This window comes from Populus trichocarpa, chromosome 6 (assembly GCF_000002775.5).
Source record: "Populus trichocarpa isolate Nisqually-1 chromosome 6, P.trichocarpa_v4.1, whole genome shotgun sequence".
In the NCBI taxonomy this organism is placed as follows: domain Eukaryota; kingdom Viridiplantae; phylum Streptophyta; class Magnoliopsida; order Malpighiales; family Salicaceae; genus Populus; species Populus trichocarpa.
The window spans coordinates 22,435,942-22,576,961 of record NC_037290.2 but is presented as its reverse complement, the minus strand read 5'-3'; the positions used below and the strand labels follow the sequence as shown (position 1 = coordinate 22,576,961).

General features: G+C 33.1%; 12 protein-coding genes and 1 long non-coding RNA gene across 23 annotated transcripts; 6 read left to right on the top strand and 7 right to left on the bottom strand.

The window, feature by feature from the left end:
- The first annotated feature begins 2,149 nt into the window (after positions 1-2,149).
- LOC127905452 (copper-transporting ATPase PAA2, chloroplastic-like) lies at positions 2,150-3,875 on the top strand. Its single transcript, XM_052453761.1, has 4 exons — positions 2,150-2,389; positions 2,617-2,680; positions 3,634-3,728; positions 3,825-3,875. The coding sequence occupies exons 1-4, from the start codon at positions 2,150-2,152 to the stop codon at positions 3,873-3,875; spliced, it is 450 nt and encodes a 149-aa protein (XP_052309721.1).
- On the top strand, positions 3,638-12,821 carry LOC7492290 (copper-transporting ATPase PAA2, chloroplastic). The gene is given in 17 exon segments (XM_052454059.1): positions 3,638-3,728; positions 3,825-3,878; positions 4,171-4,264; positions 6,216-6,415; positions 7,022-7,088; positions 7,091-7,125; positions 7,434-7,502; positions 8,310-8,419; positions 8,908-9,013; positions 9,145-9,211; positions 9,413-9,492; positions 9,668-10,122; positions 10,739-10,814; positions 10,816-10,914; positions 11,329-11,460; positions 11,919-12,069; positions 12,249-12,821. Coding segments are annotated over 14 exon segments (1,542 nt in total). The 5' UTR covers positions 3,638-3,728; positions 3,825-3,878; positions 4,171-4,264; positions 6,216-6,391; the 3' UTR covers positions 12,320-12,821.
- A 12,015-nt stretch (positions 12,822-24,836) lies between these two features.
- LOC18100640 (LRR receptor-like serine/threonine-protein kinase ERECTA) lies at positions 24,837-34,659 on the top strand. The gene is made up of 27 exons (XM_024602808.2): positions 24,837-25,557; positions 26,023-26,161; positions 26,262-26,333; positions 26,590-26,661; positions 26,758-26,829; positions 26,912-26,983; positions 27,068-27,139; positions 27,259-27,330; positions 27,429-27,500; positions 27,592-27,660; positions 27,758-27,829; positions 27,981-28,052; positions 28,305-28,376; positions 30,326-30,397; positions 30,475-30,546; positions 30,629-30,700; positions 30,852-30,923; positions 31,019-31,090; positions 31,186-31,257; positions 31,345-31,416; positions 31,572-31,640; positions 31,759-31,830; positions 32,021-32,094; positions 32,494-32,622; positions 32,945-33,292; positions 33,389-33,759; positions 34,066-34,659. Exons 1-27 carry the CDS (start codon positions 25,482-25,484, stop codon positions 34,435-34,437), a joined length of 2,943 nt encoding a protein of 980 aa, XP_024458576.1. The 5' UTR covers positions 24,837-25,481; the 3' UTR covers positions 34,438-34,659.
- A 5,014-nt stretch (positions 34,660-39,673) lies between these two features.
- LOC7492286 (myosin-15) lies at positions 39,674-58,839 on the top strand. 3 transcript variants are annotated; one of them, XM_024603638.2, is made up of 39 exons: positions 39,675-39,814; positions 39,914-40,042; positions 40,120-40,269; positions 40,939-41,084; positions 41,190-41,346; positions 41,657-41,715; positions 42,262-42,418; positions 42,579-42,728; positions 42,840-42,976; positions 43,435-43,581; positions 43,675-43,776; positions 44,255-44,312; positions 44,392-44,493; positions 45,164-45,201; positions 45,284-45,410; positions 45,492-45,665; positions 46,285-46,416; positions 48,832-48,938; positions 49,298-49,358; positions 49,467-49,644; positions 50,176-50,381; positions 50,917-51,036; positions 51,121-51,219; positions 51,605-51,826; positions 52,623-52,762; positions 53,207-53,318; positions 53,585-53,635; positions 53,719-53,808; positions 53,931-54,101; positions 54,602-54,751; positions 55,321-55,497; positions 56,124-56,258; positions 56,771-56,841; positions 56,927-57,026; positions 57,110-57,166; positions 57,247-57,303; positions 57,397-57,477; positions 57,567-57,649; positions 58,304-58,839. In XM_024603638.2, the coding sequence occupies exons 1-39, from the start codon at positions 39,809-39,811 to the stop codon at positions 58,425-58,427; spliced, it is 4,563 nt and encodes a 1,520-aa protein (XP_024459406.1). In that variant the 5' UTR covers positions 39,675-39,808; the 3' UTR covers positions 58,428-58,839. The 3 variants fall into 3 exon arrangements, with proteins under 3 accessions (XP_024459407.1, XP_024459406.1, XP_002309460.2); XM_002309424.4 differs by having other exon boundaries at positions 49,292-49,358; XM_024603639.2 differs by lacking the exons at positions 55,321-55,497; positions 56,124-56,258; positions 56,771-56,841; ... (4 more) ...; positions 57,567-57,649; positions 58,304-58,839 and adding an exon at positions 54,846-55,314 and having other exon boundaries at positions 39,674-39,814; positions 49,292-49,358.
- Positions 58,840-61,166: 2,327 nt separating this feature from the next.
- On the bottom strand, positions 61,167-64,684 carry LOC7491987 (methylthioribose-1-phosphate isomerase). 3 transcript variants are annotated; one of them, XM_024602595.2, is made up of 11 exons: positions 64,531-64,684; positions 64,349-64,442; positions 64,181-64,236; positions 63,776-63,934; positions 63,459-63,558; positions 63,082-63,224; positions 62,826-62,931; positions 62,019-62,157; positions 61,662-61,930; positions 61,524-61,580; positions 61,167-61,486 (listed from the first exon to the last, which is right to left on the bottom strand). In XM_024602595.2, exons 2-11 carry the CDS (start codon positions 64,436-64,438, stop codon positions 61,463-61,465), a joined length of 1,143 nt encoding a protein of 380 aa, XP_024458363.1. In that variant the 5' UTR covers positions 64,439-64,442; positions 64,531-64,684; the 3' UTR covers positions 61,167-61,462. The 3 variants fall into 3 exon arrangements, with proteins under 3 accessions (XP_024458363.1, XP_052310018.1, XP_052310017.1); XM_052454058.1 differs by having other exon boundaries at positions 61,167-61,580; XM_052454057.1 differs by lacking the exon at positions 64,531-64,684 and having other exon boundaries at positions 64,349-64,523.
- Positions 64,685-68,895: 4,211 nt separating this feature from the next.
- LOC7491986 (protein OXIDATIVE STRESS 3 LIKE 1) lies at positions 68,896-71,045 on the bottom strand. Of its 2 annotated transcripts, XM_024604202.2 has the most exons (3): positions 70,647-71,045; positions 69,525-69,954; positions 68,896-69,427 (listed from the first exon to the last, which is right to left on the bottom strand). In XM_024604202.2, the coding sequence occupies exons 1-3, from the start codon at positions 70,901-70,903 to the stop codon at positions 69,281-69,283; spliced, it is 834 nt and encodes a 277-aa protein (XP_024459970.1). In that variant the 5' UTR covers positions 70,904-71,045; the 3' UTR covers positions 68,896-69,280. The 2 variants fall into 2 exon arrangements, with proteins under 2 accessions (XP_024459970.1, XP_002308520.1); XM_002308484.4 differs by having other exon boundaries at positions 69,331-69,954; positions 70,647-71,043.
- A 3,360-nt stretch (positions 71,046-74,405) lies between these two features.
- LOC112327940 (uncharacterized) lies at positions 74,406-77,638 on the top strand. Of its 2 annotated transcripts, none has more exons than XR_002982465.2 (3): positions 74,406-75,072; positions 75,385-75,723; positions 77,252-77,638. It is a non-coding gene; the product is annotated as an uncharacterized LOC112327940 (long non-coding RNA). The 2 variants fall into 2 exon arrangements; XR_002982466.2 differs by having other exon boundaries at positions 76,588-77,638.
- A 1,830-nt stretch (positions 77,639-79,468) lies between these two features.
- On the bottom strand, positions 79,469-82,517 carry LOC7491985 (endoglucanase 16). The gene is made up of 6 exons (XM_024602477.2): positions 82,074-82,517; positions 81,750-81,962; positions 81,449-81,649; positions 81,213-81,290; positions 80,601-80,750; positions 79,469-80,461 (listed from the first exon to the last, which is right to left on the bottom strand). The coding sequence occupies exons 1-6, from the start codon at positions 82,290-82,292 to the stop codon at positions 79,859-79,861; spliced, it is 1,464 nt and encodes a 487-aa protein (XP_024458245.1). The 5' UTR covers positions 82,293-82,517; the 3' UTR covers positions 79,469-79,858.
- Positions 82,518-87,124: 4,607 nt separating this feature from the next.
- Positions 87,125-92,443, bottom strand: LOC7491984 (fatty-acid-binding protein 2). Of its 3 annotated transcripts, none has more exons than XM_024602446.2 (11): positions 92,171-92,439; positions 90,920-91,507; positions 90,593-90,812; positions 90,174-90,249; positions 89,974-90,076; positions 89,361-89,429; positions 88,719-88,755; positions 88,534-88,608; positions 88,396-88,447; positions 87,925-87,969; positions 87,125-87,844 (listed from the first exon to the last, which is right to left on the bottom strand). In XM_024602446.2, exons 2-11 carry the CDS (start codon positions 91,435-91,437, stop codon positions 87,747-87,749), a joined length of 1,293 nt encoding a protein of 430 aa, XP_024458214.2. In that variant the 5' UTR covers positions 91,438-91,507; positions 92,171-92,439; the 3' UTR covers positions 87,125-87,746. The 3 variants fall into 3 exon arrangements, with proteins under 3 accessions (XP_024458214.2, XP_024458213.1, XP_052310016.1); XM_024602445.2 differs by lacking the exon at positions 92,171-92,439 and adding an exon at positions 91,933-92,121; XM_052454056.1 differs by lacking the exons at positions 87,125-87,844; positions 87,925-87,969; positions 88,534-88,608 and having other exon boundaries at positions 88,396-88,478; positions 92,171-92,443.
- Positions 92,444-96,872: 4,429 nt separating this feature from the next.
- On the bottom strand, positions 96,873-103,219 carry LOC7491983 (guanine nucleotide-binding protein alpha-1 subunit). 3 transcript variants are annotated; one of them, XM_002308481.4, is made up of 14 exons: positions 102,651-103,211; positions 101,620-101,813; positions 101,405-101,477; positions 100,600-100,637; positions 100,417-100,506; positions 100,194-100,271; positions 99,884-99,991; positions 99,622-99,723; positions 99,018-99,073; positions 98,660-98,794; positions 98,034-98,127; positions 97,868-97,927; positions 97,705-97,784; positions 96,873-97,386 (listed from the first exon to the last, which is right to left on the bottom strand). In XM_002308481.4, exons 2-14 carry the CDS (start codon positions 101,704-101,706, stop codon positions 97,209-97,211), a joined length of 1,179 nt encoding a protein of 392 aa, XP_002308517.2. In that variant the 5' UTR covers positions 101,707-101,813; positions 102,651-103,211; the 3' UTR covers positions 96,873-97,208. The 3 variants fall into 3 exon arrangements, with proteins under 3 accessions (XP_002308517.2, XP_024459836.1, XP_052310015.1); XM_024604068.2 differs by lacking the exon at positions 102,651-103,211 and adding an exon at positions 102,259-102,628; XM_052454055.1 differs by lacking the exon at positions 99,622-99,723 and having other exon boundaries at positions 102,651-103,219.
- Positions 103,220-110,640: 7,421 nt separating this feature from the next.
- On the bottom strand, positions 110,641-114,580 carry LOC7492285 (uncharacterized). The gene is made up of 5 exons (XM_024602979.2): positions 114,124-114,580; positions 113,318-113,734; positions 111,281-111,376; positions 111,102-111,169; positions 110,641-110,895 (listed from the first exon to the last, which is right to left on the bottom strand). Exons 1-5 carry the CDS (start codon positions 114,331-114,333, stop codon positions 110,778-110,780), a joined length of 909 nt encoding a protein of 302 aa, XP_024458747.1. The 5' UTR covers positions 114,334-114,580; the 3' UTR covers positions 110,641-110,777.
- A 15,374-nt stretch (positions 114,581-129,954) lies between these two features.
- On the top strand, positions 129,955-133,253 carry LOC7491982 (probable serine/threonine-protein kinase PBL12). Its single transcript, XM_002309421.4, has 5 exons — positions 129,955-131,246; positions 131,399-131,534; positions 131,774-131,910; positions 132,024-132,147; positions 132,385-133,253. Exons 1-5 carry the CDS (start codon positions 130,872-130,874, stop codon positions 132,951-132,953), a joined length of 1,341 nt encoding a protein of 446 aa, XP_002309457.3. The 5' UTR covers positions 129,955-130,871; the 3' UTR covers positions 132,954-133,253.
- A 1,839-nt stretch (positions 133,254-135,092) lies between these two features.
- On the bottom strand, positions 135,093-135,939 carry LOC7491981 (copper transporter 5.1). The gene has a single exon (XM_002308479.3). It carries the CDS (start codon positions 135,805-135,807, stop codon positions 135,358-135,360), a length of 450 nt encoding a protein of 149 aa, XP_002308515.3. The 5' UTR covers positions 135,808-135,939; the 3' UTR covers positions 135,093-135,357.
- Between the last annotated feature and the right edge of the window lie 5,081 nt (positions 135,940-141,020).

Here is a 141,020-nt window from a genome sequence, read left to right as displayed (position 1 = left end):
ATCTAAAATAAAATTTTTTATAAATATTAAGACAAAAATATATTGAATTTATCCAAGTTAACCCGGGTCAACCTGTCAATCTGCATATCGAGTCATGAGACCATAATAACTTTCTATAAAATAAATCAAAACAAATTATGAAACATAATTTCTAATAAACTCAATGTTGAAGGATGAAATTGAAAAAAATACAATTAAAAAAGGGACCTAGAAACAATAACTCGGGTCAACCCAAGTTAACGTATTAAACTCGCAACTTAGGTCATGAAATCGGAAAAACCCAATAGAAATTTTTTTAAAATAAATTATAAAACTCAATTCTCAATCAACCCAATATTAAAAGATGAAATTGAAAAAAAATCAATTAAGAAAATGACATAAAAAACAACAAATAGTCAATCCGGGTTAACCCATTAAACCTATGACCCAAGTCAAAAGACGGGGATAACCTCATAGAAAGCCAACTGAAACAAATCACAAAACTTAATTCTTAATAAACTCAATGCTTGAAAGATGAGATTGAGTGAAAAAAATCAATTAGAAAAGGAGAAAAAAAACTCGAATTAACTTTTCAAACCTCCAATCAAAGTTATGAGACCAAGATAGCTATATAAAAAGTAAATTGAAAAAAATTATGAAACTCAATCCTTGATAAACCCATTGTTGAATGATAGAATTGAAATTCAAAAACCAATTAAAAAACAACTGGAATCAGCCCGAGTTAACCTGTTAAACCTGTGACTCAAGTCATGAGACTAGGATAACCTCATGAAAAACAAACCAAAACAGATCATGAAGTCTAATTCACAATTAACCAAGTGTTAAATGATGAAATTTTAAAAATAAGTCAACCAGGAAAAGGGATAAACGACAGTTGGATCACGAGACTATAATAACCTTATAAAAAAAATAATTAAAAAAGATTATGAAACTCAATCCCTAATCAACTTAATGTTAAAAGATGTATTTCAAATTGAAAAAAAAAAGATTGGAAAGGGAAAAAAAACAAAAAGAGAGAGAGAAAAAAACATTATTTCAGTTAATAGTATTATACGAGGAGGGGTATAGTAAAATCCCTTTCTTTTTTAGTTTTTTATTAACCTGCCAAATTCATGATTTGAGACATAAAACGTGGATAACCTCGCAGAAAGCAAACCGAAATAAATCATGAAGTTTAATTTTTGATCCACTAAATATTGAAGAATGAAATTGAAAAAACAAGTCAATTAGGATGAAAAAAAATTCTCGAGTTAACAGAGTTAACTTGTCAAACTTGCGGTTCGGGTCATGAGACTGAGATAACCTTATAAAAAGTAAATTGAAAAAAAAAGAAGTTTAATCCCTAATAAAATTAATAAATCTAATGTTGAATGATGAAATTAAAAAAAAAATAGACTAAAAAATAAAATTAAAAAAAATATTATAATAAATAATGTTTACGAGGAGAGATATAATAAAATTACCCTTATTTTTAGTTTTTTATTAATTTTTATAAAATTAATTGGCCGGGTATTGATAGATATTAGCTAGGTGAAAAAAGTTTTTCACACTTTCGATCTAATTAAAAGTGAAGACTAGTGATGAATTTGTTTTTAAAAAAAACATTCTAGATCAAACACGGGTGAGGAAAATCCAGCATGGACCAACTTAAATCCTGGCGCTCGCGCTAAAGGCCAAATTGATAACAATCATCGCACGTGGCAAGACACTATTCGCCCACGATTACCTAGTCAATGGTCTCCTCTTCTTGACCACCTCCGTTAACCACCATCAATGCAATCTCTCTCTGTGTTGTCTCCTCCACAGTTTCTCTCTCTAAAACTTTAATTTATATCTCAAAATGGTTAACAATTTGCTTCTCGTCGTCTCTCCGAACCCGAAGCGCTGCTTCGGTTTTGACCACATTGATTTCAGTGCTGGCAACTCTAAACGGCCGCGTGGCTCTCCGGCCACGTGCGATCCCTAACTTCACCCTCTCAAGCTCTCTCCAAACCGAAACTAACCTTCAAAACGCTGCGTTTCAAGCTCCGAACAAGAAAAACAATTCGGCGATTCTCCTTGATGTAACCGGAATAATGTGCGGCGCGTGTGTTTCGCGCGTCAAATCGTACTCTCCGCAGACGAGAGAGTTGAATCCGCCGTGGTCAACATGTTGACCGAGACAGCGGCGGTGAAGTTGAAACCGGAGGCGTTGTTGGAGGGAGAAATGTCGGGGAGTGTTGCAGAGAGTTTGGCGAAGAGATTGAGTGAGTGCGGATTTGAAGCGAAGAAGAGGGTATCGGGTAGTGGAGTAGCAGAAAACGTAAAAATGTGGAAAGATATGATTAAAAAGAAGGAGTTGATCGTTAAGAGTAGGAATAGTGTGCTTTTTGCGTGGACTTTGGTTGCTGTGTGTTGCGGATCTCATGCTTCTCATATTTTGCACTCTCTCGGGATTCACGCTGGTCATGGTAATCATACGAACACTCTAACATGCATGCAATGTAATGCATTCATTTCAATCATAATCCCTGACTCGTGCTACTTTCAAGATGTCAAGTGAAGATGATGTAAGTTGAAAATTGAATTTTTTGTGACCTGCTTATATGTGGTTTTTGGTGTAGGTTCGTTTCGCAGGTGCTGCATAGTTCGTATGTGAAGGGAGGCTTAGCTCTGGGAGCTCTTCTGGGACCAGGAAGAGGTACTTAGTTGCCTTGGCAGTATCACTTTTCTCAAGCTTGTTATACTTATATATCACCTGCATAGGAATGAGCCAGAATTCACTTGATCATGCATACTCTGTTATTTTTTATTTGGTACCAATCGTGCAATCTGGTAAAGTTTTGTTGTTTATTAAATTTGGGTCACTGCTTAACATTCTTATTATAAAATATAGCTTGAATATTATTAGTTAAAGAGAAATTTATTTCACATTAAAAAGATAAAGAGGTTTTGTTGTAATTTATAATGCAAGGACACTAAATCAATAGATTTGGATGTTGAAGGGAAGATTTGGAGGGAAAAGTAAAATTGATATATATATATATATATATATATATATATATATATATATATATATATATAATGGCACTTGGTACTTTAATTTAAGTTAATTAATTAATTTTCAGAATTAATTAATTATGCATGACATCTCTTGCCAAGTTGTTAAATTAATTTGAAGGTAGAGGTGTGTCTTTAAACTCTACAGATATATTGGTTTAAAAGAGTGTTATTTTCTTTATAAATACTAGTTTGATATTGACAAAAATTTATTAGAAAACAATCTTCTTCTCTCCCTAATTTTTCTCTACAAACTCTATGTTTATGTTTATACCATAAACAAAATAAAGAAGTTGTTGTTTATAAGTTTAAGATTTTGCTATATCCTGAAGATATATTGCTTTAACCATGCAACAAATACAGTGGAGGCAATTAATATTTTAAAAATAATGATCTTTACGCCTCAAAACCTGTTTACTATACTCACTGACATTACAATTCTTGCTAACTGACTATCGTATTTCTTCTTTCAAATTAGAATGTGTTGATATTTTACTGGTATGTTACAACTGACAAAGTGTAATTGACTCCCTAATGTTGAGACTAGCAATCACAATTCTGATAAAATCTTTTTTACTTCGAAATCTTTTGCAGACTTGCTTGTTGATGGTTTAAGGGCGTTCAAGAAGGGATCACCAAATATGAATTCTCTTGTGGGATTCGGATCTGTTGCATTTATCATCAGCGTGGTGAGACCCTAGTCAGTGCAAAGATTTTCATTTTGCTCACATTGCAAAAGAGTTCATTTTGCTAAGTTTTTTGTGCTGAATTCTTCTCTTGTGTAGATCTCACTTCTCAGCCCTGAGCTCGAATGGGATGCATCTTTCTTTGAGTAACCGGTGACTTGCTTACTTTCAGCATTTGCATTTTCTTCTCAAAGTTTTTGTTTTATGTTTTTTAATTGTATGAGAAAGGTACTTAATCTTCCAAACTGAGTCTGACATAATGCTTAACTCAGCTAAAGTTTACTCCTTGATCTTGTTGAGACGTCTCAAATGCTGTCACTCATCTTATTATATAAGAACCTTTTTACATGTATCAGCCACTAGTTTTCTGTGTATTAAAGCCAGAAGTTAGCTTTTACTTTATGTCTCACTAACAAGTTTCTCATGGGTGGCTATTGCTTTTTAGCGTGCAGGTCATGCTTCTTGGTTTTGTGCTTCTAGGACGTTCTCTTGAAGAAAAGGCAAGGATCAGGGCATCTAGTGATATGAATGAACTTCTTGTAAGTAGTAATGACTTTTATATCTATTAGTGAAAGAAGTAAATGGGATGCTTAGTTGATTCCCATGTGAAACCCAACTCTTTTTATTCCCGGTAAATTGTTTATCTGTTTGGTGTTTGTTGTACTCATAAACACTGTCATTTCTTCAAGCTGAGACAATCTTGGTCCTTTTTCCTCCTGTACTTTCCGTGTCCTTTGACCTTGGTTGCTTTGGGTTCATTTACATTCGTAGTTGAATAACACTGGTAGTGGCCATTTAATGGAAATTTGATTTAACCCTGAACAGTAGAAAGCTTCATTAGTTTCTGAAACATTGTGATGCGATATGCTTCATAGATTTCCATTCAATGCATTGTTCCAATATCACATTTTAGACTGATTACTATTGCCAATGTGAAGACAACAAAGGCAATATTCATTTTTCAACATACAAGAGAACATTGCTTGTTGTGAGGAGCATGCATGACTAAGCATTGATGGCTGATGTTTTTTCAAACTTGGTTAAGTTTCATTATGTTGGGCTCAATTCATGGTTAGCTGCTCTAGATTGGTTCTTTTGTTCTCTTGTTTGTTAGAAAAAAATTAGGGGAGAAAGGTCGAAGGGAAGCATGGTGGAAGACAATTCTCTTTTGTATCATATCACTCCCATAACTGAGGAATTGGGCATAACCGTGGAATTCCCAAAGGACTTGGACTTTGAATACAACTCTTTCAATACTTTATTTATAGTAGTCTATAGATAATTCTAGATATTTAGATAGTCACATCTCCTACATACATGTGCCTAGGATAACTAAAAGGACACTTTGAATGCATAATTCAAAATCAATTCTAACACCTTGTTATTTTTTAAAATCTCATAACTCTTGAAATTTGGATTGTGCTGGAGGATCAACTCGTCATGATTACTACACCTTTCTCATCTTTTGTTGATGACAAACAATTCAATATCTTCTTCTATTTTTTTTTTGAATAGCCACATTTTTGCCACTATATTTTGAATCTTCCTTCTTCATATTAAGGTCTTTCTTGCATCTTTGTTTTAGTCACTCTTTTTATCATGGCTAGCTAATGGCATCTCATTGTCATCTGCTTGTCTTCAATAATTGTATTTGTTTGAACATGGCTACCCATAACCATTTTTCTTTTCTTGTGACCTGCTGTCACATTTCTCTAACCAAACATTTTTTTTCAGGATTTGACTTTTCAAAAGTGGCTTTTGAAAGATTTGACTTTTCAAGTGGCTTTTGTTTTGGCTCACCCTTCATCATGCTGCTGTCTTTTTTTATAACATGGCTCCCTGACCATTTTCTATCTTTTTCTTTAGAAAGAGATTTCTTAATGTCATTTGTACTACACTTTCTCTTGTGTTGAGAATTGTCAACTTGCACTAAGCCTCTCTCTTAGGCATCTTTTATTTCTTTTCATGCAAGATTCCAATTCTCTTGTTGGGCTCTGATATCACTTTGTTACCAAGGAAAGGATCTTTTGTTAGAGAAAGAGGAAGTGTTTGTAGGAAGATATTTATTTTCTCACTCACACATGCTCTAATCCCTCTAAACACACACCAAACCGAACTATCTCCGAGGCCACTTTGTTGGAAATAATTGAAGAAACATATCTCATTCATATCATAGGAAGTCCCGTGAACTTGGACTGATATTATTGAGATTACAATACTTTCATGACACATCCTTATAATAGTCTATAGAGAATTTTAGATATTGGATAATCAAATCATTAATACTTATACATGCATCTAGAAGAACTAAAAAGACATTGAATTTACCCTTCAAAATTAATTCCAACATTGTTGAGCGATCAAAACAAGTCATTGATAGACTTTATTGTTAACTGCAAGTTGGATGAATTTTATTGTTAAACTATACCAAGTAAGCTTTAATAATATAGTGTTTATGTAATAACCTGTGTGATTTCATTGATCTTGTAGTCACTCATGTCCACTCAGTCACGACTTGTAATTTCTTCATCAGATAGCAATTCCCCTACGGATACTGTTCTTCGCTCTGCTGCTATTTACACTGAAGTCCCCACTGATGATGTTCGAGTTGGAGTCACTGTTAGTTCTACCTGGAGAAACTATTCCTGTAGATGTAAAAGCATCACATGATCTCTATCAAATTTCTCATGGTATTAAAATTATATTTTGATTTTCTTTTCTCATATTTCAGTGCTTAATTTATATACGGTAACTCTTTTTTTCATTGATCCAAGTCTCTGGATGTGTATGCAGTTTGTGAATGCGCTCCTTGTTTACAACACTCTTAAGACTTGACATAAATTTGCAGTAGATTTTGATATTTGTCACAAGCAGGAATCTTTAGAGGTAGTGAAAGAAGTGATCCTAAATTATGCTTCAATGATATAATGCATATGGTATATCTGTAATTGCTACTTTCTATATCTATATTCATGAAATGTTACAAACAATGTAAAAAACATTTCTTTCACATTTTCAATCGTTGAAATGCTTGTGTATTCAGATATTCAACTAGCTTGCTCCATCTACTTACCAATGACTTTTTAATGGATTCATACAAAAGTCCATAGACCTATTTTTTATATAGAGTTGCATAGTTTCTTTTCAAACCGAAAGGTTGCATAGTTTCTTTTCAAACCAAAAGGAACTTGCTGATTATTTGACAAATAAGTGGCCAGCATTTCAATTTGCAATGTCATTTGAATCCCAGTAGCATTCATGTTTGATTCTGTTGACATTAAATATTCCTGTCATAGGGAAGTGTTCTTGCAGGAAGAAGTATTGTTGATGAATCCATGCTTACTGGGGAATCACTGCCTGTATTCAAGGGCTCAAAGTCTCAGCTGGAACAATAAACTGGGTATGATTATATTTTTAAATTGCAATGTATCCCATCACTGCTTATATTTGCGATCTGGGTGGCACTTTTTGTATTGATGCATTTATTACCTTCAGATGATTGGGATTAACCTTGTGGGTTATCACAGTAAAAATACCGTGGAACTCCAAAGTTGTCTTGTAAAATTGTGTTGCTAATTTATGTCAATATCTCAGGCTAAAGTAACTCTTTTGAACATGGAATATAAAATCCTGTTCTTTTGTAGCCCTTTCCTTTTATGTTTTGTTATTGCATTGCTGACAATCAGCATTTCTTAAAATATGTTTCAGGATGGTCCTTTAAGGATAGAGGCATTGTCTGTTGGCTCCAACTCAACAATATCTAGTATCATTTGTATGGTATGTTCACTGTTTCTTTTTTTTTTCATTTGTCTCCCTCTTGTTAAAAGAGTAAAAAGCAAATAATACAGATGGATAAACGGATTTGCTTTTATTTTTTTTATTACTTCATAGTAACTCAATGTGTGACCCTAAACAAGATTCCCATGACATTTTTTGGAATGGTTCATTTACATTTTGAAAATGAGCTCTGCTTATTATACCAACTGAGTGCAGATGCAAGTATTGGTGATATAGATAAAAAGGGAAAGAATTAAACATTTGTAAGTGTAGAAAAATGTGTAGCCTGTCTATGGTACCCATCACCAATTGTTTTTTGCATAATTGTGCTTTGAGTATGCAACAAAGTAAATTCAATTAATAATGGAGTTCAGTATGCATGTGTTTTAGCCCGAAAAAATAAATAAATAAATAAATAAAAGGATGCAGATCCATGAAGCTGATCTCAACTAGTTTGGTATTGAGGCTTGACCTGAATTGAGTTGATTACTAGACAATAATGCAAAGCAGAGCGAGAAAGTAGTTCTATTTTTTAGTCTTGATCAGTCTTCTTAAACATAAAACCATGGATTCAGACTTCATGATAATGGCATGCATGAAATGTTAAAATGATTCTTTCGAGTCTTGTGGCATCAACTTGTTACATTTGCGTGAGCAGCTCCAAGGTCTGCCTTCAGCTTTATTGGCTGTATGAAAGTTCACCTCTAGATGAATGCTGCTCACTGTTTTATTGTATTTGGGAATTATAACCTGACAGTAGCTTCAAACTTTTTTTACTATTGTTAAAGCTATATGGTGTAATTTCAGGTTGAGGATGCTCAAGGCAATGAGGCGCCTATACAAAGGCTTGCAGATTCAATAGCTGGACCTTTTGTTTATAGTGTAATGACTATATCTGCAGTAACTTTTTCATTTTGGTAGGGTTTGTTTCCCACCTTTTATAGCACCTGTTATTATCAGCTTGTTGGAATCTAGGATGCAACATGGTTGGTGATAGCGATGTTATTGATTTATCAAACTCAACAATGGCATAACAGAGCACATTCTTTGTTGGGTATCGTGTTTACCTAGCTAAGAGACCTTGTTCCCTTTATTTATACCACACAAATCCATATTTTAATTTTCCTCATTTGCTAGATCACTAAATTTAGATTGCTTGCGATATTGATTTCCATTTATCAGTGCTAGCCTTGAACTTGATGCAGATAACTCATGTTTCGGTCTGACAGGAGTGGGGAGTGATTTTAATCAGTCATGAACTTATGTCTTAATTTGAATTTTTCTTTGCTTCTTGTTTGAATAATATCGTTTAGTTCTCGCTAAAGCATTGGGTTTAAGTTGTTGTAATTATAAATTCATAGATTTATCCTTCTTGATTCTCACACTTTGTTGCATGCACATTCAGGTATTACACCGGTTCACATTTTTTTCCTGATGTTTTGCTCAATGATATTGCTGGACCGGATGGAGATCCTTTGCTGTTGAGCTTGAAACTTTCCGTGGATGTCTTGGTGAGTGGACTTCCTCCTAGTGAATATGAATTTATTCCCCAACCTAACCATGATGAACTATTTAACTGAGTTTGAAGCTGTATATACAATTTCTTTATATTTCTTGACTGTAACATTCATTTTCATTCCAGATAGTTTCCTGCCCATGTGCACTGGGACTTGCCACACCCACTGCAATCCTAGTTGGAACATTGCTTCGTATGTTGTCTAACTTGTCAGTTGTTTCTTTCAAGTTTAATAAGCTGTATACAAAGTCACTTCTAATGTAGTGGTAACTTGCCATTATGAGATTGTAGTTTCTCCATTTTAATGATAACAGAAGCAAAGTCTCATATCTTCCTTTTAATGGTCACTGTTCTTTTTAGAAACGCAAAGTCCCTTTTCTTTTGAAAACATTAGGAGCAAAGCAGGGACTTCTAATAAGAGGAGGGGATGTATTGGAACGCTTAGCAAGCATTAATTATGTTGCTCTAGATAAGGTTATTTCTACATTTAATAGAACTATGCTCTCTTTCTCTGTCAACAGACACACAATACACACTGCACACATGTGAATTGAGATTGACATAGGAAATAAATCATGAGGTTGTTGCATTTGACTCTTGATCATCGAGAACCTTCACACTCCATCCTTGCCCATTTTCCAATTTTCAGACAGGAACCCTTACTGAAGGAAAACCAGCCGTTTCTGCTGTGTCCTCCATCTCTTACAAAGACTCAGAAATTCTTCAAATGGCAGCTGCGGTAGAGAAAACAGCATTGCATCCAATTGCAAGGGCTATTGTAAATAAAGCAGAATCATTGAAATTGACTATCCCGGTAACAAGAGGGCAATTGACAGAACCAGGTTTTGGAACCTTGGCTGAGGTAGATGGAAGTTTGGTTGCAGTAGGTTCTTTGGATTGGGTTCAGGAACGATTCCAGAGAAGGACAAGCATGTCTGATCTAAAGGATCTGGAAACTGAAGTGATGTATCAGTCATCAGAAGGGATGTCATCATCAAGCTATTCAAAAACAGTTGTCTATGTTGGACGTGAAGGGGAAGGCATTATTGGTGCTATTGCAATATCTGACGGTTTGTGCCATGATGCTGAATCTACTGTAATTAAGTAAATTTCTTTCTCAAATGACAATTCTGAGTGAATTTTGTTGCAAGTTGCTATGACAGCTTTCCTTTTTTCTTAACATGTGTACCAGGATTCGGGTTTCGTAAATATAAGTTCCAATTTGATTTCTCTTTTCCATGACTAGCAGACTTGTCCTCAGTATCTCCAACTAGAATTAGTGAAATGGTTGTTGTTATTTCCTGATCGTTGTTTGGTAAATACTTTGTTTTCTAAAATCCAAACAGAAGCATTGCTTTGAACTCTTCAAGACAATCTTAGTGATGCACAATGCACCTGATGTTTTTCTTTTGCCTTTGTCAATGGTCAGTCAGTGACAATATTGGCCAACCACTAAAGAAATTCTAGAGTATTCCCTGGATCTTGAATCATGATAGGAGCTTCGATACAAGCTGAGCAGGGGATTTTTACTTCAGTACTTCATCCTAATTATTAGGTGCTTTTTGCAGAACTTGGATGATAACTAACAAGCTGTGTGGATACTGAAAACAAATCAATTTACTATCCTTGCATCATGCATATCGACTTAAAATCTTCTACTTGCCATCCAAGCACATGGTTTGCTGCTTTATTCTCTTCTTTGTTTTGCTCTGATAGGTAGGCTCCAGCAGAACGGTATCAACATGGTCCTCTTATCAGGAGACAGAGAAGAAGCAGTTGCAACCATAGCAAAAAGGAGTTGGGATAGGTAGTGAATTTATCAATGCATCCTTGAATCCGAGGCAAAAATATAAAGCTATAACAAGTCTTCAAGCAGCAGGGCATCGGGTTGCAATGGTAGCCTCTCTCTCTCTCTAGTGCTTCCAGAATTTTATTTTGACCTTGACAAAACAATATCACAACAATCATCTCATCTGGTTAAGAAATCCGGTCATTCTTTTCAGTGAAATATTGCGTGCAGCCGAAGTTAATTGGAGGAGAACTTGAGTTCTTGAAATATTTTCACTGAAGAAATGCTGTTGCAACTCATTGTTCTATATGGGAATTAGTGTGAATTCTCCATGCATTTAAATCTAACTGCTATGGATGCTACAAATATAGTTCTGCAGTGTTTTTTTTATTTTCGCAGTCAAACCATACTGTAAACATGAGATTAGAAAGTGTAAAATATGATGCCTATTCTGTCAACACATTGAAGTTAAAATTATTACTGGTGGAAACCATACGCAGCTGACTGTTAGGTTTTTGAAGGTAGGTGATGGGATAAATGATGCACCTTCTTTGGCTCTTGCCGATGTTGGGATTGCCATCCAGAATGAAGCTCAAGAAAATGCTGCATCTGATGTTGCATCCATTGTACTTCTTGGCAACAGGCTTTCACAGGTAAGATTTGCTTTTCTGATAAAATTTCTTAAACTAATCTCTTTTTGTTGATGAATGATGAATCCTGAAATTTCATTTCCCTGTATTATGATTCATATTACTCATAGGCATTATTTGTCGCTAAGAGTATCAAGGCGATACCAACTTCATCATCCGATTTTTTTTTTCAGTTACAAGAGGGGGAATGGGTGTTGTTGAGCCACGAAGCTTCTTGGCACTTCATCATTTAATCCATTATCAATGGCATTGAATTTTGATAATGTTGTAGTCCTTGTCCAACAATTAAAAATGAGATTTGTCTTTCTGGAAATTGAAAAAAGAAGAAGAAATGAGATTGTATTTTTCAGGCATGAAATTTCTACCCATTGATGATACTACTGGGATTTTCAATTAATAACTAATAGTGAGTAGAACCAAGATAAAAACCTCGTGGATGGTTCTGATATATGTCATGACAGGTCGTAGATGCCCTGGATCTTTCACGAGCAACAATGGCCAAGGTGTACCAAAATTTATCATGGGCAATTGCGTATAACGTTGTCGCCATTCCTATTGCAGCCGGAGTACTGCTTCCCCAATACGATTTTGCCATGGCTCCTTCACTTTCAGGTGAGTAAAGTTACATTGCTCATTCCATAACTGAGAAAAATCCTTAAACTGAATGAAAACAAAGGCCATGGATCGTAATTTGAGCAAGCAAGTCTTTGACTCATCATTACTCATGGATCCTATCTCAGAAAATTTCCTTTCCGTGTTCACGGAGCAACTATTGATGTTTGGTTTGACAGGTGGACTGATGGCTTTGAGCTCGGTATTTGTTGTAACCAACTCATTGCCTCTACAGCTCCATAAGTCGTAAACTGGGAGGAACAGATAGAGAGCTAATATGCCTACGTTTCAACTTGCTTACGAGATGGCCTGTATAAATAATAGCGAGGTAATCCAAACACCCAGGTAGTGGAATAAAAATGAGAAATGCCTCTCTGTGCTCGTGTTAATTCCACAGTGCAACCATGGGATGCTTTTCCAGTACTGGGCGAGCAGACATTTTCAACTCTATCTCCCACCCTGGACTCCCCGTCTGTTTGTCTTTTATTTCTTTCACGTCACGCAAGTAAAACTAGATGTTCCGTGCTTCACATAGTTGATAACTTGAAATTTATGAGATCAAACACTTGACCATAAATTTGCATGACAAAAAAATAAGCTAAACCCATTATCCACTTCCAGTTTTTTTCCCGGATTAGTTAAAATAGCATCTCTATTATCAATTCAATCATGTATTTTCAAATTCAACCAATCAAGTATAATCTCTTAAAAATGAAAATTTATCTCAACGTACTGAGTAATTTTCTTTGCCACTGGAGTGATTATCATTATTTGTTCTTTTATTTTTGTTTATGTCATTTCTCACTCCCACCATCCACACCCTTCTCATTGAGTAACCTCTCCGGTTTGGCAAGATAGAGCCAGTCAGCTAAAAAAAAGAAAAATACAAGAACTCGATTGAATGATAACAGTGGAGGTTTTTCCAAAAAAAACCATGTAAAGCATAATTTCCCGTTTGCATACATGTTCGGTTCGTATGACATGTTTTTTATGAAAATTTAAATATTTTTTTATTTTAGATTTTTTTTTAATGTTTTTAAGTTTTTTTTTTTTTTGGTATGTCTTAAATAATTCCTCCGATACGTGCGACTCCATTACATTGAGTTTTTCTCCTTCTTTACGAGAAGTAGATTGATCAATTACCTAAAGCAGGCAGGATACCCTCATCAGCATACGCTGTGATATATAGCAAGTACAACAGTGACATCACATTAGAAAATTCACTGTCCTCTACTGGATATTATTATATAATATATTACTTTAGTTAATCTTAACGGATGGGATATTCTCTTGTTGCCTTTTTTGTAAATTATGGGCTTATGATGTTTGGCTACCAATGGAGAAGAGTAGTAGACTCTGAGGCCATGAATCCATTAAATATATGCATTAAATGGGCACGTGACTCTGCTCAAAAACGCTTTACATGCGATAACTTGGCGCAGATTACTACCAGTACAATAGCAGAAGTTTTTGCCATCTTGTCACCCAAAAAAATAATTCTTTTAAGGAAAATTAGTATCCACTTTGGCACTGCATGGGCCATGCACCACGTTACAGTGCTCCCAATTGATTACACGTGGTGGACCTCCTCCCTCCCCTACTACCTACTGGTACTAGAGCCTATTGTCTAGCAATTATGAACATTTAACAATCTAGCAGGAAAACAGGCAAATTATGAACAATTTTTCTACAAAAACTACACCGATGAAACAGTCCATCAGTTAGGAAAGGATTGTACATACAGGCTACCGAGATATAAAACAAATTGGGGAAGATGTGTTTGACGTATGAACATAATTGGCAGGGCTCACCATCCTCAATAAATTACTGTGCTACTACCACATGCCTTCTGGCATGCTTACCCTCCTTAGCTAAGATTCCCATGCCCAAAAGGGACCGGGGATGAAATTTCAATGGAAATTAACCTTTTGTCTAGATCAATGCAGTTGATGCATAGTGAGTTGGATAAGAAGGTGACTCGTGGTGTCTCTTTGCTATAATTACAATAATACTGGTTTTATCTTGCTTATGTGCAAGAAGACGATTCTAGCTAAGAGTGGGGTAAGCCTTATTTATTATATTATTACTGTATTCTGATTCCTAGCCAGTATCTTTGGCTCTATGGTTTCTGCAAGATGATCACTGCATAGCCAAACGGGACTTTGAGTAACAATATGGATTAGTCTCCCGTTCCTACATATAACCAATTTTAACTTCAATCTAATCTTGATGAAAAAGCCAGAAAAAAACTTAAAATTAAAAGTTAAGGTGTATTGTTTTTATAGTATTTGTAGTTTTTGTTCTTAAAATCAAGATCAACGAAAAAAACTTGTTTGCTTTGATTTTTCTTTTTTATATAGAAAATAATACAAACCATGACTCTTGGTCTAATAACATTTGAAGGTGTGTTGAAGAGTAGAGTAAATACCGATGAAAGTTTGTTGGGGAGTTAGGCATCTAAGGTAAGTATGACGTTGTAAGCCAGACTCGTGTCATTGATCATAAAGGTCTGTTGAAGAGTTAGATATTTAGAGTAAGTACCGATGATGACAATGATATCCAAGGCGCCATTCACTTGCATGCTTGTACCCACAATCCTAATGAGGGGAGTCTTTACGAGAATTAATCTTGAGGGATCTATTCTCGTTTGTGTCATTACGTCGTTAGAAAGAATATTGATCACACCACAATCATCTACTAATATCATATAGACACGGTGATTAGTCAATCTCGATACTATCGAGATGACTGGAGAATTTTCATGTGGAAAAGTTACCCCCTCCCCATCTTCTAGGGTAAATAGGATTGGTTCATGCCATGCATTTAGAAGGTGGGTAGTAGGTAAGGACTTGCTTCATATATTTTTTTCCCATTTCCACCATTATCTCTTGTCGAGGTTCCACCTAAAATCATATTGATCTCTGGCAATACTTGGTTGGATTCTTCTCTACCTAGTTCAATGTGGGTATCCCTCTTCACAAGTTGTTAGATATAGCCCTTTAGTTATCAATCATTTAATCTTTTTCTTCGAGGCATAACATTATTTGGTATCATGTTCTTTGTCCTGGTGGAACATGCAATACTTATAAGAGGTGCGTGTATAGGGAATGACTTTCATTGACGGAGGATATTAGACAAATTCCTTACCCTTGATGGCAGTATAAACTGCAATGATACTAATGTTCAAAGGAGTGGAAAATCTTTCAGGACATAACAACCGGTTGCGAGATGGCCCCTTTCTTATTGTTCAAAGGAGTGGAAATCTTTCTTTAAACCTAAAAATTTCATTTTATGATATTGATAAATCTTAAAAGATAGAGTCGAACTTAGCTCTCCCTTTTCAATCCTAAGATTTCCTTCTTCGTCTCAATAAACCCAAAAAATACAAGTCTTGCTTAAAATAAGTCTAAAATAAAACCAAATAATTTGATGGTAAATAGTTTGCATTTGGGTCATGATTCTATCACCTTTTTCTTTAAAGTTAACCTTGTGATTAATAATTATATTTGAATAAGCCTAGGATTTATCAGCATTAATATACTTGGATTTGAGATGAAAAAGGATCATCTTTGATATATTATTCAGAAGTGAAAATTTATCTCTTGTCGTCCCCTCTGAGCCTTAAATATTTATTAGGTAATAACTCAAACTATGATCACCCCTCATATCAGGAGCATAATTTAAAAATCTTTCTCAAAATAGAAAAAAATATGAAAAGGATAAAAATGTTACAAAACAAAAGGAAAAAAAAAGCTTTCCAAAAATGTTTCTAATAATTGTGCAAAGTCTAGAATTTTAGATAAAATGTCATAGATAAAGAATGAGATAAAATTTAGAGAATTGAAGTTGTAATGTTATAAATCATTAAAATTTTAAAATCAAGGCTAAAGAGTAAAGATCTTAATATATAAACAAGTTACCTTAAGTCTTTACACTCTTAAACACTATTTAAACCTTATATGTGTACGTATCCTCTTTTTTTTATAAATGTGAGCCCTAGCTTACATTATATGTTTAAAATGCCCTTTCTTATATAAAAAAAAAATAGTTTGTTTATGTTGACAAGTGTTAACCTTTGAAGAGAGAAGAAAAATATTTGCTAAGGAAAAAATATGACTTGTTTGTGTACTTCATATCATTCTATATGACATCGGATCATGTATGAGCTCAATAATTAAGATTTACGGTCTAGTCCCACAATAAATAAATAAAAATAATAATGTTTTACAACAAAATTCTAAATGACTAGATTTGTAGAGTTCTTAGCAAAAATGATGACAGTGATTCATGCGTGTTTAATGATGATTACCAGAAGAATGAATGTAATTAGAGCGGGTATTTTAATTTGAAAAAAACCATAGCAATTGTTAGATGATTTGAAGAACTTCATCACAAATTGTGAATAGTAAAGGTAACAACTTCTTAATAGTGATACTAGAAAATAAATAGTAATGGGTAGATAGTCCTAGACTATACTTTACTTGGGGCAATGATGAAAACAAATTATATGGCTAAGCTAAAATGATTAACGGACCGTACTTAATCATTGAATAAAAGACAAATTCATAGCAAGCATAGAGGGCATTGATGTCGCTTTAACAATTCAAGCAAACCAACCCCCCCCCCCCCCCCCCCCGGCTCTAGGAAGAATCATCTAGATATAAAATCTTTAAACACCTAGCAATTCTTGTGTTTCTCCTCGCAATCCACTAGTAATTTGTTTTTTAAAAAATAAAAATATATTATTTTAATATATTTTTAAATAAAAAATATTTTAAAAAATAACAATCATCAAAATCTGAAACACCACTTAAAAAAAAGATAAAGAAGCTGAGAGTTTAACTTGATTTAAAATTGCTATTGTCTGGTGAATTAGCAATAAGATTTGTCAGTACGTACCACACTAATCAATTAAATTATTATTCTGCAGAATTATTTTTTTCTGGTCTTTAATTTCTTTCACCCTGAATGAAAACGTAATGGCGTGTCAAACAATAAATTTTTTATTTTTTTAATTACATTAACTTGTAGTTATTGCTAAATATCGAAGTCAACTTAATTCTGTAAATTCCATTTTATTTAATACTTAAAATCCTTATTAGAAGCATTAATTTCAAACTGCTTATAAGTTATACTAACTTACTAGATAGTTGGCTTATCCTGTATTACGCGCTATAGGTTGTATTAAATTTTTCTTAACATGAAAAAATATTTAAGTGATGCCAGTATTTTTAAATAAGTAAAGGAAAATAATAAAATTATGTTCATTGACTTCACTGAGGTTAATTTAATAATATTTTACAATAAATAAAACAGAATTTTTTGCTTTAAACTACCCCCGGATATATTATTATGTTTGGAGTTGGACCTCTTACTCCCTCTTGAATGATTAAAAAAATATATAAAAATAATAATATTATTATTTTTTTAATCAGCCAAGAGGGAGTAAGAGTTCAAACTCCAAACATAAAATTCTATTTATACCAGCAAAACAATAAATTTTGCTTTAAACAAACACAACTACTATACTATATATTTTCAAGATATATATATGAAAGAACACTTGATATTTTTTTTAACTCGACCAGGAAAAGATTTACTTTAAAAAAAAAAGGGGGGGGGGTCCCATGCTATCCTGTGCTTACGCAATCACTTACCAGCATAATATAACCTTTTAGCGACCACGTGGTACCGGTTTATGGGGGGCCGACGATAGAGATATGTTGCTGTAAGAGGAACAAACCCTAATCCAGGAAACATTACTCCGGTTAGAAATAAAGGATTCAAGTTAGTTACTCTCAAAATCCCAAATTCCCCCTCCATAAAAATAAATATTTATAAAACCAAAACATGTCTTCTACATACGTTTTTTTTTTAAAAATTTAAATAACTCTAAAGAAAACTTCTAGAAACCCACTCCCACTCTCCCACCTGTGATGGAAATTTCAAGTCAGTCCTTTTTTTTTTCAATTCTATACCTAATTTAATTATTATTATTATTATTATCATCAATCCTAATAAGTATCTTGCCCATTATTACATGATGTCAAGGAAAGCTAGCAACACATCATGCTAAGGAAGCTAATACGAGAATTGTTTGGAGTATTGAAAATTGTTATGATAAGTATTTGATAATTAATTATTGTGTTTTCTTTTAAAAATTAGATTTTTATTTTGAAAAGGAAATGGTATTTGATTTAATGATTTCCTAGCAAAAAAAGAAAAGACATGTGATATTGATTTAAGAATGTAAAAAAAAATTATAAACAATTCCATGCTTTATTTTAAAAACAAAAAATAACGCCACTCCAACTACAGCATAAGATATTCTATTCTATTGTTCTGTTTAAAATAATTATGATGCTGTCTTTAATCGACCATCTCCGCCGTACATTGAGTCCCGAAGCTAGATTGTTAATGATAGGTAGATGGTATGATCCGATAAATAGATAGTTTGGGGACTGATTTATATTTTAAATAACAAGTAAGGACCGGTTTGAATTAGTTTTCACTCTAGCCGGTAAAGATAAGGAAAACAGGCACGAGATGACTTTAGACAGGGACGTTAACGACGTTAGGGAGCCGTCAAGAAGGGACCCACATGATAATCAAGTGGGGGGTGTCAGAAGGTCTGAGAATGGACGGGACAATTGACCTTCCCGAGGTGAAAAAGGGAGGAGAGAAATTGGAGGGTAAAACTTTCCTTTGCTTTCTCTCTGGTTGGCGGAGGTTAAAGCAGAAGTACTGCGACAATACGTGTTGGGGTCCCCACTGAGTTGCAGTTTTTGCAGATTATCCTTTGGCGGTCGCTTTCCATCTCATTTACCGATGCTTCCTTTTCTTACCATGGTCAAAATTACTTTCCTAATAATTACTGGCATCGCCGAGTTACTATTTCCTCGCCGAATTCCTAATGTACATATACAAGACAGGGTCTCCGTTATGCTTTGATTGCTAGTAAATGGCACGACGTATTATTGTATGGTTTTTTGTCTACTCCCCTTGATAAAGGGACACGTGCTGTCCAATTTTGTTTCTCAATTTTTTCCCAAAAAAAATTTAATTAAAAAAAAAAAGAGAGAATGAGAAGTGATAGGATCACAACACATATTTGTTTCACTATTCATCCAAAATAATGAGATGATAAAATTGTCTTTAAATAAAAAAAAAATTTAGACTAGGCCTAAAGGTAAGGTGGTTTTTTTACCTTTATATAATTATTTTTTATAAATTCTATGAATTAGATTGATCATTTTATTTTTTATTGTGCAATAAAACTACTAGTTTAACCCTAGAATATAAAAATATAATACCTATTACTAAGGGTTGTTTTGGTCTTTTAAGTTTTTTCAAAATAGTATAACTGTTTTGATGTTCTTGAAGAAAAAATCAAAATAACTTCCCTATAGCGATTTTTTTATCATTTTATATTGGTTTTATTATAAATTTAAAGGTTAGACAATGATATTTTTATAATTGAAATATATTGAATATTATTAAAAAAAACTTCTAGAATGTATGGACGACCCTTATGTTGTTTTAACGGCGTGTAGGGGGTTGTCTGGACACTAAACACCACATTTTGAGACGACATTTGAAATAAATCAACGCCTCCAATGTCATGGGGTGGCGCGTGATCCAAGATTCTCAGCGGTTTGGTGCCGGTTATTATTTCTTTTTCTCCCTTCTTCTCTTTCTTCATATCTAGATTTCGCATTAGCCACTTACAAATTTATAAAAACACTTATAATGTATGGACGACCCTCATGTTGTTTTAGCGGCGTGTAGGGGACTGTTTGGACACTGGACACCATATTTTGAGACGACATTTGAAAGGAATCAACGCCTCCAATGTCATGGGGTGGCGCGTGATCCAAGATTCTCAGCGGTTTGGTGCCGGTTATTATTTCTTTTTCTCCCTTCTTCTCTTTCTTCATATCTAGATTTTCGCATTAGCCACTTACAAATTTATAAAAACACTTATAATGTATGGACGACCCTCATGTTGTTTTAGCGGCGTGTAGGGGACTGTTTGGACACTGGACACCATATTTTGAGACGACATTTGAAAGGAATCAACGCCTCCAATGTCATGGGGTGGCGCGTGATCCAAGATTCTCAGCGGTTTGGTGCCGGTTATTATTTCTTTTTCTCCCTTCTTCTCTTTCTTCATATCTAGATTTTCGCATTAGCCACTTACAAATTTATAAAAACCCTTTAATTTGTTGATTCTTTAATTCCATTGTTGATTCTTCAATTTCACCCCCCTTCAATTTTTCATCTTTCAAATTTGATCCCCGTTCATTTTATTTATATTTGCTTTGTTTGAATTTTTTTTTAAAATTAACTTTTTTTTACGATTTCACTCTTTTTTGGTTTTTTTCCCCTAACAAATTTCATCTTCATTCTTATAGTTATCACTTTTTTTTTTACTTTGATAATTTTTTAAAATTGGTTCATAATAAGCTTCTTGATTGGATCCGGATCTAGGGTTTCACAGGTTGCGAGTTTTAAAGATCTGACCAAGTTTAAGAAGCTTGTTCGGGCTTGCATGTTTTTTAATTTTCCTTTGCCTAAGCTATTTTTTTTCACGTTATATCCTTTAGTATCTATTTAATTAAAGACTGAGTTTCTTTCTTTTTAGATTGCTTTTAGTGAAATTTTTTATTGGTCTTGAAAATAACCAGATTATTTTGAGTCTTTTTGTTTACCGTTCTTTCTTGGGTTTTTTATTTTGCTAATTCTTAAAATAAATATTTTTTATATTTATTTCATCTTTTAACATTTAAAATGATTTTTTAAAACAGTTTATAAGGTTAAAAAAAATTATATTTCAACCCTTTTATTTTTTTTCTTTCGAATTTAGTTCTTATTTTTTTTATTGCTATTTGTTTTATTTGAGAAAAAAATTTTGAAATTATTTTTATTTTTTAACTTTCTTTGGAATTCTTCACTGATTTTGAAAATGACCTGGGTTTTATCAAGTCTTTTTTTAATTGTTTGTTTGTTGGATTTACTTTGGCTTATCAATATTAAATTGATTGAGAATTGAACTTCTTGATTCAGCCTGAGTCTATGATTTAATGGGTTGTGAGTTTGAGATCTTTTTCCAGGTTTAAAAGGTTCGCCCTAGTTTACTTGTTTTTTTTTTCTTTTTAAATCTAATATTTTTAAAGTGTTATCACTCAATATTTATATTATTAGTGGTTAGAATTTTTTTACTTTGCTTGGCTTCTATATAAATTTTTTTAATCATTCTTTTTGGGTGGTTTCTCTTTTTTTTTTGGTTTATCCATACACCAACCTTTTTTTCTTGGTTGAGTCTATGTCCCGAGCCATATTTTTTTAAAATAAAAATTAAACACACTTGTGTCATAAAGTTACATGTGTTTTTTTAATTTCACCTCCTTTTATTTCTTAATTTTTTTAAATTTTGTCTCAATTCTTTTTATTGTTATCTAGTTTTTTTTAGATCGTTTTTACATTGTTTACAATTTCATCCTCGGTGGGTTCTTTTTTATCAAATTTGATCTCCGTTGTTTTTATTGCTAGCTTTTTTTTTCTTTTGCAAATTTTTATATTTGATACTTTTTCACTGTTTCATCATTCAAAATTAATTTGGTTGGTGATTCGGCTTCTTGAGTCAACCTAGGTTTATGATTTCATGAGTTGCAAATTTTAGAGATTAAACCAAATTTAGGAGGTTTGCTCGGGTTTGCTTATTGTTGTTTTTTACCCTTCTTTTAAGCTAATGTTCTTTTATTTCTTACCCTATATTATAAGTTTTGCTTTGTTATTTTTTTGAATTTGTCTTCTATGGGGTTAGACTCGGGTTCATGACCAGAGTCATTGGTTTTAAAGTTTAACACGATTTGATTTTTGTTAGTCATGGGTTCATGGCTAGAGTCACTGATTTTAAAGACTAACGCAAGTTGACATTTTGTTTTTTTTTATCATTACTTAAATTTTATTTATTTTAATTTTATCATTTTTTTACATTTGATGTATTGAAAACTGGTTTTCGTGCTTTTTACCCTTTCCTTTCAAGTGGTTATTTTTTTCATATTTCTCTTTTTATGAGGTTATCCAAATTTTATGTCCATGATCATAGAGTTTGTGAGTTAACCTGGTTTCACTAGTGTTGTTTTCTCTTTTTTTTTGCATTTATGCTCTTCACATATTGGGCTTTTTGATACTTCAGATGGGCTCATGCTAGGTTCTTTTTAACTTTTTTTTGTTGTCATTTTTTGTCATTTATTTATTATTGCTGCATTCTTTATTCATATTATTTAAATTACCAATTGGTTTGATGACTCGGGTCTCAAATTTCTTTCCCTTAGCATTTTTTTACATTAAAAGAAAAATTGACCGGCTTGCGCTTCGTATATTAAGAATACCAAAGTATATTAAAATGCACATAAGCACATGGTTAATACATATAGAGAAAATAGGCAGCAACAAAAGATCTTATACACCATGATAAAAACCAAGAAATGCAAAGTAAAAAAATGAACAAACTTGCGGCCTTCTAAAAATACAAACTAATCCACCAGAAGTCAGTCCTCTTACATTAAAAGGAAATTGTAAATGTTGAATGTGAATGAAATGGTGGTTGACATTATTTAATTGGGAAAAAAAAATGTTAACGACCATAAAAAAACAAAGGAGTTATTAAATTTTTAAAAAAACAACTAAGTCAAGTATATGCAAGTTTAATTGAACGAAAGGGGTTTTATGGGTAAAGGTCAATAATAATTCAAAAAAAAGTCAACAAGCTCTACATGAAGCATTTCAACTATTAGCTTAACATTGCGGCAATTTTAGGAAAAGTAGGGTGAAAAAATAAACGAGACACCAAAATAATAGCGACAAATGCACATAAATAAGTTAAAAGTAGTGCAAGAGGAGTTAGGCAGTCAACGGAAAGAAATTGCGAATCCAATCATATGCGAGTATAAGTAAGAGAAGCAAAGATGTTGGTATAATATAAAATAAATCATACACCTGCCCAATCCAATGTTGTTGGAAAAAAAAAAAGAGGTAATAATATTAAGTAAGTGTAGTGGGGGTGTGACTTTCTTGAGAAAAACAACCAAAATGGAAATAATAAAGACTAATTTGTTAGGTAAGTTAATGGGTTAGATTCAATGTGTTATTCCATGATTAAGACAATACAAACACCTAAAACACCTAAAAGGAGGAGTGAATGGGGGTATGTAAGGCAAAACTATAAATTAAAAATCTTTTTACCTAATAACATGCAATTCTAAACACTCAGCCAAATACAAAAGAAATAAATAATATAAATGCGATAATTAAAGAGTGAGAGTTTAGAGAGATTGAGGTTGATGAATTTTATCTACAAGTTGCAACATATTATGTGCTTATTTCTCTTTGTGTGGTTGAGTGACTCTCATATTAATTTCTCGATTGAAATTGCAAACTCTTAGAAGGATTGATCAACTTTGCTTTGATTTATACTTCTAGTTCGCGTCTCATTACAAGCGTGGGGTGAAGATGATCAATTACATGTAACTTTGGTTCTTGAGAGCAAGATTCTTGCTGGATCAAGTTGTAAACTTTTCTTCAAACTTCAAATTAGTAATCTAAGAGACAATTCCACATCAAATAGTAATTAACAGGACATGGATCAAATGTTAAGGAAAAAATAATTAAAAGGGTTATCCTAAACTTTTAAAGGGGTTGATGCAAATTTTAAAGGAAAAAAATGGTCGTTGGTGCCAAACTAGAGGTGCATTTAGTGCACCCTTCGCGGGGGGCTCCAAAATCTTTCAAACACTATCATAGAAGGCGATGTTTGGTGATTAAATGTCCCCACACTTGTCGTCCACTTGTTAGGGCATGCAAAAAAATTTTAAAATTATTTTTTAAAATACAAAAATACCCCTGAGTTATCTTGATATTAAAAAACTATGATGAAAAGACAAAAAAAAAACTTGAAAAATAGTTTTGTTAATTTCAAACCCAAGTATAATTAAGTAATTTAACTTCAATAGAAAATTAAAAAAGACATAAAATCCTCTGGGTTTAAGCCCTTTTTTTTTTGTTCCGGGATATTTAAATAACTTAACTGTTTTTTTTTTTTAAAAGACTAATCTACCATAAAATAATTTGAAAATGACGTTGAAGAGGATATGTATTTTTTTGTTTCGACAGTAAGAATATTATACCGAGCTAGCTTGTGCGTCAACAGAAATTCAAATTTTTTTAGAATGATTTTAAAAATATATTCTTCACATTGACATGATAAATTAAAAATAATAATAATTACTAATACTAAGATTTAGATTTAAAAAAAATAAAAGAACTTTCTTAATTACCGAACAATTTCATAGGAGGTAATGGTTTACAGTTTACAATACGGCGATGATTTGGTTTCAAGGACAGTCAAAATCGGAAATTGCCCCCTGACGACCCCAGGGGAAGAAAACAATAATTACATGAAAAGATGAGTGGTCACCACCACTACCACCACCTTGTAAAAATGTATGACGACCCAAAACAAAAACGCCAACTACACCATTAACACCACAAAACCCATTTTAGGCAACTAATCCTTGCACCAGGAAGAGGGAGATGTATTTTCATGCCTCTTCTAAATACAATCATGGTAATTACATTACATTACCTTACCCATCCCCCTCTCTCTGTGCATTACCGTAAGGTTATAAAGACAGCTCAATGCAAAAACAAAGAGAGAGAGGGGGAGAAAACGACTTGTTATTATTCACTAGAATGGCATTGGTTACAATCAGAAAATCATACACCACACCCAATAACCCAATTGAGTTATAGAAGAGAGAGAGAAAGGGACTCTGAGAGAGTTGCAGGTTTTATAGCAGAGGTCTCTGACAGTAAGAGAGTATATATTTTAACTTTATCTATCAAATAATTCTCTCTTACTCTCTCTCTCTATATAGGAGCTAGCTGCTTGTTCTCTTTATGTTTCTCTCTTTCACACTTGTATCTTTTTGGTACTGATGAATACTCAATGAGTCTACTGTTTTTCTTAGAGAGATAGAGAGACTTGTGTGTTGCCAGAACGATGTGATGGAACGATATAAAGCCAAGCCAAGCCAGACTGAGAGCTAGTCATGTTATAACTACATTACATAAGCCCCAAAAGCAAAAACTTATTCAAAAAGAAAATCATAACCCCATTTGCATAAACCCTTCTCTTTCTCTGAAAACCTTGTATTTTCATTTCATTGTCGGCGACTTCTTCTCAATGAGAGCTTAAAAGGGTTTCTTCTTTCTCCAAGTTTTAAGTGACGGGAATGGTTATTTTGGCTGCCTAGAGTGGTTAAGTTTGGAGGAGGGGGGTTTTTGAACGATGGTTGTTCTCAAGTGAGCAAATTTTGGATTCTCTTTTTTGGAAGAGCAGTGAAGTGATGGCATTTCGTTTGGAACTTGTCCTTTTTGCTCTTCTTCTCTCTTTGGTTGTTGATTCTGTGCATTCTGATGATGGTGAGCCTTGTTCTTGTTGGTTATTGGGGATATATAGAAAGCAGCGTAGAAAGTAGTTGAATCTGCATTGCTATTTCAATTGTTTTTTGAAACTAAAGTACACAGCTTTGTTATTATTTTAAGCTTTTACTCTATTTGTGTAATTGTTTATACCAGCCAGAGAGCCTTTTTTTAATGATACAGATGGTCTTGTGGACAATATGCCACTTCTTTTTTATATCTTGTCCTTTTAAAAATTCATTCAGTTCGTGGCATTTTCCCCCCCAAAATCAAGACTTTGATAGTGAGTTTGTTTAGGTTTTATTGTCGAAGGTTGAGTTTTTAATGTTAAAGTGTGGTTCCTTTTCTTCCAAAAAACCAGGGTTTAGCATTTTCAGGGCTCAATCGTTTTTGTAGTATGTGATGTATATTTCTTGCTCTTCAGTGAGATTGACACTTTTGATTCTATTTGTTGAATTATTGAAGGAGCTACGTTATTGGAGATAAAGAAATCATTCAGGGATGTGGATAATGTTCTGTATGACTGGACAGACTCCCCATCTTCTGATTATTGTGTTTGGAGAGGGGTCATCTGCGATAATGTCACCTACAATGTCATTGCACTGTGAGTTTGTTTTCCTGTTCCTATGAAAGCTATTGCCATTCTTAGTAGTAATTAGTTACATTGCGTTTTTATTCATGTTTGGCCTTTTCTGTTGTTATAGTAATCTATCAGGTTTGAATCTTGAAGGGGAGATATCACCTGCAATTGGAAATCTCAAAGACCTGACCTCCATGTACTGTTCCTCATTACCGTTTTTCTATTTTGTAGTTATTTTGTTGTGCTTTTATGCTAAGCCTCCATTTGTTCCCCTCAAAATCCTCGGATGGAAAATCTTCCAAGGAAGTGATTTGGTAAATTGGAAGAAACATGTTTCAAAACCTTTTTTTATTCTCCCCACTCTCCCATTCAAAGAAATGGAGTACGCATATTTGTTTCTTATGAGTGCGAGCTAGGGTCAACATTGATTTTATAGTGTCTACTTTGATCAGTGATCTCAAAGGAAATCGTCTCTCTGGCCAGATACCTGATGAGATGGGTGACTGCTCTTCTTTACAAGACTTGTAAGTTTTGTATCTGAAAGACAAAACCACAATATCACTTCAGATATGCTTGTCGTTTGTTATCTCAGTTTAATATTGATTGCATGGTGTCACCAGGGACCTCTCGTTTAATGAGATAAATGGAGATATACCATTTTCAATTTCCAAGTTGAAGCAACTTGAATTACTGTAAGTAGCTTTTCAAGCTTGCGTGTTCTTCTGAATCTCTCTATTGTTGGAATCTGAATTTTGCAACTCCATGGATTTTCAGAGTCTTGAAAAATAATCAATTGATCGGACCAATTCCATTGACTCTGTCACAGATTCCAAACTTAAAAGTTTTGTAAGATTATCCTCCCTATATTTTGTTTTCCTATTTTAATGATCAACGAGCTAAAATCGATACATCCCAAATTACCGGTTTCAGAGACCTGGCGCAGAACAGACTCAGTGGGGAAATACCAAGACTTCTTTACTGGAACGAAGTTTTGCAGTATCTGTGAGTGAAACATTTGATGTTGTTTGAAATTTCCTTTCTCGTCTGTTGAAATATTTTCAGAACATATTAATTGATCTTATGATATTTTCTCATAAATCTTGATGCTCCACATTTTTTAGTGGCTTGCGAGGAAATAATTTGGTGGGTGCTCTCTCTCCTGATATGTGCCAGTTAACGGGGCTGTGGTTCTTGTAAGTTTTCTTAGTATATATTGCTCTAACATTAATATGACAAAAACTCTTTGCAGCTTTCAGTGTGTTGCCTAACTAGGTTCCTCCTTTTATTGTAGTGATGTAAAAAACAACAGTTTGACCGGCAAAATTCCTGAGAATATAGGCAACTGTACTTCCTTTCAGGTCTTGTAAGTGCTTTATCCAACTCTATGAACTCATATTCTTCTCGCACTTTCTGTGGTTATTTGAGAGTTATAAGCCTTTCCTTTTATTTGGCAGGGACTTGTCCTTCAACCAGCTAACAGGAGAGATTCCATTCAACATTGGATTTTTGCAGATAGCTACATTGTATGTGCTTGCAATGTTTGTATTTGGTTTACAGATTGAGTTTTAATGGGATGATTTCCAGTTTATTAACTATTCTAACAACTGATTTTGATGCTAGATCATTGCAAGGAAATCAACTGACGGGGAAGATTCCACCAGTGATTGGTCTGATGCAGGCACTTGCTGTATTGTAAGTGCTATTTATTGACTTTTTTTTTGACACCGAAGGATTCTGAGTTTTGTTCTGTTATCATTTATTTTTCCTTCTTCCAGTTATCTCTCTCAATTTTTTTCTGAATGATTTGTTCATTGTATGTTGTTTTCTTGTCTTGAAAAACCAGAGATTTAAGCTGCAACATGCTAAGTGGACCAATTCCTCCTATATTGGGAAATTTAACGTACACAGAGAAATTGTAAGTACGTGCTTGCCATTCTTAGAGTTTATGATTTATAGGTGCAACTTGAACAGAAAGATGAAATATGGTGGAAACAGTTGCTAGTATGTTGCACGTGTCTATGATGTTAAGTTGCAAAGCTTGAAATTATTGTGATACAGAACTGTCGTCAACTTTTCATGAACGATTATTTTTCATGTCTTCCGTGATGCTTATTCCCTCACTCCTTGTTGAATGCTATGTATTAATTGGAATGGCCAAATTTTATAGGTATTTGCATGGTAACCAGCTGACTGGATCCATCCCCCCTGAGCTTGGGAATATGACAAAGCTTCATTACCTGTACGTACTCTTAGATGCTACTTTCTTTGGTCTACTTCGTTGCTACAGTATAAATGATATTCTTCTAGAGTTGTACTAGTCCCATTGTCTTGCGGGCTGGTCGAATTTTTTTAAAACATAAAAAGAACACGAAGAGTGATTTTTGGCAATGCTATTAAACCTGAGCAAGAAGGTAAATCTTGAAATCATTTGACCTAGTTCCTTGCCTAACTCGGGTTTTTAATTAAACTATATAGTAAATCGATTCATTTTATGGGTTCAAACCCAACTTAGATAGACGACAAAAGCATGGATCAACATAAAAAGAAAACCAAGAGTTTTTTATTTAGGTATTGAGAGATGATATATTGGATGATCCGGACCACATGCGACAAATTAGATGCTTGCAATTTTGAGCATTGATCTTAAAATATATGTTTGTTTGAGATAATTTTAAAGAAAGCAAAATAAAACCATTCATAAAGTCTATATCCCAACCAATCCAACATGAAATGATGAAATTAAAAAAAAATGATAAATAGTTTTTTTAATTATTATCAACATTAAATAAAAGATCAAATTGCTCCTATGATAATGATTAACCTTTCGAAGTCAAGTTTTAAACGCTAAATGTTTTTAAAAAACCTTAGACCCAAGTTAAATGTTTTGCATTTATAGGCATCCTAGTAAACTTTACTAAAAAGAATAAAACAAACAATATTAATTTTGATCAATTAAAAAATAGTTAATTCATAATAATTTAACGAGGGTGAGTTTTCCGGTAAATTTTATTTTTCAACCTATGGTAATTAATCCTGCGATCTTTCGAAGTCTCAACTTGAGATATTGACAACTTCGGTTCAATTAAGAATTCAATCAATTTAATGTTAAATTATAAAATTAAAAACTAAAAAAAGAAAAAGCTAAAGGAAGGAATGAGCTTCCAATATAAAAATGGTGAAATTGAAAAAGAAAAGAAAGAACGAATATTAAATCTAATAGACTAAAAAATTGAAGGTGAATGTAATTGAAAACAAAACAAAATTTGATAAATAATAGAAATAAAAAAATGAGGGACAAAATTAAAAGAAAATAACTCGAAGGACTGATATGAAAATGTGGAGAGCCAAGCACATATTTCTACTAGGAAAGAAAGAAGATAAAGAAAAGGATGAATCTAATGACATTTTTTATCATTCAAGTTAATCCAAGTTAGCCACATGTGCTGCCTGTAGGTAGCAGCTTTGTTCGTATATTTTTTAACTTTTTAAAATACTATGTTGCCCCCAAGACCCAAACATTATTGCAAAAAGCCATTTTGAAATGATGAATTGGCTCGAGTAAAGCTTTTGAAAAATTAAATCCAAGGGTAAAAGTCATTTACCATTGCAAAAATATGAAATATCTTAAAAGACTCTATTAAATGATTATTAGCTTTTAAGGACAACAAAGTCATTTTACTGTATAAAGAATGGTGAAAATTCTAAAATGTCCCTCGAAAATTCTAAAATGTGAAATGAACCAAATGAAAAGATCATATTACTTCTAAAAAAACAGTTTATTGTTATTTTTTTCGAGGATAAAACCGTTAATTTGCTATTAGAATCCCCAATAAACAAAGGTATTTGTACAATTTCCCTAGTAAACAAAGGTATATGCACAATGTTTTTCCAACGTGTTTTAGCTCTCTTTAATATAATGCTCGTTGTAGAGTGCCACCAGCATATTGTTAGTGTAACTTATTACAAGCATGGTCCTGAAGCTTCTTAGTTCTCATAATACTATATTGTATTTGCTTGCCCATATCAATGAAGGCAAGTATTCTTGAGATAGCAAGTGTAAAATCCTAGTGAATGATGTGAAAATTCTCCTTTCCTTCCCAACGTACTGAGCTGTTCATCACAGTACCTTCTGCTCATGATGAATGTAGAAATATATTGCTCTCTTAAGTGCTTTTTTGTGTTTACCAGGGAATTGAATGATAATCAACTCATAGGGAACATCCCACCAGAGCTTGGAAAGCTCACTGATTTATATGATCTGTATGTTCTGATATCCTTGAGTGTCTTTTCTTTATTTCTTTTTTTATATTATATTAACTAGTGTGATGTTCTGGCAGAAATGTCGCCAACAACCACCTTGAAGGGCCTATTCCTGATAATCTTAGCTCATGCACAAATCTCAATAGCCTGTAAGCAATTTGTATTATTTCTGACTCCTAATAGTTTTAGCCATTTTAAGAAATGACTCTTGACCATTTCATTTGATGTCAGCAATGTGCATGGAAACAATTTGAATGGAACCATTCCACGTGCTCTGCGAAGGCTCGAGAGTATGACAAACCTGTGAGTGGGCTCTCTAATCGTCCAACTTTGTGATGAATATTTGATCAAGCTGGGTTCTTTTAGAAATATTGATTTAATATCACTCATCAATATTTTCTCAAGTGAATTCATTTCCTAATTTTACATTATTTTGTTTCCTGGCCTTCCTCAGAAATCTCTCTAGCAACAATATTCAAGGTCCTATTCCTATTGAATTATCTCGAATTAGTAATCTGGATACTTTGTAAGTATTGATTGTTCCTATATTAAAATTTCCTCTTCGTGTATTCTACTTCTATAACTGAGTACTTCTTCCCTAACCTGATCAATCTTGCACAGGGACATTTCCAATAACAAAATTAGTGGATCCATTCCTTCTTCCCTTGGTTACTTGGAGCATCTTCTGAAGCTGTGAGTTTTCTTTCTAATCTTAAACCTTTCGAGTTCAATGCTAAATAATTTCACCATCTTAAAATTCTCTTCGCTGATACATGTTGGTTGTGCAGTAATCTTAGTAGAAATCAACTAACAGGTTTTATTCCAGCTGAGTTCGGAAACCTGAGAAGTGTCATGGAGATGTAAGGAATGATTATATGTTGTTGTTGTAAATGTACTCGAATTAAGATTAGCCCATTCTAATTGTGTTTCATAATTTCTCCTTGTAGAGACCTTTCAGATAATCATCTCTCAGGATTGATTCCACAGGAATTAAGTCAAATTCAAAACATGTTTTTATTGTAAGTTTTGCTGATGTCATTGTCATTTGTTGTCTTCACAAATTTTTAAGAAGACGACGCCCTATCTTGAATGCACCTTTAAGCTTTGGGTTATATGATGGTTTGATATCAATATTGTCAATGATTTCAGTTAAAATTTCTGTCATAAAATGCAGGAGGCTGGAAAACAATAATCTCTCCGGCGATGTAATATCTCTAATCAACTGCCTCAGTTTAAGTGTCTTGTAAGTTTACCATAAAAAGTTTTACTTTCTTCTGAATGATGCTTGGCTTTTACTGTGCTTTAAGATGGTATGATTCAAATATTAACTTATTTAAACCTGTCTTGCTGAACCCGTGCAGAAATGTATCCTATAACAACCTAGCTGGTGTTATTCCTACAAGCAACAACTTTTCAAGGTTTTCACCTGACAGGTTAGAATATCTGACTGTAAACTTTTCAAAATTCTAACTGCAATTTTCTAGTTTGCATTGTAATTATTTTCAGAAATCGATTGACATTGTTTCAATTCAAAGCTTGAATTTATTCTGTTTTACCGTTAACATGTCTCTTCTAATTAACATTTCAAGACTTGCATCTAACTGATGTATCCTTCTGTGGCAGTTTCATTGGAAACCCGGGTCTTTGTGGCTATTGGCTCAACTCTCCATGCCATGATTCCCATCCAGCAGAGCGAGGTATTCAGATGTACAGTTTATCACAGCACCATGGAAATATCCTATGAGTTAGACTAGTCTCTTTAATTTCATGTATTAGAAGTAACCATCCAATATTCACCAAAACAATGCTCCTAGGTAAAGTCCTGGAATTTGATTGAGACTTGATGGGAGTCCAATACCAGCAATAGCAGTAACCTTGTACCAATGTTTTACCATGTTGGGAATAACACTTGGTACCCAAGTACTGAGTGTAAGATATAACTTGTGACGGTAATACCTGTTCTGCTGTTTTCATCCTGACAACTGATCAGTTTATATGAGATAGGAATTTGAATGTATTTGTGCCTTTCAAAGGCAAATATTTCCTTCTAAACATGAAATCATCTTCAGATAGTACCATTTTTTTGTTTGATGCAGCCACAATTTCTAAAGCAGCAATACTGGGGATTGCTTTGGGTGCCCTTGTAATTCTTCTCATGATCTTAGTAGCAGCATGTCGGCCACATAATCCAGCACCTTTCCCAGATGGATCACTTGACAAACCAGGCATTTTCTTTCTCCTTTTATCATAGTATGCTAACCATGTTTGATGATTTTTTACTATGGCGGAGTTTTGTTAGTCTGAAATTTCCCATTGAAGGAAAATGAATGTTCCTCGACTTAAACTGAAAGATCTGAAACAGCTTAATAATTCCTTCTTCGGGAGATAATTTTGACGGGTGAAGAAAATTGCAAATAAAATCAACCACATGGAATCTGCATATTGTTTAATTTGGTTTTTGCACAATCTACTTGTGATTTAAGAGTATGATAGTCTTGCAGTTGAAAATTATGCCTGGCTGCTAACTCGTGTTTGTTTAACAAGCAGTTAGTTATTCAACACCAAAGTTGGTGATCCTTCACATGAATATGGCACTCCATGTGTACGAGGATATTATGAGGATGACTGAGAATTTGAGTGAGAAGTACATAATTGGTCATGGTGCATCAAGCACTGTTTACAAATGCGTCCTGAAAAATTGCAGGCCAGTGGCTATTAAGAGGCTCTATTCACATTATCCCCAATGCTTGAAGGAATTTGAGACAGAATTGGAGACAGTAGGGAGCATCAAGCATCGGAATCTGGTCAGCCTTCAAGGATATTCCCTGTCACCTTCCGGGAACCTTCTTTTCTATGATTATATGGAAAATGGCAGTCTATGGGATCATTTTCATGGTGAGTTTAAGTTCATTCACAACTGAGTTCTCTCCTTGCATGCACCTACGAATTTTCTTCTAGATTCTGATATTTGTAAGTACTGTTTGTTTTCAGGCCCCATGAAGAAGAAAAAGCTTGACTGGGATACTCGCCTCCGGATAGCACTTGGAGCAGCTCAAGGGCTAGCATATCTACACCATGATTGTAGTCCTCGCATCATTCACAGGGATGTGAAGTCATCAAACATTCTACTGGACAAAGATTTCGAGCCCCATCTCACTGATTTTGGGATTGCTAAGCGCTTATGCGTGTCAAAATCCCATACTTCTACCTACATAATGGGAACGATTGGCTATATAGACCCTGAGTATGCCCGCACTTCACGTCTCACTGAAAAGTCTGATGTGTACAGTTATGGGATTGTTCTACTTGAGTTGCTAACTGGAAGGAAAGCAGTTGACAATGAATGCAATCTTCATCATCTGGTTTGTCTTCTATCCATCTCTGGTATTCCCTTGTTTGACATCTTTTGTCTTACAATGGAGGTTTTGCATCGAGCAAAAGCTTGTCACAGAAAGAAATGGCACTACAAAAATATTTATCAGTCCTTCGGAGTTGAGAGACATACATGTTCGAACATGCGTCATTCCGCCTTTTAATTCATTCTTAATTTGATGTACTGTTCATTCATCTTGTTAAAAGTATAAATCTAGCTTATTGCATTACTACTTTGTTTTGAAAATAAATATTTTGGTAATTTCTCTGACATTTTGGTTTCTTATCCGTGTCAGATTCTGTCCAAGACAGCTAACAATGAGGTCATGGAAACTGTTGATCCTGAGATCACTGCCACATGTAAAGATCTTGGAGCAGTAAAGAAGGTTTTTCAACTTGCCCTCCTATGCACCAAGAGACAGCCAACAGATCGGCCGACTATGCACGAAGTGACACGCGTCCTGGGGAGCCTTGTGCCACTCATCACACCACCCAAACAATGCACCCAAGCTCCACCTGCCCCACTCCCATCTGCGAAAGTCCCATGCTATATCGATGAGTATGCGAATATCAAGTCTCCACACATTTTGAATTGTCCCTCCATGAGCACTTCAGATGCCCAACTCTTCCTAAAGTTTGGTGAGGTAATATCCCAGAACAGTCAATGAAAAGAGGGTGTTAAATTGTGAGAGTATGGTATAAACATCCCAAAGCAGAGCAGTATCGAGCAAGTGTTTCAATGCTTTTTCTTATTTTTGTTGGGGTTTTAGTGGATGACCAGTTAGTGGAAATTGTGTACAAAGATTTGGATTCCAATTATTGTAGCTAAGAAAAAGAAAAGACAGTACTTCTTCACTAGGAAATTAAAAAATGTTGCAATTACAAGTTCATGTGGTTGTGTGTGTGATGTACTTTTATTAATCATGTGAATAGTTCTGTCAGTCTCAGCTGTAGGACCACGAGAAGCTTGGTGGGGTTACAGCCTCAGGCTCTGGCATCTGAGAAGTGGATGCAGCAGTGCATTATTTGCGTAATCAGTAATAATTCACTGGGGAGCCTTAACTGTGCTGTTTCGTACACCTTTTTAGATGTTGATGTTTCGCAGTAATAGATGCTAGCTAGCCCACTGAATCAATGGGGTGGCAATAATTTTTGCAGGGAGAAAGGCCTTTTAGGAGGCCTTTTATGTTTCCTTGCATAAACTTCGGCCGGCCGGCTGACCGACCTGAGACCTGGACTGATTCGGATTTGTTAAAAAACCGGCTGATGTAACAACCCGGCAAAACCTAGTTGATCTCGGCGGGTTGATCCATGACCCGGGCAAACTCGGACAAGACCTGGTTTTTTTCTTTTCAAATGTGGTTTTTGTCCTTCGGCCTCCCATCTTATTTCATCATCTTCTCTACAATGAGTTATTGTTAGCAGCAGCAGAGAGGAAAGGAGAGTGAGGGACGTTGCCATTGGAGGCTGGTCCCCTTTGTTAGTGGGTGGCGGTTCTGGTTTGGCCAAGAGATGGAGGCGACTGGGAAAGAAGAAGGAAGGGGCTCTCTAGTTTTGGCCAAAAAACCAGGGGGCTGAGAGAAGGATGAGGAAAGTTGTGGTCGGGCTTTTCATCCCATGCTGCTTGACGGAATGCCTTTTAGAACAAGGGTAAAGAAAGAAGGGAAGAGAATGTATTTTATCTTCCAATTTTTTATAGTCAGTCACTCATGACAGCTGTTTTGGCCAAGCAAAAAGGGAAGTTGTGGCTGGTTTTGGGAGAGAAAATCTAAAAGCAAGGGGAGCGGCGGAAAGGGAAGCTGTGGCTGGTTTTGGGATAGAAAATCTAAAAGCAGGGGGAGCGGCGGCTTGTTGTTTTATTTGGTAGAGACAGGGAAAAGTTTAAGTTTTGTGTGTCTTTCCTTTAAAATTTTTAGTTGACCAGAAAATATATTAAATTGCAACGTGGGGCATTCCTCATAGCTTTTGGAGCCATTTGGCTGGGAAAGGTAAATTACAAAGTTGTTGTGAGAATATTAATTTTCTTAGGTGTTGTCAACAACTCTCAAAAGAAAAAAAAAATGAGTGAATTTCCAGGTTAATTCATAAAACCCGAGACTCGGCCTCTTGACCGGGTTTAATAATTATGATTCTGGGATCAAGAAAAGAACAACTTATTGCTCCCTGCGCCGTGTGGCTTCAACTGTCACCGAAGATTTACTTGCATGCAGTTTATGCTAAATAATACTATCAACACACTAGGCCAACGCTGAATTAGGATAAAAAAATTCATCAAGGATTCAACTCGTCAACAACAAGTTTTTTTCTGTTGTACACTGCTTCCTTCAACCAGTTTAATGTTGGACTGATAGATTATTTCCAACAGTATTCCAAGAGAATTTATGATTAGTTGAAAAATAAAATCACAGTTAAGACAAACTTGATAGGCTTTGCAAATTAGTTTCCTTTTTTAAGATGTCTACCGTCGATAGCGATTGTTTTTAAAATATTTTTTATTTAAAAATTATTAAAATAATATTAATTTTATTTTTATTAAATTATTTTTTATATGAGCACACGAAAATGATTAAGAAATATTAAAAAAGAAAATTTAAGCAAAAAACAATTTTAATTTTTTAGAAACACCGCGTGGAACGCAATTCCAAACAGCACTTCATCAACTCAATTCTACACATCATGTTCATGTGAAATTAACTTTGTTGTTTTAGTTGAAGATGTGAATTAGACCGGAAAATAACAAGGACTGGAATGAGCTTGAATATGAAGAATTTTGATTTTAAAGCACAAGGAGTTTGAAGAAATGGAGAAAGTTGGAGGATGGAAGAATTTCTTGAAGATGGAATGGCTGTGCTTGTATATATTGAAAAGTATTGTGCCAAGTTTGCAAAAAACAAATACAGATTAATACAATTATTGAGAAGGTGCAGAGTAATTTCATCATTCCCATCCCTTCACTTCTATGCTTTCCTTTTATTATGAGAATATTCAAGCCAGATGAATAGTGTTCTGATATCTGAAACTTAAACTGGAAAGAGAGTTGCTCCATCACTAGATTAAATAAATATTTGTGGATTTAAGTTTTCGAGAAAGAAAACTCTGGGTGTGAAGGCACACCAAAGAGGATAGAAACACTATAAATCGATTTGTCTTCCTTCTTCTATAGTCTTTTTTATTTTATACTCTATTTAAATCTTATTTTCCTTGTTTAATTAAGACTAGTTAGGTGGCTCGCGCTCCGCCGCGGACCTGCTTTTTATTTTCATAAAAAATATCAAAAAAATCTAAGATTCAAGAACGTTGAGTCTGGCTGCAACGCTAGACTTAACAATAATATAAATAATAATATTTCACTTGTTTGCCTAAATTCTTATATTTTTTAATATTTTTTAAAAAATTATGGTTTTTCTTCAATAGTAATAATAGTATTTTTTAATATTGATAATAATTTTTTAACACTATAAATCAAATCTATGGTTGTTTTTCAATATTAATAATAATTTTTTTCAAATTTATTAATTATTTTATTAATAATATTAATTATAATAAAATTATAATATTTGTAAGAAAAATAATAATATTTTTAACATTAATTATAATAAAAATAATAACATTTTTTATATTAATACTTTTAATTATAATAAAAATAACAGTATTTATAATACAAATAATAATATTTAGAAACCTAAAACCCTAAAACCTTGAGTCCTGACGCAGGACCCATTAGCCTTGGGTCCTGACGTCGGACTCAAGAGAATTGGTTTCTGACGCAAGACCCATTATCCTTGGGTCCTGATGCAGGACTCATTATCCCTGGTTCTGACGTCGGGTCTAAGAGAATTGAGTTATGACGGAGGACCCGAGAGAATTGGGTTTTGACGGCGGACCTAAAAGAATTGAGTCTATACGCTGGACCCAAGAGAATTGGGTCCTGACGCGGGATCCATTAGCCTTGGGTCCGGACGCGGATACCTTAACAATGAGTCCGAACCCAGGCGTGCTGGTCTGCACCCAGCGCGCTGGTTTGCTAACCTGTTTGCCTGGGTCTGCCCCTAGCACCCATGACTTGGCAGTCCCATTATAGGTGTTTACAGCCTGGGGCATAACCCCACCCCTTGTAACCTTTGGAACTCTTTGTGGCAGGACATGATAGCCCGATCACCATGTGCCTGCGGCCTCGCCAATGAAAAGTTGCATAGCCATTGGAGATCATTTTCCTATCCAATGAAAGAACAGTAGACTAGGTGATTTGTACAAGAGATACCGTATGAAAATTGATAGGCTCTGATTTATATCCAACGTCTCTTCATTATTGAGTTTTGATTAATTGGGTCCCTCTGTTACTAATGTGAAATCCCTTTGCCGTGTATTCTGCACCATTTGAGTTCCCTGCCCTGAAAGATCGGTAAAACTGATGACTTGTAATGGTGAAAGCGCGACCAATAACAATTTAGTACATTAAAATTATTTTTTATTAACTTCTAAATTTTTATTAAAAAAACAAAATAATAAAATATTTATTATTGATTTAGGATGGGCCTGTCATTTTTCATTATTTTTATTTTGTTAGCTAACTGTTTATTTTTTTTAACTTTACCATAACAAGTGCTTTAATTTTTTACTTTATTTTGAAAAAATCTTTATTTTCTTACATCATCCATTTAATTTGTGTATTTTTTATAGCTGCGATTCTCTAATTTATTTTTTCATCGCAATTTTGATTTTACTTATTCAAGATTTTATAATTTTTCATAAATCTTATATTAATTTTTTTGTTTGGATTTTGAAAATAAAATAAAAACTTACAAAGAAAAATAAAAAAATAAGCATAGATTAATATTTTATATTTTATATTCTATTCTTAAAAAAAATTAAAAAAACCAAAGTAAATAGAAAATCTTGAAAATAATTTATAGCGATAAATAAATAAATAATTTGCAAAAAAATTATTTTTTCAGATTTTTTAATATATATTTTAATTTTTTTCCATCAATATTTTTTGAATTTTTCAAAAAAAACATCACACTTCTTATGCGACATGTTGTCGACTTAATCGATATTTCATGTTAAAATATTTAAAATATTAATATAATAGATAGCAGAGAGAAAACTTAAGATCCATTTGTTTTTGTATTTTAAAAGTATTTTTGAAAATAAAAAAAATTTCTCTTTCTTTTAAAGTAATGTTTTTAGTATTTTCAAATCGTTTGAAAGTACTGATGTAAAAAATAATTTTTTTAAAATAAAAAATATTATCTTAATATATTTTCAAGTAAAAAACACTTCAATAAGCAACATTACCATACTTCTAAATACCCTATCATATTAGTAATAATAAAGGGATCCAACTGATCAATATTACCTATCTTTTTATTTTTTAAAAAACTCCAAGACTTTTAACTCATGCATCTTATGCACTTTAACACAGAACTTGAAATGTTAAAAATACAGCACACTTCAATCCCTAGTTAATTTATAGTAGTAGAAGCAGACTTTAATTCCTACAAGCTGTTTGTTTTTGTAATTAAAAAAAATATATTTTTTTAAAATATATTTTTTAATATTTTTAAATTTTTTTGATGTGCTAATATTAAATATATTTTTTAAAATTATTTTAATATATTTTTAAATACAAATACTTTAAAAAATAACCCTTAGTATTCTATAATAGCTCTGAAAATCACTAAAAATTGGTCTGTAATTTTCTGCACGACAAATACGACAACATTTCGCACCCCCACGGATTTTCATTTCACCCGTCCAAGAAAGCAAAACCTCACTCACACTCCAAGGCCCAACCCAAGGCCAGAACATATCGCAGCAGCCAGTCAAATGGCTTTCTTTTCTCCGCTACGAGCGTTAACATCAGGGCAGGAAGCAAGATACCCACATGTCCAAAACAGCAGTGTTTGACGTGTCATCTCAAAATACTCTTTTAAATAAATATTTAATAAGAAATTTCCTCTCCTCCTTTTATTTATTTTTGGACTTTAACTGTAGAGCACCTGTTAGGGCGGGAACCCAAAACTTCACCCAAAAGAAATGCCAGTAAGTCTTCTCTCTCTTCTTCTAGGGTTTCTCTTTCAAAATATAATTTCAAAATTTTCACCTAGGCTTTTTGAATTTCACTGATTGGTGATCTCACAGGAGCCCAAGATGAATCTGCGGAAAGGCTCAAAAGTATGGGCCGAAGACAAGAATTTGGCATGGGTTGCTGCTGAAGTAACGGATTTCTTGGCCAAAAAAGTGCAAATCCTTACTGTTACTGGAAAACAGGTGAAATCTTGGTGTTTTTGGTGGTTTATTGAGTGGATTTTGTCTTGTTTTTCAAGTTTTTGTTTTTGGTGGTGTAGGTTTTGACTGTGCCTGAGAAATTGTGTCCGAGAGATGCAGATGAAGAGGAGGAGCATGGAGGTGTTGATGATATGACTAAATTGACTTACTTGAATGAGCCTGGAGTGCTTTATAATCTTCAAAGAAGATATGCTCTTAATGATATTTATGTATGGACTTCACAATCCGTGCCTTTTTTTTTTTGTTTTTTCTTAACAAGTGTCTTTTTTTGCGTGTTTAATGAATGTCTTTCGTCAAATATGGTAAATTGTAAGATTAATCATGGTGTTTTTTTGAGTAAGCTTTGTTGTTAGTTGTGGTTTTTGTGATTGTTTGAATTTTAGGTATTTTAAGTTAATGTGGTATAGAGGGTACTTTTTTTGTCAAGTGTATTTAAAATTTGTTAAATTAGGTGTCTGAATTATGAGCTGGCACTTGACATGTCGGGTCAAGCGTTTTTGGTGTGAGCAGCTCTTTGTTAAGGTGCTGCTGACTAATGATCAATTTGAGTGCTTTGTGTTTTTTGGTTAATCAAATCAACAAAATAAATTTGTTCAATTCTTGAATTAATTTCTCATTAGGCATGCCGCGCTGTCCTTTTGGTATTGAGATCATGGTATGTAAATGGATAACGTGATGCTCAACATGCATTTAAGTGATTTTTTTTTGGCCCATTTAACTATGCTTTTATGTTGTGGACCGTATTGATGAATAACGTCTTTTCTTAGTTGGGCGTCATTTAATCAGTCTATGATTTAATACCGAAACACTGTAATCTAAGTTATCATTTGTTTTGTGATGATATTTATGTGACATATTCTGCATTTTGTCTTTGATAGACGTACACGGGAAGCATTTTAATAGCGGTTAATCCATTCACCAAGCTTCCTCATCTGTACAACGTGCATATGATGGAGCAATATAAGGGAGCTCCATTTGGTGAGCTAAGTCCCCATGTTTTTGCTGTGGCAGATGCATCATACAGGTATGTTGTATTTAGGATGTTTTCTTGAAAATTGAGAGCTGATTTGAGATATAAATCACTATCATATAAAGGTATTTAGTGGCTTCTTTTGGGTTTAAACTCCAGAGCTATGATGAGTGAAGGTCGAAGCCAATCTATACTGGTTAGTGGAGAAAGTGGGGCTGGGAAAACTGAGACAACAAAATTGATTATGCAATATCTCACTTTTGTTGGTGGCCGAGCTGCTGGTGACGACAGAACAGTTGAGCAGCAAGTCCTTGAAGTAAGACTTACACATCCTTTCCTCTATTCTTTGTCCCATTTGCCGCTAGCCCCTATCTTTAAAGAAGAGAGTGCATATACTCACTGTAAAATTATAAATTTACTTTTCGGTTATGTTTCTCAGTCTATATATGTATGTTCCCCATATTCATCTATCCTCTGTTAATTTTTTCCCCTTTTGCTGGAGAAACATTAACCGGTCGTTGACTTGTCTTTAACTTGCTATAAGGTGATTGGTGAAATCTGTCTTGGCAATTTTTTTTCATCTCTGTGTCTTTTGTCGAGGCTGATTCATCCTTTTCATAATTTAGTCAAATCCACTCTTGGAGGCATTTGGTAATGCAAGGACTGTTAGAAATGACAACTCAAGGTGAGATGGAGTTTATTTTCCAAATATACTCTTGCTTTTACCAATCTGTAGCTCTAATTGCTAACCTGTATCTGCTGCCAGCTGTTCCTTTTCTTCCATACTCAAATAAATAAATGTTCTGTACATGATACTTCAACTGAAGAACATCAACTTGGCAGAACATGGTGATGTATTGTATTTTTTCTCATCACCCGTGGTACCATTTTTAATGAATGAGCTTGTAAACAAAATTTTGAAAAAAGAAAAGAAAACACGGCATGTGAAATGCAGACATGGGGAGAAAGCTTTAGGATAATGAAAATATCTGAATCTTAGCTGAATACAACCATGAAGGGAAAAAAATATTGAAGGATTGGAGATAGTGTGCATCAAATAAAGTCTTATTCAGGAAGAAATTTGATTAATTTCCACTATTGGTTTTATATGATTGGATTTTTGATTACCATATCTTATATCTATTCTTATACAACTTGTTAACCTGGCAATCCCAATTGTCCATTGAATATATTTCAAGCTTTCTTAAAATCTCATTCTTTGTCTCGACAGTCGCTTTGGCAAGTTCGTCGAGATCCAGTTTGATGCAACTGGCAGGATATCCGGTGCTGCGATTAGAACTTACCTTCTGGAACGATCTCGTGTAGTTCAAATAACAGATCCCGAAAGGAATTATCACTGTTTTTATCAATTGTGTGCATCTGAGAGGGTACGCTCTCTTCCTTTCCTATCCTGTATTTTCTGTTTAGTGTTGTGTGGTGATGTTCTTACTGGCTGAGTCTTTGTGAGTTGTGTTTGCAATATGGTGTTTTGTCTGTGATGGTGTTTTTATTTTCTAATAGAATTTTAAAGCTTACTGATATGTCTAGGATGCAGAGAAGTACAAACTGGATAACCCGCATCACTTCCATTACTTAAATCAAAGTAAGACATATGAATTAGATGGGGTGAGCAACGCAGAAGAATACATAAAGACAAGGAGGGCAATGGATATTGTTGGTATAAGCAATGAAGATCAGGTTTAAGCACCATAGAATGACTTAGTTCTTGATGTGTGTTTCTTGCTTTTTCTTGGATTATCTTGTTGGGATGCTATCATACTCATTTTGCGTTTGCCATGTTATTATTAGGAAGCTATATTTCGCATCTTGGCTGCAATTTTGCATCTTGGGAATATTGAATTTTCTCCTGGCAAGGAACATGATTCTTCCACTGTAAAGGATGAAAAATCTAGCTTTCACATGCAAATGGCGGCTGATCTTTTTATGTAGGTGATTGCATTAATTGCTTGGGATTTTTTTTTGTTTGAACAATCTTTGACATTCCATCAGCATGGAATCAGTTCTCTTATTTTTTTTGAAGTTTGGAAGTGAGCAAGCTAAATTTCTCATATTGTGTTTTTGTGTATTTGGACGTGAAAGTGCTAGATAAAATTGTTTTTCACTATAGCGATAGAGAGGAAAAAACTGAACTTTTAAAAATGGAACATAGTCAGAAAATATTGGAACTATTCCTCTTATGAATTTTGTTTCATTAATCTATAACACATTTATTCTGTGGAGCTTTGCTTTCAAATATTGAAAAAACTATCAACTTTAGAATAATCAAGGGGGGATGAATACAAGTTGTCTGTACGGAGTTTGGCAGTGGACATTCCTGCCTGTAATGATTTTTAATTGCTCATTGGCTTTTAATTTAAGCTACTAAATTACTTTTTATAATCAGGTGTGATGCAAACCTCTTGTTTGCAACATTGTGTACTCGTACAATTCAAACCCGTGAAGGAAATATTATAAAAGCTCTTGACTGTAATGCTGCTGTTGCTAGTCGAGATGCCCTGGCAAAGACTGTTTATGCTAGGCTGTTTGATTGGTATGCCTATTGTCACTGTGCAGAGAATAATTTCTTTATATTTTTTCCATAGTTGTCATAATTTAAACTTGTTTGGTTTTGATGTTTCTTTAGGCTTGTTGAGAAGATTAATAGGTCTGTCGGGCAGGATCCAACTTCCCTGATACAAGTTGGAGTATTGGACATTTATGGCTTTGAATGCTTCAAATATAATAGGTAATATCTCATAAATGCATTATCCTGTTTCAATTGTGTCTTTCAGACCATTGCTATATCTTAAGGTGTAATCTTATAGGAAAATTATTTATTGAGCTTCTCATGTTGCCTTGAACTTGTTTGGTGTTTGGAAGTTATTTATGTTCATGATTTTCACACGCAGTCAACTGTTCTAAAGAATGTGTTGTGGAATGCTGTGTGTCTCGATTGTAAGTGATTAACTTTGTATTGTGTGTCACCTTTACTGGCAGTTACCCTATCAGATTGTCACTTCAAAAGATTTTTCTAATGTTGTTTTAACATTCTTTCTAATGCCTTTTTGCATTTTGCATCTCCATTGCAATATTATTGGCCTTGAGTCATGTCATTTTTTCCTCTGCACTAATTTGACTTTACTATTGTCATATATTGTTTTCAGCAGCAATGCTTTTGTTTTTAACTTATGTCTACTGAGTGATTAATGTTTTCTGTTCTGCAGTTTTGAGCAGTTTTGCATTAACTTTGCAAATGAAAAACTTCAGCAACATTTCAATGAGGTGTGCAATGTTGTCTTTTGTGATGTGATGGCATTCACTAAATTTATGCTGTCTCATTTCCTTCTTCCCTCTGTTTCAGCATGTGTTCAAGATGGAGCAGGAGGAATATAGAAAAGAAGAAATTAATTGGAGCTACATTGAATTTATTGACAATCAGGATGTTCTGGATTTAATTGAAAAGGTTTTTCATCTGTTTCCCCTCTGAAAATATTGTTTTAGTTAGGCTAATCTGTTATTTCCCGAATTTGTATGCAGTTTTCTGCTGATTTCTCATTCTCCTTCTTACTGATAATAATACTTTGGATCGACTAACAAATTTAGTCCATGTTTCTCTTTTATATGATGCATTTAATGATACATGATGCAATGCTTGCGATTGAAGATGCTACAAAGACAAAGAATGACTTAGTAGTGAGTGTTTGATGTTCTACCATTTTTGTGATTTAGCTAGATAATCACTATAGCATCTCCCAGAGATATTAGGATTGTGGGAAAGGACTTCTTTCAGGAACAGATATTATGTACTGCAATAAATTTTAGCATGTAATTATGTTTTTTGATGAATTTAGATTAGCTTATATGTACACAAAAGGGACAATATTGGCATTTAAATTTATATTGTTTGACTTGTAATATCCGAGCATATCCTTGTAGGGATCTACCCCCTCTATTTCTCTATCTCTCTCTTTCTTGTGCTGAAAAAATTAAAGGAAATTGAATGTTTGCTGGGGAATATGTTTCATGTCTGTAGTTCAAGTTTTCTTTTCTTTTCTTTTCTTTTCTGTTTCTAGATATGCCACCTATTGATTTCTGTTAGTCTTAGACTTATGTTATCGTGTACTTGTTTGCAGAAACCTATTGGAATAATTGCTCTTTTGGATGAAGCTTGGTACTGTTTGAGTTCTTCCCTATAAATTGGTGCGTTTTCTATATGAAATTGCTTAAGTGTAGTTGATTTCATTTTTTTGCAGCATGTTCCCAAAATCAACACATGAAACTTTTTCAACCAAGCTATTTCAGAATTTCCGGGCCCACCCAAGGCTGGAAAAGGCAAAATTTTCAGAAACGGATTTTACCGTTTCACATTATGCTGGCAAGGCATGTTATTCGTGACTATATTACTTTAAATAGAACTTGCAAAGTGAAAACTTTTACAAAGAACTGTTTATTTTTCTGCAGGTTACTTATCAAACAGACACCTTTTTAGATAAAAATCGTGATTATGTTGTTGTAGAACATTGCAATCTCATGTTGTCTTCGAAATGTCACTTTGTTGCTGGTCTTTTCCCTTTGCCTCCTGAGGAATCTTCAAGATCTTCTTACAAGTTTTCATCTGTGGCCTCAAGATTTAAGGTAGAAAACTTTTACCTTTCTTCCATTATCATTGTAGTATTATGCAGTTTGGTTAGTTGTTTGCAGAATAGACAATAACAAGGAGCAGTGAAAGAAGAAACAACTCTCATACCGCTTCGACTGTTGACTTTATATTAAGATGCTTTAAGCAAATTAATGATAATAGCCATGATGATATTTTTATGGATATAACCCTTGGGTTGAGTGAACCATAAGGCTTCATGTATGGTTTTATAGAACAAGGCATTGTCCCTTTCTATGGTGAATTTTTTTTCCAGATTATGCTATAGTATCAACATTTTTTGTTGATATGGATTCGTTATGCATGCTAAGCAGTTAAAATTGTGTTGAGTGGATGGCTAAACCACCAAAAGGAGAGAGGGAGAGAGAGCAATGTAATCTGAGGAAGAAGCTTATCACTTCCCCTTTTTTGTTCTTTGATTGTTTTGGATTCATTCCTCTGTTTCTCTTCTTAATAGTTTTGGAGTGGGAATTTTTTTTTTCACTGATGTTTTTCTTGTTTTTTCCATTAGGTTTCAGTTTGCACATTAATGCTTGATTTGCTGTTTATAACTTGTTAATGTTGATGCTGTAAATAATTTTATTTTTTGGTTTGCAGCAACAACTTCAGGCTCTTATGGAGACCCTTAATTCAACAGAGCCTCATTATATACGTTGTGTGAAGCCGAACTCTATGAACCGACCTCAGAAATTTGAGAATTTGAGCATCCTACATCAACTTCGCTGTGGGGTTAGTAGATCGTAATTGTGTCTATGTTGCTTGTTTAACATCATTTCTTATGCTCACTTGAGTTTCTGCAATTGTATATGATCATTATCCATGATTCTTATGAGATAAGAGTCTTATTTTTTTTATTTGTTCTTTGTTTAAATGGATGGCTTGTGTTCCTTAGATTTTAACTGCACTCATTGTTAGAATTTTCTAGTTTGTTCTTTTTTCCCTTCATTTGTGGCTGATAAAGTGACTGCTCGCAAGTGTACCTGCTAAATATTGTCGAGTTGTCATGATCTTGGAATTTTCAGCAAACATGTTCATTTTTTCTTGTTGAATTCTCGTGAGAGCAATGAAGGAATTAAACTTGAATATTTTCTACAAAAATACTGGAATATTTATTAGCATTGGTTGGTGATAGAATGAAGGTAAAATGAAGACCCACCAACTATGAAATGCTTGTAACTGTTGTAAGAGATCCTTCCATGTATTAAAAGTTTGATTTACACCCCTCCATCGCAGAAGCTGATTGTATTTTAGATCCTTCTGTCAAAATTAACCTATTTTCATCCAATAACAAATGATAACATGTCAAAAAGAATATTGTACTCTCTTTTTCTAGACAAACACACACTCATGAACAACAATACCAGATTTTACACTTTCTCAATATTTTTTTTTATAAAAAGAAAATTATATTGGTAATGGAAAGGTACACTTTTTTTGTGCCAACAATAACATAAAACATAATGGAGGTTGTGATAGTAAAAGACCATTGTATTCTTTTTTTCCTAACAATATGAATCCTAATGATAATACAACATAATTTAGAAAAAGATTCTTATTGTTGATCCCAACCAGTATGAGACAAAAACTTGCTCAAAATCACTTCCTAGGATTATAACTGTAAAATTAGAAATCCAGATGGAAGGTTCAAATACTAATTGTCTGGTGGAGAGTATAAATCAAAATTTTAAAATTTATGGAAGTTTATCTGCAAAAACCTCACTCACAAAGATGTGCAGATGCTTTTACCTACAAAAGAATTACATGTTCAGTTGCCCAAAAGTTGACTTATATACAATGTGCACCTTGTACTCACAAAGTGGTACTGTGAGCGTAAGGCGTGAGATCCAGTTTACAAGGAATGGCTCTGGGAGTATAAGAAGTCTAATTCAACTCATGCAAGTCTGGACATATGAGTGTTAGATCTATAACTTAGTCCACACAAGAAAAGCTATGGGGAAGATGATGAGTATAATTTGGTCCAAATGACACTTGTTAAAGGACTTTAGGATGTATGGTTAAATCCAGTGAAGAATGGCCCTGAGTGAGACAATGATGGCCGGGGTTGTAAGATGCGTGTTCTAGATTACATGAGAGTGGCCAATGTATAACCTAATTCAAGCAACAATGACCATGTGATTGTAGATGTAATGACTAGTTCAAGCAATTTGATAAAATAGTTTACCAGCTAGTTGGATATGGGAGTTTATGGTTTTTGATCCAGGCTTTAGAAAATAATTCGTGAAGTGTAAGAAACTATGATGTATGGAGTAATCATTGATGAGCGGTGATAATCCATGTTACAATGCTTGTTGAAGTATAAGATACTAGTAAACATAAGAGAGGCCATGAGAGTGTAAAATGTCCTTGCCTAGAGGCCCTAGCCTGCACAAAATTGTCCATAGGAGTGATGTTTATGACATGGTACTTATGAGGATGTATAATGAATATGTCCAAGTCAACTCAAGTGTGGTCCTAGGGCATAAGATGTATGTATGGCCAATCTATGTAGGAATATTCTGGTAGAGTGGGTTATGTGGCCAAGCTCAAAGAAGAGTGGTCATATTTCTTAGTTTAAATGTAATGCAGTCTATATCACTCAAAAGTGTCCATGATAGTTTATTTTGTCTATGATTTATCATTTGTTTCTCATAGAGTGATCAAATTGTCTCTAATGCAACATGTCAAAAACATTGTATAGCCATAAAAACCTGACCGTCTTACTGAAGTAACTGCCATCGGGTTTAGACCGCTGTTTGTGTGGTGACTTGCATCACATGAATAGTAAACAGTGAATATTGTAAAAAAAATGCTTCACCAGCATACAGTGTTATAGGATACCAGAATGCTATGAGCACATGATGCTACTATGACCTGGTCTTGTCTTGAATTGATGGTGATGACAAAATTCATGTCATGGTTGCTTATTGTTCATGTAGAAAAGCAGATGTTTCTTTAATTTTCTTTCATTTACTGTGTGCAATTCATTGTTAGACTGGCTTGAGCTATGCATTTTGTTCTTGCACATATCCATTTATTCTAGATTTTTATCCCACACTGCATGCTGAAAGAGGTGTACTGCTTCTTTTAAATATAAATGTTAGCAAATTAGGTTGATATAATTATTATTATTAAAATTTGGGACAGGGTGTGCTGGAAGCTGTTCGGATAAGTCTCGCAGGTTATCCCACTCGAAGAAGCTACACAGAGTTTGTGGATCGGTTTGGACTATTAGCTCCTGAATTTGATGGAAGGTGTTGTTCTTAATACCACTGCTTTTTCTTGGAAAATCTTTACCAATGATTCTGAAGGATGTAGTTTTTTTGTTACTATGAATGAGTGGTGTAGTTATTTGTTATTATGTTTTGATTTTTTCATGTTTCCTTCACAAAAAGGGCAATAGATAATGGTTAGAGACATAAATTTTTAGGATGATCAGTTGTGTGCGTGCATGCATGAATGCTTGTTTGTGTCTCACAAGTGATCTTGAGAAAATGTGATTTGTTTTTGCACTGTTTTCTCTACCATCTTTTTTTAACAGTTTGTTTGCTGAGAAATTTTTTCCTTTTGCATTTATATTGTACCAAGAAGTTCTACTTTTACTCAGTTGCAGTTATGATGAAAAAACTTGGACAAAGAAAATTCTGCACAAGTTAAAGCTCGACAATTTTCAGGTACTGCTGTTTAAGGATTGGGTATCAAGCTCTGTAATATCATTAACGTTTTGCTTATTTTTGTTATTGTTTCAAGTTCTCTGTTTTTAAATTTATTTTTGTTTGCAGCTAGGTAGGACCAAAGTGTTTCTCAGGGCTGGTCAGATTGGCATTTTAGACCTGCGGCGGGCTGAGGTTCTGGATGGTGCTGCAAAGCGTATTCAGCGTCAATTGCACACATTTATTGCACGCCGAGATTTTTTCTCAACACGTGCTGCTGCGTTTGCAATTCAATCATATTGCAGAGGTTTGCTTTTACTTGCTGCATTTGACCTAGTCTTATTTGTAATGTGATTCGCTCTTACAAAATAGCATTCCCTTCTTCACTCTTCCCAACATAGCTCTTCATTATTTGTGTGACTTTGAAAATGTTATGTTTTATCAATTAGTGTAGCCTTAAAAGGCTGGTTTCAGTTTCATAAATGTTTACAGGGTCTTATCTGTTTGATTTTATATGAGGGTTGTGTCTAGGATAAAGCCCATAGTTACAACTAGTGCCACTACCATGCTTTGTCTTGTCATTCCAGCAGCCTTGCTATTTCTATCAACTAATTTTCTATACCAATTGCCTACTGCATCTATATATATCTAGCTCCAAAACTTTTTTTTGCAGCTCTACTAACTTTCCAATCACTGGCGTTGCCCTTACCTTTATGTGTTTGTTAATGGTTTATCTTTAATTAAACCACATTTTATCAGATGGACATTTCCCTGCATCTTTATTTCTATTTTATTTTGGTTTAGCTCTCTGGGGTTGCTATATAAGATGTATTTGTAGGATGCCTTGCTCGAAAAATGTTTGCTGCAAAACGAGAGAGAGCAGCTGCCATTTCCATACAGAAGTATGTCCGCAAGTGGCTATTAAGGCGTGCTTATTTGAAACTGCTCTCAGCTGCTATTTTCATGCAGTCAAACATACACGGTTTCCTGACTCGCAAAAGATTTCTGCAAGAAAAGAAGCAGAGAGCTGCCACCCTAATTCAGGTAAATTAGCCAAGTGTAGAATTGTGTTTGCCTTTTTCTAATATTTTGATGGTGATGTTTTGCATATTTGTGTACTAAATAATAAGGCCAGATCATTAGTCATATCAGTGGGAATTAAAGCGAATTTATTTTAGTTACAAAACTTTGCAAGGATGTTTGTGTAATGCATAAAATGCCTAAATTCACCTCACCACTTGTTTTGAGTGATGGATATATCAGATGTCCCTATGCTCAGTTTTGTTGCAAATATTGTATTTCATTTGCCAGTTAAGTGTTAAATTAGTTTCTGATTGCTACTTGAATTTTTGTTTTTTTAATGTGTGATTGCTATCTATGGCTATAGCTAAAATGTTATGGAAAAGTTGGGGTATTGTCTCCTGAGAGTGTTACAGGGCTTTGTGTGATTTTTCTTGGGACCTTGAATTAGTTATCCGAAGTCATTTTCACTGTCATGGCCAATGCCTTTGGGGGTTGTTTTCCACATGGCTACACTCATTTGATTTCCTGTTTTTATTTTATAATATAAATTGCTTAGGCTCGTTGGAAGATTTACAAGTTCCGCTCAGCTTTGCGACATCGCCAGGCTTCTATCATAGCAATACAGTGTCGTTGGAGGCAAAAGCTGGCAAAAAGAGAGCTCCGAAGGCTTAGACAAGTGAGAAATCAATATTATTTGCATTTCTATTTGAGTTTAGCTTTTCCTCATTTATTTACTGTCTCTTTGTTTATTACCATGCAGGAGGCTAATGAAGCGGGTGCGTTGCGTTTAGCTAAGACTAAACTTGAGAAGCAGTTAGAAGATCTCACATGGCGATTGCATCTAGAAAAAAGATTGCGGGTATTGCTTTTTCTTGTGATGTTCTTTTGGTGCTCTTTTGAATGCATTTGAATAGTTATGCATCGTTAAACTTATATGTAGACATAAGTTTTATGTCCTTTTCATTCTTCAAAAGAAAAAAAAATACAGTTTATTCCTTATTTCCCTGTCTCCTGTCTTTGTATCTTGACTCCAAATTAACGAATATGAAAGTTTTCTATAAAGAAAAGGGCTGAGTTAATTACTGATTCAAGCTTTCACTTGTTTCTAAATAAGGCACCATTTATTTTTCAGCAGATTTGATTGGCTAGTTACTATGATTGTTTCAACTAAATCTTGCAATGCTCATTTACTGAACTTCTTATAACTTTGTGTTTGTGTTGAATATCCTGTATCTGGAACACAGGTATCAAATGACGAGGCTAAATCAGTTGAAATTTCCAAGCTTCGAAATACTGTGTCATCTATGAGCCTTGAGTTAGATGCAGCTAAGTTTGCTACTATCAATGAATGCAACAAAAATGCAGTATTGCTAAAACAATTAGAATTGACAGTGAATGAAAAATCAGCTTTGGAAAGAGAACTCGTAGTGATGGCTGAACTGAGAAAAGAAAATGCTTTACTAAAGGTGATTGGCAAGGTTTTGCATATATGCAAATTTATTTGTTTATTAATTGTGGCTTTGATTGGCCATGCTTGTTGGGTTCCCATTGCTCTTTTATTTTGGTTCCACACATTATAAGAATAAACTTTTATTATAAAACATTCAGTTGTCTTAAAATTAGGTATCCTCTTTTTCTTAGAAATGTTTAGAAAGCTTTTCTGGGACTAATTGGTAGTCTACACATGTTTTCAACATCATGGGTTATAAATTTTGGATGAAAATACCATCAAAATATCTTGTGTAAATGAGTTACAATAGCTAATTTTTGTCAAAGAAGCAACTTGCTTGGCAGAAGTATAAATCGGTATTGGTGATATTTACATCATAGTAGTGTCCACTAGTAAATAACCAAGCTCATTTTTATTAACAAGATTTTGATCAAGGTGTAATCTGTTTGAATATATTTTACATTTTCTTTGCTTGCATAACCTAAATTGAATGCATGTGGGTAAAGCTTAATGGCTAATATGATTTTAGGATTCATGAAGGAAACTTCATGCATATTGAGTTCAATTCTAATGGCTATGATTATAATGTTTTTAGGATTCATGATGGAAACTTTATGCGTATTAATACAATTTTAATGGCTATGATATTCTTAGGAGTGTTTGATATGATGAATTGTTTGCTTGTTTCACTTTGAATAAATTTTGATAGGGGAGCACCATCTCCTTCTCATTTTTTCACCTTTTGGTTTCCCATGGTCCCATCTGCTTTACTGTGGAATGCTTTCTAATGAAAACATTTGTTGCATTTACAGAGTTCTTTGGATGCCTTGGAAAAGAAAAACTCTGCTATTGAGCTTGAGCTTATTGAAGCTCAAACGAATGGTAACGATACCACTGTGAAGTTGCAGGAAATTGAAGAGAAATGTTCTCAGTTTCAACAAACTGTTCGAAGGTATTCATCAGTTAAAAATAACAATACCAGCCACCCTTTAATTTTGTAAACAGCAACATCAACTTGATCAATCTTCTCATGCATTGCTTATTCTTCTGAATTTATTGGAGTTTGTTTCTGGTGTCAAAGGCGCAAATTTGAGAATGTTGATTGGTATTTGCATCAAAGACTTGATTTTCAGAACAGTTTGAATTGAGAGTGTCTATAATTTTTTGCATATTTATGCTTTGAGGAAACAGATGGTTGTTTCATAAATTGGTTATCTTGCCTCTTTAAGGTTTCCACCTGCATAAATGTAATCCATCTGAACCTTACTGTGGATTATTGTTGCAGTGGTTTTTCACTTTTTTCAGGGTTGGGGGGGGGGGGGGGGTTTATAAAGCTGTTCTTGTAATGAACTCTTATATCCTGGTATCTTTGTGCATGATGTTTGCCATATTACAGTCTTGAGGAGAAGCTTTCTCATTTGGAAGATGAGAATCATGTCCTTCGACAAAAAGCTTTGACCCCATCCTCGAAGAGCAATCGCCCTGGTTTTGTGAGGGCATTTTCTGAAGTAAGTTATTGCAAACACAATTCCATCCTTATCTCCTGTAAAAAAAAATTCATTCTCCCATATATACCTGAACATTGGATGCATGCTTGTGTTGCGTGGTTTCTTATTAAAGACTTTAGTTTTAGGTCGTGGTACTAGATATGTATTCTCCTTTTCCATAGATATAGGGAGAATTTTCTGCTGTAATGCTATTTGTTTGTTGACAAAACAAAAATTTCATGGATAACAAAGTGTTCACTGATTCTGTTGTTTTGTTAACGAAACAGAAATACTCTAGTGCGCTAGCTCTTGCCCACTCTGAGCGGAAGTCTGCATTTGTAAGATATTTTTTTTAAAATATTTAGAGTTAATGTAGTTGTGAACCATAGTATGTTTTTCAAGGACATTGTTTTCTCTCCAGGAATCTCCTACACCATCAAAACTTATTGTGCCTTCCATGCATGGTTTGTCAGAATCACGTCGATCGAAGTTTACAGCTGAACGTCACCAGGTTTCTTTCCTTGTTTGTGAAGCCTTCAGTTCTAAGAAGTGAATTTTCATTGACATACAGGAGAACTATGAATTCCTCTCGAAATGATATCACCTAAGAAGTGAATTTTCTTTGACATACAGGAGAACTATGAATTCCTCTCAAAATGCATCAAAGAAGATTTGGGTTTTATTGATGGCAAACCACTAGCAGCTTGTATCATATACAGATGTCTTCTTCACTGGCATGCCTTTGAATCTGAGCGCACAGCCATTTTTGACTACATTATTGAAGGAATAAATGAAGTTCTGAAGGTTAGTTACATGCTTCAGTCTTCAAACAACTGTCCTGAAAACTTTTTTTTTTTGTAAAAGAAATTGTTCTTTTTGCATCAAGTGATGTTACTCAACCTGATAATGCGTCTGGGTAATGAGCCTTGGTTCTTCTTCTTTTCCCTCCATTTTACTTTACTCTCTCTTCTCTGTAATTATTTTGTTACTCTCTGATATCTCAACATTGTAAGGAAATATTCAGAACTTTCTAGTTACTCATTTGTAAAAACATGTAAATTTCAGTTTCCAAACCCAGCTTTCTTTTCCTTTTTTAACCACCCACTCTAAAAAACATCTCTGTACACTTTTTATTAATGTTTTAACTTGAACACTTTGTTTTGGACAAAACGCTCTGGGGCACTCCAAAATCAAACTTTTAGTGTATCATACATATTTTTCTTCCCCGAGAGTCTGGCCGTGAATTGTTTTTTCTAGGATAAAATATATACATCTATTAAGTTATCCTGTCACAATTTTTTCAGGTTGGGGATGAGAACATTACGTTACCATATTGGCTGTCAAATGCCTCAGCACTACTTTGCCTTCTCCAGAGGAACTTAAGGTCAAATGGCTTTTTGACTGCAGCTGTTCCATCTTCTACATCTTCTGGATTATCAGGGAGGGTCATTCATGTGAGTTTGTGTAAAATTGAATTTTTTTTGTTGTTTGCAGAATGCATACATGTAATACATTCTTTCAAGGCTTTTTTATGGTACTCTTGTGCAGATTAAAGGAGAATGTATGAAAGGCATTCTAATCCTGCTGAATATCATCAAGGGAAATGCCCTGAAACCTCGAAATCAGTACACCACAAGAACACAACAAACACTATACACATGTCCAACACAACTGGACACCATAGAAACAGATGGCTGGTTTTGTGCCACTCAAAAATCTTAAACTTCAATTACAGGAGAGGGATTTTCCCAATTTAGTTTCTTCTCTGCCTTACAAAAAAAAAAAAAAAGTTTATTGGCTGGATATGCAAGATTTAGAGATTTCCATAAAAATTAGTATTTTTTGTTATTGTAGAAATGCAGCATTCTAGCATTTCCCACGACACAAATCATCATCAATTTTCTGAATTTACTAGCTGTGACATTTTATTCTTTGTTTGACTTTGGTCATTTTGTTTATTTTAAATTTATTTTTGATGAATTTGACTTGAGTCCAGCTGATTTGAGTTTGCTATACTTCCCAGGGTCTTAAATCTCCTTTCAAAATCATGGGATATGAGGATGGTCTGTCACATGTGGAAGCAAGATATCCAGCAATACTATTTAAACAACAACTAACTGCATGTGTGGAGAAGATTTTTGGCTTGATTAGAGACAACTTGAAGAAAGAATTATCACCACTGCTGGGTTTATGTATTCAGGCGAGTTTTAGCAAATCCAGCATGGGCTCACTATGATCAGTTTTATAGTTATCTTTCCCTGTCTTGAGTGCCTAATTGTAATTTTGGATGTAGATCTCATTGCATATACAAAAAATCCATATTCTAGGTTGCATTCCTATCACACTGGTTATTTGTATAATCACTTATTCTTGGTTCCAACAAAGTGCTCTGAATGTTAGTTCTGAATGATGGGTTTTTCAGATGGAGTTTTGACCATGATAATTGGGAGCATTAACTATTCTAGTGTGGAGTTATCACCCAAAATAATTCATAGTTCATGCTTTTTGGATAATCTTTTTCCCTTTTCAAATTGTTTCCATTAAACAATATTCTTCCCTTCTCTATGGATGGGTGTTCTCAACTGTATATAGGTTTTATGCATATTTTCCAGCTGTACTTTTCATAATGTTGACATAAATGTTTTCATCTTTTGAGCTATTCTGCTCACCTTTTTCTTTAAGCAAAAAATTATAGTAACATCTATCATTTTACATGCTTGGAAATGTTGTTTCTGTTCTGCCTGCTTTTTTTTTTTTTTTGCTGTTTCTTGAATCTATTTTCGATGTAATTGATCAGAAATTTATGTTTTGATGACTACTTGTCAGGCACCCAAATCTGCACGGCATGCTGGGAAATCATCAAGATCACCCGGTGGCATTCCTCAGCAAGCAGCTAGTAGCCAATGGGAGAGCATTATTAAATTTTTGGATTCTCTCATGGACTGTTTACGTGAGAATCATGTATGTTCATTCTTCCCTGTTAATTGATTTTCAAATAGGAGGCCCTTGTGCTTGTAATATTCACTCATCATGGAGTCCTTCAGAATTCAGAATGCATTTGTCCATGCCAATTGCAATGTTTTCCCACAGCGTGCATAATTTATCATTTGTATTGTACATGCATCTGCTGCAAATTTCTTTGGATAGATTGACATTCACATGCATCCTTCAACTTTCAGAAATTCTGCTGTCTGATGTTCATTATCCAGGTGCTGAATCTGTTTGAGTTCTTCCCTTTTTTGTTTCTGCTACCGTTTTTCGGTCTACTTTGTTTATTTTGAGTGCCTTGAACACCTCCAACAAACATCAGAGAGGATTGGTCTCACCTAATAAGCTTCAATTTGGCTTTGTTCCTTATCTTTGTGCTCTAAATTCCCTATCTCTTGATGCTTGCTGGTAAACAAGCAGGCTGTAACTGTGAATTTTAGTTACTTAACAGATATTCTTTGACTGACTCAAAACCATCCATTTAGGTACCATCTTTCTTCATCCGTAAGCTCATCACCCAGGTTTTCTCTTTTGTCAATATATCCCTTTTTAACAGGTGAGTGATCATGATTTGAAAAATTCTTCTGTGCTTCATATGACTAGTTTTTGCCTATGTTGCTTAATACAAATTTCTTTCTTAGCCTTCTACTACGACGTGAATGTTGCTCGTTTTCAAATGGGGAGTATGTGAAATCTGGTCTAGCAGAACTGGAGAAATGGATAGTGGTTGCAACGGAGGAGGTAAAAATGTCCTTTACCTGCCAAGTAGTTGCCACAGAGGTTAAAATCAACAGTTTGTGTGTCTGAATCTGTACAAAATGCAGTATGCAGGAACATCTTGGCATGAGCTAAATTATATTAGACAAGCTGTTGGGTTTCTGGTAATTTTTCTACCCTTTTCTCGCTTGACTTGTGGACTGTCAATTGTTTCTTTTTCTCATGGATAGTGCAATTCTTTTAGGTAATTCATCAGAAGAGAAAAAAGTCTCTTCAAGAAATCATGCAAGATCTGTGTCCAGTATGATCTCACTCACTGCTCTTTTCAATTTTCTTTGTCCATTCATTGATATGAAGTTATTTTAAGGCTTAGCGTGTCATGACACTTGGACAGGCATTGACCGTTCGCCAAATCTATCGTATAAGTACCATGTACTGGGATGATAAATATGGCACTCAGAGTGTGTCAAATGAGGCAAGTTTCTGTTTTGGTACCTTTTGTTGTTTGGCTAAATTTGTCAAAAATAATGGTCTCGTGGTTTTTAAACTTCAATTCATTTGCAGGTGGTTGCCCAAATGAGAGAGATGTTGAACAAGGACAATCAGAATATGACCTCAAACTCTTTCTTGTTGGATGATGACCTCAGGTATGCTGCATTGTCTCTCAACTTGCTTGGTAACAAAAATGGCTGACTGGACTGAATGAAGGTACTAGACGGTCTGGTTGTAAAATCTCTAGGACTTGTGCTAGAGACTTGGGATCAAATCCGGCCTTTACATATTAAGAGGGGGGTTAGTGGATTGGGGGTATGTGTTGGTGTACCTTCTGAATTTTTGTCTTTGGATTTGCGGGAATGTGTTTTGGTTGCTCAATTATTGCAGTTATCCCGACCAAAGTGATCTCTAGACAAATTTTTGCATAAGCCAGGTTCATATTTTTATGAAAATTTGTTGTTGCAATACTTGGTGCTTCATCAAAGCTTGGGTTCTCTTCTAGTTTTAGCAATTTATTAAAATCTTATGACGCAATCAATGATTTTTTAATAAACCTATCCTTTGACACTTATTTCATTTGTTGTCCCTCTGTTTTCATTTAGTTTAAAGAAATTAGTCCTTTTAACATAAATTTGTCTTTCCGTAACTAGTCATTTTAGGCTTTAGGTGCACAAATTGATTGAGTGTATTCATTGCTTATGGGAACATGCTAATTTTACCACTGAATGCATTTCAGCCCCAAAATGGGTATTTTGTATCGTGTTGTCTGTTATTTTCTAAGCTTATAAACCATTTTCTTGTTGCAGCATTCCATTCTCTACTGAGGATATAGACATGGCAATTCCTGTAATAGATCCTTCCAGCGTTGAACTCCCAAAGTTGTTGACAGAACATCCTTGTGCTCAGTTTCTGGTCCTATGTCAAACGTAAATGATTAGTTTTGTAGCTGCAAAAGAACCGCAAAATTAACCTTGGAAGTCTAGCTCGTCGCGGAGGTTTGAAGACCATTTTATTTGGTTTCTACAGGAAGACAACTTTGAGCAGTGGCCATCAAAATATCAGTATATTGGCTTTATATACTGCCCATTTGATGGATAGATACTTTTGCCTGGATATTGGGGATCCAATTGGCGTTATTTGATGGATAGATACATTATTTTCAGATCTAGTCAGCTTTACATGGTCGGATCTAGGTTAAGTATGCTTCTATTTTTTTTTGTGAAGCTCATTCTTTCTTTGTACATGTTTTCACATCCGAATAGCGCCCTGTTGTTTTATGATTTATGATTTTTTTTTCCTTCCTAATTTGGAATCTGTATATATAGAATTACACATTTAGTTCTTTCAGGTTCCTACTTCAGAGCTTAGCTACTGATCAACTTCTTTTTTTCTTAAAAGCAGCATTAGTTCATAAAAGTAAACACACCAATTTGAGAAGTAAGGAGTTGAAGCTTTCCTGCTGGCTTCACCCCTCCTACGCTCTGTATATTTTCCACAATTTTTACCGTTCAAGGTGACCGCTGTTTGTTTAAAAGTTGACTCCTATTCGCTGCAAGTGGATGCATAGGTGCCAATCGCCCTTCATGCCAGCGAGGATCATTTCTCGTTTGTATTGAATGAAAGGCCTTCAGGGGCAGGATTGCCGTGCTGTGTAGCTGAAGACAGAATAGCCTCAAGAGGGAGGCTTCAAAGTTGAATTTGAATCCAGATGATGTCTAAACCTAGCACACTGGAAATTGCTTGGTTCCTGATCAGCCAAATCGAAACCAAAAAAATCAACAAAATTTGCAGACAAGCCTTAAACCTCGCAATCGCGAGGCCACTACCAAAAATCCTCCTCGATGTCCCACTTTTATAGACCCGCTTGTTCTCAAAGGCAGACCAATCATTTGAGTTCATGATCCGTTGTGGAACCTATCGAACCTCTTAACCCAGGGCTGGTCCGACGGTTCAATTTTCGAAATATTTTTCACAAATTGATTGCAAATAAAAATATTAAAATAAATGATAAAAAAAACTTGAGATTAATTACCTTCACCGGTTAACGAAAAATAAGTAAAGTTTCTTTGTCTACGCAGTTCAATCACAGAAAATAAATTAAATTTGAGTGAAGTCGTGATAACTTGAAATCATGGAAGAAAAACCCCATCATCATTGACAGTTTGTTTTGCTATCAATTTCTTCTAAAATCCTTCTCTACAGGGGAGCTTTACTCAAAGTGAAAAATGAGTCACTGAAATACGATTTTACATCAACATGCTCCCTCCCCTCAAAGTCACCTGACTTTAGATGGTGTTTGGTGAAAGGGTTTAAAAATGGAGTTGAATTATCATGGAAATAATTATTACACGATTCATCTTCAATGGTGTAAAACTTAGTGTTTAATGATGTGATGTTTAGTGTGTTAATAAATTGAAATGCAAATAATTAGTGGAAAGAGAGAGAGAGTAAAACTATCAGTTTTCATCTTTTAGTTTTAATCATGTTAGTAGACTTTGTAAAAATCTAACTCTAATATCATTTGATGCAAGAACTGAAGTTGGAAGGTGAAGACTTGCTGCTGAAAAAAAAGTTTGAGGTTAGTTCTTGATTGAGATTCTAAAGTGGGTACATGGCATGTAAGAAAAGCATGGGAGAAAGATTTTAAGTGAACTCAGTAGCTTGACGTGTGGCTTAAAGAATAAATATTGTTAACCCTTACTGTTTATCTTCAATTCAATTCCTAATTATTATTCAGACATTATTTATGTTTTTAATACCTAATTATTTTGTTTACTGAAATTAGCTTCTATATAAATAAAATTGCTACATGTATAATTGAGGTCAGTATTTCACTATGTAGATATCCACATTTCACTATGGATTTGTACAATAAAATGATCATTTTACTATTTTAAAATAAAACCAAATATCTTGGCTTGAGGGGTACCACAATCTTAGTCTTTTCAACAATATCAATAATTACCAAATTGATAAGGAACATCTCATTTATCTTGTATTTTCATTTCGTTGCATTGTACAATTACTAAGATCTTAAAAGCAAAATCCATTTAAGGGCTTTTTTAGAATTTCATTTTAATTTCAAAATTTAAATGACTAAATTATCTCTAAAATCAATTTTCTTAGGTTTGTGTCTAAGGCTTTTCTTGTTGAATGAGCCGCTCATCCAAGATGATGAATGACATGATCGTTGGTGATAATCCTGGAGCTTTATTTCAGATATGGAACGGGTGTGTGCCGCACTGCCTCTTAGATTTTGTCAGACTAATAATAATGGAGTTTATTTGTAAGAATTAACGAGAATTATACAATTAATTAATAACAAATTCGTGTTATTATATTATGTGGAGGCACATATATGAACTGTCAAGCCAAGAATAACTCTGCAAGTTGCATGCCCGGCCTTGAGCATGCCATGCTTGCGTGGGGTCAACTTGTGTAGCTTTCCAAAACTGAGACAATATTCATATGGTCAAGTCTAACCACATATGGGTGGCTACTGGCTAGCAGGCAGCAATTTAGATGATCAATCAATGTACATATTTCTCTAGCAATCAGCACAGGACTAGGGTTCATCAATTTGTGAAAATCTCAGGATGACCTTTTGCCTGCACAAGTAGAATTTTTCGTTTTTTTTTTTTGGCCAGTTGTCTGCATAAGAGTGCACAATGCAAAGCACCCTTCAATTCGTCATTAGATAGAAGTAAGGATTTGAGGTGGGATGCCTCAAATCCTAAAAATGAGTCAAGAACAAGATATTCTCAGGTTTTGGTATGACCAAAACATTTACTTCATTGTCTTGTGACGACCAATTACCAAGAAGACCGTATAGAATATGTGCTTTTGCACTGAAATTACAACCATTATAACAATCAGATGGGTCTGTAATCATAGAAGCTTGAATACAATGCAGGCAGATAGCTCTTCAAATTACCAACCAAAACCTTGTTCACTACATTGGCCTCTTACGCAATGCACTGGCCGACAGCCTTATTTATGAAATCCTTTATGTCAAAATCATCCAGCCTTATTTATGAAATCCTTTATGTCAAAATCATCCATGCCCGTCTTTGTGATGACACCCTGCTCAGAGATGCAAATGATCATACAAAATCCACCAAATGTTGTGAACATTTCCAATCAAAGTTGCAGAAGGATTCATACCTTTTCTGTTATGATACCACTTATCAAGCTGGCAGGGGTAACATCAAAAGCTGGATTCCATACTGAAATTCCGGATGCAGCAACTTGTTCCCCAAGTCCTCCACGTGCGTTCAACATTTCCTTAGGAGATCTTTCCTCTATAATGATCTCTTTTCCAGAAGAAAGGGATGAATCAAAGGAGGTAAGTGGTGCAGCAACATAAAATGGAATGTTATGATGCATTGCACATAAGGCAAGGCTGTAGGTTCCAATCTTGTTAGCTGTGTCTCCTACAATTACATTGCAGAAATCAGTCAGACACACTTGCAGAACTAGGATACAAAAGTAAATGAATTGTATTTTCTGCTAACTCAATACCATTTGCAGCCACACGATCTGCTCCAACAACAACAGCACTCACTTTACTGTCTTTCATTAATGCAGCTGCAGCAGAGTCTGCTATAAGGGTGGCAGGTATTTTCTCATGTACCAATTCGAAAGCTGTGAGTCTAGATCCCTGCAATTAGAAATTCAAATGTAATAAATAATAATTGAAAGAAGGTATAGTCAGCTAAAATGTAGATAAGTTGGTCATTATCCTTCACCATTTATAGCATCCAACAGTTCATGACAACCAAATCACAAACCTATTACAATTTAGGTGTTTGGAAAATAGATAACCAAATTTATTGAGCACACTATCACAGCCACACTCACATCAGTATTTCAGCAAACCAGTCCTACAACCTCACTCTCCAAGGTGGCAGAGGTATGGGCATTGAGATGAATCCATGCGTTTCAAGTATCTAACAGTTGGCAAAGGTTCAAAGCAATATTATATTATTGATTGTCCAACCCGGGTGGTAGAAACTGCCAGTAGGACCACCCTGCAGATTACGTGCAACTGCCCAATTTACCTTAGAGGTGCCTATCTTAGCCCATAAATTGTCAGCTAGCACAGTCTTTACCAAGTTTTTCTAAAGCCATTCCAATAAGCAAATGTCTTTACAAACATTTTTTTAAGCATTGTCTACTTGTATTTTTTTAATGCTGCTTTCCTGTACTTTCTGAAGCTTTCATGAAACCAAAGAACTCAACTCTGACATGACAAGTGCCCTCCATAACTCTTTGTTACACAAGGTTCGTTCGCAACAATAACTGAAAAGCAAATATGCAGATAATCACCTGATTGAACGGACGAGTTTCTGTGCAATAGGCCCTCTGGAGCACTCCTTCACCGTGAAGTGCACGAATCACACCCAAGGCAGTACCATATCCAGCCGTTGCAAGACTGGGAAAACAAAATGAACCAGTTTTTGAACTTAATCATATGAATTCAATCACCATCTTTCTTATCTTTCTTTACCAATCAAAAGAAAATATATTTTGTAGAAAAAAGATAGGACCATGGACAAAACAAACTGTGAAGCGCATGGGATACCTGCCAGTGTTGCAATGGGTCAAAACAGACAGTTTTGTAGGATCTTTCTGTTGGTTCTGAATAAACCTTGCTCCATATGAGCCAATTGCTTTGTTTGAAGCAACATCATCTGCTAGCATAATTTCAGCTGCCTCTATGTAAGCCTACATGGTTAAAGATTGGAAGCAAGGATTATGGGGAGCAGTAAGAATACAGTTTAACTTTCTACAACATAAAGTGAAAACAAATGAGAGAAGGTAAGTGGAGTCATCAAGACTTCACCAAATGAGTAAACCCCAGGATAGATTTCCGACCAAGTGCATGTCATTGACAATAGATTTCAGACCAAGTCATTAACAGCATAAAGATTGAAACGTAACTAAACAGAGTTATACTACCTGAAAAACACTCTGACAGTTGGAAGCAGCAGCAGCAGCCTTTGATACGACTTCTTTAAGTTTCGTTGCAGCATCTGAGAGATTGACTGCAGTTGGTCGGCTGAAAGAAAAATACGATAGATGATTCCATAATCAGCTACATCCCAACAAAAATCTAAGAAATGGCATAATCACAATCTTAACTTCTTGGGGGCAAGCACCTATTCTAATCATCTATAGGAAAGGAAAGATTAGTCGGTTTAACTACCATTCAAACAAACAATCAAACCAAACATGCAGACAACAGGCACAGTGTCGGATACAAACGCAACGATTACCTTGAAACAAGATAATCCAGTTTCCCTGCAAGGAAAGAAGCAGCTTCAACAGGTGTCCCATTAAAATTCTCCAAATTAGAAACTTCGACGGCAAGAGAAAGTGCTGCTGAAATAGCAATTGCAGGCGCCCCTCGAACTACCATCTCCCGTATGGCCAGCCTGATAGATTAAGTGAAGAATTACTTACAAGTTGAAAAATCCCAATTAAATAGCAAAATAACCTTAAAACAAAACGTAGAGAAAAAATTGACATAAAATCAAGAAATGCACAAAATATATTGCTATGCCCCCCATTTTTACAACAACCCAATAAATTTCTCAGGCAAATAAACCATTCACTTTAGAAAAAAAAAAAAAAACAAGTTGAGAAAATTAAACCAAAAGGGGCTTAAGATATGATGATACCATCCATCAGAAGCATCTTTGATATCTAAGTAAGTAGTCTCCAGAGGAAGCTTTCTCTGTTAAAACACCAACCATATTTATTATAGTGAGATATAGCACTAATCAATAAAAAAGACCTAAGCAAATAAGAATAAAGATAGATTGGTATAGAGAGAGAGAGAGAGAGACTTGATCAAGAAGCTTAAGTGAACCACGGTGGTAGCAGATAGACTGGAGAGTGTTGTCACCTTCAAGTCCATTGCTGGGATTTGTAGCCATTTAACTGATCAAGAAAACCAAAAACAAGTATCAGTCTTTAGACAACAAGCGTAACTGTTCTTAATCTTATTCATAGAGAATAAACATAAGACCTTTTGCCTTTCCCTAATCACGGCTGCTAATAAAATTGATGCTTTGGCGAGAGCTGTCAGCCTCTTTAGAGTTCCTGGTCCTGTGTGTCAGTGCATATGTCTTGGTATTGTAGCTTTATTACAAACCAAAACATTTTTTAATTAAAAATGTATTATAATGATTGTTTTAGATTATTTTCCACATTAATATATTAAAATCATTTTAAAATACATAAAAGATATTAATTTAATATTTTTAAAATAAATATTAATAATTAAAAAAGAATTTGAAAAAGAATTTATAACACAAAAATAAATAATAATTTAATATTTCTAGATTCACCCTCCATCCATGTATAAATTGCATAGGTTTGCTTTTAATGCCCTCATTTACTTTTCTTCTTTTTTGTATCTGTGTTAATTATTCACCTTATTATTACAGATTGATTTGGCTAACATTCCATATATATATATATATATATATATATATATATATATATATATTAAGTGTAGTTGATCTAATTTATAAGTTAAGAGTACGATTGATTAAATAAATACATATAGAGGGGCTCTCTGACGTGGCACAATAAATTATGTTATAAGAATAATTCGAACTATCATGAAGTCATCTTAGGATAGGATTCCTTTCATAAGGCTCAAACCCGTGGCATTCTTAGGGACCCCACACCGGGTCAAGCCACTACTTTAGAGATTATATGTATCACTCAAAATATTTAACCATTAATTTCTCATTGAATTTGACAACACCATCTTATTTGACCAAGGTCCTTTCCTTTTGGTTTCTATAATTATATTAGAAAATATTTTTATTAATATCATATACTATTTATTAGAAAAATACTTTTTTAAGCATGTTAAAAAAAATAAAAAAATTACCTATAACATCTTGTAGTTTGATCAAAATCACACTTGCCTGCCATATTTTGAAGAATTATAATTTATATCCCAGATTGAAAGAAAATTTCAGATATGAGAAATAATAGCTAATAGAGACACCAACGATATATTATCTCTCTCTATGACTCACAAACACTGGAAAAAAAAATCAATCCCCTTTCTCCCAAGTGGAATAACAAAAAATTACACTTGAAATCAATTTATTGAATGATTTTGTGGTTCAATGTGGTTGTTTATTCTGGGTGGTGGAATATCGCATAAATTTCGTCTTTAAATCAACATGTAAGAGGTATGTTTTTTATTTTATTTTTTCAAATCAAAGCTTTGAAAATCGATGATGGTGCATTGTGATGTTGTTAAAAATTGTTTATTTGATTATTTATATGTTGTTTAGTGTACATGTAACTTAAAAAAAACCCAAATTTGTTGATGTGCAATTAGATAACCCAATTTTTTTTATTGTGCAACATCAATCTCGAAAAACTAGAAAACCTAAAAAATTATTTTTGTCTTCTTTACTAAAAAATAATCAACATAAAAAATGTGATTCTAATAGTGGAAGATTTTTTATTATTGTTTATCTAAACAACCCCCATTTTAATTTGAATTTATCGTTGTTCATAAAAACTCTAATTTCTTAATCTTTCCTAATTTCTTAATCTTTCTTATAACATGGATTATATGCAATAAACTATTGTGTTAAGTATGTTAACCCATTATGTTATTGACCATAATTAGTAATTTTTTTCTTGTGAAAACTCTAAAATAACTCTAATTTTTTTTCACGGGCTACTGTTCAAAGAACCTTAATCTTGTAATTCTTGCTTAATTACATGCTTGATTAATGTGATTAAGCTTGCATTGACTGTGATTTATTATTGTTTAGCCTAATTAGCAAATTATTTTTGATAATCCTATTAAAAACTCAGAAATTATAGCTTAGTTATGTGTAGTGTATAGTCATTAATAATTTGCTTATGAGGTTTTGTTAATCTATTAATGTAATATTATATCCTTTACCATTGCAACACACATACATAATGCCTAATATAATTGCTCATCATGACTGCTCAATATTTGTCCAAAGAAATTGTTTTTTAGACTACATTTTTAGACTACATTTCTTATATTGATATCTTATTCATATGTAAGCAAATATTTGATATAAACTCGTATGACTTCAAAATAAAGGATGAAAAAGAAAATATGATTGTGGATGATGCCTCAATGTTAAAGGTAATTAGTATACATAAAGAAGAAGAAACATGTGCTTATGTTGGTGGTGATGGTGTTGAATTTGAAACAAGTGATGATTTTGATGTCAATGTTAGTAGTTCTGTTGATAGTGATGCTAATGACATTAAAGCTGAAACAAGTTTTAGTTTTGATGTTGTTGTGGGTGATGCTGCTATTAATATGTGTAGTAGTAATAAGAATGATGAAGAGAAAGAAGATCAGGACTATATCCTTTATGATAATGAAGATTTAGTTTATAAATGATGCTAAAGATGATTGGATTAATAGCTTGTTAAGTGATGGTTCTAGTGATAAAAATGTATATAGTGCTTCAGATTCAGACAATGAATGAAGTATTAGTAGTGATGATAATGATATTGATATTATAAGATATAAAAAAATTTAAGAGTGATAGCGGTGATAAGTTTATTAATGAAGATAATATCAATATAAGTAAAAAGTAGAGAAAGAGAAAGATTGATCCCGCAACTTAATTTAAATGTAAAAAGTTTAAGGTTAGAGTTAATGGTTCTATTAAGTTTTAAGAATCTCAGGTTTTCAGCAATGTCAATAAATTTAGAGATGTATTTAGATAGTAGGAAGTGAAACATGGTTATCACTTGAAAATGTATATTAATAAAAAACAAAAGGTTACAGAAAAATATATGGACAAGGGTTGTTCGTGGCAAATATATGGTTCTCTCATTCCTAGTTCCAATACATTTATGGTTAAATCCTTAAAAGAAAAACATAGTTGCATTAGGTTAGCAACTATCAAAGCTGTTAATTCGACATGGATTGTAAAAACATTATTGTCTATAAAGAATGTTGATCCAAATATCTCAAATGAAGTACTCTATACTATTCTAGAAGATAAGTTTGATATCTCAAATGTTAATGAATATCTACTTTGACTAATCTATGTCATCTTTCAAATTCATATGGGTACATTTAGGTCCTCTTAAAACCCTACCCAAAGTAATTGTGTCAATTGAAGGATATAAAAGAAGACTGATGATTTTGAGAAAACCATATTATATATTTAACTATTATTGTTTATGAAAAATTATATAATTTATGTGATGAACTGCTACAAGAAATTTATGTTGTTGATATTGTTGCTAATAATGTGTGACTGTTGATGCTTGAGTTTTTTTTCCCTGCACTATGAATGTTGTTTGCTAAGAATGCCTAAGATTTTATTTTCACATTTATTATTATTTATTAATGCTTGCTAAGAATACCTTATGATGTTATTTTATTTGTTTGATATGAACAAGATAATAGATAAAAACATTAATATCTCACAATTAAATTAGTTATCAACAACAATTTTACACTCACAAATCTAATATTTATAATGTGATAGATCCAAACTATACATAGTTCATTTTTTAATTTTTTCCATTTATCTATTATTCACTTCAGGTGAGTCCGCAATGAGTAGGATTTGCTTATCATTGATTTTGGAGGTGATTTTTCACAAATATATGTACTTGAACAATAAGGTCAACATGTTAAGAGTGAAGGGGCTGGATTATTAATCTCTTAAGAGGGAATTAAATGATTTTGATGGTGATTCTCTTCTTGCATAATGCGTAATTGTCGATTAACTTATTAAACTTATTGTATTTTATTTTGCAAATCGTTTCATAGTTTCATGTAGAAAAATTGACCAACTGGACCGAATGATGATACTGCAGGGCGTGCTGGAAAAATTTCTAGGACTTGTGCAAGAGACTTGGGAACAAAGCAGGGTTAACAACAGGTTCGTGTTTGGGTGGTCCGTAAGGAAATTTGCTTTAAAACCATGTTTAATTAGCATATTTGAGGTAAAGTTTAAATTAATTTCTTTTATTTTTAGAGTTAAAACTTTATTAAAAAATATTTTTCATGAAGTATATGATAAAAGCTCTATCTGCCCGGATCGGTAGACTGTCTTTGATTACTCATGAAAAAGATGATCATCTTTGTTCTCTTTCGGATTTACCATTGAATTATTTTCGAACCTATCTTCTGATGTGTTTTCAGAGGAATATTCATCGAGTACTTAGTATTTTGTTGTCTCTCTATTTCTCTGCTTATTCCAGCTTGTATTTGCAGCACTCAATTCTCTATCAATATGGCACACCTCCTGCAACAGATCCTTAAATGGAATTCTCTTGGTAGGCTCAGTTCTTGGTTCTGCGCTCTGTGGAATCTTATCTCGTGTTGAACGATGACACATTCTGCTTGTTTGTATTATGATTTTATTTTTTGTTTGTCATCTATACAAAGACAATTGGACAGTCAACTATTGTAGTTATTTCCTTTCCCTTCCAGGCAATGTGACTCTAAATTCTCCATTCAGGTTCCGAGCATCATAGCTTAGCCACTCGTTTTAACTTTTAGGCTTGGTAGATCGTGAGCTGAAGCACTCCTGCTGCTTCATCTGGCAGGAGCATATAGAGTGCTTGGTTCTGGACTTGCTGCTGTCCTCTACCCGCCTAGGTACTATGCTACATCAGCATTTTCCACATGATCGCGGTGGCAAAGGGAGTGGCTGTTTCGAGTTAAAGCCTACTCCTAGTTCCTTGCTTATTCATATGTGAAGACAAGGTGGGAAAATAGGCGCAAACTAGCATCGTATGGTTGTAGTTGAAGACCTAACAGCATCACAAAAAGATAAAAACAGAACGAGAGAAGATTCGTATTCCTTTAGGCATTCCATCAACTCAAAACAAGCACATGGGGCAAGCACCATGAAAAACGAGAAAACATTTCCCTGCATCCCCATAAAACATTGAAAGTCTTTCCGGATCAGCACAAACTAAGATGGAAGTATCAAGTTAGTGATCAGTTTTGTCACAAAACGAATTTACCATGGTACACTGTTGCAAATCAGCCAAAGAGAACGACCGCCAGGGAGAAAAATTTTGTCGTGGGGATGGTAACGAGGTTAGATTGTTATGAGAAGCCCTGGATCTTGGGTGCAGAGGTGGAAGATTTGGGGGAGACTTTGAAGTTGAAGTCGAATCCTCGCTAGCACTACTGATGCTTTCAGAACTGCTCATGGCAACTGCTAAAGCCAATGTGCTTTTGCTATTGCTAATCGGTCTCTTTGCTATCCCACTTCGGTAAGGGAAACTCCTGGTCTTCTCCCAAACATGAGAGAAAGCAAGCAGGTTTCTGCGTTTCCTCGTATACGCATTCTCTGGTTTTGCAATGTCTTTTATGGAGGGAGAAGAGGACGCATCAGACAGGCTTGTGAAAGACTTTGATTTGCCATTATAGAAATTTGATATACCTCTCCTGCAAACATTTCTCAATCATCAGTCCAAAATAATGCAAAACAACATGATTATTCCACGGTTCAATTAGCTAAACATCCAAAACAAGACAAACCCTAAAGAAATCTGGTACATGCCAATCTGTATATGAAATGTCCCACTGTTGTCAGTGCTATTCTCGTAAGATGCCATTCTAAGGAAATAAGTTTCACTATACATATCTTGCAGAGGAAATAAGTTTCACTATTCAGATCTTGCAAACAATTTGTAATTCTAAACTTTAAAGAGCATAACAAAGCAGAAACTAGCCAAAAACAGAAAATCATCTGCTATTTCCACAGAGACAACCATGAAAAAGGAAAGAACATAGGAATTAGAAAAAAAATCTGCCCAGCACATAATAATGATCTAAATGAAGACTCAACGGTAGCAGTGACTGAAATTGGCTTGCTTCCTTGGTCAAGAAAATAACTAAATACCTAGGGCATATCCCATTCAATCAAAAGCTCAGATCTTCACTTCTAAAGATCCCCTTATTCAAGAGCAAAACGCTCATGTAAAGAAAATCAAGTTCTCATCAAATGCAGTAATAAAAACATCTAATTAATTAAGATTTACCGAAAAGAACTAATTTATTCCAAACTACAAGTAAAAAAGAAAAAGAAAATGGTTCTCGCAAAGCCAAAAGAAATATTTATTTATTTATAAAAATACCTGATAGGCAAGACCTCCTCTAAAGCCTCCATGGAATCAAGAGTCCCTTTATATGCACTTTGCACCTCATTTTCCTCCAACCCATCTTCTCCACCATCCGTTAGATCACTATTTTTCCCGATCGACGACGAAGAAGATGTCGTCGAAGACGACGGACTACACTCCTCCGCCATCTCCTTCCTCCTCTCCACCGACGAGGTCGCCAAACACCCTATTCTTTCGCTATTACAACTATTATGATCCACTGCTATTTTCATATTTCTAGATAGTCAAGAAAACAAAATCCTCTTCTTTGTGTGTCTGTGGTTTGAAAACAGAGGATGTTTTTCTTGCTGGGCTCTTGCCTTTAGTTTAAGAAAGATTTGGGTTGAATAAAGAAAGAGAACATGTGGTGGTGTGTTGATTTCAGTTATATATAGAATGAAATATAAATTAATTAATTAATTAAATGAAAGCAAACTATCTGTTGGGAAAATAAATAAAATTGAAATTTTAATGATTAATAAATAAGACAGAGAAAAAGGAGGGGGTTTCTTTTCCCTTTAGTTTAGCCTTATCCTTATCTACCCCGTGGATGGATGTTACAATTTCCTATATATTTTTTTATTTTTAATTACGTAAAAAAACTAGCCGCTGCTGCTGCTGCTGCTATCCTGTGTTTCTGGTCTTACATTTGATGCTTTGTTCTTGTTATCTATTTTTCTTCTTTTTCTTTTTATATACTTGTCTGTGGAATATTTTTGTGTTTACTCCACGGAACCGAACTGTTTACGTGGTGTAAAAAATATTCTATTGGAATATCAATTTACTTATAGAAATAAATCCCTTTTTTTATTTTTTTATGTTTTTTTATGATTGTTTTTGGTTAATAACCTGTTTGTTTTTTCATTTTAAAAGTGTATTTGAAAAAATTTAAATTTTATTTTATTTTTTTTACTTTAAATTAATATTTTTTTAGTTTTTCAGATATTTTGATGTGCTGATGTCAAAAATAATTTTTAAAAAATAAATAAATATTATTTTGATATATTTTTTAATAAAAAACACTTTAAAAAATAATCACAACCACATTTTCAAATATTATTTAAATGTATCCTAATAAGGTAGCTTTTTATAATACAAAAAGGGCGGAGGGGGGCCTATTTCCTCCATGTAAAGATTAAAAGACAATTTTACGAAGGTGGAATTAGATGTGGTGTCGAATTTTATGCTTAAAATAACAAGAAAATCATATATGTGTGATGGTGATTTTGTTTTGAATTTTTTTTATATATAATTGAAGAAACTACCCAAAATTGACAATTAGAATGGCTTGTTTGCAACTCTAATATACAAATGAGGGAAAAGGATATGGTACCATACCATGGCTGCTTTAAAAAATTGCCTCCATTTCCGAATATATTAGATGCGGTTTCAAACAACAAGTTTTATATAAAAAAATATTATTTATTTAAAATTAATTTTTTATATTTTAAAATTATTTTGATGGGTTGATATCAAAAATAATTTTTAAAAAATAAAAAAAATATTATTTAATGTATTTTCAAAAAGAAAACACCTTAAAAAACAACAATATTTATTAAAATTAGAAGATCGGATTCATATATATACACACACACTAGGAAAGAAGAATTTTCCTAACATGTGCCTTAATGACACTGTTAATGTGAATAAATTGAAGATTTGAATTCCCATAATCAACAACATTTATTTCAAGACTTAAGATTTGACTCCGTGTAATGACTGACTTGATTTTTGGTTTAACGGTCACTATAATTTTCAAATTAATTTGTATTGACCTTTTATATTTTTACTAGCCGATTTTTAACAATAACTCAAGAAATAAAAACAGTGAACAAATCTCTCTGACCATCACTCCTCCATCTTAAAATAACAATAATTTGATTGTGAAAATGACAAAAAAAAATTGATCTACTAATATTAACGTGCCTCCTTGGAAATTTATTTAAAAAAATAAAAAAAAAATCATAAGAAAAAATATGCAAATTAAGTAATTAACATGTAATTTCAGACAGCAATCTATAAATTAGTGAATTAAAAGAGAAAAAGAAGAAGAAGAAAGGAAAAGTAAAAGTAAAAGTAAATGCCGACCAAAAGTGAAGCCCAAATGTTAGAATACGAGGGGACAAAAGAAATAAAAAGAGGTGGGGCCAGGTGGCAAGAGGAAAGGGTGGTAGTGGTTCAAAATTAAGACACGTTCAAGTATCTTTATCTTCTTGTGTCTTTGATCGATGCCATTACGTGTAACTGACGAAACGCCTCGCTTAGCCTTATCCATATTCATGGCCCCACACGTTTTTAATTTCACGATTTTTCATAACACCCACATCTTTATTATTTATTTACTTATTTATTTGGCTCAGCTCCACGCACATTATCCCATCATTATCTTTTTTTTCCCCATATATTTTATGACGTCCTCGACAAGAAAGTCGTGCAAGGATTAGGTACTGAAATTAATTAGTCAATAACTTGAGAATCCATTTATTCCCCGAGCATTTTATCCATAAAATATCCTATTATTTTATATTCTTAAACAAAATTGTATGCGCCATATATATATATATATATATATATATATATATATATATATATATATATATTCATTTGAGAAAATGATAGTTTTTATTGTGGCTGTAATGATCATTATGATTGTAAGAAATTGTTTGATAAGAATTATTATCTTATATAAGATTTAAAAATTCAAAATCTTTATTTTATAACTTCTAAGTTTTGAGTACATTATTATTATTATTATTATTATTATTAAGAATATATGAAATGAATCACTATTAAAGTTATTAATTAGATGTTATAGACTGGTGACGGAAATCGTAATGGCGGCTAATATTTCAAGTCGGCTTGAATATTACTGCTCGACGGCTTAGCTAGGTAGATAGCTCAAGCTCAACTCAAGCGGGTGGAATATGATTGTTACAGTTTGTAACAGCTAAATCCAGCTAGATCAGGTAGATAGCTAGATAGATAGGGTAGGAATCCAGAAAACAAACAATCAACGGCTAGGATTGGGTTGGGTATTTGAGAGCGGGTCCCGCTTCCTGTCCTGGAGAGAGGGGGGAAGAAGACTTGGTTGGTTTTCTTTCTCTCTCCACAAGGCACAGGGGAAAATGAAATAAAATGATGTTGGTTTTGTGGGACCCATGTGTCCACTGAAATTGAAAGACCATACGACCACGTGTTGCAGGTAAGGTCACTTTCAATATTCATCCTCATCCTCAATCCTGTCCTAGTCCTCAATAGTCACGTGGAGATGACTCACCCTTGGAGTCCAAGGTTTCCAATGCATCCCTGCGGTCTAAATTATAAAACTAAGTCCTCCTAGTTTTGATAAATGAATTAATTAGTTATTTTGTTTTAAAAACTAATTATTTAGTCCTTTCTGTTCATTTACGTTTTTTTATTTTTAAGAAAATAGAGGGAAGGAAATGAATAAATAAATATTACAAAAATAAATTAATTTTTTTAAAAAAAAAGATTAATTAATTTATCTTTTAAAAATAGAGGAACTGTTTTTTATGAGTATTTACATTTTAATCTAATATGTATATTTATGTCTAAAACAGACATCGGTTTTGAGAAGATTTGACAAAAATACCGACAACGTTGACAAAAAAAAACACTAATTGAGAATATTTTGAAATGTCTGGAACCTGATTGATAAAATTCATAGGTTATAAATGTAATTGAGAATGGATATACAAGTTGGAGACTAACATGAGGGTTTCCCTATAATAGCATGTTTTAAATTATATATACATATTATTTTTAGAGTTTAATTTCTTCGTTTGATTTTTGAACAAATAAAATATGTTATTGGACCAGGTCTGAAGACTAGATGGGATCAAACCAATAAGAAGCCTGAGAAAGTCCACGAAGAAAAACCAGCTACCATTGCAATGAGTACTTGTTTCAACAGTTAGAATGACAAAAAAAACCCAGCTAACACCGGCAAATATAGGTTCAAATTACCAGTTTACCACCACCGAAACTGCTCCTAGAAGGCGACAACAATCCTAAGCCATTTAGGCTTTTATCATAGGGAGTGGGCGGGCGAGGAGAATGGCTCCTCTATGGCTGGCGAGGCCACACCGACCACAAGCAGGGGTGAAGTCACAGCGTGGGCACAGAGGGCATCCGCCCACACTGACAAAGGAAAGTTTGGAGAAAGAAACTTATCATTAATGCTCTAATATGGATGTTGATGATTGTTTTAAGATTTAATCAAGGAGGAACCACACTTCTTCTCTTTTGCAGTCGCGTTGTGGAAGCTAATCCTTGCATGGCAATTGTGATCCCTGTGATTGGAGAGGATGTAGGGCCTCAATTAAGAAATTGGAGATCATACATGGATAGATTTTTTATCTGGACTCAATCACCTACCAAGGTAATGTTTGCACTACGGTATCTGTAATAGAAGGTTCATCTCCGATAACCAATTTTTAGAACTTGACCTTACGAGTTGATTTGGAACCCGCTCGAGTCTTAGATCAAGTCTGGTGTGTTAAATCTTGGTGAAACCCGTTAATTTTTTTTAAAAAAATGATATTGATGGGTAAAACTCAGTAATTGTTTTTTTTAAAACGATATTGTTTTAGTTTTTTTTTTTTTTAAAAAAAAAACTATCCAAAAAATGTTATTTTAGATAATTCTTTTTTAAAAAAAAAACTCTTTGACATGTCAATTTAATGACCTGTAGGTTGCCTGATATTCTAGGTTATCTACTGGCCTGAATCAAGGGATCCGAAATGTAGCAAAAATCCAGCTTTGAAGGACAGCACTACATTTCGAGAGGGACAGTATTGGATTATATCAGCGACACACATGCAGGAGTTATTACCTAAAATAACTTTCCAAACGCATGGCCAAGAGGAGACCCATGGAAGACGGTGGAGGGGTATGGCTTGGAGCACAAGTGCCCTCACAAGACTTGTGCGGTTGTGCCTTTTGCTTTGGCTAGTGTCCTTTCGGATCTGAAGTTCAAGAGTAAATGGACACCCAATTTGCAATATAAATAACAAAAAAGCTAAAATGGAAGGTAAGTTTATTCGGCCATAGATATATTTTTCTACGCTCCGCTGCATTGTAGTGGAGTTCCAGTGTTTGCCATTTAAAAAATAAAATAAATGTCTTGGTTCGGTTTTTTCATGCAATCCATAAATTATTAAAAAATAACATAATTACCATTCATGTCCGTTTTAAAAACTAGTATATGGGGGTATTTATGTTTTTTTAATATAGTAAAATGACAAGTTTACTCTTTAAATAAAAAAATAAAACCATGTGTCCAAGGGTATTTTGATCTTTTAACAAAGATTAATTAATATTTCAATTGAAAAAGATGTTGACACGTGGGAGGCGCCTTTCCACCGGCAAAAAATGCCTTCACACCGTGTTGTTGGAAGATTCGTTATGTTCTTTTTTATTGGTGCGATGAGTGTCGGTGGAGGCAGGGCGGTTTATTGCCAATGAGGTTTTTTTTCAATTTATTTGCTCTCTCCTCCCTAAAAAATAACAAGTTGGTTTTTTTTCTTGTCGATATTCCAACTTCAGTTCTTATTTTTTTGAATTTTGGTTTTTGTTCTTGACTTTTTTGTAAAAGTTTTATTTGTTTTTAATTTCATTATTCAATCCTAATTTGTCATATATTTTTTTTTATTAGCTACTTATTCTTTTGATTTTCTATTTTTTTTCTTGATCCTTTTATCAAAGTTTTATTAGTTTCAATTTCATCATTCAATCCAAGTTTATAGTATATTATTTTTTTCAATTTGGTCCTCATTCTTTTGAATTTTTTTGTCCTTTTCTTAAAGTTATTTTCTTTTTAATTTCACCCTCCAATAGAAAATTTATAATTGCCCTTTAATTTAATTTTAATTTTAATTTTTATCCAATTGCAAAGTGCGTGCCAGATAAAGACTCTAAGGATAGATCGTGGGGGAGAGTTTATTTACAAGCCTTTTCTTGATTATTGCAAAGAGAATGGTATTCAAAGGCAACTTACTGCTCGACATACTCCTCAGCAGAATGGAGTTGTAGAAAGGAAAAATAGAGTTATTGAAGAAATGGCAAAAAGCATGTTAAAGGGGAAAAGACTTCCTAATAAGTTTTGGGTTGAAGCATGGTATAAACAAAAACATGATGTCAATCATCTTAAAGTCTTTGGCAGTATTGCTTATGCTCTTATTCCTTCTCAAAGCAGAGACAAGTTTGATAAAAAAGGAGAGAGACTTATCTTCATTGGCTATAGTGATGAATCAAAAGGCTTTCAACTCTTCAATCTTAGAAAGGATCAATTACTTCTTTCCAGAGATGTTATTTTTTTGAATCTACAACTTGGAAATGGAAAGATTCAGTCAATCCAGAATCAGCAACACTTGAGTTACTTGAAGTTCCAAAGCAGTTTAATGTTTCCAATTCTTCTTCTCAAAATAAAATTGGTTCAAATTCTCAGAATGATGGAAGCTCATCAAGTTCTAATGAAGAATTAGACTTGGAATCTCCTCCAAGGAGATTTCGACCATTAACTGACATTTACAACTCTTGTCATTTTGCTTTCTTTTCAGGTGAACCTTGGAATTTTGAAGAACCAATAAGAAATGAAGAATGGAGGAAAGCTATGAATGAGGAGATGATAAGTATTGAAAAGAATCAAACATGGAAGTTAGTTAATCTCCCAAAAGAAAAGAAGACAGTGAGCTTAAAATGGGTGTTCAAGATCAAATACAATGAGGATGACAATATTCAGAAGCATAATGCTAGAATTGTTGCAAAAGGCTACTCACAGAAGCATGAAGTTGATTTTATAGAAACCTTTGCACTTGTTACAAGAATGGAAACTATCAAAATAGTTATTGCCTTAGTTGCACAACTTCAATTGCAGGTTTTTCAATTTGATGTTAAGTCCAACATTTCTTAATGGAGAATTGCAGGAAAAGGTCTATGTTGAGCAACCTCCAAGATATAAATTAAAAGGAAAAGAAGAAAAAAATTATAGACTTTATAAAGCTCTTTATAGATTAAAACAGGCACCAAGAGCATGGAACAACAAAATTGATCTTTATTTTCATCAGAATGGATTTGAAAGAAGTCAATTTGAATCATCACTCTATCTGGAAAAAAAAATGGAGAAGACTTTTTAATGATTTGTCTCTATGTTGATGATCTAATATATGCAGAAACAAGAAAAGATATGATTGCAGAATTCAAGAATGCTACGATGAAAGAATTCGAAATGTCAGATATTGGATTGATAAGATATTTTCTTGGCATTCAAGTGAAGCGATCTTTAGGAGAAATTTCTATTTCACAAGAAAAGTATGTTGCAGATCTTTTCAAGATATTCAACATGTCAGAATGTAAACCAATAACATCTCTTATGGCAGCAAATAAGAAGTCACAACAGAATGATGGTGCTGCTAAGATGGATTCTAACATTTTTCAAAGTCTTGTTGGATCTTTAATCTATCTCACAAATTTAAGACCTGATATATTATTCTCAGTAAGTATTATTTTCAGATTTATGGAGGATCTTAACAAACTTCATTTTACAGCAACAAAAAGAATCATGCGATATTTTTAAAGAACAAAGCATCATGGAATCTGTACAAGAAACAAGAAGATAACAGGTTGATTGGTTATTCTGACATTAATTAGGCTGGAAGCTGCGATGATAGAAAGAGTACATCTGGTTATGTGTTTTGTCTATGAACAAATATAATTTCATGGTGTTTAAGGAAACATAATTCTATAGCTTTATCTTCTGCAGAGGCAGAATACATTTCTGCAAATAAAGTAGTATGTCAATCAATGTGGTTGAGGAGAATTCTTTCTGATTTGCATCAAAAGGTCATTGATCCTACTGTCATATTATATAAACATGTTAGCAATTGTAATGATCAAAAATCCAGTTTTTCATATAAAATCAAAACATATGCAGTTAAGGCATCATTTTATCAAAAACATGGTTAGCAAAAAAGAGATACAACTGAAATTTATCAATACAAATGATCAACCTGCAAATGTTCTTACAAAAATTGTTCCAGTTGAAAAGTTTCAACAATTTAAGGAGTTTCTAAAAATTACAAATTAAAAGGGAGTGTTAAAGTATAATTTGTAATTTTCAGTGTAATTAATTATTAGTTTTTATTTTATGAGTCAAAGTTCTCCAGATTTCATTAAATTAGTCCATGTGATAAATTGTCCCTCTCCATTCTGTTTTTGTCTGAAGAACAAGGTAAACTATTTCATGGTCTTCAGCTTTCTCCATTTATAGACTAAACCCCCGCTTGAAGGCATTGCATTTGAGGGCTGTTGATGTTTGTCTTTTAAACCATAGGATAATGTTGTTAGCTTATCTCTAAATGGATGTCGCAAAAGGTTGAAGGAGACCAGAAAAACACAGCGCGTAAGTGTATATACACACAAGAGTTCAATCAATGGAAGATACATCAGTTGTCTGCAATTCTATTTTTCTTGATCTTATATTTCAGCTTATAAAAGGATTTTTTTTTTTCAAAATAAAAACTGTTACGAGAGATTGTATAAAAGTGGAATTTTCTTAACATCCATAAAAAGATTTAGAGAATAAATGATTAAATTAGGTAATTTTTAAATAAATTAATAAACATATGAAATAATCCATGCCATCTTAGAATCTAAAAGACTAGGATTTAACAAACATGATTTATCAAACCAAACCCTTTCTTGTAAAATATTTGGTTTGATAAAGAAAGAAAAGAAGTATAAAAACCGGTAATGTATCTCAACAATATAACCCATCGTTCTACAAATACAAATTGAAGTGCCATATCCTCGCAAATGATCATAGCCAAGATTCAATTATAGTTCACAATTAGGGCAACCAGTGTATCTGTTCATAGTTGCAAATTAATCCACTTTGTGTGGAAAAACATACATACCCAGATAGAATGCTGGCAAAACTACACTAGCTTTATTTCCCTACACTAAACACCACTGAAAATCATATTACATATCATATTATTCTCTGGTGTCAATGGAATTGATGGAAAAAGAAGAAGTGTTGAGGCATGCAAAATTCAGTCTTTGGACTATATATATATATAGACACACACACACACACACACACGTACTTTGAGTGCTCATGATCAATCACTAAACAACAGATAATGGAATGGATTAGTGACTGATTACTAGACACGGCCATCTGTTGCAAGCTTTGCCAAAACACCAACTGAAATAGAGTTAACGTACGTGCAAGGCTCGGTTTTAGATGAATCCCAACGCTTATCAACAAAGTTGTCGAACCGGTCAGGTCCACCCACAAAGGCACCAGTTAGTTCATGAGGGTTTGGTGCATCCTTGTTGAACCAGTTAGCAAAGCTCGTGCCACAGTTCACTATTGTATTAGTAGACATCACTGGAACAGAAGCGCCTCTATGGTGTGCTTGCACTGGTGGATTGTGTCCAAACCCTACCATATATGATCTTTTTTCAGGGTTGCTCCCTAGCAAGTAATCTATCTGTTGCTTGGCGAATGCCATGACGCGGGTAGAGTCAAATGCTTGGTTTCCACACTGTACTTTTTGATTGTGTTCGGCAAGGATATCACTGTAGACGCTAAACAAGAAAGCTGTGCTGGTAACATATTGAGTGTTGGCCCCATCTCTCAAGTTAATCATACCACCAGGAGAGATATATACTTGATGGAAGGGGCTACCAGGCAGCACTGAGCATATAAAACTGTCAGCGTCTTTCTTATAGGATTCCAAATCCTTCACTCCCTCAAAATACAGCTGCAATTATATCAAGTGAAAATTATATCATCTCAATCTGTGATTATTTAGCTTCAGAAAATTAGTACTAATTAACGAACCATATTTGAGTGAAATCAGTTACCATTTTCAGAGGGAAAGAGAGAGAGATGATTCTCACCTTAGAGAGGAGGACTTGGGCTCCAGCGTATTTAAGGTCCCAGCTAAACTCAGCCACAGCAGCACTAGTGGCTTCTTCTTTGATGTACTTTAAGTACATAGGCTTAGTGGTGGCCTTGTACAACCATGTTGCTGACCACAACAGCTCATCCTGCATTTCCATCATTATTCACTAGCTTAATTAAGATAACATTTATTTCTCGATATTTTTAGTATGCTCATAAATAAACTTCCTCAAATATGTCTGGTTAATTAATTAGGAGAGAGGTCTTTCACTTTTAAAAAGATATTCTTGGATTCTAATTTTAATAAGAACAAAAAGATATACCAAAAGCATAATAAGTTTAGTATGCTTATATATATATATATATTATTTTATTTTATGTTGAATAATAATAGAATTTAGATAATATATAATTGTATGAATATCTGAAATTCGATAAATAAAGTATAAATTTTTAATTTTTTTACCTATTAGATATAGATATAATAAACACATGAGCCATGAATATAATAATATTGTCATCCTTGTAGATATCCATTGCCATCTTGCTTGTGTCCCATATTAAACATATAATCTATATTTTACTTGAGAGAGGGGGAGAGAGCTTACATTGTAGCCTGAGAAAGAGCAATAAAATGGGCATTCTCCATCAAAGGTTTTCTTGTGTGTTTTAGCAAATTCAAACAGCTGAAAAGAAAGGGAAATAAAAAGAAATAATCAATCACAAAAGATATATTTGTACAATCAAGACAATCCCAACATTGCAAGAATAGAAATGAGAAAAGATAGGTAAAGAACAAATTAACTAATTAAGGGAAACACTAATGTGGATGAAAAAAACCTACCAACTTGGCTTTGTTGAGGAGTCTACGGGAATAGGTACGATTAGTGTGTCGAAAAACAATGGAAGCAGCAGCCATTGCAGCTGAAGTTTCAGCTGCAATCTCTGTTCCCGGGTTATTCTCATCAATCCTCAACACAGTTCTTGGTGTCCTCATATTTTCTGGTCTAACCCAACATTGATGATCCAGCACTGGGTCTCCCACCTTTGTATAATTCGCACCCAACAAACAATTATCAGCAACTCAAATTAAGATTAAATCATTTATGATATAATTAATGAATATGAAAAATTATATATGTTACCTGCACGTACAAACGGTTCTTCCTGGAACTGGCTTTAAGAAAATAATCTGTGCCCCATTTAATGGCAGAACGTACATGGGGCAGCTCGCCTGTGGCATGGAGCTCTTTGTGATAAGCGAGAGCACCCCAAGCCAGAGTGGTAACAGTAAAAGCCATTGGCAGTCCATATTTCACATTGTCTCCTGCATCATAATATCCCCCAACAAGGTCCACCTAAAACAAGTTCAAGCAAGATAATTTAAATCATTAACAAAGATCATAAGTGCTCATGCAACGTTGATGAATTATAACATTGTAGAGAAATTAATTAGGGAGGGGACTCACATTTGCAAGTTTACCATCGTCGAGGCCAGAATCTCCTCTCCATTGTGGCCTGTGGTTTGGAGGAAGTTTTCCTGATCTTTGTGCTTCTAGGAAAATAATAGACTTAGTAAGGGCATCCTTGTAGTTAAAAGTAGCATCAACAGCCACAAAAATTCCTTGAACGAGAGTAAGCCAAACCATGATCAAAACGGCCATCCATGATCTCATTGAGGTACCCATGAGGCAAAAACAAAACAAATTCAAACTCAGAATCCAAGAGCCTATTAGAGAATCCAAGAACAAGTAGAGAAATAAAGGGAATGATTTATAGAGAATGAGAGAATTGGATGTGTTTTTGCTAGAATGGCTGCGGGGTTTATATATAAAGCGAAGGAAAGAGGCGGTTAGGCTCTTGGATCTCTTAGAAGATGGTTAATTATTTGAGCTAGCTATAAATGTGATGTGTGGGAAAGAATTCAGTTGCTAGTTATATATATATATAATGGTTGGTTGGAATGTGGGATAGTGAGTTTGTATGCGTGTGTTTGTGCTAGCTTAATGGAGAGATTCGGGGATGGAAACGTGGGGTTTCTCGAGGTTTGAGGACGAGAGACTGCAAACAGAGTAGGTATTATTTTGGAATATGATCAAATGGGGTAATTAGGTTGTTTGGCGATTCTAATGGTTAAACATAGAGAAAGTTCCATGCACGTAGATCTATATTCGGGGCAAACTTTTGGACAATCTTAGGTTAATTGCTCAAATTTTAGTTTCAAATTCGGTAGGTTGAAGAGGGTTTGGTGTCCGTTTATGTAGCCTGAAATTTAGTCAACCTTCTAAAAGTACGTAGAAGGTAGAACAATCTTTCACATGCACGCGCCATTTCTTGATTGCCATGCTCTAGCTTATACAGCCATTGCCTCTCTTGTATGGACTTGATGTATCCATATGCATTGACAAGAGTACAATATATTTCCTTGCATAAGAGAAATATTTTCAATAATTAATAGATATTCTCGTACAATTGAGTTGATTGTTGCCAGTTTTCAAGATCTTAATTGAAAAACCGTATAAATACAAAAAAATAAAATAAATAAAATGGTATTGATATTTATTAATTTGTTATTAATTAGTCGTTAAGTGTAGCTAATGAGTGAGTGATGCATACTGAAGCATCACGTTATTCATAATGATATCAGCACTTTTCTTAATTGTTAGCTAAAGTTCCAAGAAATTATACATAAAGCTGATGTGGAGTTTTAACTATGCACGAATTACTATTTATTCTTTTATATTTTACTATGAATTATAATAGTATATTTTTTAAAAAAATTCAATTTGATCCTCAAACTTTATTTTAACATAATTGAGCCCAAATTAGAGCTTAATTAAATGTTTTTTTATGGGTGAGAGTTGAATTGAAAAACAGGGGACTAAAGTGTAAAACAAAGATAACATGGGTGACACGTTTAAATTTATTTGTGAAGTATATTTTTATCCCTCATATGTTTTTGCTATAAGGTGACCAATCCTTTGCATTTTTTAAACTTTTATTTCGATACTAAACTTCATTTTCATCATTTTTCAGTCTTTAATAAGTGAGATGAGAGAGAGAAAATTGTTGGAATCTTGCCATAACAGAAAAAATATCATTTATTCGATTCTGGCTACCAAAACATTAGCCTTTTGTTTCAAATGGTTTCATATGATAATGGGAGTTTAACTTGGATTTTTTTTTACCCTGAAATGCCTAAAAAACCAGATTTGAGATCAAGAAGAAATTGGTTTCCGGGTTAATTTTGGGTTTTTGACCGATTTTTTGCACTTTTGAAGGTTAAGGATTGGTTTAAAAAGGTTATTAGGGTGTTTTCCAGGTATTTTGAGCTGAAAATGGGTTTCTAAAAGAAAAAAACCAGGGACCCTGATTTTTCATCCACTATGATGGCCGAAATCTAGGTATGCCAAACGACACATCTTTTTTAAAAAAAAATTTAGTTGAGGCGAACGCCATATCGTCTGCCCTATTATCTAACAAAAAAATAATAAAGGCTCGTGTGACTGGGCCTGACATTGCAGGCCCACATGCGGGCCCTTGAGGCATGGGCCAAGCGCTGGTTTGGCCTAGCCTCATTCTTTTCTCTCTTTTTTTAGTTTTTTTTTATTTTGATTTTTTTTTAATAATAATGCATTATTTGATATGTTATTTTTAAAAAATAAATTTTGGGTTTATGTTTTGATTAGATTATGATGATTTTTTAATGTTTAGTTTATAAAGAGGTGAATGTACCAACTCCTGTAATAATAATGCATTATTTGATATGTTTTTTTTTTAAATAAATTTTAATTTTATGATTTAATTAGATTGTGATAATTTTTTTAATGTTTAATTTATAAAACAATAAGTATTCCAACTCTTGTGAACGAGGTTATAATTTTTCTAAACAGGTTGAATAAATCGATTAATAGGCAAAAGGATCAATGAATAGTTAGGGGCATATATTTTATATGGCATCCATGTGGAATAGAATAAATTATCAAGGAAGACCAAAGGTAATATACATTTAGCATAAGTGTTGCCTCGCGTGCATGGGGAAGAATCGATGGTTTTTCACTAACTCGATCCAATCTTATGCGTGCGAGCCTACCATCTTTTCTTTGTTGGTTACCAACCTTTATTAAAGTTCATTATATAAACACTAGAAGAAGTTTTTAATTTTTCAATGTGAGATTGGAAGCCTGTTAGTATATACTCTATGTTCACAAGAAAACGTTGTGTTTTTTCAATATGAGATAAAAAAATATTTTTTGTCTAAATACTTCAACTTAAAAGGAAAAGATAATATCTTTTCAATATGAGATAAAAAAAAAATATTTTAAAAAAATATTTTAAAATTTATTATTTACAACATGTATAATCTACATTCACATGAATTATTTCTTAAATTTTTAATGTGAAAATTTAAAATCACATTTATTTTTTTAGTTTTCCCAGGTTGACCAGGGTTTATCGGGTCAACCCCCGGGTCGGGTCTGATAACTATGGTGTTAGGTTGGTGTTTTGTTTTTTAATTTTTTTTCTCGATTTTATCCTATAATAATGGATTGGTTGAGAAATAAACTATATGATTTATTATTATTATTTTTTTATAAGGTTATTACCATCTCAAATAAGTTTTTATTTTTAGGTTGATGCTCAATTTTGTTACCATATATTTTTATCATATAATTAAAAAAAATTATATAAAAAACAAATTATTAAGCTCAATGGAGTCCATGACACGATTTGTTGGGGAACTGAGATTCATCCAATATATCACTGTCTCAATAGTTTTTTTAAAAAAAGTTATCATCTTGAAATTTTGTCAAAAGTTAAATCATGTTTTTACCAATTATCAAGATTGCATTTGGATCCATAAAATCAATCAATTTAATTTGGGCTAACTCCTGCGCGATTTAGTTTGAAACTCGAGTTAGGCAAATAGTCAAGTTGTAAGATTTCAAAATTGACCTATTAAGTTAGATTGAATAAAACAATTAAAAAAATCTTTGCACTCTTAACATGTTTTTTATATTTTAAATAATTTGTCCAGCCCGGCCTGTGGTGGAGCATGGGCCAATGGACTAGCTCTAAAGCATAGTTATTAAACCCGGACCGGTCTAGTGGGTCGACTTAGAACCCGGTTGAACCGGTGGCTAGACCGGTTCGGGTAAGGTAAAAGACCGGCCAGTGTAAAAACCCAGCAAAACCCAGTCGACTCTGCGGGTCAACCCATGACCAGGGCGAACCCGGATGAGACCCCTTTCTTTTTTTCAAATGTGATTTTTCTCCTAGACCCCTCTTTTTTCATATTTTTTAGTTGGTTATTAACCCTTTTTCAAAGTTCATTATATAAATACTAGAAAAATATTTTATTTTGTCAATGTGGGATTTGAAACCCTTTAATATATATATTCTATGTTCCTAAGAAAAAAAGTTATTTTTTCAATGTGGGATTTGAAGTTCTTTAGTATATATACTATATGTTTATAAGAAAAAAGTTATATTTTTTCAATATAGAATAAAAAACCTTTTGGTTTAAATACTTCAGCTTAAAATGATAACATAGTATCTTTTCAATGTGAGATTTGAAGGATTTGAAACCCTTTAGTATATATACTTTATGTTCCCAAGAAAAAAATTATTTTTTCAATGTGGGATTTAAAACTCTTTAGTATATATACTTTATGTTCACAAGAAAAAAGTTATGTTTTTTAATGTGGAATAAAAAACTTTTTTGGTTTAAATACTTCAACGTAAAAGGATAACATAATATATTTTCAATGTGAGATAAAAAAAACTTTTTGATATGTTCTTTTAAACTTCATTATTTATAACATATATAGCTTATATTCATATGAATTGTTTCTTAATTTTTTCATATGAAATATTAAAATTTCAAATATTTTTTTTTAATTTTTTCCGGGTTGACCCGTGTAACCCGTGACCCGGCCTCTTAGCCAGGTTAACCCAGGTCAAATACTTGGTAAAATACTCTTACTTTGATTATAATCATTTTCTATCATGTGTGTGTGTTTTCTTAATTTTATGAATTCATTGGTTGTTCAATTATTATGTTTTCTATTTTTTTATATAAATTTATTATTCTAAGAGTTGTTAGTTATTGTTTTTCTTTCTTCCACCATTGTAATTTGCTAAATATACTTGAATATGCTTGACCATAGCAGGCACCAAGTTTAGAGACAGGAAAGGGTTATCTTTCATAGCCTATGACAAGTTCGCAGCATAAGATGGCGACCATTTGATCCTTTCAGTTTCTGTCGCTTTAAATCTCTGGGATGTCCCATTTGTGTACACCGACACTTCCGTATCGATTTGCGGCCAGGAGCTCGTCTGGCTTACAACCATGGAATAGCCACTGTACTGGTTCGAGATTATATCATTAAATCTCCTTCAGATTTGTTTTTGTATTTTAAAAATATTTTAAAAAAATTTAAAATTTTTTTATTTTTTTTATTTTAAATTAAATTTTGTTAAGATTTTCAGATCATGATTTACTGATATCAAAAATAAATTTTAAAAAATAAAATTAATTTTTATTAATATATCAAAAATAATTACAACCAACCACACTCTCAAATTAAGGAAATCACAAGACGTGCCCCATGAGGCTTATATAAGAGCAGTTTGTTTCAAACGCAGGGCAGAACCATGGTCTGAATGAACGGCAATTACAGCCATTGACTTGACTACAAGCAATAGTGCATCCTCTGTGGTAGAAACTCTAGTCTGTATGCATCAACACAGCAGTGACAGCATGCTTTACTATATCCCCTTTGTATCTAAATGATAATTGTAATAACTTGGATCTAGTTGGGGGCAGAAAAGCCCCATGAAAAAAGTTACAAAGAATCGCTTCTGTGGTGGTTATGCACCCCCTTGAGGTCCCCATCTTGATCTCAGATTTGATTTTTTAACTAAATCTATTTGTTATATAACATGTATGACCTCCCATCCAACCACTTCCTAGATGCACATTCCAGTGCGCATTGAAATCTCCTACAGCTGGGCCACAACCAGGTTTAAAAGGTGCGTCATCAACAGATCTTTATAGGCACAAAAATATGTGACCCAGAAGTTCAATGAATCAGCAGCCACCTGCTCGTAAAAAATTGAGACAATGGAAGGTTTTTTGGTTAGCACTTCCCAATAATGCAGGCAACATTCTTGCCAATCTCTTCCTTAGTTTGCTCTGAGACAGGAATATCTCCTATGTACATGTCAAAGAAAGCCCCTGTCACGTAAAACTGAAAGTTAGAATCAACTAATGGCGGCGCGCACACAAATAGACAAGGAGAAGGACCATTCACTCACTACATAAATCTTTGCTACGAACTGCTCCAATTTGGTTACCTCCAACTGCAAGAATAGAATCTTTGCTGTAAGTTGCGTATAAAATGTGACAATATACGAATGAAAAGATATTGTTAGATCATTCATGCACCTTGATAGGGTATAATAGTCAGCCTTTTTGCTTTACACTAAAATGGGAAGCTCTCAGGCAGATGACACCATTATAAGTATGTGCAGGTCTGACTTCAACAATTTTTCTTTTTCTTTTTCTTTTTTTTTGGGGGGGGGGGGGGGGCGGAAGAAATTCATTAATGAACAGGATCAGGTATGTAAAAAAAGGGAGAATGAGACGTCCTACTGGGAAAACAGACAACTATAAACTAATATAGTAATGCTTTTCAATCTCTCTCAGCATCTGTAAGGAGATGCCGCTAAACTAACTCCAACAACAATGTATATAGAGTATAAGATTTCCAATCAATAACTACTTACTTTCAGTTATTAGTTGCCCATCAGCTGTTCTTCGAAAATCAACTACTGTTCCCTGCACCAATTCCATTTAAAGCTGATGCAATCTGGTGAAATATGAATAGAGGTAAAGCAATGAGATCAAAAACCAGAAGAACTTACCACAGGTAGTGGGACATCTTTTGTGAAGAATGAACCAAATGTTGTCAGGCAATTGTAATCAGTGTCCGGGTTCGTCTGAGAGATGTCAGGGAAAACATTTTAGAGAATCAGAAACCTGAATGGCCATTTTCCCCCTATTTACAAAACTGATTAATGCACACAAAATGACAAGCTGAAAAATCTACCTTTGCCAAACGGTTTCGAAGTGATTTTTCAAAGGCACTGCAAGCACATAAAATGAAAGCATGTGAGTATTGATGCTCATTTTCAACATCAGTCTTACAGTTTCATCTATGACTTTACAGAATTAATGTTAACAAGTCTCCAGGGCAAAACTATTCTAGGTGAAGCTCAGCATTGCTGGCCACGTAAATAATCCATATTCTATGATAAGACTTAGCTTCAGTAAGCATAAGGGTCACAAAACTTGAATTTAAAAACTTATAAAGTGATTGCATGAGCAAACTTAGATCAAGGTCTTCAATATGCCTGACTGAGACCCAATCATCCAATACATCTTTTTTTAGTAGCCCACGAAAATCAGAGGGGTAACTTGGATGGTCTAATGATCAGAAAATGAAAGGAAGCTCCATTTACACACACTCTCACACAAAATCCTGCATGGCCCAGAGAATCCTAAAATTCTAATTGAACTACTAATATATGATATAATGATAACATACTCCCGCACTAAAAATAATCCATTAAATGATAGGTCCACTACAAACATTATGCTGATAATGTCCAGGTTATACCAAGGAGTTGCTGAAATCAGGGGCCCAATCCACTAAAATTTCATGCACACACACAAACAAAGTTTGACTTACTCTTTAACAGTGTTGATTTTAATCCCATTGCAGTTAATCACAAGTCGAACAGTCATGGAGATGTCTTCCCTGCATTATTATCATAAGAACTTGAATAAGAACAGTATCCAAAAATTCATTAAAGTGCATTAATCGAGTTGCAGAGCCATGACAGTGAAAAAGTAAAAGTACACAAATGACAGCAAACCCATGGCAAGTGCTTAACATGATATAAAAATACATCAAGCAGGTGACAAGCAATTTCCTTGCAAAATTCTACTTTTTTAATTAATTAATGCTCCAAACCTACCACATTGTTTGTTCATTTAACAAAACCAACTTCCCATAGAAATATTATTTGCTACATTAAAACTCCAGGAAAACACTCTTAGCCTACAAGATTTATAAGATATTGTATATAACTTCTAAGTAGACAGACTTTGTGGATTAAAAATTTGGAATGGAGTGAAAAGTTAACAAGATTTGTCCTGAAAGTTTCAGGCTCTTGATTTAAAAAGAAGTTTACTATAAAAACATATGAAGAAAAAGAAAAGACGCATAATGATGCAACAACATTTTAACTTAAAGAAGCTATACACGAACAATGTGTTCAGCAAAGCCAGTGTTCATATACCTGAGAAGATCCTCGTAAAAGTCACGGCGTTTATTTAATTCACCCATTGGAACGGAAGCATACTTTGGGCCCAGTTTTTTGCAGACAGAATTAGGATGAACATCTATAAGAAATAACAAGTGTCACTAATTGAATACCACGGACATGAATGAAATAAACAAACAAAAAAAAATCCTCAATTGAAATCTAAAAATACTTACAAAAACCAAATGCATAAATCTTCAGAGTCTTTATTCTGATTATTGTCATAGTTCTGGATCCAGTGGCAACAAGGACCTGATAGAGCATGTAGAAAATGTTCACAGTGATACAAAAGCAAGAGGGATGACAGGAGCGCTCTAAAACAGAAAGACAGCAACACTCAGTCAATATAGGCATCGATTTTCTGGTAATATTTCAAGCTTAACAATTAGTTAGGATATAGAATTTGAATTGTAATAAGATATTTGAATTTGAAGCCCAAATTTCTAGTGATCTTCTGAAACTCAGGATCCCTAATGGACACCAACCAGAACGTAAGCAATTTATTTATATTAAGTTATTGTTAGCACAGACAGGTCCCAATTATCCAGCTTTGACAACACACACATGCAATAACGTGAAGTTCAGAAATATTTACCTCTGAAGTTAATCTAGATCTATTCTGCCCAGCTAAGATGTCCAAAAGCATTGGGAACTCAATGCCCGTTCTGGGCTCAACAGCATGCCTTGTCCAGTTTAAATCAGGAAATGAGAGGCCTGGACATCCAGAACGCTCAACTTCACAAGGCCTTTGACCAGTGGATGCATGTACTGGTACATCGTCATTCTCCCCAGGAATAGCTAGTAACTTTGAAGATCTGATGACCAATGACAGGAAAGCAAACTTTAGATAGTAAAAGAACAGCATAAAGTGCCAGTAAGTGAACAGAAGGCAACATATTTGATTATATCTCGAATGACTCACAAGTTGCCAAATGGTGGTATCAGAGCAGCAGCTAATGAGAGCACAGGGAATGATTGACGTCTTTCAGCTTCCCTGTGTAGAAGCCTCATCACGAAATTTGAAATCTTACTAAAAACCACAGGATGTGAAGATTCTCCTTTTGATATGGAACCGAAGCCTAACCCAGCAAGATCATGTCTAGTAGAAGTAGAGTTCTTAACTTGTGCAGGAGATTTACAGCTTCCTGGTCGGGGAGAACGCTGATTGCCTGATATTTGCCGACTCAAATTTGAACTGGATGCGCTAGTGAACCAAAAAATCAAACCACCAGCAAGCTTCGACACGTGGTTCAAAGCTTCTTGAAAAGCCATTGTTTCAGGGACATGTAAGAATCCCGATTGGTGCAACGGGTTGTCAACAAATGAACTAATTTGAGAAAAGAGAATAGCCCCAAATCCTTGTGACAATAGGGGTTCTAAGGGAAACGTATATTGAGATTCTCCATTTAAATCCATGAACAACAACCAATTGTTCCTCATTACTGCTTCCAATTCAAGAGTCTCAAACTTCTATACCGGAAGAACCTAGGTCACACGGATGCAAAAACACCTGCAAGAATAAATGATCAGTATGAGAAGCTCATAATTGCAAGAAGTTCAAAAACATAAACAAAACATCTAACTAAGAACGTGTGAAACACTTGAATTCTAAATGTAAACGCTACATTGCCGCTTCTCATCCTTCAGAGGCTAGTTAAGGAAAACACCTTGTGGATCAACATTATTGAAAAGACCCACATTTTGAACAATGAAATGTCAGTTAATCACATGTAAAAACCACGGCTTGTCGTTAATATTGGTGTCACAGAATTAAAAACACCAGGCAATTATTTTCAATAAAAACCATCAATTTGTAAAAACAAGCAAGCTTCACGATCACATATTCATCCTAAAAAGAAATATGAATTCAAGAAGCAAAAAGAACCAAAATAAATTAAACCATGCAATACAACAAAAGAAAACAAAAGCTTGCACCTTTATTAATCCCACCGAGAAAAAGCAAATCACACCTACAAACAATTTCCCATCATATTTATTCAGACAAACCCCAACATTTCAAAGAAGCACGAAGATCAAGGGTCTTTACATTAAGCTAGCTAATGTAAGAATGAAAAAAAAAATGACCACAATCTGCAAAAGTTTGCCCTTTCCTTTCTTTCTTTTGTGTCAAATGATCAAGTGCGCAAGCAATCAGAAATTAATGAGAGCATACCTTATATTAGAGGAAGAAATACAGGTTTTTGATCAAGAGGTAGCAAAGATAAAAAATGATGACGGTAAATAGGTTTCTCCCAGCTAAATTCAAACCATAAATTCCTTAGGTTCCAGTTTTACTTTGGAGAGAGAGAGCGAGTATTGTTTGGTTTCAGAAGGAGAACAAGTCAAAGTGATTCATAATCAATAGAGGCTTCCTTTTTATTGAAAGAAAATAGAAAGACCTTTCTTCTTCTCCCTTTTCTTTTAATGCTAATTTGTTTTGGTGGCAAGCAAATGGAAGGACAGAGAGGGTGTGCGTGTCAGGAATTAATGTGGAAAAATATATTATTATTTTTTTATTACGAAGTTTCGGGACTTTCACGGCCAAATAAAGAAATAATGAGAGTCGGATTTTCTTCTTCTCTGTTTTTATTATTATTATTATTATTATTATTGTGTGCATTTGAGATGTTTGGAAGTGCGATTTAATTGTTTTTAAATGTCTTTTAAAAGTATATTTATTATAAAAAATTATCAAGTTATTATTTTTAATGTTTTTTAAATTGTTTTAATGTAAAAATATTAAAAATATATATTTTAATACAATTTCAAACAAAAATACTATACACTGCAATCTCAAACACTTACATCAAAATGCTTTTTTTGTGTCCAAAATTTAAGAACTTTTTTTCTATATTTTTATTTTCTTTTTTCAAAATTTAGAAGTCTTTTTTATTTGGGTTCAAACCATTGCTAGAGGGTTACGAGGTCACTGAATGCTATAATATGATAATTTTAAATATGTTAATAGTCAAATTAAAATGATGTATCCTTGATGTATAGTTTTTTTAAAAAAATATATGATGTTCAAGCTCTGATTATTAGATATTTATTATACATATAGAAATAGAAAAGGGAAATTTTAAAGGATAGTTTTAAAATTTAAAAAAAAATCTTATAAAATTGCTTATGTCATCAAAATTATAAATATAAATATATTAATTGACATTTTTTAAATAGAAAAGGGAAATTTTTTAAAGTATATTTGGTTTTAAAAATGTATTAAAATAATATTTTTTTTATTTTTTAAAAATTATTTTTGATATCAGCATATTAAAACAATCTAAAAACATAAAAAATTAATTTTAAACAAAAAAATCAAGATTTTTATAAAAACAATTTAAAATACAATTCAAAAAATAAAAAACGGATATGATAGTATTTGATCACTGAATGAAAAGAAAAAGGAAAAAGGCATTGTTGTGGGCATGATATTTTTGTTTGTTTGAAAATATGATTGCGGTTTTTTTTAAAATATTTTTTATTTAGAAATGTATTAAAATATTTTTTTATTTTTTAAAAATTATTTTTGAAATTAACATATTAAAATAATCTAAAAATATTAATTTAAAATAAAAAATATAAAAATATTTTAATTTTTAAAAAAATTATTTTTAAAACACAGAAATCAACATGTATATCATACGAAGAGAAACAACTAACGTGGCTCTTGCATTATGCGAGTAGCGAGTAGCGAGTAGCGAGTAGACAGTAGCTAGCCTTGTCAGTGGTAGGATTGCAGGTGTCCACATCCAAGATCACCCCACCAACTATTATTGGAAGCATTTGCCGACCTGGATATACTTTGAAGCACATCACCGTCCATAACCACGCAAACCACACTATGTCGTCAGTGGGTCAAACTTGACAGTAGAAGTAAAAAATAAATCTCAAATAAAATTAATATTGATAAATAAAATTAAAAATATTTTTTTAATATTTATTAACTTTTTAAATTTATAACTTGTGAAATTCTATATCCAAATTTAATAAAAAAAACTCAATTCTTAACCAATTTAATATTAAAAAATAAACTAAAACAAGAAACATCAATTTAAAAAAAATAAAAAATTAAAAATATCAAAATTAAAAGAATAAAAATCAGATCTAATAGGAAAAAAAATAAAAGATAAAATCATTAAAAAATAAATTTTAAAAAATATCTCAAGTAAAACAAATAAAAATCAAGATCAAGAATAACTAGTATATTGGCCAAGTGCGTGCGTCTAGGGATAGAGAGGCTGCCAAGACTATTCGAACGTCACCTTAGAAGCCATTATTCGGTCTTCTAATGTCCCTTCATGCGACGCTCAAATGGTGTGGGAATAGCCCACGCGTCTAATGTACGCGTTAACCATTTTTTTTATTAAATAATATTTATATTTGTAAAAGTATTATATTGTCTTTTGTCAATCTGATTATAATAAAAAAAATCATGATGAAAATAAAAAAACCCTAGACATCAGTTAAAAAATTATTTTTAAAGATAATTTAATTGTTTTATTGCGCTTGAAAAATTAAAAATACAAAAAACCTCTAGACACCAATTAAAAAAAAATTAAAAGCAATCTAATTATTTCACTGTACATTAGATATATGAAAAGGTATATTTATTTTTAATCCATATGATAATGATAAATAAATTATTGTGAAAAACATATCATTTTAATAGTTAGTTATTTATTTTTATTTTTATTTTTAAATGATAAAATGATTGCTACGATAAAAAAAAAACTGACGAATATTATATTCTCTGCGTGTGTGTATATATATATATATATATATATATATATATATTAAATTATGCCAGAATAATAATATTAGTTTTATTAGCATTTGCTTACTTATTGATGTGATGCTTAAGACATCTGGAAATTTTAAATCAGATTAATGTGACCCTTCATCATCAAATTTCATGTCACTTCCCAATTTCCATCAATACACCAAATCTAAAACTTTTTAAGTTAAGCATATTTATGATTAACTTTAAGAGAATTACTGGTAGTAAGGCAGTGTGCTTTCTCTTTTTACTTTTTAAATTTGAATTTTAAAATTAGTACCTTTAAAATATTTTAACTTAGGATATATTTGTTTTAAAGTAGTTTTTGAAAAATTACTTTTCAGACTTTTCTGTATTTGTTTGTTATTAGAAAAGTTGGATAACGGAAAACATTTTCCAGTCAAAAAAAAATTTGGTTTGGTTTTCAGGAAAGTGTTCTCCCTTTTGGCTGTGTTTGTTTTCCGGAAAGTGGTTTCCGGGAAACCACTTTCCAAACTTTCTTGTGTTTGTTTGCCTTTAGAAAAGTTGGACAATGGAAAACACTTTCCAATCAAAGAAAAATTTGGCTTGGTTTTCAGGAAAGTGTTTTCCTGGAAAATTTAGGCGGAAAACACTTTCCGGAAGTTGTGAAAAAAATTAGAAATGTCATTATTTGTTGATTATATCAATTTGATCCTCAAACTTTTGATTGCTATATATAATTTGTTTTGAATATCTATTTTTCAATTTCATCTCTTAAATTTTAATTTTTATATTAATTTTGGTTCTTATTTTTATAATTGCTATTTGCTTTTTTCTTATCATTTTTTTATTAAAATTTTTTATCTATTAAATTTGGTTCTCATTCTTTTGATTGTTACTTATTTTATTTGAAATAATTTATGAAATATTAATTATTATTAATTTAATTTCTTCATCTTTTATTTTATTTAATTTTTTAGATTTGATCTCTATTATTTTGATTATTATTTATTTTATTTGAGATAATTTATGAAATTATATTTTTTTTCAATTTCATTCTCATTCAACTTTTTAATTTGTAAGATTTGTTCCTCATTATTTTAATAAACTTGAGAAAAATAAAACATTAATAAGTTATTTTCCAGCTCATTTTCCATGACATAATCAAACACTGGAAAGTGTTTTCCAACTTATTTTTCATTACACTACCAAATATCAAAAAATACTTTCCCGGAATTCACTTTCCAAAAGGATACTTTCCAGCAAACAAACGGGACCTTAGTTTCAATTACTTTACAATACTTTTTATTATTAAATAAAAAACAATAATATAACATTTTTATGGTCTAGGTTACCTCTCAATTAATTTTGATATATTTAATAATATAATTAGTTTATTATAGATAACAATTACATAAATGTGGATTGCGTGTTTAGAAATTCAGTTGAAATCGTGTTTTCTAAATATTTAATTTTTTATATATTTTTTTGATTGTTTTGATATGTTGGTGTCAAAATAAGTTTTTTAAAATAAAATTTATTATTTTAATATATTTTTAAATAAAAAAATACTTTTAAAAACAACTATTATACCATTCTCATACACCTATTAAACTAGTCTACCTATATACTTATACTTTTCATGTTTCCCACGAATAGGAACACGTGCAAGTGCTACGAAGCATGTTAAATATGGAAATGACGAAGGTGAGAGGAGAACCAGGACCGAACCCAAGCCTTTTACACCGTTATTGTTGAACAAGGCACATGGGAAAGTTTGACACGTAATGATGACCGTTGAAGCAGAAAGAAGTCCAAGGAGGACTAATCGCACTTGAACAAGTAATTCTATGATCTCTTCTTGATTTTGTCTGATAAACTCACCATGTTTCTTAATCCATGTTAGATTTCGTTCAATCTACATTGTTAATCTCCAGAAAAGGCTTCCACAGCACTGGCTAATAAAAACCCTTGATCCGATTTCTATCTAGATCAAGGATGGCTAGTTTACTCGTACAAACAAAACTCAAGAACGAGCTCAGGCACATAAAATAACTTGGAAGTGTCTTTTTCTCTGATAGCATTTCACACATGGCAATTTCTGAAAACTAAGACCATGGTTTCCAGGAGATGGGCAAGAGTAAATATGCAATGGCTTGTATTGGGATAGAAAGAATATAAGGTTACTTCATATGTTCAATTTAATCCCCTCTGAAACAAAACAGAACATGCAAGGGAACATATCCTCTGGATAGGTTTCTCTACAGAAAATTAAGCAGACAATACAATCATGGGGGGAAAAATCTTCTTTCTTCGACCGTACCTAGAAAAGAAATGGTGCCAAAACTTTTAGCCTGTGAGAGTATGATTCCAGCAATAAACGGATGAGGTGTTTCTTCCAACTCTAATATTCATAACCTGATCAAGTTCTTCAAACTATGAACATTCTTTTTAAAGCATATGCTTCTTCTTGTCACAATAAACCAGCTTCAAAGAGATTCCTGCGTCTTAAAGTCTCGTCTACAAGCTTGAAGGTTTTCTTGACAAGCTTCTGATCAAGTGCAGTGGTTCTATATATTTTAAAAACTCGGTCAACACGATCAGGGGTTGTGCTTTGGAAATACAGCTCCTCGAACTTCTTCTTTACAAACCTGATGAATAATAATATCATTAATGATGACAATCAAATCTTTGAAACCATTCAATAGCATCAGTAACGAAGGTCAAAGGTTAGCTCGTTTTGGAAACTGAGAACAAACATTTTGCAAAATGCACACATATATTTGACAAATATACATGCATTGGCTTGCATCAATTCTTTAAGACCATGAGGTGAAACTTCCAAATCAAGCTTTCAGCAAAGCACAGACCGACTGGCCAAAACTTTGACACCTTTTGCCTATTTGGTGCAATAATATTTCTCACTCACTAATACAAAGGAAATGAACCAGCAAGAAATAAATGCTCACTCATATGCATGCTCAATCTCTTGTTTTCCTGTCGAAATTGGCTGGTAGTCCTTGAACCACTCGCATGCATTCAATGGTGCCTGTAACAATGCACAACATCAAAGGCCAACACCGATGCTATTTTTCTATACTAAATAAGAATGCACAGTTCTGCAGCTCTTACTTTTAGAACTTTCTTTTCAAATATATCAAACTTGTTTAGAAACAGCATGAAGGATGTTTTCTGCACACAAAAAGCCAGATGAAAAATGTAATGATTCCCAGATGTCTATAGTCAGAGCTTATAACAACAGACCACGGGGACAGGGTAAAGTGGCATAAAAGAAAACCTCAAAGCATGGTTGCTTCAGGACCCACTCAAACAGCTCCTTTGTCTCAATCATTCGATTCTTGTTTTCATCCTCGAACAGTGTTTGATCATACCTGAAAACATAAACAGTCAAACACGCCCTTTTCAGCTTAAAATATGTTCTAATGTTAGAATTGCCACTTCACATGCTAACAGAAGACTATGGTTGAGGTGAGCTCACTCAAACTCAATGCTGCTTCCCTGAGCAAGTGTTGCAGACAGCAAGTTAATGAACCATGGAAATGGAACAGCATTTACAGACACTTAGTTGACAGTTACAACAAAATGTTCTACCCTTAACAAGATTTCCATTTTCAAATAAAACATTGAAGCCATTCTGAGATGTCCTTACAGAAAATATAGGTCAGATCCCCTCAGAAAAGTTCATTTGCTTTTGGAAATTTGGCATGTGAAATGTACTGCAATGGCTACTGCCGTGAATAATAAATAAATCAAGAAAACAATGCTACAATAAGCATAATCCAGAGATGGCCAAGTATCTCTAACTAAAAGGAAAACTTACAAATCTCAAATATTAATGTTCAACATCCAAAACCCAACAAATTTGTGATGTTATAACAGTTGAAAGAAAATAGGACATCTTACTCGCTAATTGCAGCGCAAAAAATTACTGCTGTAACACCTTCAAATAGATGAATCCATTTCCGCCTCTCATTTCTCTGCCCACCAACATCAAAAAGTCTATATACTTCCCCACTTTTCTTGTTTTCTCCAACAGGACTGCCAAATCATAGCCAACATTAGCTTTTGAGTACCAAAACTAATAACTGAGGAAGCACTGGAAAGCATATTTTGCAATCAGGTGCAGTTGACCTTTAAGTGAAATTGATACAAGTCAAGAACATTGCACCTTGTAATACCACGTTAAAAGGTTATAGCAGTTTTGGGAAAAAACACATTGAGATCAATGCTAAATCAGGTACCAGTGAATTAGTATGTTCACCTGAATTGGATCTCTACAACACCTGTTGTACGGACTCTTGCATAAAGAACATCCTCCTGAAATACCGTATACACTGAGAAGCTGTTGGAAAGAACCCTAAAATATCGTAATTATGTTATGTGGGTGGGTGCATGCATAAAGTTACCTAGTTCGCTAGCCATCTACAGAGGCTGAAGTAATGCCAAAAATCCAAAGTTTATGCGGAACCGTTTTTTATGCAAAATGTCTTTGTTAATAGCATCATGGCAACAAGTGCATCAGAATGTCCCAAATAAAACCACTGCACTGGACTGAGCATATCAAAATTTTAAACTGGATGCATGCCACGCACAGAAGTGGAGCTCACTGAAGTTTTTAAATAAAGGTTTTTATATAGAGCAAGGAAATGCAGTGCCATTGAGTCTAGTCTTTATGAATCTATATGTCAGACTAAGCCATCGTGGCACGCTTATACCATGCTGTTCACAGTGACATTATTTTCTATATGCATTTTGTAGAAGTTGATAATTGAAAAAGTGTTCTGATATTCTAATTCTGCAAACAGGACGTGCATAACATCCAGATAATATGGAAAGGATAGGGAAACAACATAAATTTCAGATACCTTAGTTGGAATATAGTTTGAGTCAGATAATCTTTGCAAATTATCCATGAAATAAGGGGTACAATCTGGAACTTGGAGCTTATGACCACAGGCATATGTTTCCTACAGGTATACATTACATTAGTAACTGCAGTGCATCATTCAGACACCATAAATGAAAACCTAAGTCTAAATGATATAATAGGAAAAATAGACGACAAACTTTGTATCAATAATACAGATTCCCGGGAAGTAGCATATGTATCTTTGATGAACTGGCTACCTGAACTGCAGCATCTCTCCATAGAGTTTCAATCTCCTGGGCTAGTTCTTTGGTGAGACGCGGATGATCCAACCTGCCTCCAATTTCCGACAATTTCTTCCCAATATCCTGATGTATGATGAAATGAATGGATTGTAAAATCAGATCCCTTGAGGAAAAGATCAAGCAAAATGTATAGGAAAAGGAATCGATCATATTAACCTATACATGTTAGACAGTTGCTCACTACCAGATTCCTAGAATTTGTTTTTTCAAGATTGATAACCTTACTTTAAGCAGAGTAATAGACAATGAAGTGATGAATTCAAACCTTGTTTTCATTGGATATAACATACTTCAAGGAATCTGTTTCATTTTGAGCCAATTCTTTTGATCCATCATGCAAAATCTGTAGAAACACATAGAATGAACTTATAGAATAAAATTTAACACTTCTGCATTCAAAATTTTCACCATCAATGCCTGACTCTTCATATTTTCTACATTATGCAACAAGGGAAAATAACCAACACACCATTTCAAGTTTTGCATACTTTTATTGTCTGGTAGACGTTGGCATGGATGACTGGAATATAGCTCTTGAGCTCTGCCTCGTCAAAACCACTTTGAAACAAAAGTTTTATCTGCATCCAGAACATGCATAAGATGAAGATATAGAAAACAGTAATGCTGGCAAACACAAGTTCACATTTGAAACAACAAATGTTTCATCACACCTGCTTGAAAATCGTTGACTTCCCAGAGTCTCCAGCACCTTGATCATGAGATATTGATCACGTCATTTTTAAAACCCAAAGACAGAAAAAGAATCGAAGCATTTGAAAATAAATAAAACAAAGAAAAGACAAGTATCGAGCAGCCTAAGTCGAAATGGGTAGAACCAAAGTTATGCAACGAAAATTGCTAAACTCAAATTGAAGGCTTACACCCAAAACAATGATATTCTCAACCAGTCACTGTGCATAGGGAAGTAAAGACCATGTATCTATGATTCCTTCCAAGGGGTGCATAGGGAAGTAAAGACCATGTATCTATGAGTCCTTCCAAGGGGGGTGGGGCCAAAGCAAGAGTCACTATGAATGGAGGAAAAAAATAAAAGAAGTGTGCAACAAGATGCAGAGGGTAATTACATTTAGACAATAGTCACGCATTATACAGCCACTTTTTATTATCTCTACTTGTTGTCAAAGGGTATAGTACAGAAAGCAACAAATAACTTTCCCCAACACGATTAAGAACTTAATAGTTCAGTCCTTGGTTAATATCATAAGCTTTCAAATTAATAAAACAAATTGATTCATAATTTCTCTTATGCTAAATGAGAGAGGCTGCCTCTTCATGGAAGTAATTCACAGTACCTATGGTGCTTGTGCTATCCAGACCTTAAACGCAAGTCCACAACCATGATAAACTTTGAATACTATGGATACACTTTTACATGTCAAACAATTAACATAGCATGAAACAATCTTGAATGCCAAATAATTAATGCAATGAGAAACAAGCTTGATTTGCTTATACCAAGAAGCAGAAGTTTTTGAATATGCTTTTCAGCTTTGGTTTCTTGTTCAATTCGCCTTTCGATTTCTGCAGCCTGGAAATGCCAAGATAAAAATTGCAAACTTGAGATAACACAGAACGTGGGATAATTATCATCATAAACTAGATTACACAGAATCGCCAAAACCATACTCATAGAAGGGCACGAATCATGCATTTCATCTACTGTAACTCACTTGTGCATTCTCTTCAGCATCTGCTTCATTACATCGCCGCTGTTTACTGCAGAGTGAGCCCATATTTTGTGTTATAATAGACAGCATAGAAGGTGCATTTATCAGGCTTCACCAGGGTTCAAGCAGCTGTCGACACCCTTCTATAAAGATTACTCATAATGCGGTCAATTTGACCTGATCACAGTGCTACAGCCCTGCAGAGGCCATTAAAAATTAGATACTTCTTCCTTGTAAAAATGCTTAAGCTCAATCACCAGTCCAACTCAACTAAATTCACATAATGATACGAGTGGTTAGGAATCAAGATACCATAATAAATTATATTCCTTTAAGGTTTTTATACTTCATCATTTTTAGCTAACCAGAAGCAAGCTTCATTTGAATTCTAAGCCTTACAGTACTAAAACAAAAATTTGGCTCCTAAGATTTATTTGATCAAACTCACACATTAAGGAGTTGTACAACATAACCATGTACCCAGAACTACATATCATTTCTCGTGACTCCAAGTTAAAAAAAAACACTAGGAAACACCATCAGAGACAATAAATACACACATACATTAATGCCAAGAACTCATCTTCCATTTATACATACAATTAATACCCAGTAAAAGTTTACACAGGTTTTGGCATTTACCACTTCACGGCTGCACATAGCATCAACACACCCTTCAGCCACTTATCACCCACTTCCCGTTTCATAATAACTATCGATGTCTTTAGCAAATCAGTTATGGAGTTTTTCACTATTAAAAAACAACTTCCCTCATGAAAAACTTTTCATTTCTAAGGGAACAGATTGAGAATTATAAGCACGTAATTACATAAAGGTCATGAGAAACAGCCCATCAACGTTCTAAATAAAACCCAGAAGAGAAATACCAAAAAAAGAAAACAATTCTTGATCCGCGACTGTTAGAGCAATACAAAACAAAGATCCCACAAAAAAATTGAACCCGGGAAAGCAAAGATCTAGAAAGACAAAAACTTTAGCAAATGCAAAGAAGAAACAAGCTTAAAGAAACTTACTTGGAAGTAAAGAGAAGTTGGTAGCTATAGATTTGGTTGATTTGCTTAGTTCTTGTTGAAAGAAGATATGTTATTATAAGCTACAGGAGTAAAGTTTATGCAAACAAATACAGAAATAAACAAATGGGGTGTATTAATATTAAAATTATATAAAAAAGGCTAGGTAAAGGGAAATAGCCAGAGCTAAATCTGCAAGAGAAGTAGAGGAGAAAGAGCGCCGAAAGCTGCAAACAAAAAGGCAAAGCCACCCAATTTGCTTTGTCTGCTGTTCTTCTTCGACGACTACTACTATTGTGTTCCTTTGCTTGCTTTCATTGCAGTCAAAGTCAAAGAAATAAGATGTACACTTGTATCTACAGCTAGGAATGGACGAAAGAGGGAGTATTTATATTAGTTTAGGAGAGGATTACAGTGTGTCCACCCCCAGTACATTCATGGACATGAGGGCGTCTTTGTCTTGGAAAAATAAAACACAAACAAGTTCCGTAACTATTTATTTAAATAATAAGGCAGTGATTTGGACTGTACTGAGACTGAACTGGTCCGGTCCGGTCCGGTCCTCTCCTTCTTTGCCTCTCTGTTTCTGTTTGTGTCTGTCCGTGTGGTAATCTAAAACAAGGGGTCGGGCATCTATTCTTGCCACGCGTGTGACCAATGGAGATGACATGTTAATGGGACATGTTCGCTGCTCTGTGTGTTTTTGTGGCTGTCCATTTTTACAAGGCTTCTCACTAGGTTCGTTCATGGCCACTTGTGTCTCCTCTATCTTAAATTGATCTTGAATTCTTGTCATCCACTGAGAAACAATAGGATTTTGCAGTGCCATACCAATCTTTAAATACCATCATGTTAAAAAGATCTGATATTTATGACCATCTTTTTTTAATACCCTTTAATCTTGTTTCTAAAAACACAGAAATCTTTAAATATTTTTTTAATTCCTAAAAAAACTAAAACCAAACTTTTTTTTTTTAAGATTTAGATTTTATTTTTAAAATCAAAAGCTAGTTCTATACAAAAAGTTTTAATTCTATATAAAACAAAATTATTTTTTTTATTCATTATGTTAGAGAATAGTATAGATCATATATTAAAACCTCATCTAACCGTTTAAGTCATTGGATTGAGATGATTCGTTGATTATATGATTTATATTATTCTCTAGTGCATCCCCTTAAGTAAAAGTTATTTGATCTTGAAATTTGCACAAGTTTACACTCCTTGTGTTTAATTTTTATCAAATAAATAGAGATTGTAAGATTCGAACTCGTGACCGCTTGATCATCAAAACTTTAATATTACATCAAAAAATCATCTCAATCCAATAACATTACGAGACAATAACTAGCCACGGTTCTTTGGAGAAATTGAAATGGAGCATTTTCAAATGGACATGAAAATAAAATACAAGAAGAAAATATGAAAGGGAGAATGAAAGCCACAATACTGAATCACCATGTGAAAAGGACGAGCCATCGAATTGCAAAGACATCCAATCTAATGGGACTTCTCGTGTACTTGTGTGTTATTATATTAATATGATATGTTTAAAATAAATAATTATTCCCAATACTGATATTTAAATCTTAAATTTAGAAAATTAAACAAGAAAGTGAAGCTTATTGGCCGCTGGACAATCTCTTAAGGTTAATACACAGAATTCGTTTCGTGTCTCTCACTTTCAAAATTAAATCGAAGTCACCAACTCTCGAGTTGTACGCAGTAACCCAACAAATATTTTCCCATCTACCCAAGCAGAGTCCAAGCTGATTATTGCCCTTTTATAAGGAATGATTCACTAAGAATTCCATTTGATGTTGACACTTAGTTTTGATTATATTTGGACCGTGCTTGAATCGAAATCACACCACACGAGTTTACATTTATTTTTAAAAAATCAAAGTTTAAACGGTACAAACAAATTTCAAATAAATAGAACAACCATCCATTCAAATTATAATTATTTTCAAAGAACCATCTCAATCTAATAACTTAAGCTGTTAGATGAGGTCTCATGATATGATTTATATTATTCTCTAACACACCAAGTGATTACCTTGTGTTTAATTTTTATCAAATAAATGAGGATGGTGAGATTCGAACTCGTGACCATTTGGTCATCAAGACTCTGATACCATGTCAAGGAACCATCTTAACCCAATAGCTTAAGCTGTTAGATAAGGTATTAAGATATGATTTATATTATTCTCTAACAATTATAACCGGATTAAATTTATTTTAATAAGATAATAATAAGCCAATATGTATTTTTTTTTTAAAATAATCACGACAATTCAAAAAAAAAACTTCAAAAATATGAAACTTGATAGATAATGAAAAAAAAAAACTAGCATGGGTCAACCCGACAGAGTGACAAACATGTAATTTGGATAAAAATAAATTTGTCCTTAAACTATCATGATTTGACAAATATAGTTAATTTTATCATTATTGCTAACCAAAAATTATTTTAACAAAAATTACATATCTGTATTTTTAACTGAAATATTCCTATAAAAGCTAAAAAAAATTCAATCCACTTTCATAAATAATTTTAAGATTTTTTGAAGTTAAAAGGTATTTTTTTATTTCATTAACAATAAAAGATTTAATAAAACATGAAAATAGAAATTAAGCTAGAATTATCTCAAATCGTTTTGAAAATCCTAAGGAGGTTATATGAATTTACATAGGTAATTTTTACTGTAATTCTCAAAATTTTTGCATATATAATTTCCAAAATTAACCTATTTTAAACTTAATTAGGTGTCATGCATTTTACCATATAAGAAATTTGAAAATCATACTAAGACATAGAAGATAAATTAATATGATTTTTTAGGACCCCAGCAAAATTTGGAACTGTTCCAAATTATTTTCAAAATTTTTTAAGAAAATAAGTAAAAAAGTTAACGAAAAATGCTTCTTGAACTCAAAAAAGTTTTTAAATTATTTTTGAAAGTATATTGTATTCTTATTAGCATATGTGAAAACTTTTAGCTCAAAGTACCAAAAAGATAAATTTTTTTTTCCAATAATAACAATCAAATCAAATAAAAAAAATATTATTTATCCAAAATATAATAGTTAAAAAACAAGATTGATCAAATTAATAGTACAAATCTTAGTTGGTCACGACACCAATAATTCAAGGGTAAAATATCCCTTCAAACCAATAAAAAATAACTTATTCTTCAACTATGCTCAAGAGTATGGTTTTCAGACCCGGCCCAGTCTAAGGCCCGGATTTTGGGTTTTGATCCGGTCACCGGGTCGTCCGGATCAATTTTTTTAAATCAAAACGACGTCGTTTTAGTAAAAAAAAAAACAAGAGTCAACGGGTTGCAACCAGGTTTTTAACCGGGCCACACCAGGTTTTTCCTTCTCCTATTTTCTCTTCAACCCTGCCCGGTTCCAGCCACGGGTTGGTCGGGTACCGGGTCGACCCGTCGGGCCGGGTTTCAAAACTATGCTCTAGAGTTACCTTTCCCTTAAAAAATAAATAAATAAAAGAAAAGAAAAGTAATCAAGGGCCATTGATTTTCAGGAATTGGAAGAGAAAAGGAACCGAAGGCACAAAAATATCAAAGGGAAAATGGAGTTTGACAAAAAAATCACAATATTGGAGTGCTTTTCTTTCATTTGTTTTCAGGAAAGGCGTGTAGACTGGGACTTTGACCTCTTTACAAGAGGCCCCATTCGATGCGACATTCCATTAAGACCATTCAAACCTTGCTTTCTCTCCCATCCTTAAAAACAAGAGGGCCATTTTTCTTGTGTCTACATTGCCATTTTTGGGATAAAAGTGGATGGTGGGGTCCCACCGGCAGTCCAAAATGCATTTGGGTTTTCAGCAAGATACTGAAAAAATCTTATGCATGCAATAGTATTTAAAAGTATAATAATAATTATTTTTTAAGATATATTAAAATAATATTGTTTTATTTTTTAAAATTAATTTTAATATTTAATTGTGATTAAAAAGAAGATAAAAAGATTCAGGATTGTCGTAAAGAAAGGAAAATATAAAATATGGTAGAATCAGTGGAAAAAAGAAAATATCTTATAAATTTAAAGCAAGATTTTCATTAAAGAAGAAAAATAATAAAAGAATTTCCCATTAATTCTTAGTTTCTTTCCTAATAAAACTTAAATAAAAAAAAAAAAGAGAAGAGGGGAATATTCACCTATTTTAGCAAAATATACCCCGTACAAGAAAATTAAAAATAAATAAATATAAAAACCATAACTGCTCTCGTCTTCTCATCTCTCACAAAAACAACTCACGGGCTCCACCTTCACACAAAAAACTTAACCACCCATCTCTTCATCTCTTTCACTTCCTTTTATTTTTTGAAAACCTTGTCACCACCAACCTCCATCTGCGGCCAATGTCATCTACTCTCTTTCTCTCTTTTCCCTTCCGATCTCATTTATCCTAATAAAGTCATAGTATGTAAATTGTAGCACCTGTTAATGTGTGGCCCTCTCTCCGCCTAAAACAACCTCGGCGCCGGCCATTATTAGCGTCCATATTGTCATCTAAATTGTGACCTCACAACAGCATATCAACCCTTATCTCGCTCCCACACAGCCACCAACACCACCAAACAAGGTAAAATTGTGATAGTAACTATCTAGATGGTGATCCAGTGGTAAGAGTTTGAGACCAAGAGATTTGCTCCCTTTGTGGTCTCAGGTTCGAGTCATGTGGTTGCTCTGGCCACTGGAGGCTTACATGGTCGTTACTTTCAGGGCCCGTGGGATTAGTCGAGGTGCGCGCAAGTTGACCCGAACACCCACGTTAAACTAAAAAAATAAAAATTGTGATAGTAATAGACACTTAACCATAACAAATAACAGTCTTTGGCAACCCAAAACATCCACGCCATTATTATAAACTTTCCCTCTAGATCTGCCTAAACTCATATGCAAAACAATCTAGCAGTAGTCATCGTAGCTTTCCACCTAAAAATCCAGTTGTTTGCTGTTGATTTTACAAGTTTTAGTGTCAGAGTGTGGGACACACGTGCCACGGAGCATAGCACCTCCAAACTTGTCAGCCCAGCATGCGCATGATCACTACCATGCGCCACTAGCCAGCTTCCTTGATTTTTCGACCAATTCTCGCAGCTTCTGAAGGTCTATCTTGAACACGAGATGAATTTTTACGTGTTTTGAATGATTTTGGTGTATGGTTAATTATTATGAGCTTTGATTTCTATGGATTATGAATTGTGATATTTAACTATTGAGTTTTTTTCCCGCTCCGCATGCATAACAATTGTTGATATATATATATATATATATATATATATATATTGTTGTTTATAAAGTGAACCATCTAGAAGTTTTTCGAGGATATTGACATATGGATAAAAATATCTAGCATGTGATTTGAAAAATCTTAGCATGTTAGTACCATACATCTATTTATCATTAAAAAATAAACACAAAACAATTTAATTTAAATCAAATGCTTTAAGATTTTTTCTAATTTTTTCTTTAGCATAATAAACACATTACTTAGAACCTCTAAAAATAATTAGTTAAAATTTTTAATTATCATAAAACTAGATGATGATTTTTTTTTAATTTTATCTTTTTACATTATAGCTCACTGAGACGTCCCTTACAATATAGTTTTTGGTTTTAATTTGTAATCTAGCATAGCAAATTAATTCCTCAATAATAGTTTCATTCGAAACCTAGATGCAAGAGGTAGCCTATCGTGTATGATAATACTATTTTAAGCCCTTTTCTCCATCAAGAATAAGCTACACCTTTTAATTTATATAAGATTAATTTCATAATCCTATTCTTTGAGATATTTAGTTATTCTTTAAGCTTATCACATTCAGCAACCCATTCAAGGAATTTATCTATGCCCAAATATTTATGGAAAATAAAGATATCAACTCTCAAACAGACTTCATTTATCTAATGATACCATCTCTTGCAAAACTCTTGCAATCTCTTGTTCATATCAAATTCCTCTGAATAGATACCATAATTGGCAAAACTCTTGCAATCTCTATTAACCTTGTTCATATCAAATTCCTCTGAATAGATGAGTTGTATATATGGGATTGTAGGAACAAGTTTGGGATTTGGTTTGCCTCAATGTAATTCTCTAGCCACGTCCTTTTTCTCATCATGATCCTTGTTTGTGCCTTCCATTTATCCTTTTAATTCCATCCCAATCTAATGAGCAAATAAAAAGTCATGTTCATTTTTATTAGAAAGCTCCTTCGACGCATCTAGACTTTTTTTATGTTGAAATTATCAATACACATCATGCGCCAGATCCCCTACAAAACACAAGACATAAGAAAAAAGTCGATCTAAATTATATTGGAATAGATAATTAGTCCAAGAGGACAAAAATAAAATACACTATTTTAAAGAAGTTTTATGGTGTACAGAGAATAATTAGTGATACAAATAGGAGAGAGAAATCATCAGTGAAGATATTCTTATCACTTTTGGTGGGTCAAATATTTCATTTTCTCTCTCATATTTGTGTTTGTCTTTTTCTTTAAGATGGGTCCTTGAAGTAACTAATAGGATGTCACTAATTACTCTCTGAACAACATAAGATTTTCCTTTATTTTATTATTTTTTGGTGAGTTTCAAAGTTGTTTCATATTTATGACATCATGCCCTGAACAACACAAGTTATTGTTGTCATAAGCTTGTATTTATATACACACATACTTTTTATATGAGAATTTTAACCATGATTAGTTTTTTGATAATTAAAGAATAACTAGTGATATTTTATTAGTTACTCTACTATATCCACTTTAAAGAAAGAGATAAATACAAAGACAAGAAAGAAAACCTACAAGTGAAAATATATTTATTATGTTTTGTAGGTCGTCATTTGATCTTGTCTTTCCTATATATGTTTTTTTTAAGTGAGCTTTTTTTTTAAAATGATCTAGTAAAATAATTAATAAGATTTACTATTTACTCCCGATGAACCATAAGATTTTCTCACAAAATAAAAAGTGAATATCATTGAAAGGTGTGATTTTCATATTTATTAAGGGCTAAAAATTGTGTTGGCATATGAGAACGAGGGTATCTTAGCCTTTCCCTCTAAAATATGAAATTCAAAATCAACCTCTTTAAATTTTGTTGGGCTTGTCTTGAGTTTTTCCTGTTAAAATGAGTAAATAAATGAGCTTAACTTACATTTTTATACCCTTTTTTAGTTATTGAAAAGAATTGAATATAATAAAAAATAAAGAGATAGATAGGAATTTATTTTTGACAACCGATATGTAGGTTTAGCCTATTCATGAGATTTTATGCAACATTTTCACCCTCCAAATCATACATAGGTATGTCTACAATCTTTTGCCTAAGCTTTCCCGCGAGCTTTGAAATGAACTTCCTAATGAATGCATCTAATTTATGAGTTCAAATCAATTGAACTTAGCTAAGGTCAAACCTAGACGATAATCTTAAGAAACAAACTCGAATTGAACTCTTAAAAAAGTCAAGTTTCCAACAGTTCACGAACAAATGAATCCATTCGCAACCCTACAACACAACATCCAAAGTTGCCATGGTGTTGAAGAAGCCAATAGAGAGGGTAAATTGTGAGTTTAAACCTCGTTGCAAGAAGTCTATATTCTTTTTAAAGTCAAACGCCATTGAAATATTGTTAGGAATGTGTTTAGGATAGCGATTTGTGGCCGTAAAAGCAATTACAAGAGTGATGGTACGAGGATTATCGGTGATATTTCGCCTCATCGCAATTCAAGCTCCACGAATATTGCTCTCGCACTTTGCAGTCGACCATAATATCCAACAGAACCTAAATCCAAATTTGGAAAACTAAGTTAGGTTCATGTGAATTGTTTCACTGCATCCAATGTAAAATAAAACCATTGAAGATCTTAACCTGTAAACTCCTCCACCGTCATCAAAATCCTGAAGCCACAAAAGATTTTAGGGAGGCTATGGGCGAGGAGAAGGGTAAAAATTAAAAGGGCAAGCATGCCTTCATTGAGAAGAATTGTGCACATAATCAGTAAATCTTCAGTCCTCTAGCATAATACCCAGCAGAAATTCAATTACATGCTTATTTAGAGCTTGGAAAGGGTACATAATTAGTCAAGGAGAGGCACTTAAGAAATTTTTGATGATTTTGTTGAATTCTGCTGCATTTTCAATTTGGGGTACATGGGATGTGTCCTTTACTATTTCCAACTTCACGTTCTTCCCAATTAGCCTGCAAGCAGAAATTCCATACAAAATCACAAAAATATCACTTCATCATATGTAAAGAGTTCACTTAGAATAATCTTATCATTTATTAAAGCTTCAAATTAACACAAAAACAATTAATGTGTTAAAGATAAGTTTGGTACGTAGAACTTAAAAAAAAAATGGATCGAAATAAAAGAAAATAAACAATAAATAATAAAGAGAACGTACCCCTGTAAATCCTTAGCCATCTCCAGAGGAAATATTTGGTCTTTATCTCCCCATACTAACAAGACATCCTTCATAGCAATTCAGAGGAAGACAGGAATTAGCAATTGAGTCAAAGTTTGGTATAATTCGGCTTGTGGCAATCATGTTGCTGTATGAGCAGAGGATCAAAGGTTACCTACCTGTTGAAGTGGGGAGATATTTACTGCATCATCCTGTCCAATGGTCAATCCGCTCAGAAGTTCCATTTTCTTATTCCTGTTTTCTGCGAACAATTTCTGCGTACATAATAAACCATTTGTCATTTGAAGCTAATTGATCATATCAACGGTGCTGAAGCTCTTCGAAAATTAAGAAATTTTCCTCGTTTATAGACACTATTACATAAAACCTCGAACAATCTAGTGGTACTCAGAGGAATCAAAAAACAACCTAGGGTGTCTATATGAACCAGCTGCAAAATGAATGATAAATTACCTTTAATGAAACAATTTCTATTGCTATTAATTTTACTCTTTTTTTTTTTGTTCCATGGACCAAGAGAAACATATTGATATGTAATGAGCTAACTTTTTTTTAAAGATTTTTATAAATAAAGATCTTTTTAAATTAAATAGGTTTGATAAGCATGTCACACCCAATATACTTGGATTTGACAGTTCGTCGAGTTCAAGGTAATGTTGTTCTGTCAAACATACCAGGTCTAAAGAACTTAGATATTATCAAATTCTAAAGCTTTATGTTTGATCCTAAACAATATTCTACAATATAAGTGTTAAAGACATAATAAACCGCCATGTTTTTCTATCTAGAATAATTATTAATATTAAAGTAATGACTTCTCTATATTTATTATCTCATTAATAATATGTATGAGATATTTACCTCCTATTAATATCACTAAAAGTAGATGACTTTCCCGCATTTTCTTTTTATAAAAAACGATAAAATTCAGAGGATATAAATACCTTCTAAACCATCCTAGTAAAATGTTCAAAAAAATTTATTTATCAAAATAAAAATATTTAAATTCTAGGATATTAACAAACTTAAAACTCAAGAAGAAATATCTTTATTTCTAAAATATTAATTTTTTTTAAGTTATTTAATTCTTATAGGATATTCCAATTAACAAATTATATATGCTCGGGATCTTTTATTTGTCCAATTGAATATACAGAGGAAAAGTCTACACCTAACACGACCACAAGTCCCCTTTACATTAAAGCATGGTCCCGCTGGCATTCATTTATCAGCGACCCATCCAACAACCTCATTTTGGTTTTCTTCGACGGTAAGTCTGGCACTAATCATTTTCTTGGTAGTTGGAAAATGCTGTTGATTTCAAGAGAACACTAAAAGCAAATCAATCTTAAAGAACTTGAGCAGTTTCTTGATCCTTCATTTGCTTAATATACTGTTCTACTTCTGAGACTTATACAGGGATTCATAGCTCATTTGTTTCAGGAAAGATCGTGAGAGGGGCACTCTGTTTTTTAATAGAGGAGGGTGGAATGGATAGTGATCTAGTTTTATTCATCAAAAAGAATTTTATTTAAATTTTTAAATGAATTTTTAAAATATAATTTATATTATTTTTTAACAAACTTTATTAAATTATAGTTTTTTGAACTTGAAACATATACAGACTCGTATTATTTAATATATAATTTATATTATATTTTAATATATCCCTTCAAATAAAAATCATTTAATTTTAAAACTTATATAAACTTATATCAACTCATACTTTATTTTGTTTATTAAATAAAATAAAAGTGATGAGATTCGAACCTGTTATTGTGTTTGTGTGGTCAATAATACTCTAATATTATATCAAAAAAATTATCTTTTTTAAAAATTTTAACTAGATTTTAAAACCTAATTTATATTATTATCTAACTAAAAAAAGAAATCGATAGTGATCTAGTATTTTTAATAGCCATCATCTAGCTCCTTTAGTGGATACTTATAAGGAATCCTTTACTGGATACTTTTCTGGAATTTACTTCCAGAAAAATATTATGTATTAAATGAGTAGATTCTAGAAATTTAAACAATCTTTTGCTCTTATTTTTTATCCCTTCAATTCCTAACAAGAAAAAGAAAATCCTTCCTCGACGAAATTGGTTGTTAACCTTATAAAATTGAGCTAGAAATAGAAATTAATTACCACATCAAGGAAGAAAAAAAAGGATAGAAATCAAGAAATTGCGTACGTTTATGAGGTCATTCAAGAAAAAATCAGGAATCATGAGGAGACTTCGCTTGGACACAGCAACACCTAGCAAAGCTCTCAAATCTGAAGGTTTTTGTGGCAACATAAGATCGTCAATTTTTTCCAATTTTGCCTTCTTCACAAGCTCTTCATTATTTTTCTTCTTCATGTTGACCCCAGAGCTTGCTACGACCACCTTCTCAACCCTCTCTGGAAACATCCTTGCGATGTGGTATGACACGAACCCACCATAGCTTGTGCCCACCAAAGAATACTTCTCCACACCTAACGTTTCAAGCAGCTTTGCCACCGACTCCGCCTGGAAGATCTCTGACCTTTCTGAGGATTTTGTTGTCGAGTTACCGAAAAATATCAAGTCAGGGACGTACAAATTGAAGTCGGGTGCGAAGAATTGAACCTGCAAAAGATTTCACCAAATACGATCAAAATTATGACTTTATACACATTATTTCCTTGAAATCTCAGCATCTATATATATATATATATATATATATATATATATATCGCTATTGTAGCATGTGAATTGGTCAAAGAATTGGCCTAAACGTGGAGTTGTTTGCATCAGGAATTGAACCTAGCTACAGCTATGAGCCTAAACCACACATCACCTTCAAGTCCTACAACCTAAATCACCAGGCCAACACAACAATTACGTTTTGAAGATTGATGGGTGTTTGTGATTTCTGAAAAGGGAAGTTCAAGATTGATTCTCCACATACATAAAAGAAAAGGGATGGGGGTTGATCCTCTAAAAAAGGAAGAAAAAAAGAAAAGCTAAAGCCAAACCTGCTGGCGCCATTGCCATAGAGAGACAGGACCGAAGCCATGAATAAAGACCAAATTTGGTTTGGGTTGACCAAGTTGAGTGGGAGCCCAGTAGTGGATGGTGGTCTCATCACCAACGTTGATGGATTTTTGTGAAAGGCCGGAAGAGGTGAAGCAATGACGAAGATAGAAGGAGTAAAGTGACGCCAAGCTGAGAAAGGATGGAGCCATGGAGGAGATGAGAGGAGAGTAATTAATTAGTTACAGAGGTTCCAATATATTTTCTATAAATAAACCATTGCAAGTGGAGATAGAGGATAAGTTTAGGAGGGATAGGAGAAAAAGACGCTGCTTCAAGTTTCTTAACAGTTGATGATCACAACAGGCCTGCAAGCATCCTTTATGTGACCTCGTGATTAGTTTTAGAGGCCATGGAGATATCCTTGTCAAATGCCAATGCTCTCTTTAGGTGACCTCTTTGTTAGCGCGCAAAAACAAAAAAAAAAACCCTACGTTATGATCAAAAATATTTTTTTAATGGATACACCGGTATAAATATAAAGATAAATATTTAAAATTTAATAGAAAATAAATACGATCTTGATATATAAATATAATTTGAATATACTTTCATTTTATAAAAGGAAAAAAAGAAAAAAAATCTCTAAAACTAGAATTTACAGGTAGTATGACTTTATAAGCGGATAGATAACTTTTTTTAAGGTAAATTTGGTTGTTTACCTAACAAAGAATTGAGGTGTCAATGCAAGTTTTTCTCTGGAACGTAAGGAAATCTAATTCTTTTGTTCCTTCCTTTCAGGGAACAAAAATTCTCTTGTTGCTTTAGTAGTGTCTGAAGAACGACCAATAAAAAACAGAAACTAAAGGTTGTTTGGTCAGTGCATAGACAGGTGTCTGAGTATCAGAATCGTGATTTTTCTCAGTAAAGGATTTTTAAAAAATAAAATTGTCGTGCTGTCAAGTGGCAATAATTTATGAAAAATATGGGTATGCATAAGGGGTGTAACGAGGATTTCTTTAGAATTTGTTGTGCTTTCAAGTGGCAATAATTTATGAAAAATATGGGTATGCAGAGGGGAAAATGTGTAACAAATACTATATATTGATCACTCACCTTTGGACGACTCCATCAATGTTCGAGAGTGTTGAAATTTGACGCAAACAGCAACTATTTTACACAACCCTATGATTCAATATGAATATTAATTCTGGCGAAGGGGTGTTTTAATTTCTTAACTAACGGCATTAGTGGCTGTCGAAAATACTGTAATTTTATATTTAAACTGAACTTGGATCTTGGACTCTCCTTGTAATTCTAGATTTGTGATTCCAGATATATAATGATGTAACTTTAATACAAGTATTATAAACTTGAGAAAATATTTTAAATTCAAAAGGATAACTTAATAATTTAAGATCAAAGAACTTATGGAGTGATTTTCAATTTGATCACAATTAACGTAATAGAAATCCTTAACAAGAGAGCATGGATTGATATATATTTTTTCTATATTTATGGGGTTTTTTAGTAATTAAAACTATAAGCTCACGATATTACAAGCCTATTAGTTATTGTCTATAAATTATCAACCTACAAGCTATATATCTTTCTATAGGATTACAAGTCTACTGATAGACAAGTTTTGAAAATCTTGCAAACTTGATTCAATTGCAGAGCAATTATTATTATTGATTTGTTAAATTGTTGTTGTTGTGTCTCATTCTTCTTCCTTAAACCTCTATATATATTTAGATCATAGACAACCGTTTATTAACCACTCATCTTTATTTTAAGGATGCATGCCTGAAACTGCTTAATTTCATTATCTTATGTGCTTACGGTAATCAATTATTCATACAAGTTTGTACCTTATCAAGTTCAATCCATAACGAGGTATGTATTTGTTTTCCTCTAGCCTAGACTTCATGACTTCCTTGATTAATTTTAGTGTACAACATATAGCCAATATTCCTGTCATGTTGGTTTGATATTAAACATAAAGAAACTCGAGATTAGTACCCTCATTTTTTGTCCAAGTTTAGTATGTTATTAATGAAATTAGGATTGAGCTCTTGCATATCTCATCATAAATCTCAGCACTAAACATAAAAGCAAGGTCCATAAGCCTCAACTAGTTATAAACCCCCCACCTCTCTTAGGCCCTAAAGCTCGAGTACAAATTCTTTTTTTTATTTTTATGTTCGACAACACTATGTGACCTAACACCTTATTGGACCCAAACTATAATCTCAGAGTTGAGTTCAACTAATTAATGCAATCTTCACTAGATGACCAAATTGTTCTAAGATACATCGATCTTTAAGTTAGGCTTGAGGTTTCCACATAACTTGACTAGGTAACATCCCAGGGTAGAATGAAGCACATGCATAAAGGCATTTTCCTTGACAAACACATTTGACTCCTAATTTCTCCACCTACTCTCTATATAGTTGGTACATGACATTATATGTTAATATGATCTCTTGTTATAATTGAACTCATTGAATTACAATAATATATGTCTATACCAGCGAATAACTCACCTAACACCATCACCTTTCTCTTCAATAGTGTGTTATTAATCATTAGGAGCTATTATCTTAAAAGATTGCCTCTAAAATAGGTAATACAACATTCTCCTTGATTTACCCTTATTTTCTTGTAAGTTTATGTGGTTCATGAGTATATAAACACCCATGAATCACTAGGTAAGACAAGTTCAATGAATCCAACCCACACCAACATTTTCAATTTTCTTAGCAATTGCATTTATTATATCTTCATTATATTTTACAAACATACAATACACAACTTTTAAGACTACATTCCTCATACAATTTAACAAACTCAACCATTAAAGGGTGTTTTAATTCCAAAATTGGACTTGTTTTGCAGGTATTCATCTTCCATTACATCACTTTTAATAAATGAAAGGTATACCTACAATGAAACTAAAAAAATGTATCATGGGAAAAAATGGTGACCGCCCGATATGTATAGGCTGGTTTCTTTGCTTATATGATGTTGACATACTTCACTACCAGAAAATTAGTAAATACAAATGGAAACACCGAAATTTTTTTTTTATCGATATGTTGCGATGACCTTTACCGATAAAATTTTCCATCCTTGTATCCATTGATAAACACCAATAGAAAAATTCTCTCGATATATACAAGGGGAATGATGAAAGGTATTACAATGGGATTCAAAAAGACAAATCATATGGTGACATGATATTTTTACCAATAGAATGACTGATGGAGTTACTGACAGAATAATTTCATCGGTAATGTTGTTGGTGATATTTAATTTATGACCTGATGATCAACCCTCATCTCCCCTTTTTTAGTTCTTCTTCCTCCTTATGTATTTTTTTCTGCAACAAATAGCCACCTCCTCCCCCCAATCTCAACACAATTTAACCTTCCACAACAAATATGGCCACCACAACATTCAATTTATCAATATCTGTGTTTTAATTCAAATTTTATTGAGAATTCTCCACTTTAAGTAAGCAGATTTATCATTTTTTTTATTTGAAATCAATTTTAAAATGTTGATTTTTTTGCATATTTTTTGTAGTATATGTATTTTATTTGGGTGTTTACTTGTTTTATAGTTTTTTCTCATACAAATTTGTTGTATAGATTTATAATTTGTACATATTAGGGTTTGTTTATTTTTTGTATAATATTAAGGTTTATTTTAGATTTTGTAAAATTATATTGTTTGTAAATTGATGAAACTTATGTTGAGTGCGATGCCGCAATATCGAAGGGGGGTCCCTTCACAGCAGGATCCAAGTACAAGGCCTAGTAAAAGAATGACCTTTCAATGTAAGTTTGTTTTTCTTTTACAATGACATGTTTAATAATTTTTGAAAAAATAATATCATTTAAGGCATGTAATTTACTGTTTACAAATATTAGGGTCGCAAGAACAATAACATCAACTTTTAAATCATCAATAGAAATTCTATTGTTTTAATGGAGCCAGGTTTCCAAACATCCTGAATGGAAACCGCATGTCGATGTATGGTTTTCAAGGTTCAAGATTAGTATTAACTTAAATATTTTTTTTATGTTAATTTGGACTGTTTATTGAAATTAAAGAAAATTTTCTTTATAAATTTTTACTTTAAGGGAAAATTTGAACGGGAGAGAGCTGATAATAATGTTGTGAGGAGGGTTTGGGAGAATCACGCCGCAATTAGGTAAAATCGAATTCAGGTAATTTTTTATTCCAAATATTAAAATTTTATTTCTCATTCGAAGCGGATGGTAGGATTCTTTTTTATTACATTTATTTTTTATTAGTTGTTTTTTTATAAACATATTTAACTGACAATATTTTTTTTACTACAAACTATGGTTCTTGGATGCGAGCCAAACCCGATGAAGCTTTTTGTTGAAACGCATGTGCGGAGTGATGATCCCCAAAACTAGTGTAGCAGTTCATTGATAGTTGAGTTTAGCACTTTGTGGTATGTTGATTTTCAATATTTTTTTCTTAAGTTATTATTTCCTTGAATTTGATAAAAAAAAAATTTCATGATACATATAACAGCCAGTTGAAGGAGAGATACAAAGATGATCTTTCGACCCATCCAGATTTGTGGTTGGAGGCAGGATCGTCTGGTGGACTCAATAAGAATCGAGTGTACGAACTCTCTAACACTACAGCTGAGAACTTGCAAATGATCCATAGTGCTTCGACCGTTGGATGCTCGCAATTGATTTCGAGCATTCAAACTCCAGAGTTCACGTTGATGTTAGACCAACGAGTATAGGATTAGATGTACCATCTTAATGATAAATATGAACGACTCACTGTTGATTATGAAGAACATCACCAATTGATAATAGAGATGTGATTACAGATGAGTGGTTCATGTGCACCCCCTAATTGGCTCCACGGTCCTGGCGGCGACCAGCCTCCTCCTCCTCCTTCAACGCCGTCTCTATTTTAGATTTATTGTATTTGAACGTACAAATATTTAAATTTGTAATAAATATTTGATTTTTATACTAATTCATTTTATTTGAATTATTTTTCTACTTTTGTTCAATATATTTTTTAAAAAGGGTATTTTTAAAATATTATTGACAGGGTTACCGATGACACAAATCCGTCGGTATATTTCAAAGAGTCGAAAAAAAATTACTGTAAATATCACTATTACTGATGGAGTTACCGACAGAATTGTACCGCCAATATGCACCAATATATTTTAAAAAGTTGAAAAAGAATTACTGTAAATATTGTCATTATTAATATACCAATGAAATTATAAATAATATGCAAACTTTCAACCAATAAAACTTTCAAAGCTGATAATTCCTACCTCAAATTTCCATAATTGCTTACCCAACCCTCTTTTTACATTACAATTTGCAAGAGAAATTAGTTGGGAAAGGGGCCTTTCATTATAATGCACAACGCACGCATCTTGGCATGATCTCCTCCTCGATCGGCTCCAACAAACGCTGTAAATATTAGAATTTTATCCATTTACACCGGGAGGATTCAAATGTCTTGTCGATAATATTTTCTAGAAAACAGCCAAGAAGCACGCAGGCAAGACTGTCAGATGGATGGAGATGCACTGTTCAAATCTGACAACTGATTAATTAACTATCGCCGTGGCAGGTTAGGGATGTGCTTGAAAAATTACATAAAAATCAGATATTTCTTACCGTCATCATATATATATATATATATATTCTACATTTTTCTTACAGTAAATTAATACTATAATATTACTGTCGGTAAGGATTTGAACCTGGCATAATTGATCAAGAGGGTGTACATAAGGAAAATATATTGGATATTCATATTTAATACGTTTGCAGCAGTTATATTTGACCATATCAGAAAACAGAGGTAATTGATAATTTCTGATTCAGAAAAACGATAATGAATCTTGAATTAGAAAGGACCAAAGGATCGATAATTTGTATTCAAGAACAGCACCATCGGCCCAGCAGGGGGGGCTTCAGTACAAAAATCCATTAATAACACCTCCATTTTGAGTATAAATACATGGGCCAGAGCGTCTGCATCCAACAACTACTCGAAGGAGAAAGCCAGTAGTACTCAGGGCCATAAGCAGCTTTGTATTCGTCGCCCATGTACTCTTAGGGGATAGAGTTGGCTCATATCAATTAACCCGCGAATAATCGTTATCTCCAGCTAAATGTTGCCAGCCCTTCAACGCGAGCTAGATTTTTTTTTTTTAGTTTAACATGGGTTTCCGGGTCAGCTTGCGCGTATCTCGACTAATCCCACGGACCCTGAAGTTAACGACCATGTAAGCCTCCAGTGGTCATCATATGAGCAACCGCAGGGCTCGAACCTGAGACTACAGAGGGAGCAAACCTCTTAGTCCCAAGCTCTTACCACTGGGCCACCACCTAGATGGTTAAAATGTATTTAAGAGCTGGATTTTTAAATGTACAGGTATTTGCGCAGTATGTTTTTTTGACACTAAGAAAAAATCTTAATAGCAAAATGAAAATCTTATGTGTATTTTTAATTAAATAAATTAAGAATTATATATGCTAATAAATTTTAAAAAATTAATGATAACTAGAGATTAAATTAAAAAATTAAAAGATAAATGTATATCAAGATATATAATCTCACAGTAAGAAGAATAAACTTGGTTATGTTGAATAGTTTTGTTTCTTTGAATTAGTTTTTTATTGAGTCGGATAATAAAAATAATAATAATAATAATAATAATAAAAATAAAACAAAAACAAAAAGAAAGTAGGTTGGTTTTTTTTCAAACACAAGAAAAAATGCTCGGGCATTGCCAATATCTTTTCTAAGAGAAAAAATTTAATCATGAATTTAAAATTTGATACATATTAGATGATATTTTTTTATAAAAATATTGAAATAACAATATATTTGATTGACTTAAATAAATCCAAGTTAATTAACTACATTTATGACCCGAGATATAAAACTGTGATAACTTCATAAAAAACAAACTAAAACATGTTACAATGCCCAATACTCGATCAACTCTCTCCCTCTTTCTCTTTCTTTTAAACTAAGACCCAAAAATAATGAAAATAAAGTTATGGATCAATATTGAATTTTTGAAATGGTAAGGAACCAAAAGTTTATCATTTGAAAACTATAAGGACCAAGGTAAACTTTTTTACCCAATCTTAAATTAGCCATCTATTTTCTTTGTTTTTTTCACTTTGATCCTCTTGATTTCAATCTTGCTCCTCCTCGGTAAATTTGAAGTAATATACCTTTAATTTGGCCACAAAAAGAAGAAATCATTCAAGATAAAAATTTAATCATCAAAATAAAAATAAAATTCACATAGTGAGTCAACGTAAAATATAAGATGAGGGGAAGCACAATGTTTGGTCTACCATATTTTTCCTATGCGATTTAGATTTTTCTATAATTATCACTATTATCATCCCGACTGAAACAATATGCGAAAACAATGCACACAAACTCATATTTTACTATTCATTCATTGTATATTTTTATCATTTTTATACTTTGATCCTTCTAGTTTGCAAAATTATAAGAAAAATAGGCTAAGAATCACTGTTGGTCCCTATACTTTGTCGATTTAATCAGATTAAAAACCTTTACTAATGATTTGGTCACGCTTTGTCTTGTACTTCCATTATTTCATCACTTGGGACCTTCTATTTATTTTTCTTGTTTGCTGACCCAGAATCGTCAATTGAAAATCTTGGGAAGTTTAATGGCATGCTGACATGTGTCAATTTAGTGTATCCTGAAGTGGACTTGAAAATTGAAGGTCAAGGAAATCGATTAAAAAAAAAACTGAATTATTTTTTTGGAAAAAAATCCTCAACTCTTCATTTATTCTAGGTGTTTTTTTATGCAATTTGTTTTTCATGGCAGAAAGATTCTTTGTTTCTCTCATTTAAATATTGGAAGGTGGAGTAATGCAAGTGGCGAGCACATTGTTTTGCTTTTGTTATTTGGGAAATTTTATTTGAAAGTTAATGTTGAAATAAAGTATGGTTTTTTTGGTTCTTTAATGGTTAGGTATGTGATTTGTTTAATTAACTAAATATGGATAATGTTATTAATAATGAGAATGAGATACATACACCCAAATAATACAAAGATATTGGTTAAGGCACTGTTATATCCCTGCAAGGATAAAAATACAAGTTCGATCTTCAGGAAGCGCACTTATTTGGAGGAGCGGTCATGAACCCCGAACGTGACTGGTCTCATCTTTAATTAAAAAGATGTGAGGATACCCGAATAAAAAAATAATAATAATAAAGCAAAGATATATATAGTTGTAAATTAAGTGGTGAGTTTGGTTGATAGAATATGGCCTCTACTAAAAATCAAGTCTAGATGGAATTTGGCTTTTTGGTTTATTTGATTGTCCTTTACAATTCTGGACTTTATTCGTTTGCTGCTTACAATTATTATAAATATAGGACATAACTCTATTTCCTGTGTATATGGGTGTATAATTAACAAAAATTCTAAAACACTTTGGAAAAATATATTGTGCGTGCATCCAAATATATTTATAGTATAATTGTTTTTTTTCCCCTTGGAAGAAAAAAAAAGGGCTTGCGAGTCAGGCTTTTATGTGCCTTTTCCTTATTTTTAGAAACAATAAAATGGTTTTATTACCATCCAACTAAAAATAATAATTAATGTTGTTGACCACATGTATTTAAGTCTTTCTTTAGTTTTTTTTAATTACACTAAAAAAACATCTTTACCCTTCAAATTAAGAAAAAATAAGTCTTTGGTCCAAAGGTTTTTGTCTTTTCACACAATTTTTTTTTTGTTAATTTCAGAACCGTAAAAAGTAATTTGATCTTTTTAAATTGATTAATCAATATTTAAATTTTAAAAAATGTTAGAGAATGTGGTACACGCGACAACGCATGCGAGACACCCACGCTCTTTGTGCAACGAATATGGCGCCTCCTGGTTATAAAAACTACATTTATGCCACGTTGTTAGAAGAGTCGCCACATCCTTTTCCTCCTAATGCGACGCACAATGACGGAGGTTAGCCGGTTTGTCATTAGTAGACCTTTCTTTTTCTTCTTCTTTTTTTCTCTTTCCTCCCCTGAAAATTATAGGTTGGTTCTATTTTTGTTGGTATTTCAACTATGGTCCTTGTTTTTTATTTTTATTTTTTCAGCTCTTTTTGTAAAAGTTTTATTGATTCTTGATTTAGTTCTTCAATTCTAATTTATCATATGTTGTTTTTTTTAAAATTTGATTCTTATTATTTTGATTTTTAATTTTTTTTTTTTTGCTCTTTTGTAAAAGTTTTATTAGTTTTCAATTTCATCATTCAATCCAAGTTTATGGTGTATTATTTTTCTATTTTAGTCCTTATTCTTTTTAATTTCTTCTCTTTTTTAAAAAAAAATAGTTTTCTTTTCAATTTAACCCTTTAATAAAAAATTTATGGCTGCCCTCTAATTTATTTTTTATTTCAATTTTCACCCTTATTCTTTTAATTACTTTTTTTTTTATTTTAGATTCTTTTTTTGTAATCAATTGTTTTTCTCCAATTTTATCCTTCAAATATTGATTTGTTGGGAATTGAGGTTCGTGATTTTTCTGTGAATGGTGCTTCTAGTCTAATAATCCAGATCACAAGTTTGAAAGGTTAGCACGAGTTGACATCTTTTTTTTTGCTTATTTTCTTTTCCGATTTCATTGTTCGATAATAGTTTATTTAAAAAAATAAAAAAAAATTTCATTGTTCGACATTACTTTTTTTTCCTTCTTTTTTTTTTGTATTGCTATTTGCTTTGTTTTATTATTTTCTTTTGATTTCATGACTGAAGAATTAAATTATAAGTGTTCTTTATGTTTAATAAAATTTGTATTTGTTTGTTTGGTATTTATTTGAAGTATTTTAAGTGAATCTTATTTTTTTTTAATTTTTGACAATTTAAAAACTTAAGTTTTGAGGTGGATGATTTTTTTTAACTTAATATATTCTTATGTTTTATTTATTTATTTGAATTAGATTTTAAACACGTGCATTGTGTGTGGATTATTCAAATTATATTAAACATTATTATAGTAATGGCTCTATATTCAATAATTATATTCAAAATATTAAATATATATTCACAAGACTTTGAATTATATAACATCCACAATTTAAAATATCTTAAAAAATAAAATATTCAAAGTATTTTATTTCTAATAGCTAAATAATATTATAAAAAAGATAAAAGTCTTTTTTTAGTTATAGAAGGATTCTCGAGCAATGTAGTCTTGTTTTTGTTTTTTGTTGATTAGTGAATTGCCTATAAAAAATAAAAGTAGAAGGAAAAGTTCTTGTGGTCTAAAAACATTATATATAAAAATTATATTGAATTTATTATATAGGATATAGGAGATTGGAGATTGAATCCAAAAAGAAAAAATAATATAGAAAACGAAATATATTGAGAGAAAAAAGAAGAAGAAGAAGTTATATAAGAAACACATTGAAAAAAGGTGAAAAAAAGCTAAATAGGAAACAGTTTTTCACTGGTCATTGGCCTTAACATTTCCACGGAGAACTTGTTGATAATATTATTAAACTCAATCAACTTGAGATAATATGATGATACATTTACTTGTTCTCTAAATTGAGCAAGATTTCTAAGTAAATTGGATTATATTTAATCTAGTTAGTTCACTTGATGGATATACTTGTGACTTGATTAAAATTTAAAGTTTTTTAAAAATAAAATTAATATTGATTATATATTTTTTTATAAAAAATTAGAAAGATGACATTTTAGACTGGTATGGGTTAAACCGCTTAACTCGTGACCTGAATCATGACCTTAACATAGTTTAATAACCTTGTTTTTTAAAATTTATTTTTATTTAATTCAAAGATTATAAAAATAAATATGCAATAAAGACAACAAATAAAACTATCAAGGAAAAATATTTTTTTTAATATAAACTTTTTTTTATTAATACAACTTTTTATTGTTTGAACAAAAGCATGTTTTATTTATTTATTTATTTATTGTAAGCAATGTTTTTTAAATAAAAATCTAACATGATCTAAGAAAAAAGTTTTTTTTAAAAAATATTAAGATAATATCTCAATATTTTGTATGTAATTAATTAAATAATAATAAAAAATATGATAAAAAAATATAAAATTTTCATAAAAATTAGAGAAAATAACTTTTATTTTCTTGAATATATATTCATGAGCAATCTTTAATTTCTTAATTCTGCATTTCAGTACATAGTAATGGAAGAAAAATTGATAACATTTCTATAAAAAAAATTTAATATTATTTAATAATCATGGAAAATTGAATAGTAATTTAAATAATATGTTAAGCTTTTTTTTATAATACATTTCAATGAAAATTAAAAAAACAATTTCTTGAAAAAATAGAAAAGAGTTAAGGGTGGACTGAAAAAATGGGGCTGCTTGGCCCAACAAAAAAAAAAGGGGGGGGGGGGGGGGAAGCACGTTTGGGTCAATAAATTAGACCGGTATACTTGGCCTTCAAATTTATTTTATTTTTTTTAAGGGAGGATGGCATGATGTATGCTCTTTTACTTGTTTTTAAATAAAACATAGAATGCTTTGTTTGCTCAGATTCTAATCATTCAAGAGGTGACTAACAAATTAAGTTAGGGTTTTTTGGAAATAATTATTTTTTTAACTTAGATTTATTTAAAAACACGTAATAAACACTATGGAATATTAGTAAACTAATTTATCAACTTGAAACACATCTAAATTAGTTCAAAAACATAAAATCAAATTGAAAAAAACAATTCTCAACTATGATTTATTTTTCCTGGTAATATAAAAATTTAAAAATATCTCAATAATATTCTTTTTGTGGAACACATTGTATAAAATTTAACTTTTTTTTTATTTCACTTTTATATCATTTTTCAGAGACTCCCTCTTTTTTTAAAAAAACTTAAAAATTGAAATGTGAACAAAATAAAATTTCGAACCATGTAAAAGTTTTAAACTAAATGCACCAAAAATAAATTCGAAAAAAATCCAGAGTCAATTTTTTTATTTTTAAAAAGGCTCCTTCAGGTTTCATTGCAATTATAATTGTAATGTTTGTACATTTTATTTGACATAATTCTTGCCAGATTAATGTATTAATGTTATTTAAACTATTTTTTTCAAACATTTAAATTTTAGGTGAATGGTTCTCAAATGAGTGTCTCTCTGATGTGCTCTTGAATGCCTCCCATGCCACCAAGAGGGCGATATGATTTGATCCTCTTTCTAGAAAAAGAACATTGACAGCTTAATCATGCATTATGTTTCTTGAGATCCGAGCAAGGAGCAAGACATTAATGGAAATCAGCATTATGATTAGCTTCTTAGCTTGCAACAATATTATTAATTACTAGTCTTATAATTAGACTCTTAATACATTCTAGCACGTTTTCTCAGATTTCTCAAAGCAATGGGTAGAGTTGAATTTCTTAATGTTTATATCTTATTTATTGCTTATTGGATAAAATATTAAATATTTATAAATTATTTATCATATTTTAAAATATTCATATGAGTATCTATTATCTATCATTATTTATTATTCAATAAAAAATAAAATAATTAATATATATTTAAAGTGTGTGTATTGAATAATGAAATGATAAATACTATAAATATACATTGTTTTATGTCAATATTAAAATATGCATATATCATAATATATTAAGTGTGAGTTTCAGTCAATTTTAATAATATTTATAATTTATTCATTATTTATTACCGAATAAAATAATTGTTTAGAAAACACTAATTTATCTAAGATAAAGTTGAATTGAATCAAATTATCATCCCTAATCAAAGCCAAGAGATGCCAATCAGCTAGAGTCAAATCAGATACAGCCTGTTAATGCTCCAATTATTTTCCAGATCAACGTATATCAAATGACTCCGTTTGTTGCGGAGTGAAGGAGGAAAAAGACAAGTTACCCCTTTTCCAATCTGTAATTGACACTTGGCAATAACCCATGTAAATAGATGGCACAATTAGTGTTTTTAGACATGCCATGTCTTACTGCCTAGAATCAGTTGGCTACCAGCTTCTGCCAAGGTGATGCCAGCTTCGGAGATGGACCATGGGGGAGGAGATCCTTTGGTTTGTTCTTGCATTCCATAAATTTATTGGTTGCATTGCTTTTTATTATATTCTTGTGCTAATCTTGACATTACTGTCTATGCAGAATCACAAAAATTTAGCGATGATGTTTTAAAATCCAATATGTTCTGGAATAAAAATTATTTAAGTGTTTAGATAGAGAATGATTACACGTTCACGTTGATGTTCCATTCTCTAAAGTTTAAGAAGATGATGATTGGTGATAGAATACTCAATACTTGCAAAACAATTATTTTTTAAGGGATTTAAGGACTTTCTAACGATAAAGTCAGTGATTTTATATAAGAAATTATTCTTAAAAACAAAAGTGTTTGTTCTTAGTTATATATAATAAATGCTCTGCAAAGTAAGAGTATGAATATAGAATAGAAAAAGTGTGAACCCTCTACCTGGATAGTTCAAATTAATGGTATATATAACTTCTGAACTTTGTCATGTTACTTGAATGGAGAGGTTGAAATGTCTTTTCCTTTTGATAACATTAATAAGGGATAAATATCCCTTACATAAGGGGTTAAAGCGTATTTTCCTCCTAATAACATTAATACGGAATAGATATCCCTCACACAAAATTAATGAGGGATAGATATCCCATACACAAAATTAATGTTGATGAAAATTAATATGATAAACCATTTGGAGACTTTTATGCACCTAGATATGTAAAGAAATGATCATTCTTGATTTTTAATATTTTATATTAAAAAACAAGAGAATAAACAAACAAATTCACTAGACCCAACATGAGGCCTAAAAATATTATTATCTCTATATGTATTGAATTCGGAATGATTCCAAATTCGAGGGTGATGGGCCTAGCACTTTATCAGACTTATGTGCTTGGCACAATTTTAAAACCCGGCCCGGCCCGGCGGGTCGACCCGTGACCCTGCCGACCCGGGCCTGGGATCGGTCCGGGTCTAAGTAAAAACCCGCCTGGGAGTTGGCCCGGCGAAACCCGGTCGACCCACCCCCGGCCGACCCGGGTAAACCCGGCAGAGACCCGACAGAACTATTAGAAGAAAGAATGCCTCAATAATCGATTAACAGACGTCAGATGCCTTTCATAACAATCCATAGAACGAGCTATGGAAAGAAAGAATTCAATTCTTATCCCTTCACTTCAAAGCGGGAGCCATACTCCCGACCTCTCTACACTACCAAAGAGAAGAGAAGATAAAGAACAAAGTCGGATCATCTCTTCCTTCTGGCTCCATCTATAGCTTATGGATCTTGGGGATGGTTTCCAATGGGCAACCATGGAAAGCGAAGAGACTTAGAGGAGAAGGCTTACTTGCTTGCCTTCATTCAAAGTTGTAAGCTGATCCACTTGTTTTATCAATTACAGGGAAGTCGTCCCAGGCTCTAAAGCTAACCTATACCTTTCACTAAGTCCCTCTCCCTCTCTTTGCAAATCCCATTCCTAAACCCTTATCTTTCTCTTTCTCTACACAGTAAAAAAAATATGGGAAAAACAAGTGAAATTGGAGGGCTAATATCAGCAATACAGCCTCCTTTTCCTTTTCTCAATCAATTTTTTTGGTGTTTTTGGTCGTGGGATTCATGGAAAATTTGTGGAAATGGGTTTGCGTTTGCTGGGTTTTTGGAATTGGAATTGGATTTTCTTTATTGGTGTTTTTGTTGGGTTTTTAATGGAGAGCATTTGTGAGGAGTTGGTGAAAATGTTTTTTTTTTTGGTTGACCCGGGTCAACCCATCTGACCCGTGACCCGATCATTAAACCGGGTCGACCACCGGGTCGGGTTTAAAAACTATGTTGCTTGGGCTCAACGCATAATTGAACCCAAGATATTTAAATTTGTCGTCTTAACAGACTCATATACACTTGGATTCAACGTGTAACTGAAACCAAGGTAATTGAGTTGAATATCTTGTTAGACTCGTATGTCTTTGAGATCAGCGCATAGTTAAACTAAAAAATGTTAAGCCTTCAAAAAAATATCAGGCTCATATTATGTGGGCTAGGCATCTTATCAAGCTTAGATACATTAAGTTATTACCCGACCTTTAACCCTTTTAACCATATACCTTTAAAAAAACATATCAGTTACATACATGTACCTATCACTTAGCATTAAAGGTTTGGCTAGTAGTGAGACTCCTCTGAAAATAATTTATCTGCATATAATTGAACCTTTCCACCCCTTACTAATGATCATATTTCATGGTTTTACCATGTGGTTAATAGTAAATTGAAAATCAGATCACAATAATACAACTGTAAAAAATAGTATCGTGCAATACATAAACCATGCTTTTTCCAAGGTATTAAGTTATAAATGCATGGTGTTTGGTAAAATTCCCCTGAGAGACTGGAGTGGTTGTGGGTAGGTTGATTTGTTCACCCTTTTTCTTTGACCTCTTGAGCCTCATAATTCGATGGCCTATACCATAAGGTCCCTTTAATGCCACTTGCTTGACTTACATCTCGACTCACATCACCAGGCAGGCATTAATGCACACAAAGTAGTGATGGTTCAACAATGATTAGGGCTTGGGGTATGATAAATTGATAACTGTAGCGCCATTTCTTTTGTGGACAGGATTAGTTCCATTGCCATCACGCATAAAAGGTTGCATGAATGTTCCCAGAAGAGCTTGTTGTTAAATATTTGGTTTTACGCAAGCAAGGATTTCATTTCAGCATAGTCATGGGGTCAATTCTTTCTAGAAGCTTTCCCTTTAACTTGCAGGTCACTACTACAAGAGGTCGTCGAAGAAACTCTTTTAAAAAACCAGAACTTGTCTGGTTGGTATCGTCTGATCCTGACATGTTAATACCTTAACCAGAAGCCTTTGGCATGAAAATCCTTGTCTATCCAGAAACATAGAATTAGAAATCAGATATTATATGGCATCCCGTTATTTATTGTTTCTCATATGGAATTCCTCAAAACATGACACCTCTTCGTTGTCCGGTCTTGCGCCAGTGGCTAGAATAATTAATGTAAAATTTGTTTACTTGGATCAGTTTGCAGCTTCAACATTTTGTTAAGGAAACAGGATCTATGCCTGCGCATTTTCTTTTAATTGTTTATATTTAAGCTGCCAGCCAGGGGATGGATGTGGACCTTGCACCATCGAGGGCTGTGGGAAGGGAAGATTCAAATACATGGATGCATGGACCATGGAAGAAAAGGAGCTTGGAAAGGGCAGTTGTTTGTTTTCTCTTTTTCTATTGATGTTGTACAAAGTCAAGAGGCAGCCAGGTCATGTCTCTCTCTCTAACTAACTTGAAGACAAGACCTGATATTTTAATCATCAAATCATGAAAGAGGTATAAATGATAGTCGCAATAATCACAGAATACACAAGGCTATAGTTCCATCTATTTTGAGAGTAGTAGGTGAGTGAACAAAATATAAGGCCAGCCCTTGATAAAGATTTTTCACATCAGAAAACTCCATATCCATCTCATCTTTTCTCCTGCTCTTTTCATTTAGTGCGTAAAATTTCAGGTTTCCTATGTTCAGGACCAATCATTTCTTCATATTTTTTATTCTGTAAAAGACTATCCGAGGCCTGATTGATCCATATTGTCGATACAAGATGACCATGAAGAAGGTTACACTAAAATCGATCTTGAGTTGTTGTAGCAGCCCCTTGCCAGAATCCACAAATCGGATCTCAAAACAAGGTTCTTTTCAGAGGCTCTCTCTCTCAGATGTGAGCGATCCCAGTTTACCATTCTGCATAGAAGATATCTCAAATTCTTTCAGTGGCTCAAAACTGCACATATTTACATTTTCAGAGCTAAGAGTTATAACACATAATTTCTCGCGAAGTAATCTTCTTGGTGAAGGCGGGTTTGGACCGGTCTATAAGGGGTTTGTGGATGATAAGCTTAGGCCAGGATTGGATGCCCAGCCTGTAGCTGTGAAGTCACTGGACTTGGATGGCTTGCAAGGACACAAGGAGTGGATGGTTAGTTTTATGCATTCAAGTTATAAGAGAGGTTTTTGTTTAGAATAATTTTGAGACAATTTACCATTTCAGAGTACCGCTTCAAAGTCTTGGCACCGGCTCTTGATTATACTCAAGCTCTCATCTAAAACATTATGGTGTTTTTCTTGCAGGCAGAAATAATCTTTCTTGGACAACTGAGACATTCTCATCTAGTCAGGCTGATTGGATATTGCTGCGAGGAGGACCAGAGACTCCTAGTATACGAGTATATGCCAAGAGGCAGCTTAGAGAATCAACTCTTCAGAAGTATGTTGCTTGGCCTCCTCCTTTTTTTTCATCATAAATCAAGATTGCAGCCAAACATTGATCAGATTTGTAGAAATTTCTGTCACCTGTATAAAATGAAGCAAGTTGAACAAATTTTAGAATCAGTCACTGCTTAGGAAAATTGTGTTCTGTTGATTTCCGTTCAACAAAATTAGGTGACACTTAATTTGACATTGCTGTTAGTAATTTTTTCTTTCTTCTTTTTGGTTAATATGCAGGATATTCCGCTGCATTACCGTGGTCAACCAGGATGAAAATTGCTCTGGGAGCAGCCAAGGGCCTAGCTTTTCTCCATGAATCAGACAAACCAGTGATATACCGGGATTTTAAATCTTCAAATATCTTGTTGGACTCGGTAATCCCCCTCTTTTGAGCTTTATTTCCCATCAAATTGCTGGCTTGCAAAAATATAAATATTCATGTTAAATTGATCCTAAAGACTATTTCTCCCTAATGCTCTCCTTGTAGGATTACACTGCTAAACTCTCAGACTTCGGACTTGCAAAGGATGGTCCTGAAGGAGAAGAGACACATGTGACAACACGTGTAATGGGCACACAAGGTTATGCTGCGCCTGAGTATATCATGACTGGTAATTGATGTTACTGAAACTTTGTTCCATCCTTCCCTATTTGAATTTCTTTAATTCTCTGTTTTGGAAGCCTATGTATTAAGCTTTTTTTAGTTTTTAGTTCACATAAATTATACTACCAGCGACACTTCACCGAATAGAAGCTGGCAGCACCTATTTTAGAAATGTTATTATCAGGTGGTTACTATTCCATTCGGAAGTCGAGAAACCTAACCCAATTTGATATCCTGATTCCAGGCCACTTGACAACCATGAGTGATGTGTACAGCTTTGGCGTAGTTCTGTTGGAGTTGCTTACAGGTAAACGTTCTATGGATAACACCCGCCCTGGTCGAGAGCAAAGCCTTGTGGAATGGGCAAGGCCACTGTTGAAGGACGCCAGCAAACTTGACAGGATCATGGACCCAAGACTTGAAGGGCAATACTCCACCAAGGGAGCTCAAAAGGCTGCTGCATTAGCTTATAAATGCCTGAGTCATCATCCAAAACCTAGGCCCATGATGAGTCACGTGGTTGAGGTCTTGGAGTCTCTTCAGGGTTTTGATGAAACATTTATTCAACCATTCGTGTACATAGTGCCAACTGAAAATGGAAGCAGCGAGTCTTTAAGCAGAGAAGCAGGAGTGAAAAGTGAAGGAGAAAAGGATGCAACTAATGAAAATGGATGCCACAATCACAGGCACCATCAACGTTTTGGTTGGAGACAAAGGATCAAACTGCCTTTTTCTCCAGTATCTTATTCGGATCCTGTCCTTTATAAGAATTATGGAAATGGTTTAAACTCTCCTAGTAGAAAAGAGGTCTAGATGAAAGAAACCTATTTAAAAAAGCATATTTTTTTTTCTCCCTTGAGATATATTGTTTAGTTCATGAATAGGTTCGTATAGTCCGATACATGTAGTGTAATCACAACAGAAGGGATGCAAGAAATATTGCTCAAAGTTGTAGCTAAAATACTTTCATGATCCTGTAAGAGTTTGGATTGTTGAGAAGGAATGTATGATTGTAAAATACAAGCCAGGGCGCTTTACTTAGTTTGGTGAAAATCTTCTTTTACTGTTGAATAAAGTATCTAGCAGAGGAGTAGCACTGCTCTGGTACTGGGATGATGAACAAGGGCATTCATTGACAGCATGCAAATGCCATTTTCTTTCCTTTCCTCGCTTCTGCATGAGAGGTTGAATCTCTCTTTCTCCTTGCATATTCAACGATTTCTGTTACCAAGCATTTGAATTCTAGAACTCAAGAATAGACAGGCACTTAACGTAAATCGTAAGGACACATCCACTCATGAATCATATCTTCTCGTTATTTATTACATTGAGATAGACAAGCACCTAACATCTATCATAATCAAGCACAGAATTCCAGTACTGTTAGAACCAAATAAAATTAGCAATCTGATTATTTCGGCATGGGAATATCTCAATTTCAACAACCACTCACCTGCTCTAATTGAAAGTATCTCAAACAAGCAGCCCCCCCCCCCCCCCCCCCCCCCCGAATGATAAAATGGACCGCAACCTAGAAGAAAAGCTGACTCTGTGGTTCATGGGGGGTAAGCCGGCCTTGAAACTTTTTTAATGGGTTGGTAAGCAATCTTCTTCTTTTTTCCCCCCCTAGTTGAGTAGTTGGTAAGAATTCCTTGTTGAATCATTGGCTATAAATGGTAGTTCCAATGGAACCATCAGATGCAAGCTTCATCAATTAGGTCAGCAACTAGGACAGAGCAAAAGACTACCTGGGTGTTTTTCGGATAAGTTAAAAAGATGATAGTGTTTTTAGCGTCATGAGTCAGATGCCATGCTCGGTCATAATATTGTTTAATTGTATAAGTACATTCAGGGCTGATGAATTTCTCCTTCGAAGTCGCCTTGGTGCCATTACGATCTAATTGAGTTTGTTATTATTTCTAGAGGCGGAGAGTTAGGGCTGAGGAAAAAAATCAAGAAAATTGAGAAAACCAGAAAAAAAAATAACTGAAAAAACCGAACCGTGAAAAAAAATCAATTAAACCGATTAAAATTTAAAAAAAACCAGCCGGTTCGGTTTCGGTTTTATAAGCCTAAAACCGAAAAAACCAAACCGAACCCAAACCGGAAAAAAACGAGCCAAACCGGTTTGAACCGGTTTTGTCCTAAAAACCAAACTGAACCGAAACCGGTCGGTTTGAACCGGTTTTGGTTTTTTTTTTAAAATCTGGTTTGGTTACTTTTTTAAAAAAAACTGAACCGAACAAAAAATAATCACCCGGAGCAAATAAAACTATTCCCCCATCCTTTTTTTTTTTTTAGTTTAACGTGGGTGTCCAGACCAGCTTGCGCGTATCTCGACTAATTCCACGAGCCTTGAAGTTAATGACTATATAAACCTCCAATGATTATCCGGCCAATCCTTTTTTTAGTTGACCGTTAATGGTATACTGAACAACAAGGTGAAACTAAGTTTTTTTCATCAATGATTTTAACGAAGCTAGCTTTATTTTATTTATTTTATTTTTTTATTTTAATTTCAATATTATATATAAAATATAGTCTAGATCACGAGTTAACTACGGTTTTGTTAAGTATTTTTTTAAAATTTAATTTTTTTTTCAATCTTATTTTTTAATATTATCTTAATTAAAAACTAAATTTTATAATTTATTTTAATTTTCTATAAAATTATTAAAATATATTATTTTAATATATTCTTAACCCAGATTAAGTCTTTTTATTCGTGTTGTTTGCAGAACGGTACACCGCTTTAGCTAATAGATTCTTAGATTTAAACAAAAAATTTAATTAATCTTTTAATCTTTTTTTAATGTATTTTTTTTATCATTTGAATTACTTTTTTAATATTTCTTAGTAATTCTAATGGATTGATATAAGAAATTAAAAAATAATCTCAAAAAAATACTTTTAAAGAATTCTCCATCACGATCACAAACAAGCGATTACGGATTTTTCAAGATTTTTAGATGACTGTAATCATTGCAAACAGAAACCTGTTTTACAATCCAGAAAAACAAGAAGACAATTCTGGATTTAACTGGTCCTACAACACTTCCTTTTAACTAACATCTTCAATTGAAATTAAAATCCTTAAATCACCCAAAAAATACAGCTGAAAATAGAAAAAAAGAACACACACAACATTACTGCAATCAAGAGTAGAAACTTTCTTCTTCTTTTTTAACAAAATATACAGCAATTTTTTTTTTCTTGTCTAAGCACAAGCACAGGGATTATCAAGAAGCATCGAATTCTCATCTTCACTTCTAAATAACAAATACCCAATTGCCAACCCCAAGACGACAGCCAAAAACACCCCTCCGTTAAACGACATGACGACTAACATCAACAGATACCCGATCCCTGAATTTATCCCAAAAAGCACAGCTCCTCCCACTCTCGCGGCAGACCACCTCACTTTTCCTCCACCACCCATCGTTCGAAGCAGCGGCTCGTCGATCGTCGCCGATGGTGATGGTTTCGCTTTCACAGATCCGGAGGAGATGAGTTTGAGTCGCATGCGGTGGTTCTCCAGGTACTGGTAGAAGATGGAAGCGATGAGACAAGCGAGTAGAGAGAGAGAGTAACCGAGCCATGTCTTTGTGTGCCATGAGTTAACCAGGATCGTCACCTCCCGGCCCCAATAGAAAGTCATGTGCATCATGATTTCTGACTCGGTGAGTTTTTGATGGAGAAAAAAGGAGCGAGTTCTAGAGAGAGAGAAAAGGGGAGGAGTTAGAGAATTGTGGGCGTGCCAGTTTGGCCTTTGGAGGGGAGGGAAGGAGTATGAAAGGAAGAAAGCTGTAGTAAATTGTGTAGTACACGAAGAGCGAGTACGCTTTGTCGATTCGTACGGTAATTTTTGGATTACGTATTTGCCCTTAGAAGAATGAAGTTATTACGCTTTTAAAGTGGTGTAGGGGAGATTGGCCACGTTATTAAGCTATGTTTGTTTACTTGATGAGTCGCGTATTAGGTTGTGTTTGGTTACAGGTGTGCCACAGTGTTTTTTGTAAACAAATGGGTCCACGTAAGTGTTTGTTAATATAGTATATTATTTTGTAAAATTGTTTTCCAATTAAAAAAAAATATTAAAATAATATCTTTTTCACACAAAAATTAATTTAATAAGCATGTTGAAAACGAGTTAACATGTTAAATTGTTAATATAGTATAGTATATTTTGTAAAATTGTTTTCCAATCAAAAAAATATTAAAATAATATCTTTTTCACACAAAAATCACATTTAATAAGCATGTTGAAAACGAGTTAAATCACATTATCAAACATGTTAAATCCAGCCTAACCTGATGGACTGACTCGATAACCTGTCAATTTAAAACCTAGCCTAAACTAGGTTTGTTTTGAGTCAAATAAGAATGACTCAATTCATCAACCTATAATTTTATTAAATATTTTTTTAACTTAGAGTTGATTTATAGTTAACTCGGTTAAATTTTTATTAATATGATCAAATCATGTGAGACTCAAACAAGCCAACTCCAAGATATATTTTTTTCAAAACATCATTTTTATTTTTTATTAATAAAAAATGTTGTTTTGAGATAGATATAGGTTAACTTGGCAATCGAGTTGAGTCTAGTGATTGTTGGACAGCGTTTTTTAAGAAATTTGAGTTTTTTTTAATATTAAAAATATATATTATTTTAATATATTTTTAAATTTTTTTAAAAAAATTAATTTAAAATTATTGGAGCTTTGATTGCTCGGGTAGAGATTAGATGGGGGCAGTACATGAGTACATGATTGAAATGATGATTAATTTTATTGATTTGTCTTAAACATAAAATGATTAGGTAGTAGCCATGGCTGGAATTCTAAGCTACTCATTCCGTCAAGCATCATCTTATCTTTAAGATTGCGAGAAGGAGCTTTTCAAGACTGTTTATAAACCCATGCATTCAATCAATGAGTTCATAACGAGTCAAATCCAAGCTTGATTTTATATGATTTAATAATACCAAAAAACCATTGCTGGGGGTAGTTGTAATAGTTGCTGTGAATTTAAATAATTCTAATTTATCAATTATTATCATCCTTATTCACAAGATAACAACAAAAACAACATTTAAAAATAGTATCTGCAGTCATTCCATGCTTTTTAAAATATTTTTTTTTGTTTTAAATATTTTTTTTTGTTTTTAAATAATTTTGATATTCTAATATTAAAATTAAATTTCAAAACATAATCACAATATAACACATTACCTTCATGTGGATGATATTTTTACATTAAAGGTCCTCAAGGAGCGTAGCGTGATGGTAAAGAACTTGAGATCTGTACAGTAGATCTCGAGTTCGAGTCAGAACATACATTTTTTGTCAGGACGTGCACCTGGACCCATAAAATACGCTTTCCAGAGTTGGGGTTTCCTCGAATCAAAAAAAAAAAATATTACATTAAAGCTTTGACTTGCCATCTATCTCAACATGCAAGCAGCCAGTCAATTTTATTACCCACCCATCTCTCACCTCAAAGATATGCACGGAATAATTGTTAATAAACAAGCAACATCTTAGTTTTCAAGGCAAACAATTATTAAAAGAGTTTAGTTACTTGATGTCCATGTGTGTTTGGTAATGAAGTATAAAATATTTTTTAAAAAAAATATTTTTATTTTTAATATGAATATATTAAAATAATTAAAAATATATTTAAAAATCTTAATTGAATATATTTTTTAATGAGAATAATAGTTTAGAACACACTTGGAAAAAACAGGTGAACCATCACGACAAACATTACTCACATAGTAATATTAAATTCCATGTCAATTCTGTAGGATTGGTGGATAAATAATATATTATAGTCAGTGGAGGTGAAATGCAGTACAAAGGAGCGTGCTGTGAATTGTGATAGTACACAGCTCTCCCCATCTGCCATCACTGCTGACTTGGCACCGCACTGCATGTGAATAATAATAATATACGCAGACAAAATAGTATAATTTTTAGATATTGGAGTTACGTGCTAGACGCGGCATTCATGTGTTTTTCACTTATTATAATGCTTAAAATATTAAGGCTACACAATGAGAAATAACATGATTATCTAGAAAAATAACATGTTTTTTTTAATTAATTCGATTAGTTTACATGCATCTAGATTAATTTTATAAGTTTTAAAATTAACAACCATGTAAGTCTCTAATAACTCTAAAGTCTGTGAGACTCGAACTGGTGATTTCTAGAAATCAAATCTAGAATCTGATTAATTAAATTACACTTCTCATGGTTAAAATAACATGATTATTTAGTTAACCTTAGACGTGTCACTCAACTGATTAGATTCTGGATTTGTTCCTCAAATATCACCAGTTCGAGTGTCACTAGAAGTTTATCTGGTCGTTAATTTCAGGGTCTTCGGGAAAAAAACATGATTATCAAGAAAAAAAAATCTAAAAACAAAATGCTCAACAAGAGTCGAACCAAAGCTAAGATTAAATTGAATGGGTTCTTCAGAAATATAAGAAATTGGCAACCCACGCCTTACCTGAATTTGGCAAGCAATGCCAACCGTTTTCGAAGGTACCGCTGCCCAATGCCCGTGAAAATCTTGCATAGCTTCATCATTGCCTATGTTGTCTCCTGCGTTGAGTCCTTACATAAGCCAAGGACCCTTCATATACCTAGGAGTCTAGGACCACTTACATAATAAACAATAAATAATATGATAATTTAAAGATTTTTAGGGTTGGTGGGATTAGTCGAGTTACGCACAAGCTGCCCCGAACATTTACATTAATTTTTTTTAAAAAAATATAACAAATATTAATGAACATTAAACTTGAAATAGTAGTAATGTACAGAGGGATTTATTTATACGTGTAAAATTTTACACAAATTCTTAATCTTTATTTGGATTCCTTTCGATTACCATGCTAAACCACAATTTTGTTTTTACTTATACTATTTGTTTCATGAAAAGTTATTCTTAAAAAAATTAATTTTCAAATTTTTTTATATTTATTTATCATTAAAAAAGTTAATAAATAGAAAATATTTTACGGTCAAAGAAAAAATTAGTTTGGAAAGTGTTTTTCTTTTATTTTAAATGGAATACAGTTTTTAAAAGTTGCAAAAAACTCAAAGTATCATATTATTTATTGAATATATAATATGGTCATCGATTTTCTGCTTGCTATATATTTTATTTTGATTTTATTTTTTTCAATTTTATTAATTAGAATTCGATATAATTTTATTTTTATATCAGCTTTAATCCCCATTCTTTTTATTGTTTTTTGTTTTTCTCTTATCTTTTTTTAATTGAGATTTTTTTTATCAATCATATTCGTTCAATGTTTTTTATTGCTATTTATTTTATTTGAAATAGTTTATGATATTAATTGTTTTTTTTTAATTTCATCATCTTTCAACTTTTTAATATAGCTTTGATGTCCATTCTTCTAATTATTATTTATTTTATTTGAAGTAATTTATGAAATTAATTTTTTTTCATTTCATCCTCCTTTAACCTTTTCATATATTAATGTAGTCTTCATTCTTTTAATAAACTTGAAAAAAAAAAGATTAAAACATTAATAAATTATTTTCTAGCTTATTTTTCATGATATAACCAAATACTAAAAAGTATTTTTCAACTCATTTTCTATAACACTGTCAAACATTAAAAAATAATTTACTTTCCAGAAATTTGTTTTTTAAAAAAAACTATTTCAATAAATAGTTGAGGCTTAAAGGTGAATATATTAATATACCCTTGTATATTACACTATTTATTAATCATATCATTTTATAAAAAAAATAATTTTTAGTTTGTTCATATTCATACTCTTTTATCAACTATTTTTATAAAAGTTAATAATTATATTATACTTTAAAAAGCGTGGGAAAAACACTATGCATGTATTGTAGACATAGACTCATTACACTGTGAACCACACTGTACACATAGAGTGTTTGCACTGTGGACGATATTGTGGAGCCAGACCCAAGGCTATTGTAAGGCGACTTTCAAAGGGTGCTAGTGAGAGAAGAAAAGGAAAGAAACATTAGGTTCTGTTGTCAATAGGACTCAATAGCGTTGAGTCTTGCTTCATCCTTTATAAAGTTAGCGAGCTACCATGTTGTGAGGGCTTTCATTTGCGCGTTAAGTGCAGTTTCTGTTATAGCACTAGGAATCGGTGCCCTTAGTCTGAGCTCCAGTCTATTTGAGACATTTCTGCTACGTTCGATGTCTCCTTCTTCACTCCAGGGGCTCTGGTAATCAACTTCTTACTTGATGAAATGCCTAATGCTCCAACCTCTGATTATACCTATTAAGAATCTTTAGATGATCATCAGTACTTTGCTTCTATCCTAAGACATAAGTACGCAATTCAGTTTCTTACTCTATGGCGAAAAAAGCTTGAGAGTCAAGTGAGATTTTGCTAGAGGAAGGATTGTAAGGCGACTTTCAAAGGGTGCTGGTGATAGAAGAGAAGGAAAGAAGTGTTGGGTCCTGCTGAACCCAATAGCATTGGGTCCGCCTGCCCAGCCAAACCCAGCAACTTTTGGACTTCTTGGCCATCAGACCCAATACTATTGGGTCTAGCTTTGCTGTCAGACCCAATGATATTGAGTCTGGCTTCGCCGCCAAACCCAATGTTATTCAGTATATCTTTACAGCCAAACCCAGGGTGCTTAATATATTTTCTATACTCTTCATATATTTTTTTTACATTTTAAAAAAAATTATTATTGACCCGCTGTGAAGCGCGAGCCAATATGTTAGTCACATTTATATCACGTGATAATTCTATATAAATAAATGAAAATATTCATTTAAACCAATAGAAAATACTTCTTTAAATTATAAAATAAAATAAATTTCAAGTATGATATATTTGATA

Excerpts from the sequence above, each read along its gene's own strand:
- LOC127905452 (XM_052453761.1), top strand. The coding sequence starts at position 2,150 with ATGTTGACCGAGACAGCGGCGGTGAAGTTGAAACCGGAGGCGTTGTTG. Across the intron at positions 2,390-2,616 it reads TTGCGTGGACTTTGGTTGCT|GTGCTGCATAGTTCGTATGT; the intron begins GTGTGTTGCGGA and ends TTCGTTTCGCAG. Across the intron at positions 3,729-3,824 it reads TTGCATTTATCATCAGCGTG|ATCTCACTTCTCAGCCCTGA; the intron begins GTGAGACCCTAG and ends TCTCTTGTGTAG.
- LOC18100640 (XM_024602808.2), top strand. The coding sequence starts at position 25,482 with ATGGCATTTCGTTTGGAACTTGTCCTTTTTGCTCTTCTTCTCTCTTTG. Across the intron at positions 32,623-32,944 it reads TGGATCACTTGACAAACCAG|TTAGTTATTCAACACCAAAG; the intron begins GCATTTTCTTTC and ends TTTAACAAGCAG. Across the intron at positions 33,293-33,388 it reads TCTATGGGATCATTTTCATG|GCCCCATGAAGAAGAAAAAG; the intron begins GTGAGTTTAAGT and ends GTTTGTTTTCAG.
- LOC7492286 (XM_002309424.4), top strand. Across the intron at positions 45,411-45,491 it reads TTTCACATTATGCTGGCAAG|GTTACTTATCAAACAGACAC; the intron begins GCATGTTATTCG and ends ATTTTTCTGCAG. Across the intron at positions 54,102-54,601 it reads GAATAAATGAAGTTCTGAAG|GTTGGGGATGAGAACATTAC; the intron begins GTTAGTTACATG and ends CAATTTTTTCAG.
- LOC7491987 (XM_024602595.2), bottom strand. The coding sequence starts at position 64,438 with ATGGCTACAAATCCCAGCAATGGACTTGAAGGTGACAACACTCTCCAG. Across the intron at positions 63,935-64,180 it reads AAAGATGCTTCTGATGGATG|GCTGGCCATACGGGAGATGG; the intron begins GTATCATCATAT and ends TTAATCTATCAG. Across the intron at positions 63,225-63,458 it reads ACTGTCAGAGTGTTTTTCAG|GCTTACATAGAGGCAGCTGA; the intron begins GTAGTATAACTC and ends TTAACCATGTAG.
- LOC7491986 (XM_024604202.2), bottom strand. The coding sequence starts at position 70,903 with ATGAAAATAGCAGTGGATCATAATAGTTGTAATAGCGAAAGAATAGGG. Across the intron at positions 69,955-70,646 it reads GAGGAGGTCTTGCCTATCAG|GAGAGGTATATCAAATTTCT; the intron begins GTATTTTTATAA and ends AAATGTTTGCAG. Across the intron at positions 69,428-69,524 it reads ATTTGCAACAGTGTACCATG|GGAAATGTTTTCTCGTTTTT; the intron begins GTAAATTCGTTT and ends ATGGGGATGCAG.
- LOC7491985 (XM_024602477.2), bottom strand. The coding sequence starts at position 82,292 with ATGGGTACCTCAATGAGATCATGGATGGCCGTTTTGATCATGGTTTGG. Across the intron at positions 81,963-82,073 it reads ACGATGGTAAACTTGCAAAT|GTGGACCTTGTTGGGGGATA; the intron begins GTGAGTCCCCTC and ends AACTTGTTTTAG. Across the intron at positions 80,751-81,212 it reads GCTCTTTCTCAGGCTACAAT|GATGAGCTGTTGTGGTCAGC; the intron begins GTAAGCTCTCTC and ends ATGGAAATGCAG.
- LOC7491984 (XM_024602446.2), bottom strand. The coding sequence starts at position 91,437 with ATGAGGAACAATTGGTTGTTGTTCATGGATTTAAATGGAGAATCTCAA. Across the intron at positions 90,077-90,173 it reads GATTTATGCATTTGGTTTTT|ATGTTCATCCTAATTCTGTC; the intron begins GTAAGTATTTTT and ends TATTTCTTATAG. Across the intron at positions 88,448-88,533 it reads AAGATGTCCCACTACCTGTG|GGAACAGTAGTTGATTTTCG; the intron begins GTAAGTTCTTCT and ends GAATTGGTGCAG.
- LOC7491983 (XM_002308481.4), bottom strand. The coding sequence starts at position 101,706 with ATGCTGTCTATTATAACACAAAATATGGGCTCACTCTGCAGTAAACAG. Across the intron at positions 99,992-100,193 it reads TTATATCCAATGAAAACAAG|GATATTGGGAAGAAATTGTC; the intron begins GTTTGAATTCAT and ends ATCATACATCAG. Across the intron at positions 97,928-98,033 it reads TGAAGCAACCATGCTTTGAG|AAAACATCCTTCATGCTGTT; the intron begins GTTTTCTTTTAT and ends TTTTGTGTGCAG.
- LOC7492285 (XM_024602979.2), bottom strand. The coding sequence starts at position 114,333 with ATGGCTCCATCCTTTCTCAGCTTGGCGTCACTTTACTCCTTCTATCTT. Across the intron at positions 111,377-113,317 it reads TCTTGAATGACCTCATAAAC|AAATTGTTCGCAGAAAACAG; the intron begins GTACGCAATTTC and ends TTATGTACGCAG. Across the intron at positions 111,170-111,280 it reads ATATCTCCCCACTTCAACAG|GATGTCTTGTTAGTATGGGG; the intron begins GTAGGTAACCTT and ends ATTGCTATGAAG.
- LOC7491982 (XM_002309421.4), top strand. The coding sequence starts at position 130,872 with ATGACCATGAAGAAGGTTACACTAAAATCGATCTTGAGTTGTTGTAGC. Across the intron at positions 131,535-131,773 it reads AGAGAATCAACTCTTCAGAA|GATATTCCGCTGCATTACCG; the intron begins GTATGTTGCTTG and ends GTTAATATGCAG. Across the intron at positions 132,148-132,384 it reads GCCTGAGTATATCATGACTG|GCCACTTGACAACCATGAGT; the intron begins GTAATTGATGTT and ends TCCTGATTCCAG.
- LOC7491981 (XM_002308479.3), bottom strand. The coding sequence starts at position 135,807 with ATGATGCACATGACTTTCTATTGGGGCCGGGAGGTGACGATCCTGGTT.